Genomic DNA, 144179 nt, shown 5'->3' with positions numbered 1-144179 from the left:
ACTGCTGTGGAGAGAGTGAGCAGCACAAAATTCCTAGGGGTTCACATCAGTGAGGACCTCTCCTGGACCGCCCACACCACATCATTGGCAAAGAAAGGACAACAACGTCTCTACTTCCTGCGGAAACTAAAAAGATCAGGTGCTTCACCAGCCATCATGACCACATTCTACAGAGGAACCATCGAGAGCATCCTCTCCAGCTGCATCACTGTGTGGGGGGGCAGCTGTACACACAGCAACAGGAAAGCCCTGCAGCGCATAGTCAACACAGCCAGGAGAATCATTAGAACACCACTCCTCTCCCTGCAGGACTTATACATCACCCGCCTCACCCGCAAAACACTAACAATAATCAAGGATGCACACCACCCTGCACGCAACCTGTTCAGCCTTCTGCCCTCAGGGAGGAGGTACAGGAGCCTCTGCTCCCGGACCACTAGACTCAGAAACAGTTTCACACACCAGGCCATCAGGATGCTAAACACCCTCTCCCCTCTCCACCTACCCACCACCCATATCCCCCCATGAACAGTGCTCAAACGAACCCCCCCCCCGCTGCCTTGAGACACTGCCTTAAGTGCACTCGCACTTTTATGGCAAATTGCCTATGTTGTATATTGTAAATTGTATCTTTTTCTTTCTTTTTACTTATTTATTTTATTCTAAACGTATACTTTGTTTTTATTTTTCTTCTACTGAACAGACACGAGAGAGTAAGAAACGGATTTTCGATTCATTGTATGTGATGCACATGTGAAGAATTGACAATAAAGTTGACTTTGACTTTGACTTTGATGTGTGTGTGTTAACCAACGACCCAAGGCCAAAGTGAGAAAGTGCATCGATCTTTTTGTGCTGTAAGTTTTTCTCATGTGAAAATCACTGCATTCGTTAACGTTTTAATCCATGTTACAGCCGGCGTTTCTTTTCTATTAAAGCTTCTAAAAGAAAGTCCTGCCCCTCTACCTCGCCGGATTTAAAATGCAAATTTCGGCCAATCAGATCAATCAGAAAGGTTACCGCCCCCCCAAGTGACAAAAACGCCCCTTACCACTGCATGCAAACCCAGTCAGCTCACAGGATCATGGCTCAGTTAGGATTGCAGGCGTGCAGTTGTAAAATGTGGGGTCGCTCGGTTAGAAGTGCGCCTGCGTGGTTGTAAGGTTCGCTTACTCAGTTCTTGAATGCACCCGCTCAGTTGTCTTCACGCTCGTTCAATATATGGCAGCGATGAAACGCCATATAAATCCATCACTAGATACAAGTATTGGCAAATGAAAAGAATCGACTTTTTTCCCTACACCTCTAGTATTTACCCGTAAACTCAGCCAGCTTATGGTGACCCATAGATAACTTGCACTGCGAAGATTAGAAGAAATCTGCTGAGGCTATTGATGAAGAAACATGGTCGGATATGAAAGCAGGAGCCAATCAGGAGGCTGACATTATCGCTGACATTTTTGCCATACTACAGGTTCAGGCGGGTCATTCTAACGGCTCAAAAACGACTTTTGTCTCCATGAAAGGTCAGCAGTGTCAGCGAATTCTGCTCTGAAGCACTCATGAAAGGTGGTTCTGCAGAACTTCAAAGACATCTCAGCTAACAGGGTCCCCTTCGTTCTCCTACAGGGCTAAGAAATCTATTGATGTGACCTTTATGACACACCATTTAAAACAAATAAGTAACTAACGCATGAAAGGGCTTCTTGATGATTTTAGGATTTGTGGCAGTCTTTCTGAGGACACAGAGTAGAAAATATAACTCTTTAAGTGCTTTAGACTGGAAGTGGATACTAGATTTACTCACAAGCACTTACAAGTAACTGCTGACTGCAGCAGAAATGTGATAGCAGGGTGAATGAAATCCTTCGGAGTAAAATCCAGTGAGACCGGTTCGCATTGCATTCTAGTTAAGCAAAAACACATTAAACACATTTTTTTAAGGCCATAAGATGCTCTGGAGTTGCAGACTCCAAAGCAACTTTTTTCTTCTTGCAGAAAAAAAGAATAAAAAATCACATACAAGTCACACTTTTAGTAAAAATTTATTTAACAAAATACAGGACCAAGATCGAACATCTCATCTTAAAAGGCAAATCGCAATAATGGAATAGATAATAAAAGACTGAATATCACTACCGTAACACATTGACGCTTATTTGGGTTCATGAAACATAGGAAGAATCTAATATATTAGTGCAACATATGAACATTTGTTCAGCTAACCGCAGCATAAAGAACATGCTAACAAATCAGCTTAATTCTTTATATCACTTCAAAACACTACATCTGTGGAGTTCTTCATTCGTCCGTATTGCTCTGGAACAATTCTGCCAAGCCTGGCGTAAGACTGAGCTGCACTTTTTCTTCTGCATTGGTGGCAGTAGCAAATATTGATACACCTACAGGGCCCTCTAGTGGTTGTTCCTATCTTTTAACCCTTGTGCTATCCTAGGAACTTTTACATTGGGAGTGGGGTCATCTAGACCCACTAGACAGTGCTCTGAACCTTTTTTCTTCAATGATTTGTGATCTTCACTGGTGTCCATGGATTACATGAAATCTTTCCACCTTTATCCACCTTTGTCATGGTAGGAATAACACGTCAATGTAAGGGGTGGGGTCATCTAAGATAGCACAAGGGTTAAAAAAAATCACATTAGCACCTGAGTATTGGTCGCACCCTCAGCTAAACTAAATATAACAAAAAGTGATTTATATTTATAAATACGGTATGTTGGTCCATACTCTTCTTCCACTTTCGGCTTCTCCCATCAGGGGTCGCCACAGCGAACAAGTCGCATGGTAAATTTGGCAATGTTTTACGCCGGATGCCCTTCCTGACGCAACCTTCTCTAACCGGGCTTGGAACCGGCAGAGGTAGAGAAGGGAACAGGGAGCAGCCTATACTACAACTGCAAAATCTTTCTGATAATAATTTAATCAATACAGTTTCTGCTGGTATTTTGTGGAATAAAACAATATTTGGCAAGCATGACATTACAACATGAATTGCAGATGCCCTTCCACAGACTGGATGTTCAGCTGGACGGGTACAATGCCACGTCCACCTTTGCATCCATCCTAAAAATGGACTCCAAGAAGATTTGGGATTTTTTTTCCTGTGGATTCTACAACAGCAGACTGAGTCTGTACTTAAAAAACATCTATGTTGAGATGACAGAGAAGGTTGCAGGAGCTGCGTCTGACTCTGCTGCCGGGGTTACTACCATCGGAAACGAGCATGGTCAGGTTCTCATGCAAGAGGCTTTGCACCCCCAGCAGTTCATCCCAGGTAACTGCAGATGCTGTTCAGTTTTACAGGATAAATTTTAAACCTTCCCATCTGTAAACCTAACTGCTGAGAAACTTCTGCAAGACCCAAATACTTCCACGCGTTCTTGATAGATGGACTGGTGAGGTGGAACGAGGACCGCGCAGAACATCTGTTGCCTCTGTACAGTGGACACCTCAAGCACATGCTTATCCAGAAGAACCAAAGGGTGCTTGGTCTGCAGACGGTTATTGATTTCACCAAACCTGCTATGTACTCAGGTGAATAATATCAGAAGAGGCCAGAGGTGTAGACCTGATTTCATATCAATCTACAAAAATTACCTGAACTCTTTGTCTTCACTGCAGGGAAGCTCATCTGGGTGGAGTACCTGTACAAGCGGACGGGCTTGTGGATGTCTGCGTGGACCCTGACGCTCCGGACAAGGCTGCTGCTGTCACAGCTCTCCTAGAGGAGGATGAAGAGCCCACCATCTGTGGGCCAGACATCTCCTCTGGAACTGCAGCCCGGTTAGGTGACCCAGTTGGCACCAACATGTCCTGAAGCCGGCCAAGGCCTTGGTGGAGATCAGGAGTCTGTCAGTGGTCTCAAACAGCAGCGTGGACAGAATAGTCACACTCTGGGAACTCCTGCCAGACACAAACAAAGGGTCGTTTACCTCGCCAAGCACAAGGAGAGGAAGCCTGAAGGACGTTTTAAGGCCACAAAGGGGAAGATCTGTTCCTGTCCTGGAAGGAAGGAGAGTGTCCAATGGTATGATTAGTTTCTAGAAGTCTTTTCCTTACTTTGATATCTGCTTCATTTTTTCATGCTGTTGTTTCTGCCACACAACATTCACATCCCCGGTCTTGGGGGACTATGTGACCCTCAGAGATGCAGGGCTAGGCAGCCCCAAGCTAATGGACTGGGGCTGGACTTCAACTGTCATCCTGTTTGGGATTTGCATATCTAGCTTGACATGAGATACCCTTTCTAAAACGACCCTCTGCATTTACCCTGACTTGGGACCGGCACACAAAAGCACTAGATTGTGCCCTCATGTGGTTGCATTAAGTTTTGGAAACGGCATGTTTCCAATTGTTTTTTTACTTGATTTGATGTATTTTACAATAATTTTGCATGATATAATTAGAATCATATCTTTGTTTTTTAAACTTAATTTTTATTAGTTCTTGTCACATGAAAACAAAACACAACCAAAATCAAAACACAGGTCGATTCTTGGTGCTTTGTAGGTCTATTTGTTGTACAGTCTCCATTTTTTCCCCTTTCGGTGTAATTGTGCCTCTTGCAGTCTCAGTCTGTATGTTATTGTTTCCGTTGAATTGACATGGCTAATTGTTGAAGTCCATTGCTCCTTTGATGGGATCAACATAGTGCCCCAGTTCCTGGTTAATGTTTTTTTGGCGGCTAGTGGCAGAACTTTAAATAAGTATTTGTCCCTTTGGTGGATTGAGTTTCCCGAGAACATGTTGAAATAAAACAGTTTTCATACCAAAGGAATAGCATTTCCCAGCACTTTGCATGTTATATCACCCACCATCTTGGTGGTGGTGTCTCCACATGTCTAAACAATCCTGCTCAGTTCTCTTTATGTTGAATTCTTTTTCCAAGTTATCTTTACCTTTAACGTTGTGTTTTTGTCATACTCAGTTAAAGATTTATATAGTGTAATAATCAATTTTAGTATTGCTCTCTTTATATGCCTTTATCATTGTTTGAACGATCCCACCCTCATCCCCAGAAGAACCACTCTGTATTGCATTCTTATAATAGCTTCTCATTAGTTAATATCTAAATAATGCAGTTTTTGAAGGTGAAATTGCTTAGTCAAGTTCTCCAAATTCTCCAGCTTTTTGTCCTTTTTTCTAACAAACACCATGCTGGTATTCCTTTTGTCATCCAATGTTTATAGCTATGGTCATATTCTGCTGGTTTAAATTGCCTATCATATGCCAATTTATTTTTTTGCACTATTTAAAATTTTGTATTTTTGCAGTAGTTTGAAGCATATATTTAGTATATGATTTGTTATTGGCTCTAGATGCATTTTCTTTGTTAAAGATAACTCTTTATCTCCAATAATGTTTTAAATGGGCTCTTGTAAAGTTTAGCATTCTATATTTTTGTAAGGATTTTGTGGTTTGATTTGGTTTCTGCATGTAGTTTTTGATCAAGTTCTGAGTTGCCCTCAGTCACACTGTTTCCTGGTCCATCATGATCCACAGCTGTCGTCATTTTAGCCAATGGCCCTCAGCTAATTTAACCCTTGTGCTATCCTAGGCACTTTAACGTTGGGAGTTGGGTCATCTAGACCCACTAGACAGTGCGCTGAACCTTTTTTCTTCAATGATTTGTGATCTTCACTGGTGTCCATGGATTACATGAAATCTTTCCACTTTTATCCACCTTTGACATGGTAGGGAGAACACGTCAATGTAAGGGTGGGGTCATCTAAGATAGCACAAGGGTTAAGTGTCTGGTTTTCAGTTCATCCTTGTCAGGTCATCTGCTCTGCTCTGTTGTATCACCTTTTTTTTTAAATTACTCTGTGGTTTTTGTCATGTTTCAGTTTAGTTATTAAATATTTTGTTTTCTGTCACTATGCCTGGTCTCCTGCATTTTGGGTCCTCCACCACCAGTTCCTGACAATTTTACATTTACCAGTATAATGGGGATTACACCAACAGCATAAGTATTGTAGTTTTGAAGCCATCTTGTATTCTCTCAGCTTTGGCAGTGGCACACCTCCTTTATTCTTCAAAAGCTGGAGGGTGCTCTATTCTATTCAGTGTCTGTTATTATCCCATATGAATCTGGTTATTCTTTTGTCCCATATTGTAAATTATGTTTTAAAGAGCTGTGCTGGTAGAGCTTGAAATAAAAATAAAAACTGGGCCAAAACGTTCATTTTCACTACTTCAGTTCTAGAACTTAAATCTAATGGAAGTGCTGACCATGTCCTTTTGTATCTTTTCTTGTACTACTGAATACTTTTTAATGTTTATATTTTCAAAGTCTAACGTTATTTCCACACCTTGACATTTCATACTTTTCATCGTCCAGTTGAATTTAAAGTAGTTTCTAATAAATTCAGATGGGGCAATAGTTGAATTTCAAAATTTGAGGATATTTATTTGACATCCAGATACATTTTCAAATGTTTCTAATAATAACTGATAACTTTGTCTAAAATGAATCAGCTTTTTCTTCTCTTCTTCTAACGTGTGAGTGCTTTGTTGTAGTATTTTTGGTGTTGTTTTGGTTTGTTTTTTCTAACCTGTCCTGTCGAACAGCTGAGCAAATAGATGAGAGCTAAAGGCCTGTTGTGTTGGAAATATTTTACTTTTACAGCAGAATCTTTGGACAAACCAGAGGTATGTCTGAATAAACCCCCTTTGTAATCTAGGCAAACTTTTTTCATCTTAATCATATTCTGATTTTTTTTTTTTTTTGTGTTTTGTATTTGTTGATATATGTCTGTTGTGTTTCTTTTTGGAACTGTTGTTAAAGTTCTTTTCATTTTATAGAGTATTCTTTATACTTTTTATTTCTATTTTTCATTAACCATGTGTTTTTTGCTGTTACTTTTTCCTTAATTACTGGTTAAAGAGTATCCCATAACACTGTAGTGTCTACCGCTTCATTATCATTTTCCTCCAAATATTGCTTTATATCAGTCTTTAAGTCTTTTCTAATTGCTTCATTATTCAAAATCCCAACATTCAATCTCCATGTTGGTTGTTTCTTCCTATTTGAAATATTTATTTACATGAAGAATATTATGTTCAGCCACATCTGCAGACTCTATTTTACAGTTTTCAACTCTACTAATATTGGATTTAGAAATAAAAAGAATCGTCTATTCGTGAATGTTCTTTGTGATTTCCAGAGTAATGTGTAGAATCTTTCTGATGGGGATTTGAAGCCCTCCACACATCAAACAATCTAATTCTTCTGAGCATTGAAGATCTGCAAAGCAAACAGATTTTGTCCTACAGCATTGAAAGGTTTTTAAAACCATGCAGACAAGGTGTTAGCAGTAAGGAGAGAAGTTAGTATCATCCATGTGGTGCAGCACTGCTCTCCTGCCCCGGGGTGAGCAGCGACATCAGCTCCGAAGTGGCCCCGGCCCTCATTAATACCATAGGAACCGGACCTGGCTGGTAAATACAGCTGCCGCCCACCGACCACAACAGTAGCAACAACAAGGCTCCACAGCTCCATATTTCCCAGCGGCTCCTGTGTCAGAGGTCCTGCGTTTACATAATGCTTCCTTCTCTCTGACAGGGGAGAAGGATGCATAATTGGGAAGATATTCATAGAAAATGCTGTGGTTTATGTAAAAAAGCAGTATTTTAAAGAGAGCACTTGATCAAATCTGGTTAACAGAGCTCAGTGAGACTAAATCCACCTTGCCCTCAGTAAGAGGAAGACTAGCGTGTGGGTGTAGGACCAGCTCATACATATTGTTTCATATTTGTGGGACCCACCCTCAGCTCCTTGATGTTCGAATCGTGAAGATACAAGTTTCATTTGGACTGTAAACCGTTCCAGCGATGGCCTTTGACAGCAGCTCAGAGCATCTGTGAGTCACAAGCTTTAGACTCTCACAGCACTTCCTGCCTTTTCCAGCCTCATACATGAATAATTTTAGAAATGGCAGGGAAACCCTGTTTTAGCTCTGCAACATGGCAGGCTGTCACAAAGAGAGCTGCCGTCACGTCCTCTGAAACGGCGCTCCCCTCCTGATTTCACACGTGTTTGTCACACGGTCATTCACAGAAGAGGAGCGGTCTTTACAGGGGTGTAAACCGTTATAAAAAGACGGATGTCTCTGTTGCTCTTCAGGTGGCTGTTGTGCAGCAGGAGAGCAGTGAGCCACGAAAGCGTCACACTCACCTTCATCAACCCTACAGAGTAAATAATCTCAGAGTGGGGAAGAAAACCAGGAATCGCATTAATATATTCTTCAGAATAAATCATTTTCGAGGAAATTGTCATTTCTCTGTGTGTTCTTGCTGTCCTGTGCTGTCTCATAATACATATAATTAAAAAATCAACTTGACTGACTGTAATCTGGATTAAAATCACACTTATTGATTTATTTTCCACTTCAGATGTTTGTGACTGTTTTCTATTTAAAAAAAAAATCAGTTTTAACGTTATCCCTAATGACTTGACTCTGATTTCTTCAGATATTTTGGATTTAACGTGGAGTTAAGCTCTTGGACTTGGATTATTACATACATTCACACCACCTATGTCTATATAACCATGCATTTTGGTCTTTCTTATTGAAAATGCTAGCGTAGACGTATAGGCAAGTTATTACAACTGTTTTGGCGATCTACATACAGAATGTGGTGCCCTTGAATGCACATTTCAGGTCAAACCAGTTCATCGTTGACCAACCAGGGACTGGGATTTGGTAATGACGTACCTTTTAATTCACAGAAGTGCCAACCATTTGAAAATGGATCATGGAGACATTAACAATTACAGTTTGTGACTGGCTGGAATTAGTTGACACCAAGTCTTTCAATCAGAATAGAGCTGTAAAAGAAAAAGCCTGGAACAAGATTCACGAGATTTGCCGCGCTTTGACATTTTGTACCAAGCCTCTTCCAACTGTAAACGGTGGAAATGCGCTTGTACACAGTAGAAAAATTAGACGACCCTCCCTACTTGTCAAGTGTGAACATCATGGGCTAAACCTGCGTTTACAAACCTGAGTTAAGTGCGTTCTTGCCCAGTGTGTCTGTGCCTTCAGACTTGACTTTGACTTAAGCAAAAGCCCAAAAGTTGGGCTATTAAATTTGGTAGTTGGCAATGGAGGTAACCCTTATTATACTTTTGCAAAAAGCAGGCAGCGGCTTCAATTCAAATTTTATTTATTTGTTTAGCGCAGTGGTTAGCGCTCTTGCCTCACAGCAAGAAGGCCTCCAGTTCAAGTCCCGGCTGGGGGACAAGAAAAAACTACATCAACAGGGGACCTTTCTGTGTGGAGTTTGCATGTTCTCCCCGTGCATGCGTGGGTTCTCTCCGGGGTCTCCGGCTTCCTCCCACCGTCCAAAAACATGCTTCATAGGTTAATTGGCAACTCTAAATTGTCCCTAGGTGTGAGAGTGAGAGTGAATGGGTGTGTGATTGTGGACACTCTACCCTGCGACAGACTGGCGACCTGTCCAGGTTGTCCCCTTGTCACGTTCAGCTCGTAGTCTCGGAGGCCATCCTCATGGTAGAAGCACAGGCGGAGTCTCAGGACTTGATTTTTTACTCAAACTTTATTTTCCAATTTCTTCTGTTGGCATTCCACAGTCATGGCCCAGCTCTAACCACCAACCAACAACAAACCCCAATGGTTACAACTCCCACCTTTATAAGATTTCACCTTTGGGAGCTACCATCCACCCAGGTTCCCACAGAAAATCTATTTACACAAAATATTAAAATATGTACATTCAAAGTTCCCCTAACCCCTATAAAAATAGATAATTTCCCCATGCAAAAATAGAATACACAGACTGTTCCTAAAACATTTCAATAATTCACTCCAATACTAAAATTACTAATCTAAATCTCCCCTGTTAACTATACAATGATTTTGGTTCCCTCCCTGGAACCAATATAAGGTCCTTGTACCCTTAGGGACCTCTTTTGCTGGCGGACCATTTCTGACACAGAAAACAGAGGTAAGTCATCACAATCAGACAAGGCATAGACAAGGCAGCAGGTGTAAAACAAATATTTAAATCTATGTGTTTTCACAGGTGCTCCTGACCTAGAAGAACATTGCTGCCGCTGCTTAACTTTAACTGCACCAAACAATAAACTCTGTCAATGAACCTTTTCTGTCTGTTTCTTTAATGTGACAGCTGCTCGTTGTCACATTTCCTCACCCCCTCTCCCAAGTTTACAGTACATCAATTCTCATGAACACGGGACAAACAGTCTGCCACACAGTTGGTCTTTCCTGCTCGATATTGCACTGTGAAATCATAGGCTTGAAGAGACAGGTACCATGCAGTGAGACGTGTATTGGAGTCTTTCATTCTCCTCAGCCATTGCAGGGCACGATGATCTGTCTCTAGGCAGAAGTGGCGCCCCAGCAGATAGTACCTCAGAGAGTCAATCGCCCACTTCATGGCCAAACACTCCTTCTCCACTGTAGAGTATCGGGTCTCTCGGTCGAGGAGTTTCCTGCTTAGGAACAGCACTGGATGCCTCTCCCCTTCAGCTTCTTGCACCAAGACTGCTCCAAGTCCAACAGCAGATGCATCTGTTTGCAGGATGAAGGGTCGAGTGAAGTCAGGGCTGTATAGAACAGACTCACTTGTGATGGCCCTCTTCAGATCCCGAAACGCTGCATCACAGTCCTCAGTCCAAACAACCTTGTTAGGTGCAGAAGCCCTGGTGAGATCAGTAAGAACAGCTGCTCGATCTGCAAAATGGGGAATAAATTTACTGTACCACCCAACTAGCCCTACAAAGGCCCGCACTTTCTTCTTGGTTGTGGGTATCGGATATTCCTGAATGGCTTCCACTTTGCCAACACGTGGTTTCACCAGACCCTGACCCACAACATGGCCCAGATACTCGACCTGTTGTTGGGCCACGACACATTTGCCTGGGTTGATCGTCAGTCCCGCTGCTTTTATTAGATGGAGAACATGGCGCAGATGAGACATGTGGTCCCGCCAGGAGTGGCTGAAAATTATAACATCATCCAGATATGCCGCTGCAAACTGGGGAACATCTCTCAGAATCTCATCCATGAGCCTCTGAAATGTCGCTGGTGCCCCCTGGAGACCAAATGGCATCACCTTGAATTGAAACTTGCCATAAGGTGTTGTAAATGCTGTCAGCTCCTTGGTCTCTTGTGCAAGTGCCACTTGCCAGTAGCCTTTACTCAAGTCGAGCGTAGTGATGAATTTTGATTTTCCAACCCTCTCCAACAGTTCATCTATTCGTGGCATCGGGTATGACTGGATCTTTGATACTGCATTTAGATATCTGAAATCAATGCAAAATCTCAGTGATCCATCCTTCTTTGGGACCAACACAACAGGACTGCACCACTCACTGGTTGATGGCTCAATGACGCCCAGCTTCAACATCAGTTCAATCTCCTTCTCGAGCTTTACAACCAAACGTTCTGGAATTCTGTAGTACCTTCGACGGGGAACTGCATCTTCCTTCAGGTGAACCTTGTGCTGAACCAGTGTGGTGAATCCTGGTGTCTCCTTGAAAAGTTCTGCATCTAATAATCGCCCCACCTCCCTCTGCCGATCCGGTTGGAGATGTGACACATCGACAGGGCTGGATGCCATTTCTTCATGTGGAAACAACTTCTCCCTCTCCTCCTCATCATCATCAGCCACCCGGATAAAGAGTGTCTGGTTGCACTCCTGCTTGTTTGATGCTGGTAGCTGAAACTCCTTCAACAGATTTACATGGAAGCGCTGATGTTTTTTTAATTTTTCAGGCATGTAAAGTTCATAGGTGACCTCACCCAAACGTTTGGTGATGCTGTAAGGACCCTGCCATCTGGCCAACAGCTTATTGTCACTGGTGGGGAGGAGCAACAGCACCTGCTGACCAACCTGGAAAATTCTATCTCTGGCTTTCTTGTCATACCACGTCTTCTGTTGTGCTTGTGCTGACCTCATGTGTTCTTGTGCCAACGTACTCATCCTTTCAAGCCTCTCTCTCATCTTCAGGACGTAGGACACCACATTGTCTTTATCCGTCACTGGCTTCTCCCAGTAATCTTTGAGGAGATCAAGTGGTCCTCTGACCTGGCGACCATAAAGAAGTTCAAAAGGTGAAAAACCTGTTGATGCTTGTGGCACTTCCCGGTATGCAAACAAAAGATAAGGCAGCCATTGGTCCCAGTCCGCGCCTGTCTCCGACACAAACTTGCGTAGCATGGTTTTCAGGGTTTGATTGAATCTTTCGACCAGTCCATCTGTCTGGGGGTGGTATGGGGTGGTCTTAATGCCCTTAACTCCTAGCAGACTATACACTTGTTTTAACAGTTTGGAAAGGAAGTTGGTGCCACAGTCTGTCAGAATCTCTTTTGGTATGCCCACTCTGGAGAACAGTTGAATAAGGCAGTTTGCTATTTGTCTTGCTTTAACTGATCTCAGGGGAAAAGCTTCCGGGTAACGTGTGGCATAATCACAAATAACCAAAATGTATTTATGACCTGATGAACTTTTCTCAAGTGGCCCCACTATGTCCATGCCTATTCTGTCAAAGGGGGTCTCAATAAGTGGTAAAGGCTGGAGTGGAGCCCGGGCAACTCCCTGTGGTGCTGTTAACTGACATATTTCACATGAAGCACAGAACTCCTTTAACTGGGTATACATAGCAGGCCAAACAAACCTATTAGCTATTCTGTTGAGTGACTTCTGGAAAGCTAAGTGACCAGCCCATGGGATGGAATGACCAATCCCCATAACTTTCTTTGAAAAACATTGCGGCAGTGCTAAGGCTTCAACTGTTCCATGACGTTGGTAAAGGATGCCATTTTTAATCAGATAAATCTTATCTGTCAGACACTCTACTCTACCGGTCTTCTGCCCTTCTATTTCTGAGACTTTGTCAAACCATACTTTAAGTCTGGGGTCAGCTCTTTGGAGAGCAGCTATATCAGCTGGAACTTGGAAATCCAAAACGTGGCTGGGTTGTTTCTCATCATCACACTGTGTTTCAACTGTAGCCAAGAACTTTTCTCTTCTTCTCTGAGCTCTAGATTTTCGCACTTTCACAGGAGATATTTCTAACTCGGTGTTGTGAAAAGGAAGCTCCTCAAGTAGATTTCTAGCTGCATTTGCTCTTGTTGTTACTATATTGCAAAGAGAAACTGCATGCTGATGATCTGATCCAACTGGCTTCCTCTGAGCCTGAACAGATGTCTCACAAACACCTCCATCCATCTTTGCATGCGCTTGTTGTATTAAATCAAAAAGCAAAGGTACATCTCTACCCAATATAACAGAAAAAGGCAGCTCTGGCACAAGGACTACTGGCATGAGATAAGTTTGACCATCTATAGTTAGATAAACTTCAGCAGTACGATACACTTTCTCATCACCATGAACACAACCGATGGTAGCAGTAGCTTCATTCCATAAATCTCTTGGAACCAGACTCTCCAGAACAACCGATTTAAAGCAACCAGAGTCTAGCAAAGCCTCTTTTCTCTGACCATTAATCAATACAGGTACTGTCACAACTTCTTTCTGGACCTGAACCGGCTGAGAGGGTCTAGGCACTGTACATAGCAGGGAAGGTGGATTTTGTCTAGTGGCAGGACAAGTATACTGGGTGTGGCCTATTTCATTACATTGATAACAGCGGACATCCTGCTTAGAACTAGAAAATGAACGTCTGCTCTCCTTGGCTTTAGCTGAAAATTGCCTGGGGCTATTATGCATTCTACTATGTGTTTGACCACCCCTTTCACCCGCATAAGACTTACTCCGCCCAGAGAAGTAGCTGTCACGGCCAAAGTTAGGTCTTCCTCTCCCGCTTCTAGCTGATAGAAAAACTTCTGCTAGACGTGAAGCCTCTTCTGCAGACTGTGGATCTCGTTCACGAATCCAAATTTCCATTTCTGGGTTCATCATCCGAAGAAACTGCTCCAGGATTAACTTCTCAGAAATCTCTTTCACAGTGCAGGCTTCCGGTTTCACCCATTTGTTGAAAAGTTCCCTCAGGCGCACATAGAGTTCACGTGGGGTCTCTCCAGGATTGATGTCCAAAGCACGAAATCTTTTCCTGTATGTCTCTGCCGTGATCTCATATTTGGCCAGAATTACTTCTTTGACCTTCTCGTAGTCTTCAGAGTCATCAAAATCCATAAGCACATATGCACTTCGTGCTTTACCTGTGAGCAATGGGATGAGCTGAATAGCCCATTCCTCTTTAGGCCAGCGGCAAACAGTAGCTATCCTTTCGAATGTCATGAGATAGTGTTCGATGTCATCTTCAGGCGAAAGTGGTAAGATCTTGGGTTGTTTTTGCAGTATTGGTCCCCGTTGTGTGGGTGGGACAGGTCCACAGCTGGTTGGCATAGCAAGCTGCACGTCATCAGCCCCTTCTCCAACATCATCATCATCATCATCCTGCTCCGCTCTGGTCTCAAAATCATCTTTTAATTCTTTTACTTGTGTTTGGAGCATCTGAAATTGATGCTGGAGGTTTTTCCATCTTTGGTCTTGGCGTGCAGACTCCTTTTCCACCAGTTTATCTCTGGATGCCTGAGATTGGACGAGAGTCTTCACCAGAGTAGTCAACTCCTCCAATTTATCTGGTTCATCAGGAGCAGCTGCTCCTTCCTGGTGAGATGAGGTGGCTTTATCATCATCCAAAGGAAGATCAGGGGTCTCAGTCTTTTTTCCTCTTGTCATTTTCTGCACTGTGCTTTTAATTGTTTGCTTCTGACACCACTTGTCACGTTCAGCTCGTAGTCTCGGAGGCCATCCTCATGGTAGAAGCACAGGCGGAGTCTCAGGACTTGATTTTTTACTCAAACTTTATTTTCCAATTTCTTCTGTTGGCATTCCACAGTCATGGCCCAGCTCTAACCACCAACCAACAACAAACCCCAATGGTTACAACTCCCACCTTTATAAGATTTCACCTTTGGGAGCTACCATCCACCCAGGTTCCCACAGAAAATCTATTTACACAAAATATTAAAATATGTACATTCAAAGTTCCCCTAACCCCTATAAAAATAGATAATTTCCCCATGCAAAAATAGAATACACAGACTGTTCCTAAAACATTTCAATAATTCACTCCAATACTAAAATTACTAATCTAAATCTCCCCTGTTAACTATACAATGATTTTGGTTCCCTCCCTGGAACCAATATAAGGTCCTTGTACCCTTAGGGACCTCTTTTGCTGGCGGACCATTTCTGACACAGAAAACAGAGGTAAGTCATCACAATCAGACAAGGCATAGACAAGGCAGCAGGTGTAAAACAAATATTTAAATCTATGTGTTTTCACAGGTGCTCCTGACCTAGAAGAACATTGCTGCCGCTGCTTAACTTTAACTGCACCAAACAATAAACTCTGTCAATGAACCTTTTCTGTCTGTTTCTTTAATGTGACAGCTGCTCGTTGTCACACCCCTGCCTTCGCCCACAAGTGGCCGGGATAGGCTCCGGCAGCCCCGTGACCCGAAAGGGAAAAACAGTCAAGAAAAATGAATGAATGAATGAATGAATGTTTAGCGTTTTTCATTCAGGTCGAAAACACAAAGCGCTTTACATAAAAGCAAATAAAATAGTCATAAAAAATACAAATTATTTAAAACAGAAAACACAGGACAGTCACACACAGTTGGCATCTCTCCCTCACCGGATTCATCCCTCCACCCACCCAGTTCCCCCAATATAACCCTTACATCAAAGAACTTAAGACCTGCAGCTTAAACACACAGTCTGTGCAGATACGGTATACAGGGGATCCATTTATTCCAAGGCCCAACCCGACCACGGGGGTCATTGCCACAGCGACCACCCAACCAAGACCAGCTTAGGGGACACTTTACAGCTATTAGACTACAGAGGGAGACCCCTAATGAGAACCAACACCATAGCAATAGCACCCCCTACAGGCGAAGCCGGTAGTGTCCCAGAACAATGGATTCCCAAGAGGAAACACTGGAGTGAGAAGCAACATCAGTATATAAATAACAATTATTTAAATAACAATAATTATAATAATAATAACAAGGATACGAAGTGATTAAAACATAACCTTTAATATCACATATAATAATTATTTTAAAAAAGGGTAGTATATAAGTGAAAAATGTATTCTGTTGTACACTGAAAAAACATTTATGATTGGAACAGTTAACTGTTCAAGTTGTAAACAAATGACCAGGACTAGCAATGAACAGGTTATGAGATCAGAAATGTCTTGTGTTAAAATAAAATAAAAAGCATTTCCATAATGTTAGAAAACCTGACATTTTCAACAGTTATAAGTGTTTTGTTTTTGTGAGAGAATAATCATCAACTGAAACGTCATAAATAAAAGTAATAACTGTTTTCCTTTCAAATACACAACTTAATTTTTTCTCCCAGAGAAATGTTTGGCTAGCAGAAATCTAATTTAGATTTGGAGCCCTGGTTAAAAACATAACCTTTTTCAAACTCGCTTTTTTCATCTGCTCCTGCAACAATTTAAATAGAAAAGATACTCAGAAATGCAATTTTACTCTTTCTTTTATGTATGTCCTCCATCATCAGAAAAATGCAGCAAGATTATGTTTAAAACACCAAATACATCAAAGTGGGTGTTTTAAAAATGGTCAAAATATGAGTAAGAAGAAATCAAGCTCACATTTCTGCATAGAAAGTGACTGATTCACAGGAGGTCGTGAGTCACGTTCTAATGCAGGTCATTTTAAAGGTTTGCAACCTTGATGAGGCTGTAATAATCCAGTGTAATAGAAAGTGGAGATAGCAGACATTTGAATGTGCAAAACAACTAGAGCTGGATGAGTGGAAAGGACTCCAGCAGCTGTGAAGCGCGGGGTTTCAGTAAACGGCACATTGCAGAGCAGATTGAGGGCGGCCGCCACAGACGGCTCCACGGACAGAGCTGTTATTTTGCTCGGCTATAATCAAAACGCTGTAGTAATCAGGAAATGTGTTGTGTTATAAGCTAATGTCTCTTTGGCTCCAACAGCGGAGCCTTGACAGTCCAGTCCAGCAGAGCTGAAGGCTGAGGAGGATAAAACGACGCTTTTCTCCCTCTGTAATTATTTTTAATCGCTGAACATTACTCTGAAGTCTGATCACAAAAAATGCTTCAAAGAGAACAGAAAAAAGGAGAGGAAGCAGCCTTTGTGCATTAACGAGGCTTAAATAATTTGAGTTAATCGAAGTCCTTTGACAAACAGGCCCCTCTCAGAGTTCAGCCTGCAGGGAGCGGTTAATCCTCAGACGTTACTTTAGTCTCATTTGTCGTCTGATCTGAGGTGTCAAATGTTTGCTGTAAAATTATGAGTTGAACATATTTTCAGCAAACAAAGAAAAGTGACGATGTTTCTGTTTGCCTCACCATAAATATATGTATGTTTACCTCATATTTACCATGTCACACATCAAGAGGCTCATGTTTCTCACATAGCAACAGCCCGGTAGCCATAGAAACTGGTGAAAAAGTCCAAACTAAGGATATTTATATCACGTCTGAACAGATGGAGTTCTTGGTTAAAAATGTTTACGATGCCTTTGTAGCGTTTGACACACTTCTGAATATAAAAAGCCCTTTGAGAAAAGGTTGAAAGGGTTGTTTAACCTCAATTAAGAAAATTAGGAATTTTTACTTAGCAGCTTTAACCCTTGTGCTATCCCATGACCCCACCCTTACATTGACGCATTCTCCCTGCCATGACAAAGGTGGATAAAGGTGGAAAGATTTCATGTAATCCATGGACACCAGTGAAGATCACAAATCATTGAAGAAAAAAGGTTCAGAGCACTGTCTAGTGGGTCTAGAGATGACCCAACTCCCAATGTTAAAGTGCCTAGGATAGCACAAGGGTTACATAAACAGCTACTAGAGTTAGACAATGAACGAAGTCCAATTTTTTTACCGTACCTAACAACCTAAAATCTTCTATCTAATGCCCAGAATCCCTTTAGGCAGGTTAATGTTGCATGAGTGGGAACTGTTTCTGATCCAAATACTATTTCTTTGTGGAGTTTTGTGGGGAAAATGCTCTTTTGTTTTATAAATAAAAACTAATAAATAGATGGATTAGTGACTCACAGTAGTGACTTTTCATGATCAATACAAATAATTTCTGGCTTCTTGTATCAACAATCCTACGATAACTTTTTTGCTTGAAATGCCCAAGAGAAAAAAATATTTATATGTCTAAAATCATTGAAGAAAAAGGGTTCAGTCTTGTGGGGTCTAGATGACCCAACTCCCAAAGTTAAAGTGCCTAGGATAGCACAAGGGTTACACTGAAGTGCAAAATAAAACAGTTGTTTGGCAAAATTCTACTGATGACCACTAACGTTCAAGGGACTAAGATAGGGTTCCCCAAATCCAGGCCTCGAGGGCCGGTGTCTTGCTGGTTTTCCATAGGCGTATGTGTCCACAGGATGTACAAACAAACTATACTGTTTCTCTTGTTTTCCCATTTCTGACATGATAGCAGCCCACAAGGAACACACACTTATCACATGAACAGCACTAAGGAGGCAGTCCACAGAACTTTGGAGGGTAGAAGAGGAATGCTGCGTCTCACTTAATTCCCCAAATTTACCATTTTGTGTTGTTAACGTGTTCACTATGACCTGTCATTCGCAGCGTGCCTTGAAAAAATGGGCGTGAACATTTTCGCTGTACGGGCTCACGACCTTGATATTTACTGTCCACCTGCGTGTCTCGCACAGGTTTGTCCACTTTTTGCCCCCACACAGCCGATGGCAGATGCTCGACCAACAGAAGTCACTCAAAAAAAATAATAAAGTGGAAACTTTTTCAGACTTGTAATGTTTCTGGTTAATATAAGAGCTTGAAATACACCAAGGGTTCTTTCTGCCGCTGCTTCCTCAAGTTGTATTCAAATGTATTTCCACACTGCAGGAGATAAAGACTTATTGATCTAATCAAGTCACACAGTGGAGGTTCTCAGTGGATAATGCAAAGAGATTTTTTTTTATTAATGATAAATCATATAACTCTCTGTCCTTCTCAATTATTTTAATGGTACTTTATTTAGAGAACAGCTTTTTCTTTGGGTGTATGCAGAAGGACACTCAGTCACCGGTCTGACCTTTATTGGCATTTTCCATGGAAATGTACCATTTGCGTTTTTCTTTTTCACCTCTTCCTCGAGATCGAATGACGCCATAAGCCGCTGTCCAACAAGCCAAAGGTCATCAGCTGTTCACTGTCTGTCAAGAAACTGGCAGCTCACTTGGACTTCTCACATTTTTAAATGTTGGAATTCCCACTGAGGGTTAAGGCATGAACGCACACTAAAGAAATTATCCGACAATCTAATAGTTTTTATGTATTTTTCATGTTCTTTCTTTAAAAAATAATGAGAAATAGAAACTTTATAAGCACGCTAATGTGAACCAAACCAAAAAATATTGAATTACAATAGTTTTCATCTGAATTTGACCAACAATTCAGATTGTTCTTTTAACATTTAGCTTGGAAAAAAAGCCAAAGTAATTTCTCATCTTTTTCTGGGAGGTTATCCTTTTTTTAAATGAGACTTTTTCAAATCACTGGGGTGTAATTGGATAGCAATTCTTCCAAATCTGAAGCATACATTTAGATGAGTTTGCCTGACTGCTCTCTGTGTGTTGCAGTGCCAGCATGAATGAGCTCCCCTCACCTCACCTCATTTTGGAGAAATTCATAGTGATTAAAACAAAGTAATTTCATCCTTTAAACCTGGATCCAAAGATAGGGCAGGAACCGAAAATGCACTTTTTGAGTCAATAACCACTGGAGTAAACAAAAAAGTTCCAGACTTGGAAAAGAGATGTCAAAAAAGAAGGTGCAATCATTCTCCAATGTTTTGTCTGAAAGTTAAAAAAATATACCTTAGAGCAGTGGTTCTCAAAGTGCGGCCTGCGGGAAGATTTTTTGTGGCCTGACATAGCTGACATTGTTTGACTAGAGCAGGGGTGTCAAAGAGAGCCGACCTCCTTCTGGTTTTACAGAAATCCTGCCTCATCTGCTGCTGATTACCTGGATCAGGTGTGTTAAGCCAATAATAAGCTTCAATAGCAGGTTGGTTAGAAAACATGCAGGTCACCGGCTCTTGAGGCCTGGAGTTTGACACCTGTGGTCTAGAGCAAAAGCAAAAGTTTGAAGAATTAAGTCTGTCAAATGATACAAAAACTAGACGAGCAGAATATCTAGACAGCAACCTCCAACTGCAACTGGGAAACCATCTGTACAAATGACACTTGGTCATTACAGTTATTAAAAACTACTTTTTCTGTTTATCCATTTTTTTTTTCACCAAAATTGCCCCCCAGTCTAATGTCGAGTTCCTAATTTGGCCCTCTGCTACAAAAACTTTGAGAAGTCCTGCTGTAGAGCAATGTTAGACATTCAGCTAAGTTCAAATAAAAATGTCCAAGAGGGTAAACAGTTGGACTTTTGTTTTATTTGAGAACATAATGCAACAAAAAAAGTGCGTTGTCTGTAAATAATTAATGAATCTTGATTAAAGCCATATTCTGACAAGCAGTTTAGTACCACATTTAAATGTCTTTAGAACCAGCTTATTAACACTTATAAGGCATTAGTAAGACACCTACAAATGCTTATAAATGTCCCATATATAACTATGTTACTAATGATGGTTAATGTCTTATAGCCAGCTACAAGTGGTACTGTTTATGTAATGGAGTCCTCTACCGTGGAGCAGGGGTAGGGCGGTCGACCCATGATCTTAAGATTGCAGGTTCGATTCCCACCTTGTACGCCCATGTGTCGAAGTGTCGAAGTGTCCTTGGGCAAGACACTTAACCCCACCTTGCCTCTGGTGGGAGGTTGGCGCCAGTGTTTGGCAGCGGAGCCGCCGCCAGTGTGTGAATGTGTGTGTGAATGTATGTGTGCATGGGTGAATGGGACTGTGATTGTAAAGCGCTTTGGGCCTTCGAAAGAAGGTAGAAAGCGCTATATAAGTATACGCCATTTACCATTTACTCTCACACTGGGTTTGATCAGTTCCATAAATCTAACAGGGAATCCAAACTCCTTAATCCACAACTCCAGAAACTAGAACCAGGTCAGAGCATGAAGGAAAACGTCATGATCTGACCCAACATATCGATAAACTCCAGGTGTCCACGCTTCAAGAGCAGAAAGAAGAAGATCTGTGGCTGAGAACCAGACAGTTCAGCACAGTCTAGAGGACTCAGTATTTAGACATTTTCCAAAATAACAGGCCTTAAAAGCTGACAGAGAAACACTAAACTATTTATTGAAATAGTTCAACGTTTTCTGATATCTAATATGAACAGTGATTGGTCAACTAGCCATATTTTTTAGAACCTTAAATAAATGACGATTTTGTTCGGCAAGCTGAGTCTGGTGCGTGAATGAAGGGGGGAGTCATGGAGGTCAAACCAAACCCGCCCTCCTGCGACGATGAATGAAGGCAAAGAAAGGGTTTGTCTGTAACTAATGATTCATTCATGAGACCATTAATCATTATTTCACTGCTGCTTCAAAAGATAGGCAAGCGTGAGGCAGAGACTTTAGGATATTTTTGGTTTGGAGCCATGTGAACGTCTGTCACATGGCAATCTGAGACTGATGTTAACATACTGCTGCTGTTACCTCATCCTGCAGTAGAGGCTTTCTGCATCAGCAGCTGTATCTAACACAAATTCATTGTTGTTGGAATGTTGTTGGATCAACAATCCTATAGGAACTACAGTGTGTTCCAAATTATTAAGCAAATTGTATCGTACAATAAATGTCTTTTACTTAATCTCATGGATGATATTGTGTCTCGGGGCTTTTTGAATAACTGACATCAATCTCAGACACTTGTGATAATTAGTTTGCCATGTGAGTTCAATTAAAGAAAAAACTACTAAAAAAGGATGTTCTGCATTATTAAGCAGACCAACATTTTCAAGCAATATGGGAAGGAAAAATGATCTGCACATGGGGGGACGAAGGCATTGGTCGAGGTAGAAGGGCCACGTTGAGATGCCCCAGGTCCTTCAGCCGGACAAGGAATGAAAGCCTTGGCTATTTCACAAAAACTTAAGCAGGATATTTGTACTAGTAAGTGATTAGTGGTTGATTCAGAGCACACACAGGTTTGTACAGATAAAGGCAGAATGAGGAAGCTTTCTGACAGACAAATAGATTGAATTAAGAGAGCAGCTGTCAAAATACAATTTACAAAGCAGCAAGCACATGTTTGAATCTGCTGGTGACTCTTGAGTCACAAACATCAAGGTGTAGGATCCTCCAGAGGCTTTCAATATTATGTAACACTCTATTCGGCTACCCTTAAAAACACCCACTAGCAGATATGGCTGACGTAGCCCCAAACATACATGAAGAGTCATTTTCATCTATGTCATTTTCATGTATGCCGTGAAACCCTAGATGGTCCAGATGGATGGAGTAGACGGGGGTTGGTCATCAAGGAGGGGGCAGAGTCATGTTTTAGGCCGGAACACAACCTAGCCATGTTTTCGGCAGAAAACATTAGCCGCGTTTACATGGGCAAAAGTAATCGGAATGAACGCCTGATCGGAAAGAAAATGCGTCATGTAAACGCGCCGTTCGGAATACTCTGCCCCGGTCAGACTCATTCGGATCAGAATTTCTTTCCGATCGAGATAGGTGGGTTATACCGATCGTTTATCCGATCGTGGAGCATGTAAACGGTCATTCCGATCGTGTGTCACTGCTGCTCTGGTTTACGTCACGCATAGACGGTGTTTCGCTGAGAGAAAGCTTTGGAGCGCATACGGGACCGACCAGCTCTGCGGACACCCCGTGAAAAGCGCCGCTCCGCTCTCGCCCCGCTGGCTCTCCCCTCTCTTACACCCCTCACGGGGGAGATTCGGAGGAGGAGCGCTCACTCGGTCCACTGGCACCCGAGTGAGCAGAGCAGCTGGATTAATAATGTTGTGTCGGGGGGGGGGGGTTACATGTGCGTTTTGTTGTTTTGTTATGTGTGGGAGAATTCAGACTGCGAGCCGTCCCGCCGCTCTGGGTGAGCGGCTGCAGGACTCAGGAGGAACCGTGTTCGAACAGAGCTCGGGCCGCTAGCTCACAGAGTGGCTTTGGGGCGGTCTGTGTGAACTTTCAGAGCAGAAATAAATGTCGCTCAGTCCTTAGAAAGCTGCAGATTGCTGCGTTTCTCGCACGGTCCTGGATTTTGTGTCCATCCATCAGGCTAATGATGTTAGCCCGTGTTAGTCTGTCCTAAGCTTTCGTCCAGCTTAATTCTTCCACAAAAAAAGCACTGACCACACAGATTAAATATAACGATGAGCGAACAGGCAATTCATAATATTCATGACATTAATAAAAGCACGTTTGGAAGATCGTCTCGTATGTTACCGAGCTGCTGCATAAATGTCTGTGGAAGCGGTTTGTTTACAACGGGACCTATATCCGCATCCGGGTGATTTTTACACTACTGCGCATGCCCAAATGATTCATTCCGAACGAGAGTATGAGCCATGGGAACGTTTGTTCTAATCGGAAAGAGGTTTTCTGATCCCATGTGCACTGGTGAATTTTAACCCGACCATTGATCCGATCAAGATATTCTGCCCATGTAACCGCGGCTATTGGGAGAGAGCTGGTTGGCCCATTTAGAGTCCCTGAAGATGTGGTGATGACCTCTGCAAAGTAGGTGGCTTTCTTTCAAGAAAAAAATCGTCTTCATGCATGACAAAGACAAGGAATACCCCTTGTGCTATCTTAGATGACCCCACCCTTACATTGAGGTGTTCTCCCTACCATGACAAAGGTGGATAAAGGTGGAAAGATTTCATGTAATCCATGGACACCAGTGAAGATCATAAATCATTAAGAAAACAGGTTCATTGCACTGTCTAGTGGTTCTAGATGACCCCACTCCCAATGTTAAAGTACCTAGGATAGCACAAGGGTTACTTCTGCATGATTGGCTGCTATGGGCATTAAAGGAGATCAACTGATGGTGTAGCCCCCATCCTCCCCTGACCTCAACCCTATTGAGAACCTTTGGAGCATCCTCAAGCCATTTATCTAGGAGGGTGGGAGACAGTTCACATCCAAGCAGCAGCTCTGGGAGGCTATTCTGACATCCTGCAAAGAAATTCAAGCAAAAACTTTTCAAAAACTCACAAGTTCAACTGATGCAAGAACTGTGAAGCTGCTAAAAATATGTTGAAAGTTCAAAGTGTTTGAAGGTTTAAAAAAAACCAAACACTTTTATCTATAGGTTTGTTCAATACCATTTAATGTATATCGGACCCCCCCCCCCCCCCCCCCCCCCCCCCCCCCCTGAGCTGAGACTCCTTGGCTCCAACCAACACATCATTCGCTCTCAGAGTGTGAAAACCGCCGCTGTGCTGAAGGCCGATGCTGCTGCTCAACCCCCCCTAGACCTCGACATTCCTCGGAACTCACCCCCCGCCCCCGAGTGAGCACTCCTGGAGACGCGAGCGCCCGTGAGGAGCAGCTGCGACCGGAGTGTAACACAGGGGGGGGCCCCACCCCCCCTATCCAACCTTCCCAGTGATCCTTGTGTACTGCGTGGCCGTGAGAATATGTGCTTCTGTGTTCAGACGGTGTTTTTTTCTTGTATCTACACATTGTATCACAGTGTTGAGATACGACTTTTTTGTCACCAATCACCCTACCCACCTATTGCAACCATCTTTACCCACCCTAAGAAAAATAGGTGCGCACTTGCTGCTGCTGCCTCAGTAAAACTCGAACTGTATGTGTATTTGTTGTATGTCTGATCTTGTTCGGGTTGCACTGGAACAATATCGTATGTCAGTGTAAAAGCTGTGCGTATGACAATAAAAGGATTCTGATTCTGATTCTGATTCTGATATTCTGATGGTTAGTGACTTCAAAAATATACCAACTCTCTTTTGCGTTGAGTATTTGAAAGGTCTTAAATAAATATCATTTGCATAATAATTTGGAATGGCCTGTATTCATGCAAAGCAATATGTTTTAAGGTCTCACTTCTGTTTTTTTTTTTAGCAGAGATTTAAGAATCCAGATTATTCACTCAAGTTGTGGAAGTTTGATGCATTTGATGAACTACAGTAACTGCAAGAACATTTCATATGTTTAACTGTTTACATAACAGACCAGCTGTCCGAGATTGTAAATTTGCATTACAGTCAAACTTACTTTATGCTATTAAAATGTTTGTTGTGAACTAACTTTGTGGAAGTTCAGGTTCTTTAACATTTCCAGCTTTCTCAGGTTGATTTCTTTAATAATGAATTTAAACCCAATTATATTCTTTACATTTATTACAAAGATAATACTGAGTACTACTCATACTACTAAGTAAAAAACCTTACACTGTTGATATGTGATAAATATTGAATGTTTATTGGACGCATCTCTATCGACTTCTAAAAACGGAATAATGACAAATTTGGACAGATGGCAACTTTTTTCACAGTAAAAAAATATTTACTTTTTCCAATTACTATTTGCTTTTACTAAAAAGTATTTCAGTTACTTTTTGTAACGTTTCCAACACTATGTGTTCCATAAAACCACAAAGATTTATTCCTGTAAGTGTTAGTCATCTATGTTTCATTTACCATTTATGATGTTTTGTACCTGTACTTTTATTTTGTAAAGGTTCTAAAGGTTGTTCTTTGTCCTATTGGGAGTAAATTCCTAATGTAACATCTACCTTATTGATATGGAAACTACATACTAAATTGACAATGTTTTGAAATTTGTTTTATTTAAGAAAAAGATATATATATGTATATAAATATATATATATATATATATATATATATATATATATATATATATATATATATATATATATATATATATATATATATATATATATATGTATATTTTACCAGTTCTTGATGTGTTAGCTTGAAGAAGAACAGCTGTGTGTGAACCTATTATTTTTCATCCCATTTCTGACACTTTTTCCTTCAGGGGACAATCCTCTGTGAGCTCTAAGTAACACAAAGTGTTTGCACGAGCTGGCAGGAGGTCTCCAGCAGAATGAAGCTGTCCCCTAAAACACCAGAAGGTCATGAACGATTGATGAACTCACATCCTTCGTCTCTGTCCTGAGACGTGACGTTCCTGTAACCTTCTGAGCGGGGAATTTCCGTCTCTCTAGTCTGAGGAGCAACACTCTAAATCCAAACATGTTTGAACTCCCACCAGCTTTCGATCTATTGTAAAAGTGTTCACAGTTGGCTTTTAATTACGATGATCCCGTTTCTAGGCAAAATTAAAAAAAAATCCTGTGTCGTTTTCTAGGAGATAGTTTCTGCAGAGCGGCAGTGGTTCATTAAAATTTTGCCCCTGAGTTGTGGGTTCAGAGTAAGCCTGTGCATGTATCCCATCAACCCTTTGTTTACATTCTATCCCTATAACTTACACCGCCTCACACCCCTACTAATCCTAGTGGTGCAACAGAATTGGCGCAATATTGTAACTTTCCAGCCATACAGTTTGAAGACAAATACCAACTCAGATAAGGGAAACAAAGACCTACATGGATCTATTTGTCTCCAACTCCATCAGAATGGAGCGGAGCAGGGAGCTTGTAGTTTTTTTGTCACAGCAACAAGGATTTACAAACTGCAGTTTTTTCGTCACCAAGATTTGCATAAAGAAATACTCAGAAGTGCACTTTTAAGCTTAATTTTCTTTCTATATGTCCTCCATCATCAGAAATACGCTACAAGAACATGTTTAAAACACCAAAACGAATTTTCTTTGGAGTGGGTCTTTAAGCTTTAAGGCCCGTACACACCGGGACGAATGTTCGCCAGGCGTTATTCGCCAGCGTTTTTCGCCACGTTTTTTGTGTTCACACCCAGGCGATTTTCGCTGACGATGAGCCGAGCGAACATGCAATTTCATTCCCTGACATTAGATGGCGCTTAATGTAAACAGAAATACTCCTGTACACAAGGTGGCGCTGCGCAACTTTACGCTTCTTAAAGTTGCTTTTCCCTCAGAAGAAGAGGGCAAGTATTTACGCGCTTGTCAGAATTATGAAAAGAAAACATGAATATTTCAAGCACCAGTTGCTCCAACTGGTGCTTGGTTCGGGGATATTTTAGAATGTCCGTCATTATTTCTTCACGGCGGTGTAGACGCTACTTGGCGTCTATCTTCTTCGCTGGTATGTGTGCTCAGAAAGGCAGTATGATGTTTGAGCGCCCCCAAGTTGTGTTTTACTGTAACTTCAGAGGCCCCAGACACGTGTGCAAAAGGTGCCGTTCTCATTGGTCGTATAGTTTTTGACGCCGTGCGTCAAACCAAAAAAACGAACCCGAGGCGTTTTTTAAAAAGGGACGCTTTGACGCGTGGCGTCAAGAGGTCAAGGCAGACATCTACAGCTGGGATCCTGAATCTTAAGAGGGAGCAGTGTTGTTTTCATCTCTCTGTGTTTTCTGACACCTTAGTGTTTGAAAAGTAGTGACTATTAAACTTTAATTGAGGACAAAGATCTAACTTGGAAACCTCTCCAACCAGACTTTACAACTTCACAGCAGAAATCATAACATATATTTATTCAAAGACCCACTCAAATAAAAATGTTGTTTTTGATGTTTTTAACTTGTTCTTTTTCTGATGATAGAGGACATGTATAAAGAAAATTTAAACTCCATCTCTGAGTATTAATTTATTAAGGATACGGAACCACGGTACTGAATGAGCCCCGGGGCAACATTCTTCAAGACCGCAGTATCGTTAAGATCTGACCTCAACGCTTCTGTTATCGGTACTGGAGAAGTCGCATTTTCTTTGTGTCCCACAAGATATAAACTAGAGCTGTGACGGTATGGGATTTTTGATCACTGTGCTGATGAAGCAGCAGGAGTCGCGGCGTTGCAGCCAAGCTCCCTTCTCACAGGCTGTAGGTCCACATGGTGCTTTTGAAGGCTGTCTCCATCAGTTTGGGTCAAATGGGAGCCACGCCTTCATGCACCACACCGGAAAATAATCAGACATACAAACACAAAAAGATCCACAAAAACAACAAAGTCCCACTCTGATATAGAAATAAAATTCACAAAATACAATAAACAGAACAAAACCAAATTCAATTCAATTCAATTCAATTTTATTTGTATAGCCCAAATTCACAACAACAGTCGTCCGGATGGGCTTCGTATCGGTAATTGAAAAAGTGAAACATAAACTCAAAAGGATCATGAATACATAGAATTCAATAGGAAAATACTAAATTGAACTAACAAACTGACTAAGCTAAACTGGACATCCCTGCCCTTAGACCCCCCTTCGCAGGAAGGAAAAACCCCTAAAAAAAATGGATTCCGGAAAAAACGAAGAAACCTCAGGGGTGGCCACATGAAGGAGGGATCCTCCCCCAGGATGGACAGGCGATTTAACTGAACTCTTAGAAAAGAATTAACTAATCTAACCCTACAACTACAGACGTTGTTAATTTTAGTTTGGGGCTGTAAGCTAGCGGGTGAGAGTGTAAACAGAGAGCTCTCACATAAGGTGATGGGAAGGAGATCCGCCCACAACTCAAATTTCTAATGAACTACTGTGACCTCTGGGGATGCTTTTAAAAAAAACTCAAAAGATATGGGAGTGCACCTTCAAAGAACTAACTAAAGAGCCCGTCCATGATTTTAACGATAGACTTCTTTTGGACCTCCAGCTCTTTCCAAAGCAGTTCACAGCTGACTGTGAGGCATCTGGGGTGAGAGTCAACACCCCCAAATCTAAAGTCATGATTCTCTGCTTGAAAACGGTGGACGGCCCCCTCAGGTTAGGATCCAATAACTTCCTCAGGTGGAGGACTTGAAATATGTAGATTTTTTGTGTAGAAGCAGAGGAACGTTGGACGATGAGATCAATCAATGGATCACAGTGACATTTGCTGTAATGCAGGATTCAAAGCAGCCTGGTATGGTAAAGAGGAAGCTGAGCTGGAAGGAAAAAACTATCAATTTACCAAAAATAACTGACCCTTGTGGCCATGAGCAATGAGCTGTGGGCGAGCGGAGAAGATCACAGATACATGCAGCAGAGAGGAGCTTCCCTCGTAGGTTGGCTGGCTGGAGTCCTCTTCACAGGAAGGACGGAAAGATAAGTCATTCGGCCCTCTTCCATCCAAAATTAACCCTTTCAGTGCTGATCGTGGAACATCTCATTTGTTGGTGAAAAAACTGCATTTGTCACACACATACAGTCAAACTAAACCTTTGCTGTTTTGTTGTCTCAACCCTTTTGTCAAAGGGTAAGACTCACAAGATCTGCCCATACGGGTGTCTGTGAAGGAAAAAAGGGCAAACCTGTACGGGATACACAGGTGGTCTGCACGATGTTTTGTGATTGTGAAGGCCTGTAGAGAAAATTTTCATGCACTTTTGTACTACGGTCCTTCCCAGAACAACAGGTCGGTATTGAGCACCCATACTACACGTGAGGGCAAGTAAGGGTGAAGTAGGTGAGACACAGCCGTGTTGTGTTGTATGAATCTTTACATTTTTTTTAACCCCCCCCAAATCCTGCGCAATAAGGAGTCTGTTAGTGCTAAGTGAGTGCTTCTTTGCAAGCAGCCTAACTGTTAAAAGTGAAAGAAATAACACAATCAGAGTGTAGTTTGTGTGGGCATTGTATAGGGACTTGCACATCACATGCACACCCAGTGTGTGCAGCATTTGCTTGAAATCTGTAAGGAGCCACCGCTTGCACATTACTAATGACTAGAGTGCTGCATGAAGGCACCGTGTGACAGCATCACCTGTATGTTATAAATGTTTTCACAATACACTTACCACAAACATGACAATAAAGTTCCATTTTCATGTTTTCCCTTAAGGTAAACGTATGAACCTCAAGGAAACCTCAAGACACACCTGCGCTACCTTTAACCCTTGTGCTATCCTAGGCACTTTAACATTGGGAGTTGGGTGATCTAGACCCACAAGAGAGTGCGCTGAAACTTTTTTCTTCAATGATTTGTGATCTTCACTGGTTTCCATGGATTACATGAAATCCTCTTCACCTTAATCCACCTTTTTCATGGTAGGGAGAACGCGTCAATGTAAGGGTGGGGTCATAGGATACCACAAGGGTTAAGATACGCTGACTCCTGTCTACGGCCCTCCACGAGCCCAGACAACCCAAAAACCCATAGCCCCTGGTTGGATCAACCCTCATTTGTGACTTAGTTTTAACACATCTTTACGTGAAGATGTAATCTTACTCTGGTTTTAGAAAAAGTGTTTTTTTTTCCTTCCTTTTTCCTGTCCTTCCTTAGATTGAACAGTCACCTGATTTTAGCTCTCCACCAGGTTCTACGACAGGGTGGGCCAGCCCTGGTTCTCAAGAGCCTCAACCCGACCTGTTTTCCAGCTCTCCCTGAACTGCTTGATACTGACCACCTAATCAAGTGTGTTCAGGACGTTGAATCACTAAAGTCTACTAAGAGGACCAGGATTGGCCAGCGCTGTTCTAGACAAACCTAGCCTCTACTTGACCTGCTCAGATTTATTTAGATAGTCAGTGGATGGTCACATATTCAGCTAGCATTGGGTCTGGGTTTCTTTAAAGCCAATGGTTCATTTGAAAATAAAAAAAAACTTGTTAAGAACCTGTTTTTACTGGCAGAGAACAAAATGGCCTGTGGTTCTAGACCAGTGCTGGATCCTGCACTGTGGAAAGGGTGTCTTGAGAACATCTAAGGTTCTTCTTCTATCTCTACTGTTTGTAAGCACATGTTTGTCACCTACAGTTGAAAAAGGCTTGGTCTTAAATGTCGAAGCGGTGCAAATCTGAATCTTGCTCCAGGCTTTTTCTTTCACATATCATTATGTATCTATTCCGATTTATGAAAGACTTAGTCATTTTTGCTCCATGATTAATTTTCAAATGATGGTACTTTCATAAATGAAAAGGGATGCCATCCGTACGTCACTGCCAAATCTGAGTCCCTGATTGGACAAAGTTGAACTGGTTTAACTGCAAAGCACGTTCAGTGGCCTTGGTTTTTATACCAGACCCTGCAAACGGTCATAGAAACCTTTGTAATGATGTGTGAAGATGAGAGTCTTGGAACTGGTCTTGGAACACCTAGGTCTCCTTCTACATGAGGAGGTGGAAGAAAGTGTGACTGTCCATGCAAAGACCAATGCCCTCGTGACTCATGATAGATCGAAGAATGAAGACGCTGATCTCCATGTTCTGTGTCAGTGCTATCAAATACAAACACGCTGACCTGGCAGCTGTCAAGAACAGGCTGAAGTCAAATACACCTCCCACTCGTTTCAACACCGACTCCTCTCCTCTCCGACTGCACCAACCTTCCAGCATCATCCAGTCGGGCCGAGTTACTCCAAATGTTCAGCATTTCGGTTGTGTCCTCATTTTCACTGGAATTTCAAAGTGAACACGTGGATCATTTGAAGTTAGCTCAGCTGGAAAGGATTCAGTCTAATCCCCGGTCAAACACACTGCACCTGCAGCCTCCTGTGGGTTCTGTTTCGCACAAATAAGCAAAACACACTTTTATTATCATGTTTCTTCAGTTACATCTCCTTACAGGAACAGAAGTACACTTAAGTCATCGACACAAGTAAATGAATTGACCTAAAGGAGAAGTTGTTTTGCATTTACTGGGGCTGTCTCATCATTGTGTTCAAATAGTAAAGAAGATAAAGTCTTGAAAACAGATGGACTGCATTATGATTGGTTATTATCGTGCATTCTAACACACAAATGTTTCCCCTTTTTTGATCCTTTCATTCATTTATTCATCTTTTTAATTCACTTTTGGTGATTTTTTTCTGTCCATCACTTATTTATTTATTCTATTTAAATTTATTTATTTATTTAAATAAATATAAATCTATTAAATCTATTTGAATAAATTTAGTCAGTAAGTTAGTTAGTTGGTGCTTTTGTGTATTTAATTCATCTCTCGCCATTTGTTTTTCTCTGAGGGATCCTCCACCTTCTCAGTGAACAGAGTTGTTGTAGTTAGATCTCCGGTTTGGCTCCTTGCTGTGATTTACAGAGCGTTCTCTGTAAATATGAGTGGGGGGGTCAGTAGCATGAACAGGTCCCCAAATTACTGTTTTCCCACTTCAGTATCAAAGCAGTTTTCTGGGGGGTGTGGGGGGGGGGGGGTGTGGTTTAGTGTGTGTGTTTTATTATTTTTGTGTGTGTGTGAAGGTTTTTTTTTTTTGCTCCTTACTTTTAAATTGAAAACAATGAGAGACGTGGCGTGGCTGGAGCGGAGTGCGGCAGGAGGCAAGGAAGGCAGAAGCAGATCTTGAAGATGGTAATTCCAGGTGGACACTTGTAGTGGAGGAACCTGAGAGCGGATCATAAGACAAGGTAAGTAGCGAGTCAACGTGGCGAGCATGAATCAACTAGGTGACCAGACAAGTTAGTTGTCTGGTCATCGTTGCCGAAGTTGGCAACGAACTGGCGATGAATGCTGGGCTGGATCTCCTTATGAAGGCGGTGAGTTGATGAAGTGAGTGTCCACAGCTGGTTCCAATCTTGAGAGGCAATGACAGAGGCACCATGACAGTTTGTGCATTTTCTGTAAAAAAAAATAAATAAATAAAAAAAAATATATATATATATATATATATATATATATATATATATATATATATATATATATATATATATATATATATATATATATATATATATATATATATATATATATATATATATATATATATATATATATATATATATATATATATATATATATATATATATATATATATATTTAGTTTTGATCTCTGTAAATCCAGACAACAATTTTAGGGTCGGTTGCCAATATTGAACTCTTTTATAACATTGTGTCCATCTTTCCGTCCATCCACCCATTCATCCATCTTCTAGCCCCACTGAAGCCCTTTCAGGGTCCTGGGGTTGCAGGGTCTCACAACCACACACTCTTACATTTAAAATCACAAACTAACCCATGAAGCATGTTTTTGGCGTGTTTGAGGAAACCGGAGTGTCCGGAGAAAACCCACACATGCATGAGGACATGCAAACTCCACACACAAAGAACCAGGCTGGGATCTGAACCAGAACTTGTGAGGTGAAAGCCCAAATCACAACCTCACCATAAAGCTCATACACTCCCTTCCTCTCAACCTCAGATCTCAAGACTCAAGGAGTGTTTTCTTATAAGAAGCAGTTAAAAACCTGTCTTTTTAAAATTGCTTTTTCATAATTTTGTGAAGCACTTTGTGATTTTTATCTTGAAAGGTGCTATACAAATAAGGTTTATTATTATCATTATGTCATTGTATTAGATACTTGATTATAGACACTGAAAGAAATAACAGCTGAATCCTCTGTCTGTCATCACTTTGGAGTTTTTTCATTTTCAGACCATTTACTGTAATAATTCCATGTAATGATGAAATTCTCATTGATATGCATGACCACATGCATGCACCACTCAGATACTTCAGAGCAGCAAATTGATTGAACAAATGCCATGAGGTTGGAGGAAGGAGGTCTAAAATGTCAACATGTGAAACTACTGGCTGAAACTAAATGTCCTTGCACAGCATCAGTGACTCTTTCTACTTTGCTTAAAAGACCATCAGCAGGTTCTCTTGGTAAACCACAGGATTTCACCCATCAGGCTTTCACCATCACACATCCTGAGACGCCGCCGTCCTTTGGGGCCGCATCGACACAAAGTCCAGAGCTGGTTCCACTTAGCAGCAGATGGATTCGTGGCGCAATAATTATTCCCAGTAAACTTCTGAGTGCTTTTCAGCTCCGCAGCGCTTTATGGAACATGTAGAAATGGAAAACAGGATGTGAACTGCATCTGAAAAGAAATTAATGCAGGTCGTGGTCGGTGAACTGGGGGTGAAAAAAAAAAGTGGAAATGAAGATGGGCGAGTACAACAATGAAGAGTGCACCAGTGTGTGAAAAATAGTACTTGTCTGTGTTTAAAAGCTGTCATCATTTGTAGACATAGTTCTGTGTATCATGTAAAGAAGACAGATTTGGGTTATTCTGTGATATGAGCAAAACGTTTAGCTCTAATAATGATCTATGATGTTTGTTTCAGGAAATTTCAATGTTTACTGTAATGTAAAAACGACCAAGTGCATCACAGTGGACAACACACGTGTGATGTCAGAAAAAATGGATCAGTCCGTCATACTGGTCCGATGTTTGGAAACACTTTGACTTTACATACAGTGTGCTAGAATGTTCTAACAATGTTCCCTTTGGATTGCTTGGATGTGGAAAAACAACAGTGGGCTGAACTTTAGGAAACTAAAATGTGAATGAATTTGACATTCATTCTTGTTTACTTGTTTGTTTGTACACTTATTAAATTTACACTTGATCATTTGGAAGAAATATTCAAAAAAAATACCCAGGTATTTCTCTCTGAGTTACACTTGTTGAATTTTTGGCGAAAGATGTTCTGGATCCATTTTAGGTCAATGATTTGAATCTTTCAAAATGAGCCAATATCAACAATGAATCGTATGGTCAACCAAAAATTATGATATTAATCAAGTTGTTGCTAAAATGAATCGTCACAACCCTTTTTCTCTCCATCCACATCATGACAAAGCACCCTAAAGCTTCTCACAAATGTACAAGCCTTTCTCATTTTTCATTTGGTCTCTTAAACACACAAGATGTGTACTTTTATTCTTTCCATCATGACGACTCTCTAGTTTTCTTTATCAAAGTCCCAACATTCAAAGTTTCTACTCTAAATCCTGCAGTTATGGCGTTCCCGTAGGTCAGCACTGCTGGTGATCGTCTTTATTCTGGTCGAGGACCAATCTGCATCCAATTCCAATAACTGATATGGATTTGGTTCTGCGTCTGATATGCTTCCTGACACAACAATCTGGATTCCTCCACACTTGGGACAGGTGCGAGAAGGCACTGGATTGTGCCCCCTTGTGCTTACACCACTTCTTAGAAAGCTAAAGAAAAAACAAAAAACCTGCAACAACAGAGTTAAAGTTTGATTAGTGGTTGTACCACTAAGACATTGGTCACAATCACCCTTATGGGGGGATTTGGGCTGTCAGGGGGTAAAAAGTAGACAATCTTGTACAGAACGCAGAGATGTCCCCCAGTAAGTATTAAGGTCATAGACCAATGTGTGAACTCATGGAACTAAATTTTTCAAGCTACAATGTTTTTTTCTACAGGTGACAGGCATGAGCAAACAATTGAACACCATTTAAGGGTAGGTAAGGATGAAGTGGGTGGGACACAGGTATGTCGTACAGATTTTTCATTTTTTCATGTATCAGCCGCCCACCCAGGCATGCCGCATTGGTGTGCATTTAGTAAGGGGCCAGTGCACGCACCTTGAAGTGGCTGTACGACCCTTAAAGGAACTGCAAAATACACCTTAAGATGTGGCCTCTCCTCTCTACAACCCTCTACGGGCTTGAACAACCCAACTCAATGGTGGTTGACCCGCTCCGGTGCATGTGACTAAGGCCTAAGCAGCCCAAGCCTTGGCTTTACTGGTGCAAACGGACCAGAGGAAATCAGCCTTTAAGGTTTGTAAAGTACAATCACTGTTAGCTTCAATGTTGCCCAGAATCATTAAACAATTAAAATTTCTCATCAAGACAAACCCAAAGATTGTTTCAGCGAAAGCAGAGTCACAGGCTGCTCTGCTCACACTGAGACTGTAATTAGGATTCAATTATCAGGGGAGGACAACCTGTAGGCACAATCATTGTCTGCGCTGATTGATGAGCTTCCACCACACATCCAGCTTTTTCTACATTTCATTTCTCATCTGCTATATTCAGATCTTGTTTTGTTCCTGATCTCCCGGTGATTCTAGAGACCTTACTAGAGTGCAGTCAAATCCAAACGGAGCTAACACTCATAAATCAGACGAAATGTGTTCGTAATGAGACACGGCCATCAACAGCAGGAGGCAAGCTTTAATCAAAGAAAAAGCCCCGCTGCCAATCTCACAATACGCTTATTTTAACCAGAGACTTTGAAGTTTTGCATAGAAGGTGCACTTGCTATTTCACTAAAATGAGACACAAAGGGGTTTTATTTTTTTCAACTTTCTTTTGGTTGGTTATGTGTTATTAAGCAGGACACGTGGCTGAGGGATAAATAGAATCTATTTGAGCTTTCTGGATCCACAAAATAAGACACAAAAACAGCATCAAGCCCTTTTTTTATATACAAAACATTGATACATCTATGCATCAGACTTTGTTTTTCACAAATATATTAAAAGATGGGAAATTTAGGCCAATTACATCCAACGTTTTGAGTTTTTATCACAAAATGTTAACATTTACCTCTCGAAAATAAGACTTTTTCCAGTAAATGTTGCTTCTGGCGTTCAAAGTCTCACATTGTGTTAAACTGATCTATTTTCAACCATTATTTCTGGTACTCAGATCATTCTGCCAGAAATACTCACACTGCATATTCAATGGCAAACATGTTAAATGGATTGAAATGTTGATGCTGGTTTACCTTGGGCAGTCCCCTTAGTAAATTAATTGCAATCTGTTTTGGCACCCGCTGTCTATTCTTTTGTAAATCAGGGCCAGAGTGTTTTATTTTGAAATTAATCAGGATGTTTTTTTTCCTTGTCTGCTTGAGATGGCAGCATATTCTGACATGCATGTTTTGAAATGGCGGGAACTCTTCTTGCACTGATTCACATTCTGTTTCATTTACTCATTAGGTTTGCACTCAGATGTTTATTTCATTTACTTCACACAAACAAGCATTTCTTTGGTTTACATCAATGTTTAATGACTTGGTCATGAGGGGTTGACCAGTACAGGTGCTGTGAGTTTTTGGGTTGTCCGGGCCCATAGAGAGTCATAGAGAGGAGCGGCTTCCTTGTAACCCTTGTGCTATCCTAGGCACTTTAACATTGGGAGTTGGGTCATCTAGACCCACTAGACAGTGCTCTAAACCTTTTTCCTTAATGATTTGTGATCTTCACTGGTGTCCATGGATAACATGAAATCTTTCCACCTTTATCCACCTTTGTCATGGTAAGAAGAACACATCAATGTCAGGGTGGGGTCATAGGATGACACAAGGGTTAAAGGGAGCACAGATGTGTCTTGCAGTTCCCTTGTGCAGCCACCTTTCATGAAAATGAAACATATGATTGCCGTGCGTGTGGTAAATGTATCTTTAAGTATTTGATAATGTAAGTTACATGCACTTCTGACGTACAGGTGATGATGTCATATGGTCCCCTTACGCTGCACTCTAGTCTTTAGTAAGGTTTGGTAATGCCTTTAGTAAGGCATTGGCCCCCTTCCTGACCCCGCGTGAATGCTTTACGTAGGTGGGTTCCTGACACAACCCTGTGTTTTATCCAAGCTGGGGACCAGGACAGTCTTGGGATCGCAACCCCTGGGAATCAAGCTCTGATTTCCCGCATGTCAGTTCCGCACTGAACCAACTGAGCCATCCAGCCTGCTGTACATTCTGATTGACTAAGCCATGGTGCTCTTTTGCAGAGCGCTGGAACTGGAGGGGTTGACAGAATAAAGAAACCGCACGACGTACCTGCCTCTCATCTACTTCATCCTTACTTACACTTATGTGTTGTATAAGTCTTTTTTTATGGCTTTTTTTAAGGTGTGCATGAGCGTTTTGGCTATACAGGTTCACCTATCTGCGAGCTCAAAATTTTATGCGGACCACCTGCGGGCCCTGGACAGGTTAGACCATTTTTCAACAGTCTGCATCCCCCCGTAGGGGCATGTTGCGAATAAGGCATAGGATATAGTTTGGTCCTTTGTCTGACATGATTGTGTTCACCTATTTTACATATTTTAAACTACTTACATATAATTTATAGTTTTACTATCTATTTGTGAGAAAAAGAAAAGCTTTGTTTTCTGGATGATATTCTGTTGTCTCACCCTGCTCCATTCTTTTGCAGGTAAATGCTTATTAGGTAAATCATAAGTGAGACAGGAAGCATCCACGGTTCACCTTGCAGGTCACGCTGGAGTCTCATAGAAAGTAGCCTGGAAATGTTCATCCCTAACAAGCTGATGTTCACAGAAAAGCACCAGAGGTGAGATTCATTTCACTTCATTGTGGTTCATCTCATTAGATTGTATCTTTCACTTTTAGAGGTTCCTGCGCTGCAGAATGGCTTGAATATAAATGCGCTGATTAGTCTTGAGATCATGTGGCATCACATATTTCATGCAGCTTCCCAATATGTTATGAGGGTTTGGTAATGTATAATTATCTGTCCAAACATGCCGCTGCACACACCATAATCATCCAAAAATGTGCGTTTGTTAGAGAATTATAACATCCTGGTTCTTACTAGGAAAACAGAGCTGCTGCTTGTATGTATATATTTATAAAGACAAGATCTTATGATTATATGGATTTCAATTTGTCAATGTTTTACAACAGTTTTTCTTTTTTTTCTTTAGCCAACCTAAAAGAGACTCACACCAACAAAATCAATAGATGTTTTCAATTGCTGACAAAAGTGAGAGAAAATGTGCAGATTAAGGATGAAAATAATATGATGAGATTGACATGTCAACCTGTGCTCCCTGTGACGGGTGTCTTTTGACCTGACTCACAGCAGACAGCCTGTTGGAGCACACTGGACCCAAAATTCCAATCCCTTTGACTCAGGTTGAATTGAATTTATTTATTGCATAGGGACAGAGACATAAGAACATACTACAAACAGCAGTCCCATGCTCATATCATAATGCTTTCAGCAGAAGCTAGTGTGCAGCATTTGTCCTGAGCTGGGCTTTTTTTGCTTTACAATTACAAAAAATTAGAATAAAATACTATAAGCAAAACAGAAAATAGTCATTGTTAAAATGACATTAAACCAGTTTATCACATCAAAAGGATAAAAAACAAACACCACATCAGCCTGTGAAAACAAGCAGGCAGAAATGCTGATGCAACCAAGACTTTGGTTTTAAAGAGACTAAAACTGGTCACAGACTTCAAATCAGTGGGAAGTGAGTTCCAAAGTCTTGCCCCTTTCACCCAGAGGGCCGTCTCAGCAAAACAAGTTTTGCAAAAAGGGTTCTCACAATTTCCACTGGAGAAGTCTCGGCTTGATCAGCTGCAAGTCTCTAATTTACAGATGAAAGTCCTGAAAGGAGTAGCTGCCAGGTCATGGAGACATTTGAAGATCATTTTAAAGAACGTCAATTAATACAATCAGTAAAAGTTAAGATGTTGTTTTTGTGTTTTTAATTTGACAGTGGTGATACTTAATTGTTTTTTATGTCAAATATCTTTAGTGCCAGATTAGAAAGCCTCTCCACAGGTTTGAGGTCTGATTGAGACCAAACGGTGATTCCATAACACAAGTGGGAGAAGATCATAGAGTTTAAAAATATCCAAGAACATTCTGGAGTCAGGCATTGTCTTATTAATTAAAACAGGTCATGTTTAACCTGACCAGCTTGCAGACTTTTTTAATGTGGTTTTTAAATTTTAATTGGGAGTCTAAAATTATTCCAAGATATTTTTCTGGCTGAACTTCAATGAATTTTTTTTTGGAAAAAAAACATTTCAGTGTTATTTTTTATGGAGAAACTGAGTTAAAAAAGACTTTTTCAGCCAAGTCGATATACTTTTTACTATTGGTTAACTTTTCGCTTACTACATTAAAGTCTTACATGACACGTATACATGACCAACCATGTCGTCAGCATACATCTGGACTTTTGATGCTGGGGCAAACTTCTGGGAGATTGTTTATGTTCAGGCTCAAGAGAATTGGGCCAAGAACGCTTCTTTGCAGAACTTTAATTCCAATTTTGTGAAAACTCGATTTAGAATTATTAAATACAAGGCCATGTTTATTGATTTAGTGAGTATGACTGAAACTAAGACAAAGAGCGCCATGACAAATGAAAAGAGGAGAGGCTTGAAATGAGCATGCATGGTTCACAGTGTCGAAGGCTGTTTTTAAATCAAGGAATACATCACCCACAACATTTCCTTTATCAAGCATGTGGCTGTTTCAGTTGTGTGATTATATGTGATTGTGTCTGAAGCTAAATTGAAAAGGATGTTGGAGCTTTTTATCTTCTCGGAAATCTAAGAGCTGGTCAGAAACAATTTATTCTAAAACTTTAGACAGGACCAGAAGAAAACTAATGTTCCTGTAATTGAAAACTTTTTGTGCGTCTCCAGATTTAAGAATGGGTTGGTCAAGAAGTCTTTTTCCAGTCGTCTGAAAACTGACCGGCTGGAATTTTATATGTGTAAGAGGTTCTGTCAAGGTATCGCAGTTCTCTTCCAAAAATAAAGCATCTAAGTTGTATATGTCTTTGGCAATTTAGCTACTTAAATTATTTATAGTATTCCTGACAGTGATTTTTTTTATTTTTATTTTTTTTTTCACTTTTATTTAACCAGGATAAAAAAAATCATTGAGAGTAAAAATCTCTTTTGCAAGAGCGTCTTGGCCAAGAGGCAACAGCACAACAATAACACACAACACTTTCCTAATCTCAAACAGATCATTTTCTGTTGCTGTTATAATGTCTGTTTCCAATTATTTCTCTGATGTTGATTCAGTTAATTAAAAAAAATTATCAAAGACTACAACCACTTTATCAGGGTCAGAGATAGTTTTCCCTGCATGCTTTAGTCCAGATTTGAAATCAGAGGTGGTATTGGGACTTATCAAGAAGTTCAGCTGTTTCCAGATGACTTTTCCATTTCTTTTTACTTCAGATTTTCATAATATCCAGACTTTGATTTACACATTTCGTTTATCACTAGATTCCTCAGACTTTTGAAGATGAGCATGTCAGTGTTGTTTATGAAAGGTTTTTAGAGCATGATCCCGTTTTTTCATTAACAGACGAATCTGAACAGATATCCATGGCAGTTGAGGTTTTCTTGGTGCTTTCTTTTGCTGAAAACACTTGTCGAACATGCCTTTAATAATGGAGGTGTATTTATTGCAACAGTCATTTGCCTGATTATGGGTTAATACTTTTCTCCATTTTGCTTTTTTTCCAATTGATTTCAGCTCAGCAAAGCTCTAACTTGGCTGCTGGGATAAAGTTGGCCAAAACACAAATCTAGTGTGATCAGTTGATCTGCTAAAATGCAATATTGCAAAGCTTTGATATCAACCCCTGTCATCTGTGAGCCTGCACTAGGCAGGAACAGCTTAGCTTTACTGTGATGCAACAAAAGCAAAACTAGAACTCAAACTCCACAGACATATTTTTCCCCGAGACGGACACTTTTCCTGCAAAGGTTTCTTCCAGCTAAACACCCTGAGACACCGGACAAAGGCTGCGGTTTATGCTGAGGTGCACACACTTGTTGTGTATTGTCACCAGACACATATCACTGTGTTTGTGAGGCGATTTAGAAGCAGCACTGCATGCTCCTGGACTGAGAAAAAAGATTTTGTTGGAAACACATCTGTGTGCCATGAAAATGTGTGCTTTTTTATCATTTTATTGACACGGAAAATAAAAAAAATTGATTGTTAATTAAACAAGAGCTGCAGCCCGAAGCTGCAAAACAATTTATACTCAGTTTTTTGTGTGCAATCAAATTTTCCATCTGCCTCTTTTCTGTGCTTTTAACGTATCCTGGGTCCATCTTCTGAACAATGATCTGTTTAACAGTCAGTTTAATATTAATGGTTCACATGTGGTTTTATTGCCAGTCAAAAGAAACAACATAAGCTAAAAATCTGTGCTAACATTAGACAGGACTGACAAAGACTGTCAGACAGTGTGTATGAGCGGCGTAGCAAATCCAGAAAATGGTGGTTCTGCAGTTGCACAAGATTTCTGTGCAAAATTGACAATGAGTGAAAAAACAAGAATCCCAGAATGCATCTGTTAAACAGTGAGAATAGTATTCACATGCCTGTTTGTCATTGGACAGCCAGCAAAGTCTTTCAAAAAGCATTTTAGGAATTAAATTGAAAGATTTTTCAAAACAACTGTTTGTTTTTTAAATGTATAGAACACAAGCTAACTATTTAAAGATGCAGTTGTAGAGTTAGATAAGCTTATTCTTCTCCAAGAGTTCTGGTACATCACCTGTCCGTCCTGGGGGAGGATCCCTCATTCATGTGGACATCTCTGAGGTTTCTTCTTTTTTTTCTCAGAATCCGTTATTTTAGGAGTTTTTCCATGCAGAGATGAGGGCTTAAGGGCAGGGATGCCCAGTTTAGCTTAGTCTGTTTATTTTGGTTTAGCCATTACCTGTTGAATTCTATGACTTCTGTCATGGTTTGGGTTTCTTTGTATTGATTTTTGCTTTCAGTCTTGTTTCTGTCATGTTTGAGTTCTGTTTCCTGTTTTATTTTGAAAGGGTTACTGTTATGTCATGGTTTTAAGTTTTACTTCCCTGGTTCCAATCTCTCCTGATCATGTTCACCTGTGTCTTGTCTGTCCTGTCTGTATTTAAGTCTTGTCTCTACCTTTCTCTTGTGCTGGTCCAGTAATGTCTTCAATGTCTCTCATGTAATGTCTCTCATGTAACGTCTCTAATGTAACGTCTCTTCCCTGACTCCCTTCCCATGTGTTTGTGCTATGCCCACAGCAAGTTTAGTTTGGGTTTTGTTACCCTGCTCTGCAGCGCTTTTTGTTAAATTAATAAACCCCTTGCCCTGGAACCGTGTGCCTCCGTCTCTGCATTCTGGGTCCTTCATGCTCCCCAGCCCTCCCAACCTGACAACTTCATGTTCTTTATGATTGAGTGTTCTTATACAATTACCGGTATGAAGCCCATTGAGACAACTATTGTTGTAATATTGGGCTGTATAAATAAAATTGAATTGAACTAAATTTAATTGAATTGAAATTCCATCCATCTAATTATCTTTTAATAATAAATAAATAATAATTACTAAAAATAATAAATGATACATAAAAATACATAAATATTGCATCATTTGGTCACTAAAATCAGGAAATTAAATGAAATTCTTGCCAGATAAAAGTGCATCAGTTATTAAAACAATTCCGTATACATAAGCGTTAAAAGCATTATAACTATGTAACGTAGTGTAACTATGTAACACGTGTTTACGCACCTTTCTGGTTCCATCTTCATGTGCCGCTACGCAAGACTTTAAGTCAGTTTCCTGCTTCTACATACAAAACGTGTAGCCAATGAACGTTGAAAGTTAAACCAGGCTGAACTTTAACCAATCAGGGTCTCGAATTAGGTAGTGACGAATGGATGGCATCCATTTTAATACACGGAGGCAACAACTATTTGAAAATTGATCACAGAGGAAAAACTGTCTAAGTGCAGTTTGTGTCTGGCTGGAATTCTATGACACCAAGTCTTTCATATATTGGGATAGAGCTGTGAAAGAAAAAGCAAGATTACCAAGATTTTCACCACTTCGACATTTCACACCAAGCCTCTTCCAACATGTACATTTGCTAGTATCAGGTAGCGACACTCTCATGTGAACACCATCTGCTAAAAGCATGTTCGAGAATGTACTGAACGCTGGTTCTTGAATACTCATGTGAAATGTAGCTTCACGCCAAGTCATTGTTGAAAAACCAATGTTTCCACCTGTAATCTCTTGCACAGTCCCTTTTATATCCTTGAAGTCCTAATTTAACAGTACATGTAGTGTATTTGGGTGCACATATTAGTGGTTTTCCATACTGATGATGGTGAGTGCACACCATCAGGGAGTCAGGAAGAGTAAAGCTCTACCGGTGCATGATGTGAATAGACTTTAGTTTCTGCCTTCCAGGGAGGAGTTTGTTTAACTATACTCTGTCCCATAAACTACACATATTTCATGACTTTAGATACCGGTATGTTTTTTCATGGATGTCAGCAAACAATGAAGATAAGAGAGGAGCCAAAGCTTTATGTTCTGGTCATAAACATCCACCGTATGAACCCTGCCTTCCTCTTCATCATCATCCTTCAACCACACTACTCGACTAAATTTGGATACCCTGTTTGATTCCGACCCCCCCCCTCTCTTTCTCTACCTCAGCTTTTAGCCAAATAACCCAAATGGACAAAAGCTCCACGTGAATCAACAGTTAAAAGGAGGTTTTCCGCTCATGTGAAGGGAAACTGAAGCTCTTTCCGTGCCAGTTGCCATGGATTTCTCTCCAAAGCTTTTGGTTAAAACGGCACGTCCCACTCCTGATGTCAGTGCTGGAGAACGATGGGGTGTGGAGTGGAGGGAGAAGGAGTTCAGAGAAAGAGCGAGGGATGTCGGAGAAAGGGAAGGGGAGGAGGAAACAAGGGAGGCAGCCTGTTGCTCCTGATCATCAAACAGCCTCCTCGTACTCCAGGAGCCCGGGCGCCTTTCGCACAGATGGAGCAGAGTTAAAAGAGCCGACGGCACAGGCTGGAGAGCGCTTTTCCTTTCTGTCTCCATGCGCGCCTCTCATCATCTTCAGTTTGACAAAAGCTGTTGAGGAGCTCAAGCAAGAGTGAGTATGTCTCCTTTTAAAGTTCAGCTTTCAGAGTGAACCACCACGTCTCATGGTGATGCTTTTGGGGGTTTGATTCCAAAGGGATCTATTTCCTAAAAAAAACTGCAGCTGATCTGAGGTCAATGTAAGAAATCTGTTTGGAGAGTCTGTTTCCCTCCTTTTAAATCTAAAAAACATGGCTTTTTGCCCCCAAACGAAAAAAGTACTATGCTTCTTTAAAGCAGATGAGAGACTTCCTCTGAATTCTGCCGTTTATCTGCCATCATTTAGCCCATCTACTACACGTCTTTCACAGATAACAGTCATTTGCATACTCTCTGCATGCACACCATGGTAACAAGGCTGCAGCTTCATCAGTGTTGTGATCTGTAAACATTTGAATGACGGTCTGTAAGACAGGGGTCATGGATGGGGAGGGGAACTGTTTTTCTTTCAGCAATACCTTTAAAAAAAAAGAAAGAAAGAAAAACTCTGGGTGTAACTTTTCAAATCTAATTCCCTCCATTGATCAGATTGAAACTCATCCGCCTGAAAGCCACTCGGAGTCCTCGAAGCGCAGAACGCCAGCTAACATTGTGTGAGTCAGAGACCGTATCGGAGCAGCTTTTAACCTGATGTTCAGTCGGCTCCCGTAATGCGGTTAGGACCCCGCAATGTAGACGTCTGTCCCAGTCTTTGATATGAGTAATACACCATAATATGTCATACATCATTGTCTCTTCCTCCTCCAGGTTACTAGAACTGTAATGAGATGTACTAATTACTTTTTTCCTGTCTTAATGGAGCCGCGTACAAAGATAGGCCGACAAAGCCGTTTTAATTGCCTTTACTCTGCTGCTTTTGTGTTCTAGACGCAGATAGAGTTTTAAAAAAGAAATCCGTAAACACCTCACACATGTTGACTGAATAGACTCTTTCAGTGGAGAATTCAAAAAGCATAATAGAATCTGTCATATGCAGAAATACAGTGTTCATAAAACAAGTCTGAGTCTAGGTTAGGAATCCAATTGTAATTTTTTATCTATTGTGCACTAAAACAAGCTATACACATTATAGGTGGGTTTTTGCACTATTTTCTAAAGAACAAAACAAAACAAAAACTAAAAAATGTTTTATTTCTGACTGCTGCTCTTCTTTTACCCATGAGCACCAACAAATAACCAATTTAAATATTTGCTTAAAGTCCCACTCCAGTCATCTTTTTAACCAACTGTAATGGTGTTCTCAGTGGTCTTTTAAAGTGCTTATATCATGCAAAATATACTTTTTGAGCTTTAAATTGTGTCATGATCTTCTTCTTCTTTCTCTTTCGGCTTTTCGCCACAGCGAATCATCCTTTTCCACCTCACTCTATCATGAACATCTTCTACCCTAACATTAGCCAACTTCATGTCCTCTGTTAAGACATCCATATATCTCCTCTTTGGCCGTCCTCTTGCCCTCCTGCCAGGCAGCTCCATCCTTAAAGTATGTTATGATATTAATTTCTAATGAAAAACAACCCAAAGTGGTATTTTGAACCATTCACAGATTTTTATTTCAGAACATTCCTCTAAAACCCTGCTCCCTGGGTACCAGCTCCTCCCAAACCCCGACAGCAAATGGGTTCTGACACTAAGACACAGATAAGTGAAGAACAGCCCCTTCCAGGAAGACCCCCAGGCTAACACACACACACACTTTCTCTGCGGGCTTGTGGTGAACAGTTAAACGCTTTCCTTTTATATGCACATCCATCTTTGCAGAAGTTCGGGTGTTGTTTGTTTTCATGGTAGAAACACAGACACGCTGCTGAGGCTGACTCTGGGTTGACGTCATAAAATGGGCGGCACCCAGACGGAGCGGAAAGGCGGAGCCTCAGAGATCGAGTCATTTTACTTCTGGGTAGAAAAATATGCTGCAAAAAACTAAACTCATTTCATTTATAAAATGTTCTTTACTGTATCAAAGGTGATATATGATCATATTAATGGATATAGAATACTATGAAAGACTTAAGAAAAGCAGGAAATAGGCTCTTTAATGATGATGATGATGGTTTAGCCAAATCAAAAAACCTGTGTCATTTCCTAGGACATAATCAGACATGCACCTTTAAGCTTAATTGTCTGTAGAAATGCCACAAAAACATGTTCAAAACACTAAGAACACACTGAAAATAACTGCGGTCATTTGTCTGCTCCGTTTGTTCCATCTCTTCAGCTAAAGTACTTTTTCAGTGATGGGGTTTCGACAACAGCATTTTTTTTTCTTTTTTCTTTTTCCCAAAACAACATTTAATCGACCTGTGTTCGCAACCGCTGTCACATCTGCCTTGCGGGGAGCTGCTCTGGGCACCCCTTAGGTCTCACCCCACACCTCCTCCGAGGCGACAGACGCCTGCAGCCCATCAGAGACAGTCCAGCCAGAGCAGTCCGGTGGTCGGGTGATGGCCGCTCAGGCACAGGACAGAGGCGTCAAAATGATGAGAATGGATGCACAGAGAGGACCTAATGTTATGCAAGATTTATGTAATCAAGTTAGATGAGCACTTTCAAATAGGGAGCGGGTGCAATCATCTACTCAGTAGAGAAAAATGGAGGAAATACCTTAATGTAGTTACAGAGGGAATGGATGTCAAGTTTGGGGGTTGTTTTGTTGCAAGGAGAGGTGAGGCAGTGCAGAGAGGCAGAAAGGGGGGGATTTGTTGGGCTGCTTCTTAGGAAGCAGACTGGTGCACTTATTTATTTATTTATTTTGATAGAGGGAAATATGCAAAAAAGTGTGCATAAATACTTAAAGGGTGCACTTTTTTTCCTGAAATCAGAGTGGAAACAAAAGCAGACGTCCGTGTGAGCATAGGGGATTGTCCACACAGCGTGGTTCTCTCAGAAACAGGCAGCAGCACTCTGCACAGGACCACAGAGTTATGGAGACAATTACTGCCCCGCAGCTAAAACCGCTCCATCCAGGGTGTTCACTCAACACCGCCCACCTCCAGCACAAAGGAAAACTCTTTTGTTTACAAGCGTTCCCGCTGGAATCACTGTAAGGAGAGGTCTTGCAGGGGAGAACCGCTTCTGGCACGCCCGGCTGCTTCAACCAGATTTCAGAGTGGGGTGAAGTGAGATGAGGAGAGGCAGCTTCCCCTCGCCTCGCCTCGCCTCGCCGGCTTCCGTGGTCCATTTCTAGAAACACCTCGTACAGTCCATTAAAAAAACAGGGAGCTGTAGAGAAAACGGGGAGATAAATGGTTGTTGTGAAAGGAACCACGGAGGACCAGAATGGTCTGGAAGGCAGAATGGACACAACTGGACTCCACTTTTAGCTGCTTTATGGGGCTACAATGATTCATTTAAACAACAACTTGATTCATATCATAATTTGTCATTGACAACACGATTGATAGTTGAAATGGGGATCCGTTTTGATCCGATTCACTGACCTAAAAACGATCCAGGACATCTTTAGCCAAAAATTTAACCAGTGTGGCTCATACTGCGTACACAAGGGACTTGTGTGGCAGATTATAGAATGCACTGTGGATTCCTGATACTACTGTACTCACAGCTGGAGGAAGTCTGGTGCGAAATGGTAAAGTGGTGCAAATCTCCCTTCAGACTTTTTCTTTTTACAGATCGATTCCGATATATGAAAGACTTGCTGTCATAGAATTCCGGCCGGACACAACCCACAATTATTAATTTCTCCATGATCAATTTTCAAATAGTTGGCACTTCAATGAATTGAAAGAACGCCATCCATACGTCACTACCAAATCAGAGTCACTGGTCAAAATTCAACTGGTTTAACTTTCAACGCGCTTTCGATGGGCACATGTTTTTGTATCTAGAGCCTGAAAATTGACTTAAAATCTTGCATATAACTACGCATAAACGTGGAAGTCTTGAAGCCCGAAATGCAAATACACTTCCATAGACTTTTCATCGCCTCTAACGCGTTTCCGAGCGCGGCGTGAACAAAGCATCAGAGATAAATGGCTGGTACTGAACAGTGCAGATGAAGTTTTCCAGATTCCTTGTATTTCTTTAAGATAATCAAGTGTAAATTTAATATGTGTACAAAAAAAATTAAAATAAATAAACAAGAATTAATGGAAAATCCATTCACATTTTAGTTTGATAAAGTTCAGCCCACTGTTGTTCTTCCACATCCAAATAATCCAAAGCGAACATTCTTAGAACATTCTAGCTTACTGTATGGTCACATGACTTTGCTAAATTCATAGTTTTTCCACACATTGAACGATGGACTGATCAGTTTTTGCTGACATCACATGTGTTGTATGCTGTGATGCACTTGGTAATTTTTTATAGTAAAATGAACCTACAGAGCCTCAATCTAAATGGATCTAACATCAATTATAATTGATTTATTTCATTTTGAAAAGATTTTATGATAGTAAAGGTCAATTCCATTAACAACTTGCCCTCGACAGATCGTTTTCGTTGGATCATCGGAATATAAATTGATTTATTAATTTAGTCAACTGCTTCATCAATATAGCATAAACAGTGACACCGGAAACACAATTTACTTTCTGTCTACGAAGTCCAGAAATTTTGGCAAAAATTGTTGGTGATAAAAATGCCATGTGCGCGTGATTTTCTGGATGAGTCAAGCTGGATTGCAAACCTTGACTCACAGACAGATTGACACAATCTGTCTTATATAACACGTCCAGCTCTGCTGCATGCAGATATGCAGCCAACAACACAACAACAACACAAGTCTGCAGTCGAATGACAGAATACCATTTCACAGTACCGTGCTGATCAATACAGCTTCCATTGATCGTTCTTTTAGGGAGGATTGTGGGAAATGCTTGCACATGGTAGCGAGGAAACAGAGACCCACAAGCCAGTGACTCACCATGCAATCTGGAGAACATGCCCTGTGGCTTAGCTGTGATAGCGCTGGCACAGGGAGAGGCCAGACCTCAACCGATCTGGTGGAGGGAACAGCCTTCTTCGTTTCTGCAGCGTTTCATCTCTCTGCCCGAGATCCAGTCAAAACAGCGTGCACCGCCTTCTAAGGTTTTATAGAAGCGCTAAAGCAGGCATAGGTCATTTTGAACTGGAATATGAAAAAGGGGTTAAACAACCTGACTAAATGATGACAACATATTTCAGTGCTGTTGTTTCTAGAGTAAAATGAGGAAAGTGGGGGAAAACACAAAGTTGACCCTTGTTTTTAGTGGAAAGTGCTGATAATAAAATCAAGGTTTTGGTGACTATAATGCTAACATAACTCCCAGTAAGGCTAACATCACTAAAAAATATCAAGGAGAAACCGCATTTGTACATAAGTTTGGTAGAAAATGTTGACAAAATGTATGTAAAAAAGTTTTCTTAAATGGAAAATGTTACAATGTTTTTTTTTAATTTGCTTAGAAAATGTACAGATTCAAACAGCTGCATCTCAGAGTCTACAGGCTTCAGTTTGCGTGTCCGATCATACACACCTAAAGATCAAGTGGGATAAATGAAAAAGACAAAAACTACATTAAACAGAAAAGGTTCAACTCTTTAAAACCAGAGAAGCCGCCAGCAACGCCTAAGTAACAGACGCTCTTTGACTACTATAACTCTTCAACCATTTACACGATTAATGCGAATCAGTTCATCCTTACAAGGAAAAAAAGCGAAGTTGCATTACGGTGACAGATGAAATACTGCCGCTCTGCAGTTGCGATGTCCTTGAAAACCACACAGGTTTTTAGTTTTAAGCCAAAAATTGCATAATCATAATGAAAACACCACTGGGAACACTTCAAAATTAGATCAAGACATGATCAGAGTGGGACTAAACCCTTGACTATCCTATGGGTCAACATGACCATTGACGTCTTATTCCTACCATGACAAAGGTGGATAAAGGTGGAAAGATTTCATGTAATCCATGGAAACCAGTGAAGATCACAAATCATTGAAGAAAAAATGTTCAGCGAACTGTCTAGTGGGTCTAGATGACCCCACTCCCAATGTTAAAGTGCTTTGGATAGTATAAGGGTTTAAAAAAAACACTTTTCGCCTATGATGGTCTTCTTCATTTTTGCAACCAGAGACACTTCAATGACATAGAAAAAGCACACACATTGCAGTGCAATCATCTTCTTTCTCATTTATACATGGTGCAGAGGTAGAGCGGTCCACCTCTGATTGGAAGATCGCAGGTTCAGTTCCCACCTTGCACGCCCGCGTGTCGAAGTGTCCTTGGGCAAGACAATAAACTCTACATTGCTCCTGGTGGTCATAGGTTAGTGCCAGTGTTGGGCAGCAGAGCCACCATCAGTGTGTGAATGCACATTGATTGGCCATCAAATCAAGCTAGAAAAGCTCTAGATAAGTATACAATATTTACCATTACCAAAAGCTCCAAAAACTCCGAACCAGGATTATTTTTGTAAATAGCACCATGTGACGCTCATTTGAAGTTGAATGCTGGAGCGGGGTGTGTTCATCAAATAACCACAAGGGGGCTGGGATCTCAAGCATGGCAGTTCTCATCACTTCAGTGTAAAGTGTTCAACTGTAGCACAGAAATTTAAACTCTCAGTCAGAACAAAGATTTAAAACCTTTGTAACCAGATCAAAAATCCATAACATCTTAAGCGTGGGAGGGTTTTTTGTTCCTTTGGTTAACAAGTGGCACTAAAACCCTCACTGATCACAATCCTATTTTTTGCAAGCAGTATTTAGTGACATCACATCTAGTCGAGACCTCAACGACTTCAGGACCATAAACTGTTCTATAAAAACTATTAGGTTGCGTGGCTTATGGCATCGACAGGCATTGGGGTTTTTTTAGGATTTAGATGTGCGGGCAGCTGGCTGACAGCTAAAGTGCTGCGTTTATGGACTCACAACAAAGTGAATGAAAGAAAAAGAGAGGGGTGGGAAGTTTACTACAGACCTCAGCCTGGTTTCACAGCAGTTGAGGGATCTCTCGTTGGAAAACGGCCTCAGATTTCCCCACAGCGATACATGAGATTGATATGGACAGACAGAATATGATGACTTCATGTTATTGCAGCTGCAAGTGGTACTAAACCCAGACATAAGGAAAAAACTTTGGGGCAATTGCTGATTTTGAAAGAATATTAAAAATGACAGTGAAGACGTACATGGATCTGTTTGTGGAGGCATCCGAATGGAGCGGAGTACGAAGAGAGCTTGTGGCCCGCCCAGCGTATTTTTTACATAACACACAACGCACAACATTTTTTTCATCTTCTTTTGATTCACAACAATTTGAATAAATAAATACTCAGAAAAGCAATTTTGAACTCAATGTTATTTTAGATTATCAAAAAATGCTGCAAGAACACGTAAAAAACACACAATTTTCATTAGAGGGGGTCTTTAAGGGACTTTGTGTCCATGAGCGTTCATCTCAGAGCAGACATGAAAAGAGAAAGCCTAGGAAAGTCTCGTGTCTGCCTCTTAGGTCATGCACAACAGGTTCGAGGAAAAGTGAGAAATCGAACAGCCTCGGGAGGTTAAGTGTGATTTAAGCCAGCAGGAAAGTGGCGGAGGCTTCTGCAAATCCACTCCGACTCTGCTTTGCGCAGGTTTGGCCATCAGAAGGATAAAAGGAGAGAATTCAAGACACTTTAATATGTGTTCTTGATTTTTATAAAATCCTTTTGGAGCTGTATTTCTATTGAGTGAACTGATTAAGCCAGTTTTTCATGACAGGAATGTCTTAAACCTAACCTCTTAGGGTAAAGGAGTGGAGCTCAGTGCGACTTTAGGGCCAACTGTAATCATCTGCTGACAAAAGCCCACAAAGCAGGTGCCTAATAACCGCTTAGGCGACACACATCTGCGTTTTTACAGCCAAGGGCCTCCTGCTAACCCCACATTTGCATCGCAGCACTGACAGCTGAATTCGCAGGAGGCTTCTTCTAAATCATTGTAATTGATTAAATTAGTTTGAACGGAGGCCACAAGTCCTTCCCTGCATTACAGGAGAAATTTCCTCAATTTTCTTAATGTATTTTGACATTTTACTCTTTTGCCAAGTTAGTTAAGCCAGATAAACGGAGTTACATTTGTGGCTGCAACATTTAGTTAGATTCCCAGTTTGTTTTTGTCTTTTGCTTAGTCTATTCTGCATTCAAGCAAATAAAATATAACACAAATGTTTCTTTTTTCCTAAGTTTTTTTCTCTATGAATCCTTTTCAGTAGCTTTCAAGATCCAACACTACAATTGTGCAGGATCTGCAGAGGCTAACGGGTTCCAGCCGGACAAAAAGGGACCCAATGCTTTTGTCTTTTATTAAATTACGTAGCGGTTCTTCAAACCCTGATGTGCACTTTCTGTTAAAGTTATATTTCTGTTGACGCTGCTCAGTTTCCTTCCCCATTAATGTGTTGAGATAATCCACTCATTTGATCGCTCAGCATCTGTGAAGCGCTATAACTGTTACTGCTAATGAGAGGGGAAGTCAGACGTTAATGCAGTTCGGAAATGCAGAAAAACTTAGCATAGATGTGCAGCGAATTCACATCAAAGTCATGTGGACAAACAATAGGATGTGTCTTATAGGCAGAGATTTTTTGCCAAACACTGCTCAGTCATGCGATTCTATTTCCAGTCTCCTGAATGTAAACATGTAAAGGAGATCATGACATAAGATCTCTTATAAATAGAGGCGATCAACTCGGTGTGTAAATAGGGCGAGCAGCCGTGGTCGTCGTTCCAGCAGACGTGTGCGTGCACAGCTGTGAGGGGTGAGCGTGTGAGATGCACGAGCAGCATATTTGCTGCTGATAGGATGGGAAAGCGTGTGTTCAGGTGAAAGTGCGCTCAGCTTGTCAAAATGTTGCTGCCAATTCAGAGGATTTTATTTTTGTCGGGACATAAATTGTTTGGGTAGATGAGGAAACCGTCTGTCTGTTCTCTAAAGCATTTCTCTGTTCTCGCCTGGGTGATGCGTTGAAGACAAATAAAACGTTTTTTTTTTAAATAAATGTTTGCCTCAGAACTTTAAATCAGTATTTTCCTTCAACGTTTGTTCCGATTTCTCTGAATGCGTTCTGAGAAAGAAAAAAATTAGACATTGCATCACTTTTCAGCCATAAATACACGGAGATGAAATCATTTTTAGAACAAATACGTTGAAATTTTTAATTTTTTTATTTGAAATAAATGAATAGGTTTGCACTACAATAAAATAAAAAAGGAGATTATGGATGTCATACAGGTTTTGGTGGCTTAATCCAACAAATCAAAAAATTTCCCATTTTTTCACAGTAAAAAAAAAACCTTTTAATGCTTTTTTAAACTTTAATTTTAAGTAAAATGTTACTAAAGCAGGGTAATACAAGTTAACCATCTAATAACTTGACCAAACACATGTTTTCAAATAGTTTGACAGTTTTTTTCTTTTGAAATATAATAAACTTACTTTACAGCCAGATGTCTTCCATTTCAGCAATAAGTTTTCAAGTCATTCCTTTAACACACTTTAGACTTTATTAATATTTTTGTTTACATTTGTGACAGAATCTTACCACAATTCTTTAACATTAGAATTCTGTTGTTGAAATGTATTAGAATAAATGTTCCTAATAAATAACAGTGATACAGTAAAATGGTCATCATTGCCGTTGTATTTTCACTTTTTTTTATTTTTCATGTGAATTTGAATTTCAAATAGATTCTTTTTGACTTAAATAGTTCAAATATAACAGTACTTGTTATATAAATATAAAAATCTTATTAGTGATATTATATAAACTGACGATGTGTATTTAAATGGTGTTTTCAGTTCTTTCATCTGTAGTATTCAAAGTAGTAAGAAGCAGGTCTACGTCAACAAGACTAGGGTACAATCAATGTTTTGGGAATATAAACACAATCTGCCAAATTTTTGGAGTAAACTGGAATGTTTTGGATGTTTGTGAGAGCATGAAAGTTTCGTGGTTGTTTGTTTTGGGGTACGCTGCCCCCTGTTGGTCAACATCTGCTTTGCGCTGCTTGATTCTTCGGGCTGAGTCAGTCAGCGCTTTGGGTTTTCATACAGATGAGTCTGGAACTATGGAAGAACAATGTGTTTAGCCCCAATCCCCACACTGGTTTTCTGTGCTTCCAACTTTACTTTATGTCTATCATAAACATTGCTTAGTATTAAAATGAATTTAAATTTGGAGTCAACTTTTTTAAAAAGGACACAAATGTTGTAAATATTGGAAAAAATTGCATAAATTATCCAAAAAATGGAAAAATAAAGAAAGCAGAGGCTGGAAAATACCCGTTATTGGGTTTCCTGTCCTTGGTAGCTTCAGAGCAAAATCAATGAGAGCTGGGAGGGGCTCAAAAAGGAAAAAGACCATCGTAGGTAAAAAGATAACTGATAGTTACCATCTCCGGTCAACTTTTCATTTATTTTTAAAATGTTCCCAGTGATCTTTCAATTATAATTATGCCTTTTTTAGCCAAAATCTAAAAACTTGTGTTGTTTTCTAGGACATAGTTTCTGCAGAGTGGCAGGAGTTCATTAGAAGTTTGTCTCTGAGTTGTGGGCAATACTGATAGCACAGAGCAACCCCCCCCCCCCCCTCTTCCCATCACCTACACCTGAGAGCTCTTTGTTTACACACTCTCCTGCTAGCTTACAGCCCCTCACACCTCCAAACTGGATTTTTTTTGTCTGCTCCTGATTCACATCAATTTAAATAAAACAATTCTCAGAAGGGCAATTTTAATTTGAACTTGTCCTCTATGATGTGCAATATCCATTCTAATGTGGAATACCCACTCATGTGCAATATTCACCCCACTCTACTGTACAGTATTTATGTATTTATGCCTTATATAGCTCTTTATTCCTATTTTATTTTATTCTACCTTTTTATATTGTTGGACGAGAGTTGCTGGAAAAAATTTCATTGTGCACTGCAGAATGATAATAAAAGATTCTGATTCTGATTCTGATTCTGAAATACCACAAGAACATAAAATATGATTTCCATCTGAGTGGGTCTTTAAGATCCGCAAGATCTGTTTCTCCTAAAAGTTGCCCCGAAGCAACAGAGGAATATTGGAGATTCATTTGAACTTGTTGGAACTTTTCAAACTTTTTTTTATTTTACTTTTTTGGCGTTTCTGGATTTGTTTCTTCACAGTGCCTCACATCTTCTGATGACAACAAGCAAAGTCAGAAGTGCACAAAGTCTGGGCGCCTCCTGCAGCGGGAATCATGGTCGTCATGCTGTTTGCTTTTACGATTGCTGCAGTTTTCCTCTACCAGAAATTGCTTGTTCGATGCTTTTTGCACGGACGTCCTGCCCTGACCCCACATGCTCTGCTGCATGGATGCATGTGTTTCTATCAGAGCGATGCATCTGTTGACTGAGTCTCTCCTCCCCAGGTGAGAGCGTGGAGACGGCGTCCTGGGCACAGGGATGTGAGCGGATCAGTAAAGATGACCCTGCTGGCAGGCGATGGCTCGGACTACGACTACAGCGCCCTGAGCTGTGCTTCTGACACCTCCCTCAACCAGCCTCCCCATCAGGAGGAGGAGGCCCGGAAGGGGGCCTTCTACAAGCGGGCCCAGCCTCTCCCCCAGCTCGTCTCGGACAACGCGCCCCTGTCCGGCAAGCGTAAACTGCACGCCATCATCAATGTGGGCGGCCTGCGCTACCAGCTGCCCTGGACCACCTTGGAGGACTTCCCTCTGTCCCGCCTGGGCCAGCTGCGCCTCTGCAGCAGCTTCGATGAGATCATGCGCGTCTGCGACGACTACGACGTCACGCACAACGAGTTCTTCTTCGACCGCAGCCCCTGCGCCTTCCGCACCATCCTGACCTACCTCCGGGCGGGCAAGCTGCGCTCCCTCAGGGAGATGTGTGCCCTCTCCTTCCGAGAGGAGCTCCTCTACTGGGGGGTTCCCGAGGAGAGCATGGAGTGGTGCTGTCGGCGGCGTCTGCTGCAGCGCGTGGAGGAGTTTGAGGCCATGGAGAGAGCCCAGGAGGAGGAGGAGCTCCTGGAGGACCTGCTGGACTCAGAGGGCGGCCGCAGGGAGCGCTCCGGCGAGTCCAGAGTGGGGAAGTGCATGAGCAGGCTGAGGGACATGGTGGAGAGGCCGCAGTCCGGCCTCCCGGGGAAGATCTTCGCTTGCTTGTCAGTGCTGTTTGTCACCATCACTGCCATCAACCTCTCCATCAGCACCTTACCGGCCATGAGGGAGGAGGAGGAGGCGGTAAGTGGGAGATTTATCCAAAAAAAGAGCATTTATTCCCTCATTTTACTGCAGAAAGTAACAAGTTTTAAAGTCTTGAGTGACGTTGTAGGGCCTGTATACCGTAGGCATCCGCTACTTGTCTTCACCTTTGACCTGACCTCAGTGGGTAAGCAGCTGCAGCAGGCCCTTCACTCTCTCGTCTTTGCCTCTGCAACCATGGACAAATTCATGGAAAAACACCATATTCTGTTCACTTTATCTCCATAGCAACCATTTTTGGTCACCTGGGGGTGACGAAAAAGGTCTATGTCATTTCTAGAGGAATCACCAAAAGTAACCTTTTCGGTTTCCTTGGCAACTGAAGTTTTTTTTAACCACGCCGACATTCCTAATCATATGTCATATTGTTCTGATCAGCTTGAGCCAGGGCATTCATTCGTGTGTTACATTTTTACAGTATTTCGGCAAAACATGTGCGAGTAACAGGGGAACGCCACTCCTGTGAGCTCGCCACACAAAATGTACGACTTTTAATTCCAACATTTTTTCCCCAAGTAGCTTCCCAACGATGCTCGAGAAGTTAGAAGGCAATAGATATAAAATCCCTAAGAGGAGTTCAAAATTTGTAGCTGGTACGACAAAATGGTTGTTGCAGTCCAGGACTGCTGCAGGACAAAATAATCCAGTTAAGTCCAATTCTATTTAACCCTCCTGTTATGTTGCGGGTCAAATTGACCCGTTTTAAAGTTTAAACATCATGGAAAAATTGTTAAAAATATTTTTTCAGCATGAAGCTTCTTCTGCTTGCCTTAATTAGGGTAATCAACATATATTATGAATTTGGTTCATCTCACATATATGCAACCCCCCCCTGCATATTTATATTACATAGATACTGTTCGGGTCAATTTGACCCGGCAGTCAAACTGGAGGTACAAGGATGTCTTATTATTAGTAGTATTCCTTTATTTGCAGCTGTGAGACATATTTCACCCCAATCACACACATAGACACACGTCTCGATGGGCTTCGTATCGGTAATTGAAAAAGTTAAACATAAAATCAAAAAGAATCATGAATGCATAGAATTCAATAGGAAAATACTAAATTGAACTAACAAACTGACTAAACAAAGCTGCCATCCCTGCCCTTAGACCCCCCTTCGTGGTAAGGTAAAGCTCCTAAAAAAAACGGATTCCGGAAAAAACCAAGAAACCTTAGGGGTGCCCACATGAAGGAGGGATCCTCCCCCAGGACGGACTGGCGATTTACCAGAACTCATAGAGAATAATTAGCTTATCTAACGCTACAACTACATATTTAAAGTCCAGCAGACGTGAATCATTCAGATGGAGTTGGGGGGTCGGCCAGGGGCGCCAGTCGAGCCGGAGACAGGATCCAGTTCAAGACCAGCATGACCTGTGCGAAATGTGCAAAATTAATTTGCACAAAGCACAGTGTGATGACTGGTCACTCTTGTGCTGTGTATTTGTACACATACACACAACTTCATAATGAAATTGCTTGTCTGTTGTATTGTGATTTAGTTTTTTTCTGTTTCACAGTGCATGTATGCAAAACAAAATTTCAAGATTATGTTTCAATGTTTTGTAAAACTATTGTATTTTATATGGTGGTCATTCAAAAGTAATACAGTAGTGAAATTTTTAAAAAAGGTTTGAACATGTATATTTTTAAGAAAAACTAGTGAATTATCTAATAATTGAACCACTTCCTGTTAGAGGTAAGGAACACCATATCACTAAGTTTTGATAGAATAATTAGTAATTAAGTTAGTACTGAAATATTCACACTGCTTGTTAGGATTTTTTGGGTTTCAGACATCTTTTAATTAATAAAACCTTCACCGGGTCAATTTGACCCAGGAACATCATCTCTGTTCCTCACAAACGAACAGGAGGGTTAAGTAGAATTGAATCGATCAAAAGTTCCCACAAACAGATTTTGAAAAAAGAATCAGATTTCTGAGGATTTCTGCAGCCACTGACGGTCCAGGTGGAGATCTTTACCTCCAGGAGATCCTTCTCCGTCAGGCGCTCCGGCTCTTCTCTGCATATCTAACGGAGGTGAACAGGACTTTTATGCAGCTTTAAGGTTACTTTACTGAACTCATCACCAGCAATGTTCCAAAGAAAGGAAAAACAAAAAGACATCCAATGACTTCTCTTGAGTTAATGGAGGCTCAGAGTTCCCGATCTCTCTCCGTGCTCCGTTCTAATTATGTCTGCTGGAAGCAGTTTAATTAAAAGTGCCAATAATTACTTTCTAACAGCACCGCTGCATCTAATTTGCCGCCGTGTTAAGGTGCAGCAATTTTTCCATCTGTTTGCTCCAGCTTTAGGGTTTCAGGACATAACGATGTCCCTTTTTAAAAAAAAACAGAAAAAAGACAAAAAGAGAAACTTGTTTTTTATGGATCTCTTTACAAAATAGATCAGAAAAGCTTTTATTTTCATGGCTTAATCCCAGTTAGGTGAAAAAAGAGGAAGAGTTTTGTTTAGCTCTTAGCTCATCCACACATTTTCCCCTGGATTGTTCTTCACCCCAGTCAGTCTCTAAAGAGAAAAACAAAACAAATTAAATGCCCTAACAAGTCAAAAACTCCCACAAAGACCCCAGGAACGAAAGTACTCGGGTATTTATATAATTAAAAAGCAACTATTCACTCAAAAATAACTAAATTAGAAGGACCCCTCACGCCCCAAGTCTAACATTACTGTTTCAAAAAAAATGCAACACTGGAGCTATCCAGCCGTACAGTTATGAGTCACGTCAGTTCAGACGAGGAGAACAAAGACGTACATGGAGACGTCATCAGAAAAAGGCTACAAGAACAGGTTAAAAACACCTGAGGTGGGTCTTTAAGCTCTGAGCCTGGACTAGATGCTGAAGCTCTAAAAGGAGGACAAACTTGACATTTTATGGAGACTAACAGAAAACCAAGAACCTGAATCTTCTGAGGATGCTAACCACCTGAAAACAGAAACAGCTGTAGGTGTGACCCAAAGGAACCGCTTCTCAAAACTTGGTAAAATAACCTCATACATACCAGAATACGAGGAACGACACGAGTAAAAAGTAATGATCTTCAGAAATCTATGCAAATTAATCCAATAAAGCCCACGGCATCAAAAAATTGAAAGAAAATTCCATTTTATTTTAATGGTTTTTTTCTATCAATCAATCAAAACTTTATTTATAAAGCACTTTTCACATGAAAACATAACACAAAGTGCTTTACATTGAAACACAAGAAATATAAAAACAAGCATGACGATTAAAATAAACAAGCACAAAAAAATAAAATAAAAAAAATTAAAATAGGCCCCCCCTCCCCTTACCTAGCCCCCCACCCCCTAACTGATGGGGAAAGGCAATGAGAAATAGGCTAGGCACGAAAACAAGATGTTGGAAATGCTTATAAATGGAACCTCCCTCTCTGTGAACAGCTGCATAACCAAGGCAACACAGGCGGGGACCGCTCCACCACAGCTAAGTGGTAATGCAGTTTCCCATCCAGAGCCGCAGAGGCTGAATAGCAGCCGACCCAGAAGGAGAGGTTCCAGCTGAGGAAGCACCGGAAATAAAAATGAGAATCAAAACATATTGATAAAAACAATAAAATATAATAAAATAAAATAAAAACAATAAAATAAGGTTATTTAAAAAAAAATAGGTTTATTAAAATAAAAAAATTTAAACCCCTAGATGAAATCAACAAAAAAAATGCAATATACTTTTTTTATGATTTATAGATCTTATATAATGATTTGTTGTTTGATTTAGTACATTTTTTTCTCACAACAACATTAATCTAAGATGCAAAAATATCGACATAAAATAGAAACGCTGTATTTACCCGCTGTCTCAAATTTTTAATACATTTTTAACACGATGTAACAATTGAAATGAATTATGACCAAATTTTACATTCTGTCAATACAGGAAGTAATTATTTACAAAAATAAATACCTTTAGATGAGTTATTCTCACCATAAGGTTTTGAAAATTTGTTAAACTTTCACTATCAAAAGTGTTTTGGAGATTTCATGGAGGCCTTTCTGAAATAGGATGAAAAAGCTGTTCTACTGCCCTCTAGTGGAATTATATCAAACTACAGGGCAGAAAAAGTGTAACAGTTAATATCCAATGGATTTTTTTTTTAATATCTCGTTCTGTCCAACAGCTGAGCAAACAGATTAGAGCTGAAGGCCTTTTGTGTTGGACAGGTTTTACTATTACAAAAAGAGGTTATATGTTTTTGAAAACCAAAGTGTAAATGTATATATTCCACTTTTTGTTTTTTATCATTTTTTATTTATTTGTTACATTATGCAATGGATTTTTAAGGAAAGTTTCGGTCAGGCTAACGAGTCAGGGGTCTTTGAAATATGTGTATCAAATGATGATGTGAATGCTTCTATAGTCTTAACCCAGATTACTTCTTCGTTTTAGGTTAAAAAAACTAGAACATTTTCTATCAAAGTTACAAATAAAAGTCTTAAAGCCCCTTTTTATTTTGTTTGTTTTGGTCAAAGAGGAATTCCAAGCAGAAGCAGACATGCACAACACCTATACTGACTTTTTAAAGGGATTTCTTTTGGCTGATGAAAGAAACAATTTTGATCTCATCCAACACCACAAACCAGATTCAAGTCAGAAAAGAAAACGCAAACCGAACCTGTGCAAAGAAAAAGGTGAACTTCAGCTTTTAACATGATTCTCTAAAGTAATTCAAAGCACATGAGGAGCAGCACATTTTATGGAGGCGTTCTGGACTGCAGCCCCAGCTCCAGGGTTACACACTGCGGCGGCGTTTGCTGCTAACTCTCTGCTTGTGTCTCCCACAGGGCACATGCTCCCAGATGTGCTACAACATCTTCATCGTGGAGACGGTGTGCGTGGCCTGGTTCTCCCTAGAGTTCACCCTGCGCTTCATCCAGGACCGCAGCAAGCTGGCCTTCCTCAGGAAGCCGCTCAACCTGATCGACGTGGTGGCCATCCTGCCGTACTACATCACCCTGCTGGTGGACAACACCTCCAAGGAGGTGTCCACCAACACCTACCTGGACAAAGTGGGCTTGGTGCTGCGCGTTCTCCGAGCGCTGCGCATCCTCTACGTGATGCGGCTGGCCCGCCACTCGCTGGGCCTGCAGACCCTCGGGCTGACGGCCCGCCGTTGCACGCGGGAGTTCGGGCTGCTCCTCCTCTTCCTGTGCGTGGCCATCGCGCTGTACTCCCCCTTGCTTTACTTGATCGAGAACGAAGTGGCCGGCACGCAGGAGTTCACCAGCATCCCCGCCACCTACTGGTGGGCGGTCATCACCATGACAACAGTGGGATACGGCGACATGGTGCCAAGGAGCATCCCGGGCCAGGTGGTGGCCCTGAGCAGCATCCTGAGCGGCATCCTGCTCATGGCCTTCCCCGTCACCTCCATCTTCCACACGTTCTCGCGCTCGTACGTGGAACTGAAGCAGGAGCAGCAGCGGCTCCTGCAGAGGAGGACTCACTTCCTGCTGCGCAGCCGCATGGCCGGCCTCGGCAACAACCTCTCCCTGGAGAGCGACGTGATCTTCCCCATGGGTCCATCTGACCCCAGGGACCTGGATGACTGAGACCGCCAGCATGGAACAAGATGTAAAAAAAAGAAAATAACTTTTCATTATGGGATTGCTAAAGTATTCATGTTTGCTGCAATAAAGTTTAGCTTTACTTCTTCTGTATTTTGGACACTGTCCAGGTTCTCAGATGTGGAAAGACAACAGATTATGAATTTTGAGTCAGAGGGGAAGTGCCAAAATAAAAGAGGAGCTTTTATTTTCTGCCCAGAAAAGCCACTTGCTGTGTAGCAACATTCATGTAAACACAAAGATGAAGGTTGTTTCAGCTCAAAACGGGCAACAACAACAACAAAAAACCCACAATGCACCAGTTCCACAAAATACAAAACACGGGGGGGGGGGCTGTTCAGCTGTGTTTTTAATCAAAAAAGAAAAGTCACAAAAGAGCATTTTGAGCTCCTCTTTGCTTTGAGTTGCCACATTCATCCCTGTTTCTGCTCCTGGGAATAAATCAGTGAGATGCTGAAGCCTCATTTTTTTTTGTCTGAACAAAAGAAGCACAGATGTTTCAAAAATATATCAAAATAAAGCTGGTGTCTGTTACTGTCAACAATCCCAAGTTCATTTGAATAACTATGTTCTTCTTTCTGTGCTGTCCTGCTTGTGATCACAGCCTTTGCTGTCTATAAAGGACATCTCTCCTTCTGGTTGATCTGGAGGTAAACGTGTCTTTTGAGTGTTAGGTTTTTGTTTCTGTCAAACTTTTCACTTTGTCGTAGTGACGCTGAGAAGAAACACACACATCCGGCTTTTTCATCTAAACTAATCTAATCTGGGCTCCGTCTGGACAACAAGACATTTGGTTAAAAAAAAGGGCTTGGTAAATAAGTGTGTCAAAGGAGTCTGGGTGGGATCTGATGTTCTTTTGCAAAACTCTTTCCATCAAGTCCTTCATTTTGCTGCAGCTGTTCTATGGAAGCATTTCTGTCTCATAATTTAAAATAAAAGTCAATACCAGAAATGGTTTTTCATTTTCACAATAAAGCTGCGTTCGTTGACTCAAAAATAAAATAAAATAAATTAATCCGCCAAATCGCTTTATCTTTTTCTTCTTCTTCAACACCGCTTATTCTGTCACTTGATAAAGAAAGTAGTTTTTGACATTTCATTTTTTTAAAAGGTTTTCTAGTAAATGTGTAACAAAATTCAATTAAAAATATCTAATTCGACAATTAAAATGGATGAACAGAATTGCTTTTTCATTTTCACAATGTAACTGCATCGGCGGCTCGCTCTCCACACAGGGAGAGGGATCCCTGAGTTCCCTGGCCAGACCACATCACATCTGAGCCTGAGGGGGGTCCATGTCCCTGTGGTGCTGATTCTGGTCCTTCCCCTCGAGTGCTGAGCCTCTCCAGAATTCCAGAAGTGGGGGAGACTGGTCGGCACATGTTTACCTCACTTTTTCACCTTCTTCTAAAGGCTGTGTCACACAACACACAACATTTTCTAGGTATAAAGGTTTGGTCTTTCGTGATTCATTTATTCATTTTCTAAACCCGTTTTGTCCCTTTCCGGGTCCCAGGGCTGCTGGAGCCTATCCCGGACACTTGTGGGCGAAGGCAGGGGACACGTAATTTATTAGTGTTTCTGGCGTTCATCATTCGTCGATGTACGCAGATGTCCTTTGTGGGTTTTGGCCGCCGGGTCTTTACGTGGTTTCGGTTTTTTGGTTTTCAAATTTTTGGGTCGGTTGACAATCACAGAGTTTACATGTATTTGACATAGTTCGTACGCAACTATTACGTAAATCATACACAACTGTGCGTGACTGCAGCGAGATGCATACACAAGATTGTGCCTTTCCACAACTTTTCATGCATTTACCACTGATGGATAACTTTTTGATCATGTATCCCTTGTGCTATCTTAGATGACCCCACCCCTTACATTGACGTGTTCTCCCTACCATGACAAAGGTGGATAAAGGTAGAAAGATTTCATGTAATCCATGGACACCAGTGAAGATCACAAATCATTGAGGAAAAAAGGTTCAGAGCACTGTCTAGTGGGTCTAGATGACCCAACTCCCAATGGTAAAGTGCCTAGGATAGCACAAGGGTTACACGGCTTATCATATTACATCATTGACACCCTAATAACTAATGAATTGCATATAAACAGCTCAATGATCACGCATGGTTAATGCTCTACATAGATTGATGTCCTCCGTGTGGTTTATTTATTTCGTGGTTCTTATGTGGTTCATTGGTGATACATCTGTGAAAATGTCATGTAAAGACCACAACTTTTCTCACTTTTTCCACGTATGAACAGTTTTCATCAGTGCAATATGCTCCAAATGTAAGTGGTGGCTGTGTGACACGGCCTTTAGTTCCAGCTTCATAAGTGTGCAGACAGCCATGTTAAGCACTGTCCAAGTCACAGGGAGGACAACAGCGCTCCACTGTCCTGCCAATAAAAGTATACGCCTTACATCACAAGACTCTGACTTCACCCCAAGTTCGATGTTCCTCCTGGACACAGTGCCATTTAGTAACACGCCTTTCTTTTCTTTTATTCAGAACTTGGTGCTGCAGTGTGTGCTTCTCAGTGTGTTGTTGACACACTTTTTCTGCAGCACCTTTAACCCACCCTGCCTTCTGTGGAAAGGAGATCTCTCTTTGAAATGCCTTTCCCGAGGGTTCTTCCTGAATTTACTCTGGCTTTCAAGGAAGTTTTACCTCGTCTTCATAGAGAGCTTGAGCAGGAAACGGGCATGCCAAACCCGGACGGGCTTTATTTAATTCGCATTTCCATTTTAAAATTGGAAGAAAAGTACTTTTAAAGGAGCATACATATCCTGATTAAGGTTTTTTTTGATTGGCTTTCAGATTTTTGAAATTTGTAATTCAGAGTGGAGTGCTCTATGGAACATGCAGTGGGTCAAAGGTCCTACACCGCTGCATCAAATGTCATTTCACTTCAGACTCTGTGTATCAGTGAAAGAGGATTTGCTGTGTTGACCTCTGAAAGGATCTGCCAAAAGGTGAACTACAACTCGGTCATTCTATTTTTCAGCATAACTGTTCTTCCTTTGCTACTTAATATGATGACAAATTGAAAATCCTGTTGAAGATGTGATCACTTATTTACGTTTGTATTGTTCATAAAATTCGGGGTTTTAAAAAAATGTATAAAAAAATGGAAAAACAGTTTGGCTTTTACTCTGTTCGAACGCTAGATGGCAGCAATGTGTCAAACAAGAAAAAAGGTTTGATCGCCGAAATATGAGATTCTTCATTTATTATAGTTTTTTTCACTTTGCATGAGCTTTATCGAGTCTTTTCGTCGTCTTGAACAGAAATTGTTATTTTATTTAATCTTTTTTGGGTGTAATTAATTTATATTTTGAGCGAAAACGTCAAGAATGTGCTAGTTGGTGCAAATCAGAAAGTATTGACCTCATCAAACCCTGTGCACGCGCGCATGTTTGGACCTGTGTCAGGTGAGTCACGCCCCCCACCCCCGCGGCGCCCCATTCAACCAAATCACAGCTCAATTATGCATTAAAGACGCAAACCAATCAGAGCGGGAGGATCCCCGGGAGTCTCCGCCCCCCTCACTCATCCCGCTCTGCCGTTCGGATCCGGTCCCGGTGTCGCTGTGGAGCCTCGCGGAACTCCCGGGTGTCCCCATGTTCCAGCACCTCTTCTGATCATCAGAATGCCTCCTCGGTCGCGAAGCGTCCTCCCGTCCTGATCCCGGCCGGAACCGGGTCGCTGCTGCCGGCGCAGAGGCACCGATCCGCCTCCACCCTCCAATAATTCTGCTTACTATTTTTTTTTTAACGGAGTCGTCCGGCGGAGGAGTTGATGGTCTAACGCGGAAGCAGACACTGGGATTGACGGGAGAGTCCTGCCGCTGAGACTCCGGCAGCCTTTCAGGGTGAGGAAGCGAGACTTGAGTGCTGGCAAAGCCAGACAGACTCACGGTTGTCAATAATTCAGGAGGGTGGGCACGCGCGGTCTTTGAGGACAAAAGCCTCACTTCTCTGTCTTCTGACTGTAGACCTCCACATCTGTATTTAGTTACAACAGTGATCCACTGTTGAGATTTTTACTTTAGTCTGACCTCTTTCTTAGTGATCCTCTGGTGACCACACCTTAGGGTCCGGTCTTCCAACAGACAGTCAGATCCATAGGAAGATCTCAACTCTAAAATTTAGGCAGAACTGCTCATAAAACAAAAAGTCGTTTATTTTTTTATTTTTTTGTTTTGTTTCTTTTTTGCTGATTTTGACGGTAGATTTCCTGGAGCTCCACTGTGGTCTCATGATGTTCTCAGTAACTCAAAGGTCAAAACGCTGACTGTGATGGGATCTGCAGAGGTCAAGTGTTGCACAAGGAGCCAGGCCGTCATGATTTCTGGGTTTTAAGGATATTGTGACTAAAACACCAGTCTGTCTATAGTGTACACAGCAACACTCTCCCGGTCTGGATCTGTCAGTTTATCTTTTGGAAAGCACCACAGACTTTATGACACCAACGTACAGCGATCTCATGAGTCGCATCAGCATTTGGGGCGGCGGAGCCCTGAGTTGACTGTTAATTGTAGCAATGTTGGATATAATCCTGGATTTAGATACTTTTTTGTTTCGTCATCTGAGTTTAATGTCACATCTGTTTCTGGACAGTGACCCAACATATGATGTTCTTGAAGAATCCTCCATCAAGTCGAGATGAAAGACCTTCTGTGCTTGCTGTGTTGACGGTCCATTGTGCTCTCCAGACCTCAGGGTCTACAAAGGAGACCTAGTGCTCCTTGGAATCCAATGAATGCCTTCTAGTCAAAAGTCAGAGTCCATGGGATCGGTGGAAAGGGGCTTTTGAGGGTGAAATTCTTGCTAATCGGCAGCACATCTGCGGAACTGCCCCCTTTGTTCTCCCGCACAGTGTGCGCCTCAGGCCGGGCCCCGGCATCAGTGCTTGATCCGCTCGCGGCGAATCCAGTGCTTCGGGACAGGTCACTTCTGCCGTCAGAGGCGACCTGGTCGCAGACGTGAAGGAAGCACTGGCAGACTCCACTCCCACTAGCCGAGTTTGGTTTAAGCGAGTGCCCCGCTTTCCCCTGATGTCAGGGGAGCATTGATTGGCTTTCATATCCAAGATGGAACTTGACACATTTCATTTTGGGCCCAAGTGCGGCCCTTAAGGACCGCATTGACTCAGAAGTAAATCAGAAAAAAAATCACTAGATGTGAACCAAATCTGCTCCTCGTGAACCTTTTTGGGCCCGTGGACTGGCTTCGGTCCTATCAAAGTCAGCTTATGACATATGAGCCACATCTGGCTCTCAGAGCAGCTGCCAATGCTCAAACTAAGCCATCGTTTTCAGAACAAATTAGTCTTTAATCCCTCTGATATTTAGGTTGTAACATGTAGCGATGTTTGCAGAACTTTCCTTGCAACGAGAAGAGCCGTTCCATCAAACCTCTTCTCATTCTGCCTGTGTCCTCCAAACTACTAACAATGCTGATTTGTCCTTTTGTAGTGGACACTTCTAAACCGGAATACCTCCCTACCACTGCGTATTACTGAATGAACTCTTTTTGGTACCTGTCCCATCTCTCAGTTTTAAACAGAACCATGTGTTACACCGTTGAACCGAATCGTCTGGGAAGTGTATTGAACGTCCTTAATTGATACATTTAGGTCTACGTTGAAAGTATTTAGTATTTATTATGGTATTACATTACACCAGGGTTAGTGTATAAGCCTGGTGCATTTTGTCATTGATACTTGCTTATTAGCAAATTAAAAAAGGATTTTTCTAATTTTTCGTTGTTGTTTTGTAATAAACATCATAATGGAACCAAAACAAAACCATGACCCAAAAAACAAGGCTGGAACTCGATTTTGAAGAAAGCGTATCGTTGCATCGCTAGTATCTACAAAGGACATTTGGGGCTTTTTTAGTGGTACCAACTGGGAAGTGGCGGAGCTCTGGGAGTTGTACTTTTTGGTGGATTTAGCTAAATTGTCTTTTCTCCGGTAGTCAGGAGGATAGAGGGATGTGACACTCCCCAAAAAGAATCACAAGAGGACCAAACTCGCATGTGGCTTCCCGTTGACTAAGGCTTTTGAATTTTTGATGTTATGGACTCTAAACGTCTGTCGCTGCGGTCCAGATTTGATCCTAATTAGTGTCCCGCGTACATGAGGCCATATGGCTGAGTGTGGGAATGCCAGCTCCACCTGTTCACTCCTGTTTTTCGTCCATATCCATCCCTCACTGGCCCAGTTTGGATGTGTTTTTGGACTTCGCTCACACGTCCCTCTTTATAGTTCGCTTGCGCGCTGCTTGAACAGTCGCCACTAAACCCCCCCCCCCCATATCAGAGGAGCCTGGACTTTTGAATGAAGTATCTGATAGTGGTTTGATGCGGACAAACAGAGCAGGGTTTGTGTCCTCCCAGGATCCCAGACCGCTTCCTGTGGCCGGGCTCTGGGAGCGGGCCAGGGTGACCTAGGCCGCCCATCTCTGCTCAATCCCACCACTGTTGTCTCTGTGGAAAAGCGATGGCCCCTCACACCCTCGTTTCCATCGCTCCACACACTCTTCTTGTGACAGGAAAAAGCATCTTTGGCATTTTAGAAGGATGCTTTTGTGTCGCTGCAGCTGTGGGAGCCCAGTCAGAAGGATGGGATGCTGGGAAACGTGTACATCTACACCCCCCACCCACCCCCAGATCCTTCATTCTTTCAAAAAAACACCATGTTCTCTTTGCTCTGGGAGTCACTGTAGCCTGAACTGACATGTTCATTATATTCATTCATTATAAAAGTAGAAATTCTGCTTTTTATTTATCCTAATTCCTGCAAAAACTCTCACATATGGAGTTTATCAACAATGCGCTTTGGGTCAAATTGATGGCAGACGTTTAATGCCGGATTCCCCACATGATCTCCTGACTTGAACAATTTTTTTTCTCCTTCTTTGATTTTCTCCGGCAGCTGTTATTTTCACATAAACTAGTAAAACCACTACGACTGCGGCATGAAACGTCTTCCAAAACCTTAAAACAAAGGTAACTAAAGACGATAGAATGAATCTCAGCCTTTCATGGTCTTTATCTAAAATACTATAAAGTATAAATGTAATTTTAGGGAGAAGTCCAGTTTAACCAGAGGTGCACTGGTCCGCCATCCCCGGCACATCCAGATTTCTGATTTATCATCACTGTCTCTGGATTTGCATGTGCAGCTCCAGTCTTCAAGCAAAATAACAGATTGTGGTTCAGGATAACGACAGAGTAATCAGATGGTATTCCCATTGTTGAGTTAAAACATGGTGCAGCTAGCTGACTTCCGGGTTGAAGCTTGTGCTGAAAACAGAAAGCAACTGGAGCCAGGTAAGTCAGTTAGAGGGTTTTTTTAAGAAAGTCAGTCTCCATTTACTCTGATGCTAGAAAAAAGAAAAGTGCCAAACTTACAACATACAAATAATGATTAGAACTGGTGGCAGATTTTCTTTTGTGATGCTGATGTGTCACATGATCGGCCATCTTTTAACGGTCAACCTCAGCCCACGAAAGATGGTGTCCAAATTGTTTTTTTAGATTGTCTCTGCCCCAACTGGAGGTGATTACCGGACTCACCTCCAGTACGGTGGCCCTGAAGTGCAAATCACACCAACAAATCACCTAATGCAAAAACATATCAAAGATCCCAACGAAAGAAGCAAAACAAACAAAAAATAGCATTTTTGGAAATCAAAACAAAATTCCAGAAAACTAAAACGTAATGCCAAAACAACAAAATAAAAAATTAAACATTTCGGTAAACAAAAGCAATTTCCAGAACTCAAGATGAAAGTGATACAAAAACGGAAAATTGGATTGGAGGATGACTTTTGTTCACCAAGATTTAGGCCACACCCACTGCAAAATTTCAGTGATTGATCAATCGACTCTATACTAACGTTTGGCCGAAACCTTTTTCTGCTTTCTCCCTTCTTCAAACCTCAAACAGCATCATTTTCTTATTTTGTTTTATTTCTTTTTACATTTCATTTTGATTTCTAGAAATTCCTTTTTTTTCCGCAAAAATGTTTATTTTTTCACATTTTGGTTTTTATTTCTAAAATGTGATGTTGTTTTATTATCATTTCATATTTCATACATTACATATCATATCATTCATTCCTGAATTTCTCCCTTGGAAGATTAATAACGTTTTATCTATCTTTTGTTTTAATGTTTAATTTAGATCTTTACTAGTTTTTTTCCACTGAGTAATTTGTTGATGTGATTAGCATACCATTCATGTAGGCCTTTAAGGACTGGGATTGGACAGCCTTTGCTTTAGATATTCACTTCTAATCCTCTGAAAACCACGTCATCTTTGTTTTCTTATGAACTTCTGTGGAACCATTTTCACTCCTGGTTCCATCCATCTTCAGAACCAGCTGTAGGGTTGCTGGAGCCTATCCCAGCTACTGGTGGGTAAAGGTGGGATATACGGCCACACGCATAGTTACTTACACACCTAGGAACAATTTAGAGTCAACAATTAAACAATAAACATGTTTTTGGACTGTGGGAGGAAACCGAAGAGCCTGGAGAAAACCCACACATGCACGGTGAGAACATGCAAACTCCTCACAGAAGGGTCAGTGGGACCGGAACCAGGGCTTTCTCACTGAAACCAGTACACCATTGTGCAGCCCACAGTTCTGGTTCCTCTTCTTCAAAGATGAAGTAGCTTCATACCAGACCTACAATAGTAGCACAGTAAAGCTGCACACTGGTGTGTACGTACATGTGTACATTCAGCCCATGGTGTTCACACTGGACAAGCAGGGAGGGGCTTCTTCTTTTTCTACTTTTTACCAGCGCATGTCCACCACCTACATTTGGAAGAGGCGTGGTGCAAAGCGCCGTCGCCATGGCAAATATGGATTACCATCATGTCAGGAGAGTGGCCTTGGCATATATTTATTTTAAAAACAAACGCAGATGTCGTCGGGCTCATCGCCGTGTCTGGGTTCACCAGATAAACCAGCTACGCTCTGAGTTTGGTGAGCTGCACCACCTGCTCCCTATGTCACCACCAAATCCGAGTCCCTGATTGGTCAAAGTTCGACCTGGTTTAGCTGGCAACATGGGTTCAGGAGCCGGGCATTTTGGATGGAGAGCTCGAAAACTGTTGTAAAAACGCCCCAAAAAACCCCAAGCACACGTTTACATGTGTTTACATAGACTTTCCACTGGAAGTTGCCGCTGGAACACGCATTGCTCAGGGGTGTGTGTGTGAGTAGCTTAAGTGTTATTTGCTTAAACGCTGATGCAGTTCGGGTTTTGCCAAATGTTTTGGTTTTCTCCGTCAGCTTTGACTCGCTGCACCATTGGTGCCTTACGGTCTGCCTGATTCTTTGCCGGCGTTTGATTGTTAGGTGCTGAACCTGTAATACTCAGGAATCCTGTCATTTTTGTCTCGCCTTGCAGTTACCGTGTTCATCTCCACTTTGAAAGGCGTCTGCAGCGAGTCTGGGCCACCAGTCTGTCAGCGTTTGTAATCCTGAGCTGGGGTTTCTAATGAAGGACCAGATGTTCTGCAGAGCAGGACCTCTCTTAGCAGAAAAGAGCAGCGTTATCAGACCGACCGGCGTTCACAGCTTCACCCCGCCGCCGAGCGGGATTTGAATATTGAAATCAGGGCCTTCGGAACAAAGGCTGGTTAAAGAGAAATGGAGGAAATCATTTTTGTGTTGGGGGGGGGGCTCTGCCCTGCAATCTGTTATGGAAATGTTACGGCAGAGAGCAGTTATGTTTGGACGATGAAGCGTGACACAAAGGCATTTTAATATTTTAATGCATGTCCACCCTTCTTATTTGTCTATCTCTGATGAAGCAGGGATCAGCGCTGCGATCAGGACTCCACTGTGAGAGTTTCCACAGCAGCTGGAGGAAGGCAGAAAGAGCTGGCACAGATTTGGAAGCGCCTGTGATTGTATCCATCCTCAAATATTCAGCAGCCTCACTAGTAAAAATGAAACTATAAAGACTAAAACAGGAGAGGACAGAAATGTGTGTCAGTTGACGACGAAGAACTACAAAAGCCTTTGAGTCCAACCTAAGCAGGGTCTGCTCCTCATTCACTGGTTGAGGCCTCTGTAGGGGGCATTAACTGATATTAATGGTAAAAATTCTGACTTGGAATACATGAAAAAATAGCAAAACAAAAAACAACTAATACATTATTTTATTTAAATAAAAGTCAACACAAGTTATACTCCAAATGAGTCTCGTCTACATAAGAGGCAGGCTTCAATTGATTGGTTAGGGATGTGAAGGGGGTTGTCATGATTGGTATTTGACCTGTTAAATACTTCAAGCTGCCATGAGAGCATGTGTGTAAACATGTAAAGTAACAATTTATCCATTACGGATGAGCTTCCAACAACAGGCTGGTATCACGATGAGGATACATTTGTGATTCCTTGTCCAGGCCTACCTGCTATAATCTCCCTGCAGTCTGACAGGCTGCAGAAAGGGAAAGTTTGGGGGCGGGTTGTATGTGTAGCCTGGGGCCACTGTATGCATCGGAACAACAACCTGGACTGACTGTCTCTACCTGCTCCTCACACATTCCTGCTCCGGGCTGTCAGAGCAGGTGAGCAGTTCCAACTCGCCTTGTTCTCTGCTCTGCATTCCACAGCTATGACTTAGCTCAGCCACACTGCTGCCTGCAGGAAAGCCACAAATGCTACAATTTGCTCCTGACTCACCTGGACCGCCTGTTATACTCACGCTTTGTGCTTTTAGTTGATATGAATACTAAAAAAAATTTTCTTTATTATAATATATGATATTGTTATATTCTTTAAAGACCTACTCTGATGAGAATCGGGTTTTTAACATGTGCTTGTAGCATTTTTCTCATGATTGAGGACAAATATTAATATTATCGTTTGAATTTAAATCGTTGTGAATCAGGAGGTGGGGTTGCTCTTTGCCAACAGTCCCTCCACAACTTAGAGGCAAAATATCTAATGAACTAAAGTTGCTCTGCAGAGACTGTCCTAGAAAACGACCTTTTTTTCTATTTTGGCCAAAAAAAGTGGATCACAAGAATATTGGAGAGGGACTTTAAAGGATGTGTGTCCAAATGTTTTGGTCCTCACAAGCTGCTAACATGGTCACATAAATTTACAGCAGAAACGTTATGGATAAAGTGTGATAACACGTCCATCTTAAAGACAAGCCTCTCCTGATTGGTTATATCACGACAGCTGGCTTTTTATTGGCTTAATTTTAAAAGTGGAACCCTCCGGATTGAGGAGGATGGTTCTGTAAACGCATCAAAAGTATTTTCATTTCAGAGGCTTTAGCTAAAACTATGTTCAAGTGCTCGTTAGAACACATCACTAAGAAATTATATTATATTTGGTACAAGGTAAAGGTGGAACAGTGATCTTAACAAAGACTTATTCACTCCAGGTGATTTTGAAGACAGAACTCTACTGAAACTGCTCATTTCAAGCAAACCTGTTCTTTTTTTTAGTGGTTTTATTTTTAGCAAACATTTGGATAATTTAACCGTTTCCTGATTTTGAAAAGCAGCTTTGTAATAAATCGAGGTCTTTGCTGATCATTGACTGTATATGTGAACTGGACTGAGGTAGTGTGATGTCACCCGTAGAAAAGGGCTTACTTCTGGCTCCAACAAAGGGAAGCCAATTCATTTGCTTTTTTTCATGATACAGATGTTGCCTTGTTGTGAAAATTGAAATTATGATTAGCTAGAACATGTTAACTGAAATAACATAGACTGAGTAATAGTTGTTTGTTTCTCAATAGAAGTCTATGGAATTTTGGCCTCACTGGAGCCAGCGTGTACTTCCTGTTTGGAATGCTGGGGGGAGGGGTCACTCCGTCCAGTTCTCAAATACAGTCAGTGGTAATGTGTTCTTGAAGATAGTCTCCATGAAGTAGCACAAAATAACCAAACCTCTGGTCTATTACATCATTAAGGAACAATAAACTGCATCCACTGCTGGCTGGTATGCACATCTCTGTTGGATCTTCCCACAAACTTTCTGAGGATCTCGATAGACTCCAACCTTCTTCCCAGCATTTTCTTACAGCAGACACAGATTTCTCTGGGTGTGTGCTGAGACAGCCGACTTTGCTGGGTTTTTCCCAGATAATTATGCTCTGAGAGTTCCAGATATCTGGGGTCATACTGAGAAGAAAACGGTAAATTGTGAGTTTAAATCAAAGTCAATGAATGTGTTATAAGCTTTTATAAATGTTTTGATTACTCTATTTAGTATTTTATTTAATGAGATCTAAGAAAAAATGTTAAAATTAGTTCTCATCCCATCGCTTTAGATTAATTTAGAAATAACAAACACCAACTTAGACTTAACTTTAAGTAAGTTAAATCTTACAGCCACAGTCGTTGTTCAGCAAATGTGTGGTTCTATGATAAATGTTTGTTAATGCAACATCTTCGAAAAGAAAATTGTGTTTGCTGGAACATCAGCAAAAACGTGGCCCCAAAGGTAGATTTTTTTTTTTTTAGTATAAGAATTAGTCAAGAGCCTCATCTCGTCTCAACAGGCATTAGTTACCAATCAAAATAATAGAGATTATTATGGAACAGCTGCAAGAAACCATAAGTATGGTATAGAAAAAACTGTCTCTTTTTGAAGAACAATAAATTTGTAACAGTTTTACAGCTGGAACAAATAAATCACAATGTCGCCTAACAATGAAAACACAGTGGAATGTGGAATAATGTTGTCAGCAACACATAAATAACACACGCTCTTTGACATGCTGTACCTCTTTGATGGTTTAAACGATCAACATGAATAAGCTGAGCAGAGAAAAGCGTCTCTTCATATCGCTTCGCACTGATGTGCAACATTTTGCTAACGTAAAGTGTTGCATAACGGTGCAAAGATGCTCTTCTCTGCAACAGAATCAGCTGATTTCCATTGATCACGTAAGCACTTCACTACTGTAAAGTGTTGCATTTCGGTGCTTTTCTCCACTTCAGAAAGCGCTGGACTTGCGTTTGTTATATAAACGGTTGAAGAGTTTCGGTTGTAAAAAGAACGTAAACACTGAAGGTATTGAAGGGTTAGGTGTCTTTTGTACAGACGAGAGCAAAGTGGAAATGCTTGACTTTGATTTCCTGCGCCATTTGGGGCAAAAACAAAGACTTCATCTACACAAATTTTTCAATTGAAAAGCCAAGCATGGTGGTGGAAGTTTGATAATTTGATCTAATTTAGTTTCCATTGGTTAAGGTTGGATCTTGCAGCCGTTCTCTACAACAATTTCAAACAGGAACATAGGTTTTAGAAGTCCTCAACTCAGTGAAAGGAGTTTCACAGCACTGTGCCAAAAGGATTTTCCACAAACTTCAGAAATCAAACCAGAAATTGAAGAAAAGTATGAAGAAAACAAAAAAAGGGAGAATTTACTCAGTTATTTAAGGTTGCATAGGCTAGAAGCTTGACTTTGTTTCATAAAACCTAAATATATATGTGTAATTTCTTCCTCAGGTGGGACTCTGCTTTAGATTTTAGAGCTGCAGGGGTCCCTATTTCCCCCCCTTGCTGTGCAGATGAGAAGCTAAACGATAGATGCCCTAAAAAAGCTCTGGCTCACTGAGGCACGAGGCACACAGGAGTCTCTGTGGAATTGAGCAGCTAAAATGCTGCTTCTTTGAAATGTGATGAGAGGGGGTGAATCTGAGGTGGTGCTGCCGCAGCGCTTCAGTTCCCCGTAGCCCGCGTGCTCTTCAATGGCTTGTCAGTCCTCTCTGGTTGACGTTTCTTTTTTTTCTGATTTTGCCATTTGCTCCTGCACACCTCCTCCAGATCTTCAGAGCATCTTTTAACCTGTGTGACATTCAGCTGACACATCAAAGCTTTTGTTTGGTTGGAAGCGAAAAACGACTCAAATAGTGAATGGAGATTGACTGCAAGCGTCGGGAAGTATTCTATAGAAGGCAGGGGGTTGGAGGAGGAGAGCAGATTGCGGATTATCTTCAGCGTCTCTTCCCAACCTCCCTCTCCTTCGTGGCTCCAGTTGAGTTAATAATTTCAGCTCATATAATGACCATATTTAGACGAGCGGCTGAGAGCAGGGTGCAGATCGAAAGGATTTGAGCCTCATGTGGGAGGAAATCCGAAAGACAGTTAGTCGTAAGTTTAGTAAAAACTAGTTTCTCACTTTTGGCGTTTGAGTCAGCAAAGGGGTTGGACTTGTTGGTCTCTGAGTCATCATTGTCTATAAATGAAAACTGGACCAAGTGAGTGTGACGTCACTTATAGAGAATGGCTTACTTCAGAATCCAATAAAACTAAGTTGATTCAGTCTCCATTTTTTTGCGATATGAACGCCTCCATGTTGGAGCCAGAAATCGTCAGTGAGCAGTGATGGTTCCAAGTCAGTCAGAAATAATTTCTATGGCGACCACTTTTGCCAATCAGGAGTTAGCTTGTTGGAAGGCCACACCCCTACCATTTGAATGGGGGCTTTGGAGAATCTGTCAATCAAATGTTCCCATTGTTTGAAGTGAGACCACATCTGTTTATTGAAGCATCTGATTGGCCAGTTAATGACTAGCACTATAATAACTTGCATTGGTGGAGCTAGCCATCTCACATTCACAGTCAATGGGCGTCCTTTATAGAAAATATTTGACTTCTGGATCCAACCTAATGATGTCATTTCATGCCTTATGTGGGAGGACATCCCATAGTATGTTAATAGTAAATCTAGTTAACTGCTTTTTACTGTTGGCGTTTGAGTCAGCAAAGGGGTTCCACTTATTGGTCTCTGAGTCATCATTGTCTGTTAATGGGCGAGCAAGTGTTGTGTCTCTCATAAAAAATGGCTTACTTCAGGATCCAACCAAATTATGTTGATTCGGTCACCATTTTTTTTGTGATATGAATCGCCTTTACATTGGAGGCAGACGTCATCAGCAAATGATTGGTCTGAACTGGTCTGAGGCATCGCATCTATGCCAACCACTCTCTCCAACCAGGAGCAAGCTTGTAAGAAGGCTACACCCCTTCCACTGGAAAGCGGGCTCAGGAGAATCTATCATTCAAACGTTTCGAACGTTTAACATGTGACCACGTGTGTTTTTAGAAACATTTAATTGGTCAGTTTATGACGCGAAAAACTTTCAGTACAGCAAAAATTTTGCGCTTTTCGATAGAAGTATGGGATTTTGGCTTTTTGCAACCAGCAGGTACTTCCTGTTTGGAATGCGAGGGGGGAGGGGTCACTTAGTCCATATACAGTCAATATGAGTGATTGAACAAATGCTGCAGATCTCATCTGCATGTGGAATAAAAAATCAAATCTGCTGTTGGAAGTGACACAAAAGCAGAGAATGAGCTCAAAGAAAAACCTCACCACCGACTTACTTTAATCAACCAAAAACCGACGGTTGGTTGTCAAAATAAGATGATTCTTGGTAGTTTGCAAAAAGAAAATCCAAGGTTTGAATACATGGACTTCCTGTGTTTGTGTCATCAAATACTGGGAGCTGCCACACCCAGTATTTGAAATCAGAGCAGGTGAAAAGTCTGCAGTATAACAGTCACTGAGACGAGAGCTAAGATAAAAGGTGACCGCACTGTAAAAAAATCAGAATGACTAAAATCGTGCTTGCAGGTAGAATTCCCCTGTGACTGATGGAAACTGTGACAGTGGATTCACTGCGTGTATCAGTGGAAAAGATTACATTTTTTCGGTTTGACATGTTCAGATCTGTCCCACGGTGACGTGGCTGCAGTATATAAAATTGTTGCCGAGCCGAACCGGAAAGATGGAAAACACCAAAGTGTGTTCTCTTCAGGGGGGGAAAAAGTCTCCATTAAGGTTTGGCCTTTTTCCATTTTTCTACATTCAGCACGATGAAACTGCTCTGTTTTTTCTGAGAATAAATCTGTCATCACCAAATATGTTGTACCCAAGTAGAGACATATTACAGAGAGCTGCGTTAAGTCTTTATTACTGGAGCTGTCACTTTCAACGGCAAATAAAACCAGCTCTTCAGACTACCGTAACTCTTTGACCATTAACATAATTTCTGTAAGTCCAAAAGATCCTGACGCTGAGAAATGTGTTGCTTATCCCTATCAGAATCAGCTGATTTACATTGGGTGTGTAAATACATCACTGCTGTAAATTGTTGTATATCAGCGGAAAGCTGCCTTATCACCATCAGAATCCATTGGAATGACAGAAATTGTGTTAATGGTTGAAGATTTATGGTTGTTTAAATAATGTCAACGCTGAAGCTCAGGTGTTAAAGGGTTAAATATTTACCTAAAGATTGTCCATAAAACAGATTTAAAATTTTCCCTAAATGACCAAATAATAAGATTTCACAATTCACCAGTCTTATGAAATCAGCAGTGGATGCAGTTTATGTTTTATCCAGAAATGCAGCTTTGAAGGTTTTGTCTTCTCTTAAAATGAATTTGACACAAGGTTCCGATTAAAGTAAAAGATTTATGTCATTCATGCTGTTTTAAGCTGCTGTGAATTTGGATTTAGGTCATTTCTTCCTGCAGTGAGTCATAATACAGTAAATAGCTACTGTAAAAGTCAATTGCTCTATAATTCAGAATAACCATTCTTGCTCTTTTATACCTTCTTGAAAATTCAAGTTATAAACTGACCAATCTGATGCCTCAGTAAAATCATGTGGACCCTACCTCGAATGTTTTATTGACAGATTCTCCTGAACCGCCATTAGTGGAAGGGGTGTGGACATTGAACATGCTCACTCCTGGTTGGCGACAGTAGTTGCCATAGAAACCTTGACTCAGATGATTCGGACCAATCACTGTCATCTGGCTCCAAAATGGCGGTGCGAGACCATTGACACAAGTCGGCATAACATACTTGCTCTGAATATGTTATGCGTACTTGTAGCATAACATATTCCAATCACGCATCGTGGAAATATAGCGACTGAATTGGTTTCAAATCGCTGAAGCTGGAAGTAAGGCATTCTTCTATGGGTGATGTGACATGCGCTCAGTCCAGTCCTTTTATACAGCTTATAGGGTAAGCATGGAGGCTGGTCCACCTGTTGACTGTCCATCTCCGTTGTGTTGATCCAGCGACCCAACAAAGACGATGTAAACTAACTGACGGATCCCCCGCACAACGCACGGGAGACGCACTACAGACGGACCAGAGTAAATCAGGCCAGTCGCTCGGGTCCACCAGGAGAGAGATGTCAGGAGTCTAAGGCCTGATTGGACGGGGCTCAATGCAATCACAAGGATTTTGTTCTTTTCCTCCTGTCTAAAACAATGCTGCTGCAGAGAAATATGTACATTTTGCTAAGTGAAGGGGAGAAGGGCCCCCGGCCCCTGATCCTATTATAGAAGCCCAAACCACTGTAGGCTCCTTGGAGGCTGGTGGAAATTAATAAGCGTCCTGTTTTTATAGGGGCAAGCATAGCAGAAAACATAAACCGTTCACCGGATGACCTCACATGTTCCTCCTGTCTGTCTGGCTTCATCCCACAGCGCGTTGTTTCATTTGCTCTGGCAAATGAGTGACGGGTGTCTCTTGCACGAGTCCCAGATTCCAGCTAATCTGGCCTCTTTCTTCATCAGACAGGCACGCGGCGCTCTCGGAGGGGTTTTTGGCAGAGACGGCGTTGTGTGCAGCTCCTCTGCAAATGTGCACCGTGTTGCTCTGTGGAATGCCTGGAATCACCTCCACGGCTGCAGCCGGGTCTGCTGAGTGGATGTGTGCATGCAGCGTAAATATTGACTCCACCACCCCCCTCTCCCCTGTGTCCGCCCGTGATGGGTGTGCAGGGCGGGGGAGTTTGTACACACTTTATGCAGGACTCAGCGGACTCCTGCTATGAAGGTGGTGCTGGTGGTGATGTGGGGGGGTTGTTTACATAGAGGAACACTGGTTTTTAGGCAACTATGGACTTCCATGTGTTGTTCCAGCTTAACACTTTGTAATAATCAACACAAAAGGAAACAGGAGGTGTCTGTTTAACATGGAAAGGGACAGTGAACATGTGCAAACAAACCCAAACGGCCATTTCCTGCCTTCATGTTTGTTGACGTTACAGCAAGGCTCCATCTCCAGTGTTTGTTCGGAATCAGAAACCAGTCTTTCTGTGCTCTTCTCTTGTGTAGGGATGTGTTGAAGGGCTAGCGGCAGCAGCAGTTTTGGTTAAACCGGTGGGTCTGGTTTTGTCAGTGCAACACCCATTCAGTTTACAGGGCACAGATGGAATGTCAGTGCTGCGTTTGGCGAACTCGATTTGGGAGCGGATGTTGATAATCTGGATTGAACAAGCAGCGCTGGATTATGGTAGAATTGGCAAACTCGTGACCTGAGAGCTCAAAAGCCCCTTTCTCCCTCCGCTTCCCCGGTAATTTGAACGTTAAGACGAACGTGAGCATCCTCAGGACGCTGATCCAGAATGATGCTGTGTTTCCATGAGTGGCCCACTTAGCTCTGCCCAATGCATGCGAGCAGCATACTCGTGCACACGCTGCTGCAAAGGCATTATGTACTGCTTATGTAAATGCAATAAAAACAGGCGGGTATTTTCCTGTAGTCTGGCAGCTGCTGCTCACTCAGCTCTCTTAAGAGGGCTTGCGGAGGAGGCCTGCCCGCGGCAACTTAATGTTAATCTGTCTCGGTTACAGTGTGTGGGATATGTCCAACAGGGTTCAGAGGCGCATCGCTTCATTTCACAGGAACCGTCCTCATCCGGAACCTCTGCCTTTCAGCTTATCAGGCTCATCTGTCAGAGTCTGATTAAATGAAAAAGAGTCATCATTGTTTGTTGGCAGAGTTAAACGACTTATGGACACGACGAATGTTTCCAATGCACATCGCAATAATCTATATATTTTTACATTTTTTCCATCCAAATCAGTCCAAACCCAAACAGAATCTAAACTCTAGCTAATATAATTTTTATCCATTCACAAGTAAAAATTCCATCTAGTATCAGTTAGATTACAGTTATTTCCATTTATTTATTTATCTCATAAAAAGGTTTTAAAAAACATCTTGATTTACAAAAAAAAAAATGTAGTGGTGATTTACAGAGTAAAGCACAGGCAGTGTAGCTATAGCAAAATGTGGAGTAATTTAGCGTAAATTCCTGAACTACACCTTGTTAAGAAATGTGAAGTATTTCTCGTGGGGGGGTTGTGGGAAGTTTCTTTCCATTCCTATCAGTTTCTATTTTTCTCAGTTACACTCTCAGCATTTGGGGATTTCATGTAGAGCACTCCAGTGTAACCTGCTGGTCATTTAAATGCACAGATGTCTCAGTTCACTTGCAAGTGAACCCTGGTGCAGTTCACTTCAGTTTGACTGCACAAGCTCCTAACCAGAGATAAGTCAGAAGCGGACCAGTACGAGCAACAAAAGCATTTGTGCGTTAGTGAACATGTTGCAGTGAGGAGGTGCAGATGCTGTTTAAGTAAAGTACTTGTCGGTGGACTACCAGGTTTAGCTGTTTTATTTCTTGTTTTTGGTCAATTTTAATGCTTTGCAACACTGCCTTTTGTAGAGCAGTTTTTGGAACTGCGCATTTTTTCATTTTTTTAAGGGCAGCTTTTAAGCCCCTGTCACACAGCCACTACAAACATTTTGCTCATATTGCACCGATTAAAACTAGAATATACGCGGAGAAAGGGAGAAAAGTTTAGGTCTTTACGTGAAATTTTCACAGATGTATCGTGAATGAACCATGATAAAGACATGGAAGAAGTACGAAGAAACCACACAAAAAACATGTTTTTAAGCAATTTATTAGTGATTCGTGCATCAATTAAATAATTTTAACGGGATGTGTACACCCTAAATGCAATATAAAAGTTTTACATCGCTGGTACACGTGTAAAAAGTCCATTAGACATACAGGGACATACATGGTACAGTCTTGGAAGCCCCAAATTTGCGTATGTATCTCGCAAAATTCACGCACTATTGCATTCGATTTATGTAACAATTGTATATAAACTACGTTTGTGAAGACTCTCATTCATCCAGGTTGATTCAATTGCAGTAGTAGGTTTAAAAATTGTCATGTGGACTTGGTTTTTAAAGTTGAAAACGTTTCACCTCTACCAAAAAAAGACTTTGTCAATTCTGAAATATAAACTACGTAAAATACGCATAAAGACCGAAATTTCATTCATGGAAAATGTTCAAAATGTTCGTAGTGCCTGTGTGACGCAGTTTTCAGTCTTTAAGTTTGTGTCTGAGATCACCATGTGTGAAAACAATCAAAACCTACTTAGAGTTTACTATTTTTGACAATTTTTAGCTAGGGATCTTTGAATTGGTTGGAGTTTTTTAATCCTTACCATTGTAATTAAGTCTCATTTTTGCTTCATTCAGTGTTGGTTGTATATAAACGGCTTCTTTAGGTGTCATTTGTTGTAAATTGGCGCCATTCACTTGAATGGAAAATAAATTTGTTGTAGTATTTTTACATTTCTTTAAGCCTAAAAACAAGAACAGTATAATTGTGAGCTTTGAGGGGTAAAAAAATAAGTAAATATTTTCTCAGTAGCATTATTGAAATCTGATCAATTTGTAAATGGAACTTTAAACTTCAACTATGAGTCTACTGTAGCTATGATTTGATCCAACTTAATTATTTATGCCCCATCTCTTTGTAGTCTATCATCCACTGAGTTTGTTTGTATCGTCATTGCAGCAAAGCCTTCATTAAACCTGCAAACTGAACAATCAAAGCCTTCTGGATTTGGTTTGATTTGGTAAGATTCATACTTCTTTTTTTTTGTTTGAGAACCCAAAGAATATTCTTGGCATTAAATACCACTTTCTTGTCCATTCAAACAGTAGATGCTGACACTTGGTCCATCGTTTAAGTGAGAGGATGCTATGAAAGGACCGGAATTGCTTTTTAGTCTCCTCCAATGAAAAAATGCTGCAAAACAGAAGAATTCTGTGGAGAATAGTATGCCCAGCAGCAATATTAAAAGACTATTCCCATTACCCAAAGCTCTGGAGACTTGAGGGATTTGGAATTCATTGCAAGATCTTATGCATAATTAACAACCCCCCTCCTCTGCACTCTTCATCCTCCTGCCTTGCTTCAGGGAGTTTCATGCTCTGACAGTTGTTTTTTTTTTTTTGTTTTTTTTTACAGTAACTTAGATGTTTGAGGCCAGAATCGTTGACTTCCCTTCTTCCAAGCAGGATATGCTTCTCGTTTCCTTTTTCTTCTCACACGATTCACCTGATTGTCCAGCCAAACCTGTCCGGCTTTGCGACTTCATTTATGTCTATTTTTCTTGTGGCAAAAGCGTTCATAGATCTGATGAGCTCAAAGGCTCATACCTCTTCTGTGCCTTCTTCATGTTTCTTGGTGTGAGGCAACATAAGGGAATGGCTTCTTAGAAGTTGTAGAGCAAAGAACAACCAAGAACGTATTAATTGAATAAAAGAGATGAATTTTAGGATTTCTCTGAGGAAATTTGCTAGAAAGTTTAATCTTTTCTCTATACTAATTAGATTTTTTTGTCACAGATATTGTTTTACCCCCCAAAAAACAAAAAAACATGTCCTTTTTCCTTACTTGCCTACTTTCCTTAGGTCTGGAGTAAGCACGGTTTGGTGTTTACTCCAGAGGTCTGAGTAGCCATCAGGAGGCCGAAGTCTGGGTCTCCCTGTGCCGTTCCCCAGCCCGGATCAATACAGGGTTGTGTCAGGAAGGGCACCTGGCATAAATATCTTTGCGAAATCAAATATGCAAATCCGTGAAAGCTGATTCCCTGTGGCGAACCCTGACGGGATGTACAGAAAGGTGAACACACTCTTTCAAAAATTGGGATGTTTTGTCTCTGATAGTCTTGGGATACATCATATCTGTCAGGGATTTGGATATGAACCCTAAGAAAACCAACCGGCTAAAGCACAAAAAGGTTTATTTTGGGATTCAGGTAGGACAATAAAAGGGAGCCTCTGGGAGCAACATGGTAATAGGCCAGCAGGTGGAGCAGCAGTTTCTGCACAAGAGAAGCAAGTTATATGTCCAACCACAATAGTGGATAATGACGGGGGGTTTACCGTCCTGTGCGAGGGATGCTCATGGCAGCAGGAGAAACTGAAGGACTGCATGAGGGCAGACCACAGACTGAGGATTATCTTGTTGGGGTTTTGCTTTTTTTCAGCAAGTCTCTCCTCTTGAAAACCTGTGGGGAACAAAACAGATTCACAACTCCAAACACTTCTTAGAGAGGCGACAGGTCAGCACCGGTGGAAAGCAAACTTGGAATGGGAAGGCAGCTCAGGAGCTTGGCAACCAAACAGAAGTGAAGACAACCTGACACTGACTGAAGTGCTGCAACTCGTAATAATGGCAGGCAAACAGAAGTAAAGTAGCTGATTGCACTGCCGAGTTGAGGTGCCAAGGTGGAGTGGCCCATGGATCATGACAATATTGTGACGTGTGTATCGTGATACATTTCTTTCCGCTGATTGTTGCCAAAACACTCCCCTGGCCACAATCCTCTGCAAATCTGCTCACTGAGATATTTGCAGACCACTATGGTCCCAAATACACCACTAATATATCACCCAAATGCTCTCAAATCAAGAACAGCCAACTTCTTTTCCAAAATGTTCCCCTTTTAAGTACCATCCAAAGGCCATTAGGGCAATGCTCTTTGACAGGAAGCCTTTTTCTGTGTGTAATGGCTTTTATTTGACAGACAACTGAAGATGAGAGGTCCCATCTCTGCTCTTCCTCAAATGATTTATTAACCAGTCTGTCTGGAGGGGACCCAAACCAGAGCAGGTCCTTTAGCCTTTAGTCTTTCTTGCTGCATGTCTAAAAGGGTACACATGCTACATCTGTACTGTCCGACTCATTGAGCCCTCAATATTTTCTTCTAATGATGCCAATCAAAGCTTTGACCCAGATATTATGCAGTTGATCATTGACAGACATCCATCCTGGTAAGAGGTGAGGCGTCATGCTGTGTTTTTTTATTGCTGGATTCTTTCTGCCGTATGTCATCTGTCACTATGACTGATATGAGCATCGTCGCCCGATTCTTTTGGGATTAAACCTGTCGCATGTGGATCAGAGAAGCTTTTCGCACTGGTGTATCCAACAGATGCTTAGCCCCCTCGGAGTTCGGCGTCAAATGTTAACAGTCAGAGAGGGGGTGGGGAGGATCGCTTAACTCTACCCACTTGCACTTTCACCCTCAACTGTCGATCAGAAGGATTGCCACCCCTACTCAACCCTTCTTTGTGTTTTCTGTGAAATTAGAATTCGCTGCTGGACCCCCTGTGGTTTTATCTATCCTCTATAGCAGCGGCTTGACTCACTGAAATTTTCTAGGATTAGTGTAATTATTTCCCCGCGGTAAAGCATCACTTCAAGTAACTTCATAAGTCGGAGAAAAAGCTGCCACCACCTAAATCTGCCCTTTGCAGCAGTTCAGTTCTATCCAAAAACGTGTCCAAGAGTCTCCCTGGACGAGAAGTCGACGTGGAATAACAAATGTTGGGAAGTTGGATGTTGCACTTGTGTGTCTGAGACATGTGCGTTTAGGCATGTCTGTTTGCCAGCAGGGTGCAGTGGGTCTCCTGTTTGCACAGAAACCAAAGCGCTACAGCTGCCTCTCTATTTGAGGGGAAATGCGTTTCATGTGGTCTGCATGAGTCTGTGAATTTAGCAGCAGGCTCCAGCCTGTCTCTGGTTTCTGTAGCAAGCTTTTGCAGAAGAGATAAGATTTGTTTTTTCCATAGATCTAGTTTCTTTCTTTAAATTGCTCTGATGCAGTTTGTTTTTTTGTTTTTTTACAGTGCTTTGACATCTTTTTTGTTGTATTTTTTAACTGAAATCTCTAAGATGTTTCTCTTTCCTTAACTGTGCTGAAGGGTTTGGCTATGGGGGCAACCAAGAGTAAGCCCAAGGATGTCGGCCAGCGAACCCGCAGCCTCGATGGTAACCCCAGCTCTGGGGGAGGGGCTGGCAGCCATCACCTCAATTCTGGTCAGCAGTCCCTGACTCCAAACCGAAACCCCACAGCCGACACAGGTCTGAACAATCAGTCGGCGGCCTCTAACGCAGAGATGACCCTCTTTGGAGGTGTGGACAACAACATTGTTTCGTCTTCCACTAGAATCACTCTAGCAGGTGAGACGCTTGGTTCCTCTGAAATCCTACGGCCCTGATTTGTGGCTGGTTTCACCGAACACACTGATTCTCCTGGTAAAATCCTAACTCTTTTGTTCTTGCAGGTGGCGTGACGACGTTTGTGGCTCTGTACGACTATGAGTCTCGAACAGCTTCAGATTTGTCTTTCAGGAAGGGAGAACGCCTCCAGATAGTGAACAATACGTAAGGAAGATGAAGAGAACATTCACACTCTTCTGTCTCATGTCAAAACCTTTGTTTTTAAGCAAATTTCAGGAGAATCTCACAGTATTTTCTATTACTGTAAAGCTTATTTTATGGCTTTCCTCTGGGTCATTCTGTCCTTGTTTAGAGTAATGTACCTTTCTTAGCATCCAAACTTTCTTTGTGTTGCTCCATTACTGGCGTATTAAATTCTAGCTGGGGTTAGGGTTATTTTTTGGTTGACGTTACAGCTAATAGGTGTTGCTGTTGTTTAAAACAGTGTTACTGTCTCAGAATTACATTTCATGAGTCCTGTATTACTTTGGAGCACAAGAATATAAAGGTAGACATGTACTGATACAAATTATTTTAAACTTCCATACAGGGGTGATATGATGCAAAGATTATTCCTAATGATTTATTTTTATTTTTGTTCAAGTACAGAAGAATGATTTCTTTGGCAAGTTGAGATCATAAAAAATTAAAGAATAGGCAATTTACTTAGAAAAAACAAATAGAAAATTTGACTCCTGTGTGCCTTCAGACATGATAATAAAAGAAGATTAAATAAATTCCCCAATTCCACAACTGCAGAACGGATTGGCCCAAATGAAAGAGGATTAAAAACGCTTACCAGGAACACAAAAACTAATGTTTTTGTCCTTAAAGCCTTACAGTAAAATGTTACTCTGTAATTTGAGTCAAAATAAATTTTACAATTTTAAATGACTGATGACAAGTAGGAAAAAAATTTATTTGGATAAAAGTATAAGTAATTTTCTATCAGTTCCTTCTTTGTGGTCTTCCTGTTACATTTTGAGCAAATGCTTTATTGTAATGGAAGAGTTATTTAGCATGTAATGATTAAAATGTTGATTAATGCCCTACACCACTTAGTTACAGCAATAAGTAAAATATTAATGTAATACCCAATTATTGTAGGCATTTCTCTTAATACTGAAGCTAGCATGGCATGCTAATGTAGAAAACAGTATGCTAACACTTTTTTACTCTTTGAGTATGCCTGATAAAAACATCTATTACATATTGATACTGAAGTATCAAATTTTGTTGTTTGCTTTGATATTAGGACTTTTTGCCCTGACGTGCAAATCACATCAACTAATCAGTCAACGCAAAACATTTTAAGAATCACATCGCCAATTAAAAAAAAAAGAAAAACCTCGCCAGTATCGCTTCATGCCAAAAAACTCTTGGTTCAAATGATGGACAAATGTCATCATTCAATCAGCGATGTCTCATAGTACCTACATTTTCTGGTTTTTCATTGTGTTTCGTTGTTCTAATATTTCGGGGGGGGGGGGGTTTCTGGAATTTACTTTTGTTTTCCAAAATGTTTTTATTTTATTTATTTTTTTTATATACTTTGGTTTCTGAAAATTTGTTTTGTTTTCTAAAATGTAATGCTGTTTTTGAAAATATTTGGTTTTGCTTTTTTAATTGTCATTAGCCGCGTTTACATGGGCAAAAGTAATCGGAATGAACGCCTGATCGGAAAGAAAATGCGTCATGTAAACGCGCCGTTCGGAATACTCTGCCCCGGTCAGACTCATTCGGATCAGAATTTCTTTCCGATCGAGATAGGTGGGTTATACCGATCGTTTATCCGATCGTGGAGTATGTAAACGGTCATTCCGATCGTGTGTCACTGCTGCTCTGGTTTACGTCACGCATAGAAGGTGTTTCGCTGTGAGAAAGCTTTGGAGCGCATACGGGACCGGCCAGCTGCTCTGTGGACGCCCCGTTAAAGCGCCGCTCCGCTCTCGCCCCGCTGGCTCTCCCCTCTCTTTCACCCCTCACGGGGGAGATTCGGAGGAGGAGCGCTTCGTGCCCCCTGACGCTCACTAGGTCCACTGGCACCCGAGTGAGCAGAGCAGCTGGATTAATAATTTTGTGTCGGGGGGGGGGGCTTTTTTACGTGTGCGTTTTGTTGTTGTTTTGTTATGTGTGTGAGAATTCAGACTGCGAGCCGTCCCGCCGCTCTGGGTTAGCGGCAGCAGGACTCAGGAGGAACCGCTAGCTCACAGAGTGGTTTTGGGGCGGTCTGTGTGAAGTTTTCAGAGCAGAAATAAATGTTGCTCAGTCCTTAGAAAGCTGCAGATTGCTGCGTTTCTTGCACGGTCCTGGATTTTGTGTCCATCCATCAGGCTAATGATGTTAGCCCGTGTTAGTCTGTCCTAAGCTTTCGTCCAGCTTAATTCTTCCACAAAAAAAGCACTGACCACACAGATTAAATATAACGATGAGCGAACAGGCAATTCATAATATTCATGACATTAATAAAAGCACGTTTGGAAGATCGTCTCGTATGTTACCGAGCTGCTGTATAAATGTCTGTGGAAGCGGTTTGTTTACAACGGGACCTATATCCGCATCCGGGTGATTTTTACACTACTGCGCATGCCCAAATGATTCATTCCGAACATGAGTGTGAGCCATGGGAACGTTTGTTCTAATCGGAAAAAGGTTTTCTGTGCCCATGTGCACGGGTGAATTTTAACCCGACCATTGATCCGATCAAGATATTCTGCCCATGTAACCGCGGCTATTGTGAACTTTAAAAAGTCTTTGCGTGGAGTGATTTGTTGTTGTTGTGATTTGCTCTTCAGGCCGTATATACAAAATAAGCTCCAAACTCATAGGCTATGTCCGAATTCCCACCCTAAACCCTAACTACTAAGGAACTATACATTACGGGACTATGTGGCTCCCTGGATTTTAATTCAGACACCATGTTCACAACTTTTGTTTTTTTTTAAACGGCGATTACACGAAGTGAAAATCTCATTGATATGAGCGTTTTGATGACCATTTATGAATCAATTGTGTTATGAAGATGAAAATGTTGATATTTTATCAAACAAAATACATTTAAATATGTGTTCTTTGGGAAAATTGTATAAACGCAATGTATTGTGGTCCATGTTTGCCAATCAACGCCAATGGACTTTCGTAGAGACTTTTTAGAAGTTTTTAGGGCACTCGATATTGGAATTGTAGATTTGGACAGCACTACAAAATGGCGTACTATATATGGCGCTATGTGTTACTCCGATACAAAAAGAAAACACAAAACACACAGAACAAACAAATAAACCAAAACCAAATACGGCCACAGCCGTGACACTATGTGAGTAGTGAAGGAATGCGGACATAGCCATGCTACAAACTTTTGTTGCTTATGCTAAACGTTTAGCATGTAGTCTGTTAGCCTTGTTTAAATTTTGATCTCCCTAAAAAAATATGTCTATTTTCGCTACGCTGTTGAACATACAAAGCCATTTTTATTCTTAACTGCATCCTTATACAATATGTCGAAAAAAATAAATGATGAAAAGTTAATCGAATTAGAGACAATTAAACTAGTTTTTTCACAAATGTTGCCCAAAGTTTCCCTAAGGTCCTCTCTGCAAACTTGGTGCAGTTGGCATACATGCTGCACTCCAGAAAGTCTCAAAACTCTTTTGACAGAGAAACAAGGTTTTGCAACTTATACAAGAAAATTTAAACCTTTTTTCGAAAATCCTGCATTTTTGTAGGGTCTGTTTGCAGTTGCAGCCTGCTATTAAACAACTCTTAAGCTTTCATCCCAATGAACTTAGGATGAATCATTTAAGAACACCAACTTGCTTCCAGAATGTCACAAAATGTTTTTTTATGGTTTATTGTCATGCTAACATAGCTAATATTGCAATCAGCCTTCATGTCATTTTTGGGGTCTAGCTCTCAAGTTACAAAAATGTCAAACTTTTTTTTTTTTAAACAGCCTTCTAAAGCTACTTTCACTCTGAATGCAATTCTTTGGGCATTTTCAATGTTAAGTCAATGCATAGACATGGTCAGAAGTCCTGCGGCATAGGCATTTGTGGCACTGTGGTCCAGCAGCAGTGCCCTTGGAGCGGCGTGCCAATGATGTACTTTGCCTAAGGATTTGCATTGCATCAACCTATCAGGAAATCAAATTTTGCCTGTGATGCTTTGATGATGAAAGCAGTAGGTGGAGTCTATAGCCAGCATGGAGGAGAGGCAGACTTGTTGGAGTTTGTTCTCCTCCAGAACTTCATGATATTTTTCTTATTTCTATCAAGAAAATAATAAAAAAATGTAAAAAAAAAATCAGCGTCTTCTATGTAGCAATAAGGCTAAAAAAACTTTGGACAGTAAAATTATGAACCCGTCAAGCAGCAAATTTGGAGCGCGTCAATGAAGAGGTGGACATGAATTAGCCATGTGAATCCATTCAGTGTGAACGCAGCCTCAATACTATGACGAAACAGAATTCTCTAAGGTGTCTCAAAACTGTCTCGCAACCATCTCAAAGTTGTTTTTAACAAATCCCAAGCGAGATCAGAGACAGAATGTGTGAAGAATGTAAGTCAGCTCTGGGAGACTTTGGAGAACATTGACAAAAATGAGACTGACTGGAGACAATAAAGAGATTTGTCTTCCATTTGTCTCAAAGGCCGTGTCCAAATACCTTCAATTCTCAAGTGTTTAAATGTACTATTTAAATAAACAATGAACCTTTTCATCTTCAGGACACAGTGAACTCATAAATAGTTGTCATAAAATGTTCGTATTGATTAAGTTTTCACTTCGTGAAAATGGTGACGTCGTATTTGCCGTTTTAAAAATAAAAAAAAGGAAAACCTGAATTGCTTTTAAAATTTCAGGGTGCCAGATTTTCCCGCACTATTTAGTTTTTTAGTTGTTAAGCAGTAGGGGAGGGAATTCGGACATAGCCAACGTCACAGTAAGACCTATCGGTACTTACTACTTACTGAGACCCACTCCAATGGGGGCTTAACCTGTTTAAACAATATTGCTTTTCTATGCACAGACCTTAAAGAGGTGCAGTGAACCATGTACCGTGCACAGTCCAATTGCTCACTAACAAATGAATGACCTAGAAGGCACGTAACAATACTGGATTATCTCTGCATCTGGCCCCTTTAGCCCAAAACTTGAGTCATAAATGGCCAAGTTCACCCAACCGCCATGAGCACTCTAACATTTGCAGGTTGTCAAATAAGGTGTCACACATCATTTATACACAATTGACTCAATGAGATTTTTAGTTTTTTTTTACCGTTTACACATCTGTACCCCAGGCCTCATGACTGTACTTTCAGCTGCCTTTATGTTGTTGTTAAACTATTAAGTTATACAGTTTCATTAGAAGTCAACAGTGGACTCTGCTAGTTCTTTCTTTAACCTCTTCTCTTTTCACTGTTTTCCTTTCATATCTCCCATTTCTGCATCACAATCCATCATTTTTCTTTATAGGAGGAAGGTGAACTGCAGGTTTGTGAAACATCTCAGCCTTCTTTTTCTGAACGGAATTTGTCAATGTGCTTTTGCATCACGCACCATATGCAGTATATATATTGCACAATAATTACACAACATTTTGTCATTTCATTGCGCAGCTTTGCACTTACCCATGAATCCCATGCTAAAGTGATGAAGAGGAGTTGTTGCCAGATCCTTGCAGCTCTCTAATCATAACCAATCAACTAGATGCAATAAATGAATATTTTTTCTTTCACTCTCAAAGTTGTATGACTGAATATCACTCTGCAAAGCTGCAGCAGCCCTAATGGCACAAATGCGCTTCCATATTGCCTTTTGTCCATAAACATTTGTGTGTATCACCTAACATTTATGCCGTTTTAACCAAACTGCAACAAAGGTCTATGTTTATCAAGCTTCTCCAGCCAAGAGTTTTACACTGATTCGTTTTTTAGTGGTTGCCAAAGGCAAAGATACATTTGAGCAGAGCTCTGTGCTTTGAGGAGCTTGATAAAAGGCCTAAAATTGACATTTTGGTTTTGGCTGTGAAATGAGCTCTGGTGAAGCCATGTCTTATCATTTTATCTTTGCAGAGAAGGGGATTGGTGGCTGGCCCGGTCCCTGGCCACTGGAGAGAGCGGCTACATCCCCAGCAATTATGTGGCTCCATCCGAGTCCATCCAGGCAGAAGAGTAAATTTTTCTGTTTTTTTCTTTCTTGCTTTGCTTCTTGTATTTGTGAGCAATGAAGAATCAACTTGCATTTTTTAACTCTTTTCTTATTACTTTACATCAGTTTCAAACATCTTCTTTGTGGACTAGTTTGGCATGCTGGATTTTTTTTAATTAAAATACAAATAGAAAACTTCTTTGACCCTAAAATATGTTTGTCAAAAGGGTAAACAATTTTTTAAAATGAGTTTTATTCTGCCAAAACTAAAAAGTCCCAAATTTCGTTAGACAAAGAGACAAAGTCACTTTTGGCCTGCCGTATTTTCTGCACAACAAGGCACACCATAAATGAATGATCTATTTTGGAAATTATGTCTCATATGAGGCGCACCAACTTTGTGGCGCATGATGCGATAAGTCCGTCAGTCCAATTTCATTAACCAAGTTAACTCTAGGACTTTATTTTATTGATTACTACACGTTATCAACGTAAGAAGTGTTAGTCGCGCTGGCATGTTGACGATAACTGTAACTCTCAACCTTGTTTGCCACATCTGTAAAAATCTGACAGTGTGCTATAGCTAATGCTTTAAAAAATGGCTTGAAGGATTTAATTACCTACTACCCAGTAAAAGCCACAATATAGAATTGACAAAAAATAAACTGAGATATTTTTTTAAATATATCTCAATGTATATAAAAAAACACACAAAGAAAAAAAATTGCAGTATCCTGTTTTCATAATATGTAGATTGCATCAATTATTATATGTTGATTTAAAATATTTTTGCTCACAAAAATGTTGTTTAAGATGCAAAAATATTGACATGAGTGTTCAGGCACCTTATTAACCCACTGTTTCAAATTTGATTATCAGATTATTAACATGGTGTAACTGCTTTATTAATAATTATCAAATTTAGCAATCTTTTAATACAGACAAGTGTTTTTTTTTAAATGAACAACGAATGAATAAGTTATTATCACCACAAAGTTGAGAAAATTTGTCAAAAAATCTTTCGCCAAGTGTTTTTGAGATTTCATGGAAGCAGCCAGTTTGAAATAACTAGGAAAAGCCATTTTACTGCCCCTAGTGGAATGACGATGAACTACAGGACAGAAAACATTGACCAAACATGGATTGGGATTTAAAGGAAAGTTTGGATCGTGCTAATGAAATCGAGGTCTCAGAAATGTACCGGTATATCCCCCAACAAATAGATGTTAAGAAACATACATTTATTGATAAAATCAGTTTTTTGAAAGAAATCCATTGAAATCCAGCCCTACTAGACACTGTTTACAACATATTTCTTGTTTAAATATACCAAAAAACATGTTTATTTTTCTAGAAAACACAAGTGAAGCCTTGATGGATGATTGGAAAGCTAGACATCTAAAGAAATGATATGCTTTCACCTCAGTGCAACCATGGTTTAAAGTTTAATTAGGTTTTTTGAAACAAGACAGTTGGGAAAAAAGCCTAAAAGATTAAATAAGATGATTTGCTCGGGACTTTATTCATATTTGACCTAACTCTACATTGGGATCAGTCAGTGTTGCCCTGTTTTCTAATCTGAAGAGCATCTGTGTTGCTCCCCATAAGTGCATGCACTGTGACTCTGCACGACAAGCTGCCAGCAGTCGCCCTGCAGCTCACATGCCATGCAGAGCTGCTGCATGTGCAATGATGTGGAGCTGCACGGAGGCTGTTGGGCTGACAAAACAGTAACTACCTTTGTGTCTTTTTTGCCGTTTCTAAAAGCTAGTTCTATTAAGGGAAGAAAGTTGTCTATGGCTTTGCAACAAGCCAGACAGACAGCAAAAATACACAGCATGTTGTTGACTTTAGAACCAACAAACCAGTTATGAATTAACTTTTTACGCTATAGGCTAAAGAATTAGTCCTTGGAGCAGCTACACTACAAGAAAAACAAATTGGTCCCAAAAACTTTGCCAAAAGACAAAAATGTATCCCCTCTGTGCAACATTGACTGCATGCTCATGCTGACCTGCTTGCTTACAGTAAATCTCACAAGCTGACCTTGTGTAACAACTTTATTTCTCACTTTCTGCCTCCTGCTCCTCCAGTGATCTCAAACTGACTCTAGACTCCAGGTAAGCAGCTGTTGCTCTGGAGGCATTAGCATGTTCTGGAAAATCATGAAACCAAGGGGTTTTTTAAAGTAAAAGGCCTTACCGTAATAGAGCACATCCACCACGTTCAGCTCCTGATTATTATTATACGACAGAATTTTGAAATATTTGTCAGTGTTAAGTTTTCTCTTCTCTTTTTGCAAATCTTGAGCATTTTCAAAGTCCCACTCTGCTCATCTTTTAATCTATTTTTAAAGCGTTCCCAGCAGACTTTTAATCATCATGAGTCTGTTTTTAGCCTAAATTAAATTTTAAAAAACGGTATCGTTGTCTTCCCCCTCCTATTGCTGACATCTACATTCTCCCACTAGCTTACAGCCCCTCACACCCCCAACCTAACATTAGCGGTGCAACAGAAATGGCGAGCAATATCGTAGCCATCCAGACGTACAGTTTAGATCCAGATTCCAGCTCAGACGAGGAAAACAAAGACGTTCATGGATCTATTTAGCTGTAAGTGGATGCATCAGAATGGAGCAGAGCGGAGTGCTTGTGGCATCCTGATTCTAGTTTCTGCAGGACGACTACACGCTTTTTCAAACGGCAGTTTTTCACCTGCTCCTGGTTTATAACGATTTAAATAAAGAAATACTTAGAAATGCAATTTTAATCTCAATTTTTTTTGTCTATGTCCTCCATCATGAGAAAAATGCCAGAAGAACATGTTAAAAACATGGTTTTCATTAGAGTGGGTGTTTAAGGAAATGTGTTTGAGCGGGTTAAAATGCTGGGAAAGTACTGAACCTATAGTCTTAGTATGGCTCGTTTACATTCCAGTCACATTCAGGAGCTGAGCAAATCCATTTGTTGGAGAAGAAAAACCCTGGAGAACCCAAGAACAACTGTCTTTTGGGCTTTTAAAGCTAATTTGACCTTTTTTTTTTGTTTCATTTTGGGTAACAGCAATAACAACGGTCAAAGAAATGAAACATAAAAATATAGACGGATAACATTTGAAAAAAGAAATTAACTGGGAAAATGTGACTCTGTGGGTTCTCCAAGGACAAAAAAAGAGTTTCTTGAGTTACCAAAGAAGGCCTGTAGACTGAAACTTTAAAAACCCTTGCATGGAACTTTCTGAAAACCTTTTTTTTTTTTTTTTTTTACACACATTTCTTACCTCACCAGTCTCACCTTATATTTTTGCCGATTTTTTTTTTCTTCTTCTTTTTTTTCCCTCCAGATGGTATTTTGGCAAAATCACCCGCCGCGATTCAGAGAGGCTGCTGCTCAGTTTGGAGAACAGGAGAGGCACGTTCCTGGTTAGAGAGAGCGAGACCACCAAAGGTGAGCGCATTACCTTTCACTCCTCTCCTCAGACAAGCAGGAAGTGGCTAAAGGTTTCCTGTAACTATAAAACTTTTACTCATTCATTTACCTCAACATGACAAGTCGTTCGAGAAACCAAGACTTTTAAGAAAACAGATTATTGGAGAAAATGATGTTGTTGTTTTTTTACATGTATGTAAAACTACAGTGAATCTGCACTGCTTCTGGATTGGTGTTTCCTCTGTAGGGTAACTTTCTCTTTTACTTGAAAAAGAATCATTTTATGCATCCTCATAGCTCAACAACCTGACATCTCACGCATTTTTGAGGGCCGTTTAACATCCGCCTTTCTCCATCCTGCTAAAGAAGACTTGCACAGCTGCAAAAACAAAGTTCCTTTTGCTTTCACTCCCGGTTATTTTTGGGAGATTAAGGTTTAAAATCTAATTTAAAAGGTTAAAAACAAAAGGTGTTCTGTCGTGGATCATTTCCTTTTATAAATATAAAAACTGCATCTTGCTTAAAAAAATAGTATTGTTTCAAAGTACATTCAGTCCTAAAAAGTCATAAATCATTTTCAAAGGTAAGAAAATTATGTGTGTGTCGGTGTGTGTGTGTGTGTGTTGAAGCTTCACTCAGAACACGTGTGAGTCCAATAATAATGAACTGTTAGTAAATGAAGAAGTTATTCTCAGGAAAGCTTTGAATTCATTGAATTGTGCTGTAAATGGGGCTGTGCAATGGTGAGCGCTCACCTCCCAGAGAGAAGGCCCTGGCTCAATACCCGGCTGAGACTTTTCTGAATGAAGTTTGCATGTTCTCCCCGTGCATGTGCGGGTTTTCTCCGGGGACTCCAGCCTTCATCTCACCGTCCAGAAAGATTCGTCAATCGTTGATTATTTTTCTGTTCCGGATGGACCCCGCCTTCGCTCACCATTAGCCCGGTTAGGCTCCAGCAACCCCGTGACCTCGAAAGGGATATAGCGGGTTAGGAAGATGGATGGATGTGTTATTTATGAAAAAATAGATTACTTTATTCTCATTTCTTAATCAATTATATTAATGTTATGTCGTGTTTTAGTTACCGTTAACCTTTTAACGTACTTTATTTACCATCCTTCTTTTATATCTAAAGACCTGGTGTATAAATTAAGTTAATTTCATTCACGTCTCCATCAACTATATGACTCAATCTATGTCCAAATATATTCTTTAAATGTGCATTTTTATAACACAAAATTGTAGAAGCTAAGCTTTTCAGTTTACGTTCATAAGAAAAAGACTCAAATTAAAGATGCTTTTCTGCTTCAAACAAAAAGTCAGTAATATAAAAATATGCACTTCTCTTTCACATATTAAATTATGAATGAGGGAAAAACAACAGTTGGTTAGGGAAGGTTCAATCCTGATTTTGACGTTCACATTTGTCCTTAAACCACATTACCTTTTGTTTTTTCCTAGAAGGCTGACAGAACACACAATAAGTTTGAAGCTTCTGAGATCATCACATTACTTGATTTGTGCTGGAAAAATGAAGCATGAAGATTGTTTAAAAAAAAAAAGATTTCTTGAATGGAAAGGAAGGTTTGCGTCACCAAACGCTGGACCTTGTCTGCAAGGATTTGACTCAAGCACTGAAAAACGGACTTTATGGAAAGTGTTTTCAAAAGAATGAAGGAAAAACAAACAGAAAAGCTTTCACTCATGCTGTGATGTCATTCTGTCCAGCTTTGTCCATTTAGGACAAACTGAGGTTTTTTTTTGCAGTCCTTAAGTGTCAAACGGATTTAAATTTTAGGCTTAAATCTCCTGAAATCAGTTTCTGTTGGGATAACATCTGCCTGGAGGTCAGAGGGCGCAGGAAACGGAGACACAAACCCCTTTAACCCAAGTTTCAATCAGACCAATTCATTTTTCCCCTGAGCCAAAAATAACTTTTTTTAAAGCAACTTTAAAATGATTTTCTGTCAGTTGATGATCCAAAGAAAAGCTAACTTTCGTGATCTTTGCTCCCTTGATGCCAGTTTACCTTGATAATGTAGAAAAAAAGACTATTGACTGCTCAGTTTTGGGACTCGAAAGGGTTAAAGTGAAATTGAGCTTGACGCTGTACATGATCCTTTCATTTGTTGTTCTCCTGGAGTTATGGAGACCTCCTCATTTGTTCTTTTTTTTTTATAGACCTGTAAAACGTTGAGACCACCACGCAGGAAGCTCAGTTTGAAATCTCACTAAAACAGAAACGCGGTGGAGAAGAAAGCAAACTTGTGGCAGTAAAAAGCAGCCGCCCCGCTGAGCTCTAACAGAATCAGGCAGATGAGTGAGACGCATGTGGGACCGACGGGTTAACGGGACGGTCACGGCGGCGTGTGTGTGTGGTGGGATGTGTGTGTGAAAGCTCTGAATCAAGCGAGAAAAAGGGTCAAGGTGGGGATACGGATAGCTTCTAGATGGGTGGGGAGGAGGGGATTGGAGGCGGAATTAGGTCAGAGTGAGATGAGGCGGAGGGCTGCACCACCACAGGCCACATCAGCAAGGATACATATCAAAAGCAAGGAAGCATGGCCTTGAGCGGCTGTTTTCTCTGAACCACTGCTCCCTCTGGTGGCAGGCTGAGCGTGTCGTCATACGTGTGCTTTCCTTTTTACTAGAAGACAACGAATGCGATCCTTTTCCTGTCTGCATGCCTAAGCCGTGTTGTGTCCTCCCAGGTGCCTACTGTCTGTCCGTCCTGGACTACGACAACACCAAAGGGCTGAACGTGAAGCACTACAAGATCAGGAAGCTGGACAGCGGAGGCTTCTACATCACCTCGCGCACACAGTTCAGCGGCCTGCAGCCCCTCGTCAACCACTACCGCAGTGAGCCTTGATGCACTTGATAGACTTTCCCGCTACTTTCCTGCAGCCGCTTTGAAGAACTCCCCCTGTCCTCCCTCTGCAGAGCATGCCGACGGACTGTGTCACAGTCTGACGGACATTTGCCCAGTACTGAAGCCCCAGACTCAGGGTTTGGCCAAGGACGCTTGGGAGATCCCCAGAGAGTCCCTGCGTCTGGACGTCAAGCTCGGGCAAGGCTGCTTTGGGGAGGTCTGGATGGGTAAGTCCTGCTTGGCTCCATTTCTTGAAACACACTGTGGGAATAGAAAATCTACGGATGAATTCTGTGCATAAAGTTATATATTAAATGAGAAAAACTTGCAATTGGTAAAGTGGTTTGGCTGATACTTCACACGCTCATGGATCAAGCTGATCTCAGAGCGATCTCGTGTATTTTTTTCCTATTTTGTTTGCACGTTCAAGTGACCATGTCCAATGAAAAGTCTATGTAAACCAACATAAAATACACATTTTATTAGTCTGTGGAATGTGGGTTGCTATTCAAACCACCTTGAACTTTGACCAAACAGGGACTTGGATTTGGTAGCGACGTAGGGATGGCGTCCCTTTAAATACACAAAAGGGACAACCTGTTGAAAATTGATCATGAAGGAGAATGGAGTATTTGCTGTTTGTGCCCGGATGGATTTAGATGACACCAAGAGTGCGTTCAAGATTTAGCGTGTTCTTGAACGCCTGTCACGTGCATGAAGAGGCAATTGGGTCACGTGACACTTTTTCTGTTTCATAGACACCTGACTATTATTACACACATTATATACATGTTGATTCCACCCGACTCAACATAAAATAGAGGAATGGGCTGGACTGTTGAGATCACTGATAGGTTCCAGTGTAAATTACAAATTCTGATTTAGTCTTAGTCTTTGGATTAATAGCCTTCAGTCTTATGTTAGTCATCTGAAATCGTTTAGTCTTTGGTTGTGTCTGAATTCTCTCACTGAGTTAGTGTACTATTTAGGACGTTCCCCATTTCGTCCCAATCCAATCCCCATGGTAATGTTCAATAAGACTCTGCAAAAAACTAGTGTTGTGCACTGGATTAGCTAATATAGACCACAATGCATTGTGTTTGAACCCCTTTTTCATGCGAAAAAATGGATTTAAATATTATTTTTGTAAACTATCCAGATTTTCATCATCTGGACATACTGAGTTCATAAACAGTCTTCCCAAATATTCATACTTATTAGTTCTTAGGAGTAGTAAGGACAGAGCCTTAGTCTAAGTTTGATTGACAAGATTACATAAAGGCCGTGTCCCACAGCCACTGTGTACATTTTGCGCATTTTCCATGCATGAAATTTTGCCTTTCGTGATACATGCATGATACACGTCATTCATACGTGTTTCTTGTGTTCGTCATTTGTCCATTTGCACAGATGTCCGTCGAGGGTTTCAGCCAACGGGTCTTTACATGAATACAGTTTTGAGTTGTTCAAAATGTTTGGTGGGTTGGGAATTACACAGGTTAAGCATATTTTATGTCATTTATCTGCAATTATTACGTAAATCTTACAGCGTTTTTATTGGATGTCTTCACCATTTGTCCTTACATGATTACATTTTAATCTTATTTTTACACGTTCACCAAAGTGTTTGTTATATTTCACCACAGCCTTCATCATCAGATGCTACATTTTTATGAAGTTTCTTCATTTTTGTCCATGAAAATGGTTCATTGACCTACTTTTATAGTTATATAATATAAAATATATTTCTGTCTTGAACTGAACCTAGCCAATTTCTATAGTGATTTTTTTTTTAAATCTCTTTTGATTTGTAAGGACATTACCATCCTGTAACCTTCCCTGTCCGAGAAGGGGAAAGTATATGGGATAGACAAACTTGATTTTTGTTTTAAATGCACAAATTAGAGCTGCTGCAGAGCTGAAGATTTGACAGGAACTGAAACGCGGTGGAGAAGAACAAAAAAGGACAAACCAGAAACACCCTGCAGGTTCCTAAAGACTAAAAAGGAAATAAAAGTATACATTTCCACAATCATAACCACTGTGGCAAATAAATATAAAATATAAACAATGAGGATTACAAATACTTTTGAACCTAGACTGTTTACTTCATTTGTTATAAAATTGATCTAGTTTAGGTCAGAGTTAATGAAAAATCTACTGTTTGCATATCAGGCCCCGAGTGATGAACTTACAACGTTTTATGCAATTTGGTTTTCAAATGAGCTTCAATGCGGAAGTTAAAGGGCTCTCCCTCATTACAGGAACGTGGAACGGTACTACGCGGGTGGCAATCAAGACCCTGAAGCCAGGTACCATGTCCCCCGAGGCCTTCCTGCAGGAAGCCCAGGTCATGAAGAAACTCAGGCACGAAAAGCTGGTCCAGCTCTACGCCGTGGTGTCGGAAGAGCCCATCTACATCGTCACAGAGTACATGAGCCAGGGTGAGAATCAACCCTCAGTTGTTTTTTTCTTTACATTCTAGAAATATAAAGTGTATTCAGCATTTTGTCCGCACAGAGAATTCACAAATTCTGAAAAAAAAATCATTTATACTTCAGGATTCAGTGTTGAAAAAACCAAATCTACGTTAAATTTCTTACATTTCTGTTGTATTCTCCTTATTCTCATTTTGGCCCACAGCAGTCCTGGTTTGCAAGGACCATGTTTCTTTCTTTCTCAATTCTTCTTTCTTATTAGACTTTTGAACAGAAGTTCAAAAATACTGAAAAATATACCAAAAGCTGCACACACCTAGTACCCGGTGAAAATATTTTGGGCATAGTGAGCATTCTCCCCCCACGCTCACAGTGGGAGTAACCGCCAAAAAGAAAAGAAGCAAAAATCTCCTATGTGGTTGAAGATATGCTTTAAAATCCACCAAACCAAAAAAAAACATGTCATGGATATCCAAAGTAGGTTTTGAAATTATTATGGGATGGCCACAGGATCTATGGATGTGAAATATGGCGACAAATTTTCCCACAGAATGGGAAAAGGATCATTTGATGTTAGTCTTGTTGGTGTAAAATAAAAATGAATGTAGGCTTAATAAGCTTTTTTTTATTATTCTCTGCATCTTCTAGGTTAAATTGATAACAGTTCTTTAAAGTTTGACTTCCTGTCACAGGACTTCAAGCGCACATCGCAGAATTTTTTCATTGCTTTCTGCAGATCTGGGAATTATTTTTAGCCCTGAAATGTTTACCTACTTACATCACATAAAGCTACGAGGGAGGTCTAAATTCCTGATTTGAAATCCTCAAAGTGCCCCATTCCTGCTGGAAGTTTCTGGAAACAAACTTTAAAGAAGCTCCACTGGGCTCTCACTAACTGCAGCATCTGTCCCCGCTGACAGGCAGCCTGCTGGATTTCCTGAAAGGGGACATGGGTAAGATGCTCCGCCTCCCTCAGCTGGTGGACATGGCCTCCCAGGTCAGTGGTGATCGTCCGCTGGGCGCGCTTGCTCTGCTGTTTGTGAGGCGTTCAAAGAACCGTTGCTTCTCGCTCAGATCGCCTCAGGGATGGCCTACGTGGAGAGGATGAACTACGTGCACAGAGACCTTCGGGCCGCCAACATCCTGGTGGGAGACAACCTGGTTTGCAAAGTGGCAGACTTCGGTCTGGCTCGCCTTATTGAGGACAATGAATACACCGCCAGACAAGGTAAGACCATGACCGGATACCATTCACCTGAAAACTAAAATCCTGGGTGGAGCTACATTTGGTTCCCATACAACATCTTTAAAATGCTTTATACCATGGTCCATGTGAATACTTGGTTCTGACTGGCCGCAAGGTGTCCAATAAGAAGTGATAATGCACACCTATAAAAGAAGTTCCGGCCATTTAGTTACTAGAACAACAGGTGTTATTCCACAGGTTATCACTACAACAACAAGACAGTAGAAAAGGTTTCTTTCCTTCAAATATCTCTATGATGGACGTGACAGTAGTTCTGTCAAATTTTACCATCAACGCAAAGTTGTCTTTCATTTTAACGTGTTCGTTGCCTGTCCTTCTTTCTTGCGTACCCTATTGCTTGATCCAGAGTGAATATGCATTGATAAATATTTTAATTATTAATTAACGAAAGAAAATTGTTGATGCACATTTAATGATCAGAGTCGATGGGGGATATTTCTTTAAAAAAGCGATCGATAGGAAGCTCCTGTGTTCATCTTCTGGACAAAAACAATCAAACAGAGGTGAACTTTCTCTCTGAAACAAAGTTTTGTTTCACTTAAGATGACGTTTAGCGCATACACCACTTTCCTTCACTGGTTGAGAAAGAACAGGTGCATGACAACACGTTTCAAATCTATAGACTAAAAACTGGACCCAATGCCTCCTGGATAGGAAGGTAAATTCTGTTTTTGATGTGTTTTATAACTTATTTTTACACAGGAGCAAAGTTTCCCATCAAGTGGACGGCCCCCGAGGCGGCGCTCTACGGCCGCTTCACCATCAAATCCGACGTCTGGTCGTTCGGGATCCTGCTGACCGAGCTGGCCACCAAAGGCAGAGTTCCCTATCCAGGCAGGAGCCTTTTTTTCCCTCCACAGTGGGGAAACTCAAAGGTGTCACTAAAAGGCTGCTTTCATGTCATCTTTCTGTGCTGCTTCGTCTTCCAGGGATGGTGAACCGGGAGGTGTTGGACCAGGTGGACCGCGGCTACCGGATGCCATGCCCGGCGGATTGTCCCGAGTCGCTACATGAGCTGATGCTGACCTGCTGGAGGAAAGAGGCGGAGGAGAGACCCACCTTTGAGTACCTGCAGAGCTTTCTGGAGGACTACTTCACCTCGACGGAGCCACAGTACCAGCCGGGAGAAAACCTGTAACCGGACCGCTGCAGAACTCCAAATCCCAATTCCGTGTTGCTGTTTTCTGTTCTAACGAGCAAACAGGTCGTTTGTCATACCTGGTTTTTAAAGTCTCCCGACAAAAAAAAAAAAAAAATCCCACAGATTGCTGAAATGTCTTAGAACGTGATGGTACGACTCATGGAACTGGTGGAGAAACATGGCAAGTCTTGACCTGCTGAGAATAAACCACACTGTCTTTGGATCCTCGCTGAAGCCGTTTAATTCCATTTCCAAATGTCAGATGTGACGTGGATAATCACTTACTCTGTCGTCTTTCTGCTGTCATTGTGCTGGGATCGAGGCTGCATGATAGGATGCTCCTCCGTCCTGGATACACAGTCATCCGATGGATGCTTCCGGGGGCAACAGTACTTTTATGGGAAACTTTTCTGTTTTTATTATGACTCACAGACAACTTTGCAACACTTTTCCACCAGAGTGAATCTCATAATTCCCAATCTAGAGTCGGTAAAGTTTCACTGATCAGTCGCACATAGTTTTGGTTTTGGCCGACATTCATCTATCGCAAAGAGGAGACAGAGGCTGTTTTTTTTTAATCACTTCAGGTAAAAAAAACAACAACTATTTTTTGAGCGGGAAAATGCCTCTGTTTTTGGGCCAATCATGTTTTCTATTCATCTGCACTAAAGTTTATTTTATTAACTTTCTAATATGATGTTTTATTCCTGCAAGGATCAGCCACTGTTTGGAGTTGCTGCAGCAACCTGTGTGGGTTTGAGGAGTTTTTAAAGCATTTAAACTAAAAAAAAAGTCCATGTCTGCTTCCAGCACTGACATTCATTGAGATAATCCCCCTCCCTTTTTTTTAAGTCTGCATTATCTTTTTTTTCAAGTGGTGCACCTTTTGACTTTACACTGGAGTTACTGTTTTTGTGTGCACATCAGGTTGTGCCTACTTTTGACCAGCAGAGGGCAGACAACAAAGCATTTCTGCACACTTTAAGCTTGTGTAGAAAAAAAAAACATTCTGAAATTTACATGTAAATATCCCCAATAATACTAATAGTTTGTACATACAGTCTTTCTAATTTATTTCTTTTAACCCTTTTATTTTTTTAAGTTTGGTTTCCAGCTCCACGGTTCTTTTTTGTGGTCATTTGACGGGTTCAATAACAGCTGATTCCGAGGCAAACATAAATTATGAAAAGTACTCTTTGTTACATGTTTCTTTCTTTGTGTGGATTATATTTTGTGAATGACTGATGGAACTGGGGAGGGGATGCGGCACCAAGTTTTCCCACATTTGTAGTGAGACCTGCATCCAACACCACAATAGTTTAATCCTTTTATTTTCTAAACGATATAATCCACTTCACGGTGTGGATTAGAGGCTGGAAATCAAAGAGTATGCCATCGTCTGGAGCATTTTTTGGAGCCTCCTTAGCCTGGATTTCATTATGCACTGCTGATTTCAATCAAACAGCAGCATTTGCAGCCCATAGGAGGAGATTGGTTACTATGTTCGCTGTGGACTGTACCACCATGGCGGGTGAGCGACACAGAAAAGGTCACATCATCTGTATGCAGCCTTGCTTTTTAACCTGAAAGGACATTTCCTGTGATTTTTCTGCACGTCTGGCTATGCAGATATTTTTAAAACCTGTGATATTCCTATAAAAATATACACTTTTCTATCATATTCAATGAGTATTTTCTCATCAATGACTCTTTGTTAAACTCCTCTGAATACTGTCAAGGTTTGAATAGCGGCATTAAAATTTGTATATTGAAAAGCTTCTCCTTGTTTTTGCTTTTTTTTTTCTAAGCTGATATTTTCTGTACTTACAGCTCATGTAGTTTTGGCCACAACTGCAGTTCGGTTTTTCCTAAAATTTGATCTTATTGGAAATGAAATTATTGGAAATTTCTCAAGTATTCTCGCAGAACAACAAAGGATGGCAGAGAAAGGGGGAATTTACATTAAGAGTAGAGCAATAACTCTTCAAAAATACATTATTAGGGAGCAGGTTTGGTGCTGCTTTTCAGCTCCGCAAGATCTTTTATGTATTTTAATTTCTGCTCTGTAATTATCCTTCAAGTTTTAGGAATTTTTTAACTTTGAAAATGGAACTTTGAAACTCCTATAGCTATAAAACATCCAAATAAATATATATATTAAAGTATGACTCAACAGTCAACCATTTCCTTGTAAAACACATGCACTCTTCTCAGGAAGAATTCCTAATAGACATTGTTGCGTGTTAGAACATGCAGGTGAGACTGTACTGAGGAGCTGAGCTATTTGACCTGAACAAAGAGAGCTGTCAGCTAAAACAACAAAGAATTTAAAAAACTACACTTCTTTCAGGAAAGTCAACCTGGTTTCAGACTGAAGCTGCTCTCAGTCAGATTTTAGTTGAGTTTGGAATATTTGCCCTCAGGACCAGGGAAGATGGCAGTCTCTATACGGTAGGGACGTAATTGATACAAATCAAAATCAAATCAAATCAAACTTTATTTATAAAGCACTTTTCATATAAAAATATAACACAAAGTGCTTTACATTAAAACAACAAAATATAAAAACAAGCAAGCATTAATAAATAAATAAATAAATAATAGGGCCCCCCTCCCCGTACCTAGCCCCCCACGCCTTTCACACCTCCCACTCTCTAACTGATGGAAATTGACAATGAAAAATAGGCTGTAAAACATATGCTGAGCACAAAAACATGATGCGGGAAACGCTAGTAATTGGAACCTCCCCCCCTGTGAACAGCCGCATAGACAGCCAAATGCAACATCACAGGCGGGGACCGCTCCACCACAGCTAAGCGGTGATGCAGGTCCCCACCCAGAGCCGCAGAGGCTGAACAGCAGCCGTCCCAGAGGGAAAGGTTCCAGCTGAGGAAGCACCGGAAATAAAAATGAATAAAAATTGAGAATCAAAAAGTAAACATATTGATAAAAACGATAAAACATTGAAATAAGGTAAATTAAAATAACACGTTAAAAATCAGGTTCAAGTTCATAAAACAAGATAAAATGGATAAAGAAATAAAATAAAAATAGAAAATACATATAGATAAATAACTGAATAAATAAATAAAAGTAGTAAAATAAATGAATAATAAATAAAAATTAGCTAAAAGCCAGGTTAAAAAGATGGGTCTTGAGCCTTTTCTTAAAAGTATCGATGCTCTCTGCGGCTCTCAGGTCCTCTGGCAGACTGTTCCATAAGCGGGGACCATAGTGCTGAAATGCAGCTTCTCCACAGGTTTTAGTTTTTACAGTTGGAATGGTTAACAGACCAGTGCCAGAGGATCTCAGGGTCCACGAGGGTTCATATCTTACTAAAAGATCTGATAAATAAGAAGTCACAAGACCGTTAAGACATTTAAAAACGGTTAAAAGTATCTTAAAATCAATCCTGAAGCATATGGGGAGCCAATGCAGGGATTTTAAAATTGGGGTGATGTGAGCCCGCCTCCTGGTCTTTGTGAGAACTCGAGCAGCAGAATTTTGGAAAAGCTGAAGGTTCCTAATGTTGGTTTTTGGAAGACCAGCAAGCACGGTGTTACAATAATCAATTTTACTCATGATAAAAGCATGCATTAGCATCTCCATATTAGCAAGAGAGAGTAGTGGGCGGACTCTAACCAGATTTTTGAGATGATAAAAACCAGTTTTAACCACCTGTTTTATGTGGGGGATAAAAGTCAGCTTAGAGTCAAAAATAACACCCAGGTTTCTGACTGCTTCCGAATGACTTAAGGAAAGTTCCTGTAGCTTCAGAAACTGTTCCTCTCTCTTGGCTTCAGGACCAATAACTAAAATTTCAGTTTTTTCCTGGTTGAGCTGCAGAAAATTATTTGCCATCCATAATTTTACATCTAAAATACAGTTAAAAAGTGCTTCTATTGGTCTTGTGTCATCAGGAGACATAGCTATATACAGCTGGGTATCATCAGCATAGCTATGAAAACTGATGTTGTGGCTCCTGATGACATTCCCCAGAGGAAGCATGTAAATGTTAAAAAGCATTAGACACCTATCAAAGAATCGAGAGTGAGAGTAACAAGAATATCTGTTGAAAACCACAGATACAAACAAGAGAATGTTGATAAAAGGCATGAGGAAGTAAATCATTTCTGGTAAACTTTGTCAGTGTCTCTTTCTGTTGTATAGTGTTGCATTGCTTTGTACTGACTTTACTTTTTTATGTACGTGTGATGCAAACAAAATGACGTCCAATCACAAGGTCGCTTCCACCAAGTTGGGTCCATTCTGATTGGCTAAAGGTATATATGTGTTGTGTGCATTTTATAACCCCTTTTTTCCCCCACACTTCAAACAATACCTGAATAAAATAATGTCACACTTTTTTCAATTTATCTACACAAAAAAGACAAACCGTCGCAAAATGTCAAATTTTCATGTTTGACGCTGTTATGTCAAATTGTTTTTATTGCCTAAAATAAAATTTTAAAAGTGCCAGTAAGAAAAGAATTTCTATAGGTGACGAGGTATTTTCATTTATGGTTGTAAATGTCAAATGAATAATAAATATCTAGATTGTATCCCATTTATATAAAAGAATTGGACCGTATGGTTTCACCATGGATTCATGGACCATGTATAAACAAATGTATCAAATCATAATCATAGAGACACACAACCCTAATATAACTACACAGTAAGTTCTGCACATACCCAGAACAGCATTCAAAAGTTTACCGTCAAGCCACGTCAGATTTAATCTACCAACTGCAGATGACATTCCATTTTCGATGTGTTAAAATCTGAAATTGATTAGAAAAAAGGTTACTCATTCCTATGAAAGGCTTCCCTTAGCAAAAAGTAGTACAGTTGACCACATACACCACATAAAAACACACATTTGCTTTTTTTTCACCATCAGACAAAAAATAAAGTCAACTTTTCATGTTTTAGGTCAATTACAAATAGACAAATTATTTCTATTTGCTCAATTTCAGAAAAATTACATTTTTAGACCAGTTTTTATTACTTTCTTCAATGAAAAGTTTACATACGCTAAGCTCACTATGCTTTTAAACAATTTGGGTAACACCAGATGATGATGTCATCTCTTTGGAAGCGTCTTTGGAAGTTTATTGACAGTATTTGAGTTACTGAGAAACTCACCTGTGGATATATAATATATGTTAGGGCACATTTGAAATACGCTCACCAGTTTGTACAGGAAAACAGGAAAAGTTTCTTTTTAATTCATGTCTGACAGTGAGAAACAAAAAGCAGGTGTGTTTTTATGTGGTAGATGTAAGTATCTTGTTTCAACTGTACACTCAAAGTTAATTTTAATAAGTATACTTTAGAATAAGTACAGCAAGTATACTTGGCCATGTATATATATGTGTAGGAAGTATACTATAATACTTCCTCAGACTAAATTGGAACATTTAAAGTTTATGATATATAGATAGTAAATAAAAAGTAAACTTCAAGTATAGTGCCTCACTTTTAGTATAGACTAAGTATATTTGCAGTAAACTACTTTTTGCTGCGGGTTTGTTTAACAACTTTGATGGTTTGACAAATGAGAAAAGAGCTCGACTGACAGCAATTAATTACAAAGTAAATTAATCTGCAAATATTTCACCTGCTTCTAAGAAGTATCTATAGAAATGTCAAACTGAGTAGTAATATTTGTTTTCTATTTGCCGTCTTTTAGTGGTTTTCTGAGTATTTTCCCCACAAATTTAGAGAAAATTACATTGTCTTTAATAAGTGTGTGCTTTCACACTTGTCTTTCATGTCAGCACGTATATCAGATTCGTATATTATTTCTTTATTTTCCCGTGTCTAGTTTGTTTTATAGTCTTTAAGTATTTTAAAATTATTTTATCTTCAGTGCTGATTGCTTCCTTGTTCGTCAGATTGTTTTTTTTTTTATTTTACAGTCAAAAATAATTGGTCGTAAAATACAAAAATACCTTAGTTAGTGTCATGTTTGCCATTATATAACTTTAAGGTGGTGTCGAGTTTCAATTTGTAAATATTATTTAAGCAAAATTCCGTCTTGGCAAATGAAAAGAAAAAAACTTTAAACTCCCTTTTTGAACAGCTAGCTAACACAGCCGGGTTGGCGAGTCACGTGCGCTCGCGCTCCCCGCTAGCAGCTGTGTCAGAAAGTGCCGGAAGAGACTTCTCTGCAGCAGTTTGTGCGCGAGCGCAGGTAAAAGCCTGCACGCGCTCCCTTTACTCGCAGACAAAGGTGGGCAGAGAACGCGTGAAAAGTGGGACACAGCGTCACAAAGAGCCGCTTCCAGCAGCGCCTCAGAGCTGGAAGGTAAGCGAAATGGGCTGTTTGTTTGTTTGTGTCAGTTGTGCCGCTTTCAACAGAAGAGTCACTTTAAATGTATCTCAGCATGTGAAGCCCGCAGCCCGGGTTGATATTTATTCTGCCTTCCTGCTGATTTTTTTCAGCTTCCTAACATTGTGCAGTCCCAGTACTTTTCTTTTCCTAGTTTGTTTTTGTCATGTGAAAATTTTTCAAATACCTACTTTTATGTGTGGTCTTTGAGTCATTCAATTTTCTCTTATATGGTTCTTATAAAAATATGAAATATAAAATGATATTTATTTTGTTCGGTTTTAAAGTCGTCCTTGTGAGACCGGCTGGGATGAGGGTGAAGGTTTGAGACCACGTCCAGTAACAGCTGATCTGGCACGTCCCCCTCTAGAGCCATAAGGTGGGTCAGTCCTCCACCTGGAGAAGGAAAAAATGGGTCACCTCACCTTGATGTGTTACCACTTCCGGTCCTGGCGAAGTTCAAGCATTCTGCTTGAACTTCTAATCCCCTAAGAGTTACTGTTGTCTCAACATTTTTGCCAAGCCTGTTTGACAAGTTGGTTCAGAAAAAGATCAACCAGATGGGATATTTTTAGTTGACAGCCTGTTTTATATTCACACTCAGCACCACCTCTCACTGGCTCATTGTTATTGTTTTATTTTTTTTTAGAACAGTATCCTTGTGGTACTTGCAGTCCTAACGCAAGACTGCATCAAGGTGTGTTCACCTTTATTTGATCAAAGTTCAAAATGTGAGAATGCTATTGGAGAAAGGTCTCATCGTGATTGATTTAGATACAAAATTCTTGTCTTTTGGTTGTAGTTTCTATACATTTGTGGTGGTTATCATTGATCTCTCCATGAAGACTTTTTTTTTTAAACATACAGCTGCTTTTCTTTCAGTTGCTAATTTTAGCTCATCAAGTCTAACTGTAATGACTGAAATGCACCAAAACTTCCTCTTGGGTTCCTTTGAGCTGCATTAGTAGCTCTGTTTCAGTAAAGAGCTACACATGAACGGTTATTATGCAAGGAAAGAATTCCACATCCAACAGTGCACTAAAACAAGGTATGCACGCACATGCAATGACCTGTTTGCTAACATGAGAGAGAGCTTTGGTAGAGAAACGTGTCAGGAGGAAATGGCAGCGTGTGTTGATTGCAAAACTAGAGTTCTGGCTGTGAAAAGTGGCCAAACGTTGAAAGGTGCTATTAACAGTTTATGTGTCTGAGCTGCTGTGAAATGCTGCGTTCAATCAACATTTTGCTCCTTTTATTTCTTAAAGTCTGAGTCCGGTCATCTTTTGATCTGTTTTCAAAGCATTCCCTGTGGTCTTTTAGTTATGGTTGAGCTGCTGTTTTTTTTTTTTTAGCTAAAATGAAAGAACAGAAGACATAGTTTCTGCAGAGCGGCAGTAGTTCATTAGACATTCACCTCTGACTGTTGCTCCTCACACCCTCAAACTAACATTAGCGGGGCAACAAAAATGGCGAGCAATATCGGAGCTATCCAGCCGTTCAGTTTTGATCCAGATGCCAGATGACGGGAGGAAAACAAGGACGTACACGGATCTATTTGTCTATAGGTGGATGCATCAGAATTTTTTGTTTTTTTTTTACTCTTCCTGGTTACCAACAATTTGAATAAAGAACTACCGTATTTTTCAGAGTATAAATCACTCTTTTATTTTATTTTTTTCTGCATAGTTTGGCTGGAGGTGCATCTTGTTTGTGATTTAAATAAAGAAAGAAATAAATGGCACCAACCACTAGGGGGCACTCTAAATGTGTGCATCAGTATTTGCTACTGACAGCAATGCAGAAGAAGAAGCAGCGCTCAGTCTCATGTTGGGCTTGGCATAATTGTTCCAAATCGACACGGATGACTAAGAGTTCAAGGGTTTAGTCATTTCCAGTGATTTTAAAGATTTTAGACTTGTTAGCATTTTCTTTATACTATCTTTATTGTTGTTCACATGTTGCTAGATTCCTCCGATGTTTATTGAAGCTAAATACAGTTACTGTAGTGAAGCGTGCAGAAATTCAGTCAGTTATTATCTGTTCTGTTGATGTGATTTGTCTTTTAAGATAAAATATTTTTTGTTTCCATATTTGATTCCTTAGAGCTTCTCTGCACCATCCCCAACAGCATTTAATGGAAAACCTTATTGAATAATTATACCCAAGTCAGTTTTCATCTAAAAATGTTATTTTAGTTGGAGATTTTTAAGGTGTCCTCGTTTCATATTATCAAATAGCCGTAACATGAAGATGTTTGCATCGTTCTATTCCTCAAAGGTTGTTTCCACATTGGATCGGCAGACTCTTTAAACTCGGCACACAGACGCACAGTCGCGTGTGTTTACATTTGACAGGATGACAAAGCATCAGATGTAGAATCGAGTTGCGTAACGTGCCATCGGCGGTCAGCTGTGGCTCACACAGTGGGTTTCCTGAGCTCTGCTGCTCACGCTCTGCAGGTCCACACTTGTTTCGACATCGATGTTTGATGGACGGATCGTTTCCATCGAGTTCTGCATGCCGAAAATGAAACCGGAAGTGGGGGGGCAGTTTAACCACATTTTAAGCAATTAACACTTTTAAAAGGTTTTTGAAACTTTTAAGGTTTGGTTTAATTTTGGGGTAAATGAAGAATTGATCTCTTTTGAAGCCTTCTTCTAGTGGTCACTAGAGGAACTGCAGCAAGTGGAATTTCCTAGTTTCTCAATAAAAAATAAATAAAAAGCATTAAACATTTTTTTAAAAGGACTAGAATGTTGATGGTTCATTGTTGGGTTGAAGTTAGACTTTTAAACATTAGAGTAAAAGCAGAATTGCTCTTGTCTGAAGCCTTTCTTGTGGTCATTGGAGGAAGTGCAAAATGTGGTGCTTTTTCATTTGCATGAAGTGAAGAACAGGATGGATGTAATGTTGAATGTTTACAGTAATCCTATCTTTTCTACAGCAAATTACCAAAAAACAAAGTAACATATTTCTTTTAGAGCAAAAACATTTGGATTAGTTTTCATTTATTATGTTATTCACCAGTGAATGTTTTGCATTTATGTAGGGCTTTTTCTTTGGTGATGGAGAAGGTGCTGTGCAGCTGGACTGAACCTGCCAGATAACTAATGTGTTATCATTTTTTTAATGCACACCCAGTAGCCAATCAGAATCGAGGATTCACCCGGACCACGCCATAAATATCTATTTATCATTTGGGCCCAAAGTTTATCAGGAGTAAAGTGGGACCTCAAAGATGCCAGAATTATGAAAATGCTGATTTTTTTTATCTGGACGAAGGCCCCAAATAAAAGATGCTAAAATAACACCAGGAGACTAAAGTTGACACAAGTTTGCACAACTAAACCGCTTCTCTATTGAATCATCTGGAGTTCTTGTTGGTATCTGACTTAATAGGGTAAACAGTCTCACTTTTATGGTTCCTGCTCTTTGGACATGGTGTGAAACGGGTTCATTAACCACTGAAAGCTCTGCTGCTTCAATTCAGTTGTATTTTCTTCAGGAGGATTTCTCTGCGGAGAATAATGTAAAATGGATGTAATGAAAATTGTAATCTTTCACTCAAACTTCATTACAGTAGATAAGGTACGGGGAGCAGTAACTTAGATATTTTTGGTTACCAGCTTGTTTCTTGAATCTGACACCGAAACACAGGGGTGCTGCTTTTTATTTGATAATCTGGTTGTTTAGCTAGTTTTTGTCATGTTGTTAAAGTCTGTGAGGATTTCTAGAGGTGTAGTGGAGCTCTACAGGCTGTGATGTGAAAGCTCACTGACTGATGATGCTGCAAAGGGGAAAAGTTTAAGATCAGACTCAGAACTCTGACCAGTGGATTCTCTATTTGTTTCTGTGAATACAAAACTGTTGAGAGATGCAACAGACAAGAAAAACCAGTGATGTTTCAAAATAAAACCCCAGAAGCCGACCCTGGTTTACCCCTCACACAACTACCGGTACATGTTTGTTGGTAGAAAACCTGACTGCATCGCCCACCATCATCTCAATAGACGGTGCATGAACCCATCCATAAAAGATTCAACTACCTTTGTGGCGACACAATACAGTCCAGTTCTTTTACCTAAATGGATACAATCTAGATATGTTATTATTCATTTGGCATTAAAGATTATAAATGAAAATGCATTTTAACACAAAGTCATTTTTCCTTCCTACTGGCACTTTAAGCAACAAAAACCAAATATCTAGCAAAAGAGCGTCAAACATTAAAACCTGACATTTGGGGTCTTTAAACCTGTTTGGTGTTTTGTGGTTAAAAAAGTGTCTCATGTTAATTTATTCAGGTATGAAGGGCTGTAAAAAAAAAAGGGGTATATGTTGATTAGTGAACACGACACATGCTTCACTTTGGTTCACCTTCACCCAACTTGGTAGAAGCGAGCTTGTGATTGGACGTCTTTTTGTTTGCATCACACGTTCATAAAAAGGCAAAGACAGTAGAGCCACAACAGGAAGAGACTCTGGCAAAATTGACCAGAAATCATTCAGTCATTTACTTCCTGGGTGATTTTATACTTTTTTTACCCACAGTATATTTTTGGTATTTGTGTTTTTCAACCAATACTGTCGTTACTTCTGGAACTAGATAGATTTTTCGGTACGTATCTTTATCTTTTACATCAACTTTGATCATCCAAACAGGACCAGGTTTCACACTGAGTTGGTAGAAAGATAAAAAAAAAAAACTGTTTTCTTTGTTTGTTTGATTCTTCTTTAAGAAACTTTGATATGAATGACTGTATGTGGTTAATGCAGACTTGGAGTTGTTTGGTTTTTTTAATTTTTGTTTGGTGGTGTTCCTTTTGATGAAGGGTAGCTCGGCTTGAAAAACACTGTCCTAGATGATGTGGAGTTTGTAAGGCCAGAAGCTTTTTAAGCTGACTGTCGCAAATGTTTCACTGAAAGATGGATTTGGAGTCTCACTAAAGTAAAGAAATGAACAACTTCTCCTTCATGATTTGACAAAACCCAAGTTCACAGAGCTGAGGATTAAAAAGGTTTAAAAAAAAAAGAGCAGAAATTAATCAACTTTTAAAAAAAAAAGACATGGCAGACTATGTAAATGGTATTACAGTCTTCTAAATTAGAACAATGGTGGGAAGTTTTGGAGATAAAATCATCAAGTTGCTGTGAAAAGATGTGAGACAGGATGAAAAGGAAAGTACAGCATGATTCCTCTCAACACTGTTTCAGTCAAATCCCGTGGCTCTAGCTGATGACATGGAGTCCAGTTTGGACCCTTTGCCTTCTCCTCCTGCGAGTCAGCTGTGGATGAGAAGTGAGTGAGTCATCAGCTCGGGGCGGACTGCTCGGCACAAACAAGTCATAAAAGAAAAACACAGGAAACCACCAAAGCAACTTACCAGGGGGTTGATAATGACGCAGCGGGCCAGGTGACTAGTCGGCGCTCGAGCTCTATGACTATATTTAGGAGACGTGAGAACGGGGACTTTCTGCAGCACAGGAGGTGGAACTGCTGTCAGGAACCTGTAAAAGTGCAAACAAGACTTTGATCATTTACAGTCAACACACCCCACAGGGAGGTTAATCAAGGTGGGAGGTACTAACACCTTCATCTATCTCCCTCCTTCACAGTTTTCTACTGAACGCTGAGGCCTCCTGAAAAAGACGCCATGGCCAACCAGGAGTCTGCCAACGCTTCCCATGCTACGTTTGACCTTTTCATCCAAGCCAAGACGTGTCAGGAGGTGAAGCAGCACTTCAGCGATCTGTGTGTGCAGCTGAAGCTCGATCCCAAAGACTACAGGAGTTTCTACAGCAAGTTAAAAGAGAGACTGAACTACTGGAAGGCCAAAGCTTTGTGGACCAAGCTGGACAAAAGAGCTTCCCATGAAGATTACCAGCAAGGGAAGGCCTGCAGCAACAACAAGGTACTGTCTTTTTTTTCACCTTCATTAGCCTTTTTTTAGTTTTATTTTATTTTGAAGGTGAGACTAAAAATATCAGTGATTTTATCTTTAAGCTTTTTTTTTCCCTATTTGATGATATTACTGAGACTGTTTTTCAGGAAAATCCACACCATCTTGAGATTAACTGTAAATAAATACGACAGAGATGATATCAGGTGGAAGAACAGGTTTTTCCAATCATTCTTAGGGGGCGGGACAATTCCAAACTTTCATTTTTAAAGGCATGTCACATAATTATGGATGGTTTGCCCATAAAAGTTCACATTTTTATGGCTTTTTTTTAAGGATTGTCCCTTTTGACCTTAGATAATAAATGACAGCCCTCTGAGTGACAGCAGACGGTAAATGTTACCACACTACCGAGTCTGTTTTAGGTATCAGTGAAGCTTTTACATGGAGGTGCATGATAACGTAGCCGAATAAAAAGATCATTAGCTGCGGTTACTCCATAGCAGGGGTTCTCAACGTTTTTGTAGCGGAGGGCCAAATTAGGAACCCGACATTAAGCTGGGGGCCAATTCTTTTGGGGGAAAAAAAAGGATAAACAGACAACGTTGTTTTTGATAACTTTAATGACCAAGTGTCATTTGTACAGTTAACCAGATGTTTTCCCAGTTGCTGTCCAGATCTTCTACTCGTCTACTAATTGTATCATTTGATAGACCTATTTCTTCAAACTTTTTCTTTTGTTCTGGACAAACAATGTCAGCTACTTTCAGCATACATTCTTTTTACAAACTCCCCGTCACTTAAGGGCTTGCTACGCCGGACCATTTCCAAAGCCACAACGTAGCTAGCTTCTGTCACAGCTTCACTGGATTTAGCCATTTTTGTAAACATCTGCTGTACAGCATAGCCTCGTTGTAGTTGTTGGATCTTATCGTTGTGCTCCTTTGTCATAGTTCTTATGTTTTGTAACATAGTGATGATTTTTATTGAATTCTTTGAGCATTGCATTTACCTGCTTGCAAATAAAGTACATGACTTTATCCAGCCTTTTAGGAACAACAAAGTAAACATTTGTCCACTTAGCTTGAAAGCGCCTTTTCTTCTCGCTAACACAACGTTTTCCTCAAAGGAACCCGCTCTGGCTCTTTTATTGAGGGCCACAAAAAATCTTCCCGCGGGGCACCATTGGCCCCCTGCTCCAAAGCCTCCTCTGGAGTGTCACACTGTCTATGCATGACGTAAAACCAGCGCAGTAGTGGCCTACAATCGGGGAAAAAACTGTATATATACACCACGATCGGATCAGCAATAAGCATAACCCACCAGTGAATCTAATCGGGGCAGAGGACGTAACTGTTATTTTATTGTTATTTACTGTGTGTGTTTTGCTGCCAGACACCTGAATTTCTCCCTTGTGAGATTAATAAAGTTTTATCTATCTATTCCGATTTGCGTGTTTCCATGACACATTTTTATTCTGATCAGGCGTTTATTCCGATTACTTTTGTCCATGTAAATGCAGCTAGTGTTAACATTGGCTAACGTGGCCATGAGCAGCACAAAGACCGTAAAGGTTTCAGTGTGTCTGCAGCTAAATTCAGCATGGCTGCCCTGTGAAGGGTTTCTTTTAAACCTCAGACACACAATAAACCTGCTTTTTCACAATGATTGTAAAGCAGCAGTGATCCAAGCATAACATACAATCACTGTTATGTATAAACAGAGTTGGTGGTTGTCTTAGTTGCTTTCCTATCAGAGAGTTTGTCAAACAACATCTGAACTGATTGTAAAAACATTCATTTCTTTTTTTTTATCTTTTACTTATGCAAATATTTTATCTCTGAGGTTCTGGAAGTGCAAACATTTCTGGATGAGGTCATTGAGGTCGATGGGAAAATAAGCATGTGGTGTTGCGTGTCTTTTGTTTTGTGTTGACCTGGTCTGAGCCAGTCAGAGGTCGTTCAAAAGAACATTTCCCAAAAGGAGGAACCAGGTTCACAGTAATGCCCAGTTGATCTAGAACAGGTTGCTGCTCATTACATCGAGATGTGACGGTAGATCTCAGGCCATCAAAGATAAATAAACAAAAAATAAGAATGTATTTCGAAAACATCTAGATGGATCATCACCCTCCCCATGAAATACGTCACTTGATTGACACTCGGAAAGGCCAATCGAACATCTTATGTGTTTAACTGCACTTTGTTTTTCTTTTCTTAGAATTAGAAAGGCTGAACTCAGAAAATCAAAAGTTGAAATTGAAAATGTAAATTACAAACTAAAAACAAAGATGGAGAGAAATGGAAAAAACAAAAGTTAAACAAAATAAAAAGGGTTTGCAAAAAAAACATGATTTTCATTTGGTACCAGTTTTAGGTTGATAGTTTTGTTTTTTTAATTAAGTTTTCTGTTTTTCTTCAAATTTAAATTCTTTTTTCACATCTACAGTCTGGTTTTTCATTCACTTTGAGCTGATCCTTATTTGTTCCCATACACGGCTCTCTGAATAGACGGGCCAAAAGTTACAGGGTCATTTTCCATAGCAAAACATATTTATCGGTAGATCTTCAGCTATTAATCAAACTTTGTTTAACAATCAATCTATTTCCTGGATTGATGGTGTCCTGTGTGTAGAGGTGCAAACATGGAAATGAAAATTTGTCCTCAACTGTTCCTCCTGGTTAAAATTTTTTTTTAAATAAGATTTTAAAAAAAAAAGTTAAATAAGATAAATGAAAATAGGCATTTTTTCTTTTATTTTCTAGTCAATTTATCAATTAATATTTTAAAAAGAGTTAATATATCGTTTTATACCATGGTCTGGGTGAATACTCGATTCTAATTGGCTGCTTGGTGTGCATTAAAAAGTGATAAACCACATGATAAACCACAGGATAACCTAACGGTGAAAAAAGAAGTTCCAGTCACCTAGCTTAAATTTTTTTGTATCACTGCGACGGCTTCTTTAAAACAACCTTTTGCTTCATCATTTGGACAAAAACAAGCGGTAAGAGGAGAACTTTCTCTCTGAACTGATGCTTTATTTAACCCATCGGAAATCATATATATATATGCTGATCTTTCCGATGGGTTGAAAAAAGCATCAATTTATTTATATATATATATATATATATATATATATATATATATATATATATATATATATATATATATATATATATATATATATATATATATATAGCGCCAAAACTTGACTGCAGTGGTAGTGCGGCACAACGCGAACTATTTGTTGCGTGGTGCCGCGCGGCTCGCCGCACCACTTCTGTTTTTTGTGAGAAAAGCGATCCAAATTGGAAAAAAAAAACAAGAATTAAGGACTAAAAACGCGTTACTATTTATTTCTTTTGTAAGTGACCATGGTATAAGCGGGTTAATGGCCTTCGAAGTATGCATTATCACTTTTTAACGCACTTCGCTGAAGCAACGCGGAGGACGGTTTAGGCTTCCACGGCGTGCGTTAAAAAGTGATAATGCGTACTTCGTCTCCCATTAACCCTTACCTTGCCTTTTCCCTTTTGTTTTTTGACCAAAATTGTTAGAAATACACCAAATCTACCAATCAATCAAATTGATTTTACAATTTTCTATTAATGTCATTTTTTTCTTTGCTTGTTTTTTCCTTTTACATGTTTGTTCCTGTTGTCCCCCCTCCAGTGTCTGGTGTTGGGTGCTGGACCTTGTGGGCTGAGAACAGCCATTGAGCTCTCTCTGCTGGGAGCCCAGGTGGTGCTGGTGGAGAAAAGGGAGGACTTCTCCAGGAACAATGTTCTCCACCTGTGGCCCTTCACAATCTACGACCTCCGCGAGCTCGGAGCCAAAAAGTTCTACGGCAAATTCTGCTCCGGATCTCTGGACCACATCAGTAGGTGGCTTTGAAAGTCAAGTGTCAAACGTTCAGAAGGAAAGCATGAACAGGTTATTTGAGGCTGTGGTGAGAACGGAAGTTCTTCCAGACCACCGAAACTCCATAGCAAAATCAAAACCAGTCATGTTTATAATGTGTGTTTTCAGGTATTCGTCAGCTGCAGTTAATACTTCTGAAAGTGTCTCTCCTCCTCGGGGTGGAGGTGCACACCGGAGTGGACTTTCAAGGCTTCATAGAACCCTCTGGAGAGAATGGTAGCACCTTTAAAATCGAATGCCTTAAACATTTTTCCTTGTGGTTTTGTAGTTCCAAAGAAAGGCAGTAAGGTTGTTTGGGATAAAGAACACGCTCTCTGCTGTCTGTCTCTTAGGTTGGATGGCCAAACTGCAGCCTGAGTCCCATCCTGCTGCAGCCTTTCAGTTTGATGTCTTTATTTCTGCTGGGGGGGGCAGGTTTGTCCCCAATGGTGAGACAAACACTTATATGGCCTTAAACTCAGTCACTTCCCCTTATTTGCTAAGGAACACATCAGTGTTGAAAGGGCTTGCATGAACAGACAGGTTGACTTTTTCTTTTGATTGTTCATAATGACTGTTTTCCTTTTATAGCACTCTTTTCTTTTCTTTTTTTTTTCAAACTTGTAGGTTTTAAGCGCAAAGAGCTGAGAGGAAAGCTGGCTATCGGCATCACCGCCAACTTCATCAACAGAAACACAGCAGCCGAGGTCAAAGTGCCAGAGATCAGCGGCGTGGCCCGCATCTATAACCAAAAGTTCTTCAAGGATCTGCTGACCCAGACGGGTACAAACGCTTCATTTAAGGGCACTTCCACAGCGAACTGCTTGGTCCACACCAGAGTTAGGCCAAATCCCAACAGCTTCCCTGCCCCTTCGGTCTTGTGTATTTGCAAGTGAATCCTGGTGCAGTCCACTACAGTATGAATGCAGGCCGATATGCAGCAATTCACATCAAAACAATTGGAAAACGAATCCATGATCTAGGGCCATGTTTAAATAGTAGGTTCCAGTACAAAAATATGTTGCTTCTTCAACCCTTTAACCTCTGAACTTTAGCTCCAGTGTTGACGATCTTTTAATTACCATAACTCTTCAAATATTTATGGAATTGACAGAATCGTCAAGAGATTCTGAAACTAAGAAAAGCAGCTCTTTGCTAATTTGTAACGCTTTACTAACAAAGTGTTTCATATTAGCGCTGAGTGTCGAGCATTTACTTAAAGTGTTGCATATGGACAGAAAATGCAAAGTGTTTACTAAACATTAAGTGTCGCATGTCAGCGTACATCAAAGGTAAAGGATAAATCCTTTATAATGGATTCACTTTGTTTACATTGTGTTCAAATGACCCAGTGACCCAAAAGGGCTCCATTTCAGTTTTCTTTCCCCGTTTCATTTAACCTTTCCAAGCGATCCAATCCAAGGAAACCGCGGTCACAGCTTTAAAAACTGTTTCTGTTCTTGCTGGATCCAATTTTTGTCTCCCCCTGCTTTGATTTTTCCATTGCATCTGCTTGGCCTGACGGCCTTTCTTTCTTCCTTTCTTTCCAGGTATTGATTTGGAGAATATTGTCTACTACAAAGACGACACCCACTACTTTGTCATGACTGCCAAGAGGAAGAGTTTGCTGGAAAAGGGGGTCATTAAGCAGGTGAGAACAACTCATCCATTATTAAAAACAAGGAAGGAAAAAAAAAAAGCTTTGGAGAGCTTCTTCTTCTTGGCATGAGCTTTTGCCTCTTGGCTTTAAAGGCAAGCAGCAGATAAAGTGTCAATCAAGTCGGCTTCTCTTGCCAACCTGGGGGCAAAGAGCTGGCATAATGGATGCTGCGCCATGTCAGACGGTGTGTCGTGAGTCATCTGTTTTGTCTGCAGGACAGCAGCGACGTGCTGCAGCTGCTGGCTCCAGCAAACGTGGATGACAGCGCTTTGCACCGCTATGCCAAAGAGGCTGCCCACTTCTCCACTGGAGGCAACCTGTCTGACCTGGAGTTTGCCAGGACTCCTTCAGGGAAGCCAGACGTGGCGATGTTTGACTTTACGTGCATGCACCGTGCCGAGAATGCATCTCTGGTCAGGGAAAGGAGGAACAAGAGGCTGTTGATGGGTCTTGTGGGAGACTGTCTGGTGGAGGTAGGAAAATGCGTTTACAAGTTATTTTAAGCACATTTTCCATTTTTCCACTGACTGTTTTGCTTTTTTCTTAAAAAACCAACACTTTTGACTAAGAAAATCTATTCTGCTCGGACCAGGCTAGAAACTGTAAAGGAGAAGTAAATGTGACCACACTGGTTTTCAAGTCTCCATCTTAGCATTTGCCGTTTCTGAAAACAGGATTCAAAGGAATTGAATGAGAGAAAAAACACAGAGTTTTGCTCCACAACATGGCTTTTGTATATTTTATATTTTTTTGTCATTTAGCGGACGCTTTTGTTCGAAATTTTGGGCCCAATTTTGGGCAACTTTGTTTGTTTGTTTGTTTTTTTCAGAATCTTTTGTGGCAAACTGCAAAAGCTGAATCATTAAGAAAGTAAAAAGAAAGAAAAATGTCTTATTTTCTGTTTTGCAAGAAAAATGATATAGTTTTTCAATAGCAAAATAATCTAAGTTTAGACAAAAACATGTCTTAGTGACTAGAATTTTTTCCTAAAATAAGAATTTTTGGTAAGACCACTTTTCTTAGATTTTCTTTAGATTTAATTTACCAGTGGGGTTGGAATCTTTGACTTATTTATCATTGACTTTTTATTTGTGTTTGTAGGGCTATGATTAGTTAAAAATTAAGTGTTTAAAGTTTGAAATAAAGTTCATTTAAAGCTATATCAATTATTTACCAATGTAGCAACAGCTAATGATCTACAAAAAAACAGCTTAAAAATGCCAGATGAATAACTGCAGAAGGATTTAGTTCAATATTGATTGGTGTTTATCTCTGCGCAGTAATTTAAATGTGCTCACATAGACATATATTTACACAAATACTTATTTCTCCATTTACATATCGTCTTAAAATATAACTATGAATATAAGTTGATAGTAGTTTTCTACAACTAACCTTTTATAATGTTTTTTATCTTAATGAATTTATTAAATCTAAACTTCATTTGAGGAAAAATAAGCAGTCCCAGAGCTGATCCTTGAGGGACGCCCCAAAAATGTTTGAACAGGACCATTTTAAAAGAAGAATGCTCTTCTGCATTGATTCAATGCATCATGGTCTGTTTCTACAGGATCTGCAATCAGCACTAAAGCTGAGGAACTCTTTGTTACGTTTATAGAAAAGTTACAGGATCCACAGGAACGGACCAGTTCTTTGTACAGTAACTGTTGTTCTGTTGTTTTCCAGAGTTCAAGTTTGAGGTTTAAGCTAAAAACAACCATTTTTAGTGCAATCCTGAAACAAAACGTTAAGCTTAAGTCACAACAACGCTTACGGGTGGATATAGGCAGTCTGCAAGTGAAAAATGGTCAAACCTGCATAGGGCCTGCACAAAGTATCAAGGTAGTAGACTGCTCAGTGAGCCCGTAGCCTGAAAACAGTCATGTGTGGGGGGTTTTCAATGAGCATGCTGCAGAGAACAGGTCATAGTAAACACTTTTCCTAATACCACATGTAAGGGGAAAGTAGATGAAATACAGGCGCATTGTACAAATTTATTATTTTTTCTAAATCGTGTGGACTGCACACCTTAGTGCCGTTCACTTGATAAGTGTGCGCTTGCATGACTGTTAGAAATGAGGAAATTAGACGAGTGTACTTTTGTGATCTCCAGTGTGACCGTGACACGACCCAAACGAGACCCGCATGCGCAGAAGCCAGAAGAATACTCAACGGTGAACGACGTCACTTGTTGTTTGCGGAGCCAACGTTAACAATGGATGTCAACAACAGTGTTGTCAAAAGCGGAGCTCTTTTTGTAATATTAAATTTATTTTCACGAAGGAGCAGCACAATTACAAATTCTCATTTTAAGAAGGCAATGGAGTCGGGATCGTCAGTACCCACTGTTGAAGAAAGGAAATGTGCATGTGTTGGGGCCGCGCGCCTGCGTGTGTGTGTGTGCAAGCGCGTGCCGCGATAGAGAATAGGGGGGGGCAGTGTGGGCGCGCATTCATGTTGTGTGTTACGGAGGAAGGATGACGGTAATAAAAGAAGGTTTCCCCCAGAATAAATGCTATGGACTCTTTATTAACCCGTTCTGGAGAATCTAAGGATCAGAACAGGGAGGAGGAGGAGGATCGCCTCGGGTCCCCCGCGCTTGAGCACGGTCAAAGGGGAGAAAGAAAAAAAAAGTTATCGCGGTAAAGGTTCAACACCACGCTCTGCCATTTATCTGGAAATTTTTTCAAAAACCGCCCAGTTGCGATAAGAGCCCTGGAGTTTGGCCTGAAAAGAGCGATCACCCCAAATATTAATCCAATCAGTGACCTCCCTTCCCTTCCACTGACTGGTCTCAGCAGCATCGTCCACCATGGTTGATGTTTACGTTCTCGTTCCCGCCTACTTCAACGCAAAATGATGACGTTTGTTGCGTGTCGATGACGTACGGTTCGGAATCAAGTCGCCTGGCCGGTCAGACGGCGGTCGCATTTGAAAAGAACGGCTACAATTCGGAATCAGGACGGCAACCCACGGGGCCTGGGTCGCAATTGAAAAGATCGGATCTGTGTCATTCAGACTGTCATGAAAAGATCGGAATTGGGCCGCTTAGGGGCAAAAAATTAGGAATTGGGTCGTTTCAGCCTGCAGTGTGAACGTAGCCTAAGGCTTCAGTTTAGATGCTAGATGTGTTTATAGTTTTAGCATTAAGTCAACATCTCTTCATCTTCTTTCTTATTAGCATTAGCAAAAACCCTACTTTCCTCCGTGTTTATATTTAGCTTAAACATCTGTCCATGACTGTGGATACCAGACTTGTGTCTTCCTGTTTAAAATTACTAGAATAAAACCGAAGGAGCGAAGCAGTGGTGATTGTCCTCATGGGCGAGATTCCTGATACTCTGCCTCTTTGACTACTGAGGTTTGTTGATGCTCTAAAGCGCCTTCTTGTGCTCCTGTCCTTGCAGCCCTTCTGGCCTCTGGGGACCGGCATTGCCCGTGGCTTTCTGGCTTCCTTTGATGCAGCATGGATGGTTAGGAGCTGGGGCATGGGAGCCCCGCCCCTCAAGGTCCTAGCTGAGCGGTAATTCAATTTTCTGAAAGCTCTAAGGTGCACAGGAAACTGATAATTATTGCTCTCAATCTCAATTGGTGTCATGAGAAGCACTGCATGATTGGAGATCGCTGTTCTTTGCTGTCTTTGCAGAGGCACTGAAATCTCAGTCTCATCAGAACTTTTGTGGATCAATTGATTCTGTCTCACTTTCAGCGAGAGCGTCTACCAGCTGCTCTCCCAGACCACGCCGGAAAACACCAGCAAAAAGTACGCCGGCTACAGCCTCGATCCCAAAACCCGATACCAGAGACTCAACCTGTCCTCCATTCAACCCAACCAGGTCAGAAGTACTCTGTGTTGACCCACACTGCAGCCAGTCGCCATGATGGCTCAAACAGAGAGGCAGATTTGTTCTGCAGACGAAGCTTTAAGTATTTTGTGACAGCCACAGACGTTCATCTACTTAAAGAATAGCAAAGATCTGGAGCCGGAAAGACGGCATTTTAATTTTGTCTGAAATAGAATCTATGAAGGCTTCAGTTAAACACGGAAGAGTTAAACAATTATTTTAAATGTGTTATTTTAAAGTAAGCGTCCTATTTCTAACTGAAGGTGCAGAACCTATATGATGTGGATAAATCGCATCCCATGAGCAAGACGCCTAAGGATAAACCTTCCCACGGAACACAAGGTAAGCCTTCATCCAAGCAGATTTTACAGCCAGCAGAGATGTGTGATCGGTTATAGAATCAGTGACCCTCAACATTGTTTTAGGCAAACATTCATTCGACTTCCTTTTGTGACGGTCTGCTTGCGTTTTCAGATTTAGTCAGCGGTTTTGAGGAACTGCTGAAGTGGTGCCAGCAACACACCAGCAGTTACAAGAATGTGAAGGTGAAGGATTTTAGCCAGTCGTGGAGGTCGGGGCTGGCCCTGTGCGCTCTGATCCACCACTTCAGACCTCATCTCATGTGAGTGGATCTGACCACTGAACCCTCTCCAGCTGTTAAGCTTTTAGTCATCCTGTTGTTCAAATCGGGTAGATGATACTTATGCTGGATCATGTCATCAAGAACTTTTTTTAATTAAATTAAAATAAAGAATTAAAGTCACTTGGATTTGAGAATTGAATATTGAGTATTGCTTCAGAGAGTTTCTGTTTTTACAAAATATTTTCTTGAGGAAAAGACTTTAATTATTTTAGACCATTATGATTAAAATGGTGTTTTTGATGTTTTTGACATGTTCAAAAGAGTCAGAGAGAAGTCCATAAGTCAGACTTTAACTGTGTTCACAGTAACTATAGAACTTCTTTGAAACACGCTACAGGTTAGCTACATTAGAAGCGTTAGCCACATTAGCGAACTCCCAACGTTTTATGCAACACGTAAAAAAGCAGACAAACATGTCCTAGAAATTAAACGACACCGGTTTGAGAATTTTGCCTAAAAACAGCTTAATCCTATTTAAAAGACCGCTGGGAACGCTGTAAAAATAGATCAAAGGTGATAAAAGTTTTTTTTTTAATAAATACAGAAATTGTGTTTACATGTGTGGAAATAATTTTATGTCAGAAAAACACTTCTTTACCTCTGTGGTGCAGCGGTAGGGCGGTCGACCCATAATCGTAAGATTGCAGGTTCGATTCCCGCCTTGCACGTCCATGAGTCGAAGTGTCCTTGGGCAAGACACTGAACCCCACCTTGCTTCTGGTGGTAGGCGGGCGCCTGTGTTTGGCAGTGGAGCGGCCACCAGTGTGTGAATGTGTGTGTGTGTGACTGGGTGAATGGGTCTGTGACTGTAAAGCGCTTTGTCCTTGTAGGAAGAAAGGCGCTATATAAGTATATGCCATTTACTATTGACCCACACCGGTTTGTTTGTGGCCGTCAGATTTGGACATACGGACACAAAATCTGTTTTTGAGATAGTTAAAAAAAAAAAAAAACTATTTTGTGGTCAAAGGCTGAAATGTTGGATTGTTTTGTACTCAAACCTCAACCTGCTTCAACAAGATAAACAAATGTATTTTCTTCACACAGCAAAGTGTGAAAAACAGCAAAAGAATCTTAGACGATTTTTATAAGGAGTTTTTGATGATCTTTGTTGAGACACAATGAGATTAACTCTGAACCGTGATCCTCCCCCCACAGTGACATGTCGTCCCTGGATGAATCCAGCTGCGTTCACAACAACCAGCTGGCCTTCAGCGTCCTGCAGAAGGAGCTGGGCATCCCTCCGGTCATGTCTCCCACTGACTTGGCCAACAGCGGTCAGATAGACAAGTTGTCCATGGTGCTGTACCTCACCCAGATCAAAGACGCCTTCACGCTGCCACCTAAAGGTAAACACTTGAATGAGTCCAGGCGTCTCTAACCCTTGTGCTATCCTAGGCACTTCAACATTGGGAGTTGGGTCATCTAGACCCACGAGACAGTGCTCTGAACCTTTTTTATTCAATGATTTGTGATCTTCACTGGTGTCCATGGATTACATGAAATCTTTCCACCTTTATCCACCTTTGTCATGGTAGGGATAACATCTCAATGTAAGGGTGGGGTCATTTTGACCCCATTAGATAGCACAAGGGCTAAAGCAACACGTAGAAGTCTGCGCCTGATGTTAGAGAATCAAACCTGCATGCATACTCCGACAGCTCTGACACCTGCTTGGAATATGTTAGGTGTTAAATTCTGAACTCAGTGAGCTGTCCCTTTAAGAGCAATTTACCCACAATCCACTGGGTCTTAGCCAGCCTCTGCTGGTTGTGCTGCTCTGCTGCGCTGAGCTGAGCAGCAGAGGGGGGAGAGCGGTCAGCGTGGGGCTGTCGTGTCCTGAAGGGGGGCCATTATTTCTCGGCTAAGGTTGGGATTAACTCTGAGCTGTCGGCAGCACAGAGCTTTGTTTTCTGCTCGAGGAGGCTGCGGCGTTCGGGGCTTGGAGGACGCTGAAGTGGGTGTGATGCTGCTCCGCTCAGGATCCACTGAATGATGTTCAGGCAGGAGGGAGCTGTCAGTCTCCGGTAACCTCCTCTGAGGGATGGGAGTGGGAGTGACGCTCACAGCAGCAGCTGAGGAGTTTTAGGGCTCCCAAGTTCCACTTAAGTCCCCCCATTACTAAAAAAGAAAAGATTAAAAGAAGAATAGCCTGTGAAGAGAGGGTAAACCGTAAAACGGGCGGTAATTATCAGAGGATGTTTTCTTGTTTCTCCTGGTTGTGACAGAACCGTTGGATTCCCTGCCGTTGTCCAAGGCTGCAACTTTCTCTCGAACCCAATCGGCTGTGTTTTTCCTGAGCAAACTGAAGCACAACTCTCTGCAAAGACGCAAGGTACCTCCCCTCCCCTCACCCGCGACACCGCACACCCACAGCTGCCAGTCACTGGAGCTGAAGGTCGTGGCCTTCAGCTTCATCTGTGATAAGGCAAACTGTTCCGTTGAAAATGTTTGTTTTCTCATTTCCTGTTATCTTTGTAGGACAAACTGATGTCTCAACGACGAGCTCCAGCCATGCAGAGAGGGATGGAAGATGAGGACAGGGTGTGTTTAAAAACAAACTGTTCATTTTTTCTCCTCATTTAAAGTCACCATCTACAGAAAAAGCTTGATCAGTTGAAGGAGAAGGGGAAAAAGACACACTTGCAGTACGATTGTCTTGTTTTGATTCAACCCAGGATCCGATTCCAGCCCCCCCTCCAGCGCCTGAACCCGCCCCCCCAAAGGCTCCTCGTCGCCCTACTCTGAAACCGAAGCCCACCGCCTCCGTGATGATGGCCAACAGCGAGGAGTGCTACTTCTGTGGTCACAGGGTGTACGTGCTGGAGCGCATCAGCGCCGAGGGGAAGTTCTTCCACCGGAGCTGCTTCACCTGCCACAAGTGCGGCATCACACTCAGGCTGGGAGGATACACCTTCGACGAGAACACAGGTCAGGAAAAACTCCCCGCCGTCATGTCAGGCAGTCAAAAAAACCAGACACACAGCTGTGGGGTTTCTCTTCCTGCCTCTAGAAGAAACGTCAAATCGAAGGTCGTTTATTCGGTTGGTGCAACTGTTGGAAAGTCTGGAAAAAACTGTAGTTAACATTAAATGTTGGGTTTACAGGATATATTGCATATTATTCATTATTAAATCACGATAATCATGCCTTCCTTTTCAGCTTTGCTGAACTTGAACCACACACAGTAAAGTGTGTTTCTCTCATGCGTCTTGTATGTTTTCCTTAAATTGTATAGCTGCCACTCCAACATGCTGCTTTCACGCTGTTGCATCAGAGTCAATAATTTAAAAAAAAAAAACGCCACGAGCTTTCCAACATCACAAGGAACAAACTGATTAAAACACTCGGGGTCTGGTGCTCTGAGAATGTGTCATGCAGGTCTTCTGCTGTATCACAGAGTTTTCACTCAAGGGAGCCGCATTGTTCTTCCTTTTCTGCCTGCAGGGACGTTTTACTGCGAGCTGCACTCTGAGGAGCTGATGCTTGCGAATGGGGTTGAAGCGTCTTGTGAGGTGGGTCACTGAGCAGAGCAGCTGACTTCAGACTCTATTCTGTTGCCTAAGAGTATTTGGTTTATTGGTCTTCTGTTTTCATTTAGGATGATAAAGAGACGGAGCTCTTCAGTGACGATTACAGCCCATCACCATCGGACGAGGACTATGAATGCCCCCAACACACCGGCGCACTTCCATGTGCTCCAGAGGAGCAAAGTCAGCACATTTTTGAGTCTAAAGACAGCTCGGAAGAGCCTCTTGTGTCCGAATCGTCCACAGATCCTCCAGCAACTGATGAGGTGGAGGAGTCACCGTGTCCGGTCCCAAAGCCACGCCTTTCCCGGCAGATCACTCCGGACTCTGTTCCGTCCCCCCCAGTGGCAAAGCCGCGTACGATCCACATCCAGAGCCCCTCCATGCCTGAAAAAGCTCCGCCTCCTTCCCTACTGGAAGACGGCCCAAAGCCCGGGTCGGACTCCCATCCAAAGCAGTCCCTTCGCAAGCTTCAGTTGAGCACCGAGGAGAGAAGTGCTCTGGGAAACCTGCAGAGCTTCAGTGCTGACTCTGACTCCGAGACCCATGGCGGATCCTCCTCCTGCTCTTCCTCCTCAGCTAATGCAGGAGGACCTCTCAAACCGGGACTGGACGGGCAGGAGGAGGAGGGCTACTGGAGTGGGAGCACTGCCAGCCACTTCCGGGAGAAGAAGACTCGACGCTGCCTCAGAAAGAAGGAGATGCTGAACGGTCAGAGCAGACCCCGGTCCAAGTTCTCCCCCTGGAATCTCTCCTCCCCGAGGATCAGCCGAGACCCGAGGCTTAGCGTCCATGTCGGTCATCCAGGGAGCGACGGTGAAAACCAGCTCTTTGCGTTTTTTGTTCTCCGTTTGGGTTCCTTTCAGCTCACATTTGCCTCTCCTGCAGCAGATGGGACCTTTGCACACGTCACCTCGGAGAAGGGCATCGATGGAGATGACGACGACGATGACGAGGATGACATGTTTGAACAAGATGACGATGACCAGTTTGAGATGGTGAGCTGAGAGCGATGGCAAAAACACTGCCGTCGTTTACCTTCCAATAACAAAACCTGTCTTCCAGTTCGAGGTGCCGACCAACCCTCTTCAGGCCCAGAAGCTGGAGCGGAAGAAGACGAGGACTTTGGAGCGCCGCGCCAGGATGAGTGAATTACAGCGATTCCGTCAAGCTCAGGTCAGTCAATCTATGTAATCTATGTAACAAAAGCATTAGTCAGATGCACCCCTACAGGGGGTTAACCTGTTTGGGTGTCCGGGTCTGTGGAGGGGCTGCATCCTAAAGGGAGCACAGGAGTGTCTTGGAGTTCCCTTAAGGCTTCGTTCACACCAGGCTCCTAAACGTGCTTGTAGCATACAGTGTTCACACTGGACTGTCAATACCGGATAGAAGCGCATGTACTCACAGTGGGAAGAAGTTTGGTGAGAAATGTTGAAGGGGTGCAAATCTCATGAATTTTACTCCGGTCTTTTTCTTTCACAGCTCTATTTTGATTCAGACTTTTCAGTCTTGGTGTCGCAGAATTCCTGCATTTATTCATTTTTATTTTCATGATCAATTCTCAAACGGTTGGTACTTCCATGACATAAAAAGGAAGCCATCCATATGCCACTACCAAATCTGTCCCTGATTGGTCAAAGTTAAACTGGTTTAACTTTGATTTGATTTGAAATGGTTTATTTCAAGCAATCAAATAAGAATAATACACAACAATCATCAGTTATCCATTCAGACAATGACGAATCAAACTTAGGATATTGAATGAATTAGACATATCAATAAATATTGCTTGAAAGGGAGTGGAAGGAAGCGAACGTATATAATTCCACCCCGTTATACCGTAACCATTTGATTACATGATTTATCATTATCCTTTCAAAGTGTGTTCAATTATTTTGTATTCTGTACATAAAGTTGGAAACAGGCTTAAAAACTTTCGCATCAACGCGCAAGCGTGAGCGTTTTGACACAAACCTGTCATTGGAAGTGGTTGCTTAAATGCGTGTTGCAGATGCCGGTGGGAACCTAGCATGAGAGATGTCATCAAATTGGGAATATTCGATTGTCATGCATGTGGTCAGTGTAATATGAAGTATCTGTAAGGATCATGGATTTTACATGCACTTAAGTTGTATAGGTGATGCTATCATATGATGGCTTTGTGCTGCACTCTTGTCGTTGGTCACAACTTCCCTTACAGGTGGATACACGCTCTCTGCGGTCAATCAAAGGGCAAATCTGTACAGAACACGCAGGTGCCCCGCAGGACATTTTAAGATCGAAGACGGCTCAGTGAGCCTTTTTTTCTTCTTCAGGTTCAGTTCAGTTCTGGGGGATTTTGCATCAGTAACAAGTTAAAAGCACAAATGTCATCACTAGCTACCCTTCCCCCTTGGATTAGCAACTGTTTTAGATAAAATATTTGTTTGAACAAAATATTTTCCATCCAGAGTTTCCAGATTTAGATAGCAATGACCTGATGAAGCAGCACCTCCTCTTTCTGCAGAGACGGTCATGTTGGTTGGGATGGGAATCTCTCAGTGGAATGCTAGAGCAGACACAGGGACCCTGGCTGCTCTCATTAGGAAAGCACTCACATTCTCTGTTGTTATTTCTAGGATCGTGGATGCTTTCCTCGAGTGGGAGTCTTGTTTTTTTTTATAAATCAGTATTTTACCCTAAACTCTTCTTCCAAATGAGACACTGGAGGGTTGTGAGCATGCTTTTAATGGATTCGTGTTTGCAGACGGCAAACAGAAGAAAACTGGTGTAAAACGATCAGTCTGATCTGCTGTGCGTCTTCCAGTGCAGCGTGTTTCTGTGCATTCATCTGATCTCGCTACACTTATCCCAAATACGACCTAATTTCATCACAAACCATCAGCGAAGCATGTTGTCATGGTGATGTCTCATTCAGGATAAGATCAGAAGGCTGTGCAGATAAACACTCTGTGGTGCTACGACTGCCGCCCAGAACTTCTTTAAAAAGTTCTGATCTTCATTTTGTGTGATCTATTCTCCAGTGACTGTGTTTACATGAATTCCATTTTAATGTCATTAGAATGCTACACATAAAAGTTATTTTTTTCTGAGAGGAAAAAGAATGTTTGTGGAGTAAAACATGTGAAGGTCAAGATCAAGAGGAATTTATTTTGTTTCAAATATTGAAACATTTGTCCTCAAAACTGGCTGGAATTTTCCCCTCTAGCTTCAGCTTCAGCTTTTATCCAAACGCTCCTGATGTGTAGTCATTCATGTATTTACTTCAATACAGTATTCCCTTGTTATCGCGGTAGTTATGTTCTGAAAATGACGAGCAGTTTCAGCATGATTTATTTTTCTACTATAACTCCAGATTTCTTTAAGGTAACACCTCACTACACACTTTCTACACGTTTCTCAGACAAATGTGAAGTTTTCTCTCAGGTTTAAACTCTCAAAGTTCAAACCTTCATAGTAAGAAAAAAGCCAGTTTTAGAGAATGAAAACAAAGATAATAATCTTTGCAAAGTGGATGCATTCTGAAACGCCACAACGGAGGCTGATTGACAACATTCTACAGCCAATCAGGACGCAGAACACAATGCACTGTGAAAACAAATATGCAAACTTGCGCTAAAATAAATAAGCAAAACTTAAAGTGAAATTGGCTAAAGTCTGTTCTAGGAGAGAAAGAGCCTTTTTTTTGGTCTATCTTCTTTCTCTTTCGGTTTTTCCCATCAGGGGTCGCCACAGCGAAACAGCCTCTTGTTCGAGGATGAGTCGCATGGTTAACTTGGCAATGTTTCACGCCGGATGCCCTTCCTGACGCAACCCTCTCAATTTATGCGGGCTGGGGCCCGGCACAGAAGCAGAGAAGGGAATAGGGAGCAGCCCGCAGCACGAGCTAAACTGGCTCCTTTTTTGGTCTATATGTCTGACAAATAGAAAATAACAACAAAAAATCTTTCAATATTGACTCTTTAATTCCTAATATGGGGAGAAGTGGTTTGTTTTTGCTAATAGAGAAGTTTATGATACACATGTCTTCAGTTGGTGTTTCTTTTTCCTGTTTTAACCTTGATCTTAATGGGAGGGTCTGGTTTAACTTGCGTTATATCATCTGTCGTTAATAATGTTATAAATAAAAACATCCAAAAACATGTAAGCAGGAATATTATGTTCAGCAGAAGACTACAAATCATAATCAGCTCTTTGTCTGGCCTTCACTGCAATACGTGGGACTTTAAAATGTCTGCGCTTCCTTTTTTTTTTTTTTTCCCCATCATGCTTTTTATGGAGCTTTGCAGGAATAGAAATCAGCGTGTGAGACGATTAAAAAAAACAACCAACCAACCCAGCCTGTTGTCTGAACAGCAGGTGAAATGTTGGCAGAAACGCAGGCCGCTGTCCGTCTGCATACTTTCAAGATTTCTGATCCAGATCTCCTCAGGAGCTGGTTTTGCTTAGGAAACTAAAGTTTTTGCTCTCTGCACAACACATGATGGACTTTTTAGAGTAAAGAAAGTCATGTTCTGCTATTTGTAAACCATGTCTGATGTGGTAGGAATAGTCTAAATACGATGAGTAAAGAAATAGTGTAAAGTTTCATGACTTCTGCAGGATCAGACTTTAATCTGGAAAACATCTCATCAGTCTGCAGGAGAAACTGATGCAACAAGAACAGTCTGTCTGTCCAGCTTATCAAGGCTTAAGAAGTGCTGGTACTTTGTGTTTCTTCCTGGAGATAAGAAGTCGATGGAAATGTACGTGAGCAACTATGACTCTGTTGTGCCCGCTGCAAAGATTACAATCAGTTTCCACTGAAAAGTCACCACCAAGGAGAAGTGTCTTCAATAGTTTGTGATGAACTGAATTTAACAAAGATACCGGTGATTTCTTTTATCCAACACTTCCCTTTAGAGGACTCTCTGGTCTCCTTGAGGGGAAATGACTTCTTTTGTCAAATAATTATATTCAAGGGGTTGAGTGGCGAAGTGGCAGAGCAGCGTGACACGGTGAAGGAGAGCGCTTGAATGTGCCTGAGAAGCTTCATTTCCTTCTTTCTGACGGTCTGCACTGTCGGAGCATTGTACGTGTCACATTGCTGTAATGTACAACCTAACCTTCACTCGCCTCACATTTGGCATTTTGGCTGAAGCTCTGCGCACCCTCATGGCCACACCCATTCTGATATCTTCCCGCCCACAAGTAGTGGTAGTACCGTATGGGTCAGTACTAGTAGTACCGCATAGGTCAGTACTGGCATTAGCCATATACATCATGACAAGTATAGGTCGATACAGGCGTTACTCGTATACGTTGGTACCGTTAGTACCGTTTACGTCTGTACCTGTAGTTCCGTATACATCAGTACCATTGGTACAGTCTACATCTGAACAGGTAGTTCTGTACTGTACATCTGTACTGTTACTAGAATAGTAACATTACATATACATACATCAGTTCCATGTGTACCGCTAGAACTGTACGCGTTTGTACTGGTAGCTCTGTATTTATTGGTGCCATTACCAACTTGGGAACAAGTTTAGGTACCCATGCCACTGCAGGATCCTGCTGAAAACGAGGCTAAACATTTTTAACAATGCTTTCTTTATTGTTCTCTGTTCCACAGTCCATCCAGAGAAGACTAGAGGAGATCGAGGTGACCTTTAAGGACCTGGAGCACAAAGGTGTGGATCTGGAGAAACGTCTGCGAGGAGAGGCTGGTAAGAATCAACATCGGTCATTCCTTTAGAAACCAGAGACGGCAGATTTTTACGTTCTGGTTCTGTTAAGGTTCCCAAGTTTCACCGGAGTCGCTCTTCTCTGTTCTGTTGTGCTGAACGTTTTAATCTACAGCAAAGCTGTTTTAAAACATGGTTTCAAGTAGAAACCAATCAGAATGATCAGGGAGTACCACTTAACTCTAGCAGTTTGAATTGTGGGACACTGCTGAGACGCTTTGTTTCACATATAACCCAATCTGAATAACTAAACTGTTGCAAAAATGCTTTGTCCGCTTAGATAAAGCCACAAAATCTGGTTTGCTTTTGGGTTTATGAAATCTAAAAAAAACAACTCCGGATGGAGCTTGACCATCGGTTCTGCCTCAGTTTGCTAGAGCCCGGATTTAGAAACAGACCATAGTAGATATTATCTGATTTTATTTTTACCATCTAATATGACAAGCTGCTTCTGAATAGATGAAGCTGAATTACAGTCAGGCACATCATTGGGCAGCACAGAGCTGTAGCTGTGGGAGGGGGAAGTTTGTACAAACTGCTCCTTCTTTGGGTTAAATGTTCTCACTGCTTTTATCAAAGAAAATACACAGACACATCCTGGAAATTAGGAAGAAAGAGGACGAAATTGAGTTTGTTCCACATCAAATAAATGATCCCATAAATCTTTACGTTACCTGGATCTCAGTTGTTTTGGTTTCAATGACTGGAGTTCTTAAAAGCGCTGACACATTGATGCTGTTTGTGAATCTTTACTGTTTTCTAGTGCTCACTCTGCGTTTGCAGAAAAACAAAAACTCTAAGAAGCTTCTTTGTTGTTGGAGGACTTGCAGGCGGCTGCTAGCGCAAAACTCAGTGCAATTATTCAAACATCACATTAACTTCCGGTGTGAAACTTTTTCTTTTGTTTACATGCAATGTAACTGGTAGGACACGACAGTGACTCGCCTGCTGAAGAGTCTGAACCTCATGAGGAGCCTGAAGTCCTTCCAGCTGCAGGCCCAGACCCAGGTCCAGCTCCTGACTTTCTGATGCTCCTTCTCGTTTGTTCCACTCTCACTAACGGGAAAAAGGGGGAAACTCATTTTCTGTTTCGGTGTAACCCATGGCTTTTGTCGGGTGGACTTGTTAGGTTGTAAGGAGAGGAGGAGTTTAGAGGAAACTCCTCTGCGCTCTCCTCTCCATCATGGCAGGTGAAGCAGGTGGAGTCAAATCTAACCTCTCAGCTGACATCGTGAAGTTCCTCTGCTTCTCACATGACTTTTGTCTCACAGACGGCAACAGTTTACGATCCAGAGCTTCACTCATGTTTCTCCTTTCCCCTCCTCCTGCCATTATTCATTCATTCATTCATTCATTCATTCATGCGGTCTCCTCTCCTCCTCCAGCCAGCGGAGGCGCTCCAGACATGATCGAACAGTGGATCCAGCTTGTCCATGAGAAGAACGCCCTGGTGTCTGAGGAGTCGGACCTCATGGTGGCGTAAGTCACTGCCGTCTCGCTTGCGTGGTCAACCACACACCGTTGCATCAGCAGAGTTTTCAGCAGCTGCTGCTGATTCAGCAGGTTGACTGAGTCTCTGTTTGTCTCTCAGGTCCCGCCAGCTGGAACTGGAAGACAAGCAGAGTATGTTGGAGCTGGAGCTCAGGAAGTACATGGATCTGAAAGGTTTGTACCAGTGGATGTTTTCCTAAAGAGTTTAAATCAGACACAAAAGTTTCATAAGGGACACTTGGGGCTAAAAGCACGATTCTTACTATATAAAATGTATAAATGGTTGCTTTCATATATACATGTGTGTGTCTTTACTGTATGGAGGAAAATAAAACATTTATACCTTTTATTTAGAACAGCGGATCAGAATCAACAATACAGAACAGATAAAAACACCAAGGTTTAGAAAAAGAAACGGTGTTTATCCACACTTCTTGGTTAATTTCAGCAGTAAACAAAACCTAAACATCACTGTTGTATAATCCTTTAACAAATACTGAAAATATTCTCCACAGTCTTTCCATCCTCATTGTTCCTTCGACTACATTTAAGCCGAATCAGAATTCTTTCGCTACCCTTATGGCTTCTCCCTACCCCTATATTTAGCCCTCCAGACGGATAGTTATAGAAAAATAGTTACTGGACGTTACTCCCACTCGATGATGTCACCAAGAGTCGCCAGTTATTCACATTAGCGAGAAGCTGCCAGCGCTTGAAAAATGCATATCATCAGTTTTGAAACTTCAAAGTCATTGCTTACATTTACATGTAAACTTCTGTGCCTCAGACACATCCAATCCGCTGTGCCGGATCCAGAGCCCCCCACTGCGAGGGTTTCCCATTCAGAAAACCATTTTGGACAGCCCTATCCCTCCAAATGCCCCTACAATTTGACATTTAGTTGACTACCGTAACCGCTTACGCATTTAATGTATTGCCAGCAGATTCCGAGGCGGAGAAACGTCACAACAGCATGCATTGGAAATTCGTTTATGCATTAATGGTTGAAGAGTTAGGGAAGATTAAAGAATGGGTGTCATTTTGGTATCACTGGCGACATCTTCGCTGTTAAGAAGGTTATTTAAGCACACATCATGAAATTATGCACACATATGAGTTTGACCAAACTGTTGTGTGGATGCCCCAGGGGTCTGATTTACCCAGGAGTTCATGGTGGAGTCTTTAAATCAGACTCAAGTTGTGGCGGCGAACTCTTCAGAGCAAAAGGCAAATGTTTAAGACACACCTGGTGATGCTGTCATCTCCAGCTACATAAAGACCTGCACTGCCATCTAGTGTTTGACAGCTTAACTTAACCTTAACGTTCTGTCAAACTGGCCTGTTTTGTGTCATTTTTGTTGAAGGGTTCACATTCTTTCACACTGGAACATTGCCCCCCCCTATGCTGAACACACAGCTCCACCATAGGGAAAGTGTTTGAAATTCTTTTCAAACTTTCAAAGAAAAACTTTCATTCTGTTTTTCCATGTTTAGAAACATGTTTTACATTTCAGATTAGCTTTAACAATGAAAGACCCTAAAACACATTTTGCTCCAGAAATGTGCAAAATGCAGACTTTGCTCCAAGTCCTCCGACATCAGCAGCATGAGAGCATCAAAGCTTCATGAAGGGGGGGGGGACAAGGACAGCTGCTGAACGCTGCAGAGGCCAGTCCGCCAGAACCTTTTAAAATGGCTAATGATGACGTTACTATGGAGGCGTATTGCATTCAATTTAAAAAAAAAAAAAAATGGTGATGTTCGTTCTAAAATTTTCATGTATTAAAAACAAAAACAAGTATTTTTAGTTCAAATCTTTTCTGGGGTTTTTGTTATATTTTTTTAGGAACTTCAAGAGCAAAGAACTCCAAACTGCTCATGAAAACTATAGGATGAGCTGCAATAAAAACCTAAAAAAAAAGCCACAAAGTGTGCGTGTCATAGACAGGATCCGTTTAGTGTATGTCCTTGTCTTTATGTCACCTGTCTGTCTGTTTATGTTCTTCCTAGTTTATCCACAAACATAGAGAAAAACCTCTGGTTAGGTTTTAAATATTGACCAGCATGAACTGTTTATTTATTTTAGGAGTCAACCCTGTCGACTATTGGGAGCAAAGCAGTAAAGTCTGTGGCTGACCTGCTGGACGCTCACGTTGTGGGTGTGGTCAACTTTGTCAACTCTGCCATAAATTATTCTGTTATCATTTTTTTCCGAATTCGCTTTAATAATTTTTAGGACTACAACAGTTGGAGTCCTAAAGCGAGGAGATAACCAGTATCTGCTTGTCTTGTGGGGTCCAGATGACCCTGTGCCTTGGAGGCACTTTAACATTGGGAGTTGGGTCATCTAGACCCACTAGACAGTGCTCTGAACCTTTTTTCTTCAATGATTTGTGATCTTCACTGGTGTCCATGGATTACATGAAATCTTTCCACCTTTATCCACCTTTGTCATGGTAGGGAGAACACGTCAATGAAAGGGTGGGGTCATCTGGACCCCATAGGATAGCACAAGAGATAAGGACACGTCTACAACACGCATTACTGAACGCGCCGGTTCCCTCTAGGAGAACGAGTAATAATATTATGGATTTCTGTGGAGTTTGCTTTAACAATATTGAGTTCTTGTGATGTTTTAGAGATTATTTAGGGTGAGTTACTGACAAACTGCTGTTGTTTGTTTGGGGTGCTTTCATCTACTTTATTGACGGTCCCTGCCTGCCTCTGCAGCTCAAGGCAAACTCCGGCTGCAACTCATTTTCTGCATCACCACAGACAAAAAGAAACCATTCATGCTGGTTTCTGTTTTATTCTGTAATATTTGTGGATAAAGTAGGAATAACAGGCCTGTGATGTCGTCACAAACACATCAACAAAACATATCATGTCTGTGACACGGACACTTTGTGGCTTTTCTGCTTTTAATTGCAGCTCATCTTGTAGTTTTCATGATCAGACGAGTTTAGTTAGTTTGTAGTTCCTTTGCTTGTGAAGTTCACTGATTCTTAAGAGTCGGGACAAAACATGTTCCACATAAATATTTTAATGGAGAAAAATCATTCATTTCATATGGATTGTCTCACTATGTTCGATCTAAAGAAATGTGAAAACTGGTGTTATGTTTTAGCCTAGATAATTACTTAAAAATATATAAAACAAAATCATGAAAATCCAAACAGTAAACGGAACAGATTCCGTTTTTCTTTTTTAATTTCTTTTTATTGCTTTTTTAACAAAGTTTTAAACACACACAACACAAACACTTCCAGTGTACCATTGAGAAACACAGCATAAATACCCACATTCAGCAACAACACAGAAGGATTCGTCCCGAGAATTCAAAGAAAGGTAAACAGTAGTCATCAGGTGAGAGGCTGGGTTTTTGCCTGATTAAAACGATCCATAAAAGTCTTTGTGAATTTGTCCTGCCGACCAGTCAGTTTGTCAGATACCGTTATTGTGATGGTTTTTTTGTCCCAACTGTCAAGAATATGAGTTCTTAGAAATATTAAAACGAAAATCAGAAAAACAATCGAACAAAGATCACCCATCTTTATTTTGTTTTTTAAATTAAAAGCAGCACGCTTGCACACATTACTGCAGTTTCCTCCATACCAACACAAACGGCCGTTCATACGGCGGCTGCACCTTTAACGCCAAGGCAGACAAACGGGGATTTATCATTGCATGTCTTGGTTTGATTTAGCGCCACCAGCTACAATAGTCTGACTGAACAGTGTTCAGTGTTATTTTTGCTTTTGAAAATTCTGTGAAGGGTTATGGAAAAGCTCACGGAAAACCATAGCTAAAAAAAAAGGTATACGAAACCCTGATCAAACTGGGTTCATGCTTTTATTTTGGAAAACCGTAAGGTAGCACAGTTAGAAGCTTTGAAAGTTTATGAGAGGTTTATTTGATCTGCTGTATTTAAAAATGAACCAGGAAGCCAACGAAAGGAACACACAGAAGGGTTTAAATGTGCGTTTGTGCCGTTTGAATAAGTTCTTTTCTAACCAAAAGTGTGTTTCGGGCCCGCAGACAAGACGCCAGACGAGCTGGCGGCGGAGGAGAAAATCCTCCAGGAGATGATCGAGGTGGTGGACATGAGAGACTCTCTGGTTTCCTTTCTGGACGAGAAGAGGCAGAAGGAGATGAGCGAGGAGCAGGAAGCTTTCACCATCATGGAGGCCAAACGCCACTCAAAGATGGCGTCTCAGGTCCACTGGGCTTGAGACGCCGCTCACACGGACGAAAGCGTTGCCCCCGGCGTGTGAGAGCAGAGACTTTCACTTCCAGAACGCTGAGTTTAGAAAGCCAAAGAGGATCCAACAGATGCAACTGAGGATGGCGTGCAAACAACCTCATGAAAGCGGCGTGTGGCGGTGGAGGACGTCTGCTTTAAGTTTTAGAAAATGATTGATGGATGATGTTGAGCAGACTCGTCCCGTGAAGCGGTATCGCTCAGAAACGTGTAGAAAATGTTTATCTTGATTCTAAATTAAGTTTTTACTGAGCAAACATGACAAACGATCAGATGTTGGGTCTTTTTTTTTTTTTCCTTCTGCTTCATGTTTTTTTTTCTCTCCAAATTTTGGACGTTTTCGGACCGACGGTGCAGAAGTTCAGAGCTCAGTTCTTTTTATTGACGACCTTCAACAGGTTGCGGGTGGGATTTTCCTCACCTCCACCCACCATGAGATGGCGGTGGGGAAGTCAGAATGAATGAGAATCAACATAAACAACTGAATTTTCTATTTTTAAAATGCCATAATTTTTTGTTTACATGTGTTGCTGCAAATAAGCAAAAAAAAAAAGAAGCTTAATGTAGAGACTGGAAAGAGCCTTAAACCGCACTCATCCTCATCCTGCCGTTCTGTGCCGCCTCAACAGCACATGTCAAATAAAAATCGCACACTTTGATGTGTTCCTTTGCATGTTTCAGCTAGTATGGAGGCGTGTTGCAGCTCGTGCTCACTTCAAATACGTTAACACTAAACGAGCAGGGAGGGGCTTCTTCTTCTTTTTCTACTGCACCTACAGCTGGAAGAGGTTTGGTGTGAAATGTCAAAGCGGTACAAATCTCTTGAAGTTTTGCTCCAGGCTTTTTCTTTCACAGCTCTATTCTGATAACTGCAGTTTTTCATTTCTCCCCCATGATCAATTTTCAGTCAGCACTTCCGTGTTTTGAAAAGGACGCCATCCATACGTCACTACCAAATCAGAGTCCCTGATTGGTGACAGTTCAACTGGTTTAACTTTCAGCAGCCAATGGCGCCGTGTTTTGTACGTAGAGCCTAAGAACGGCGGTTTGAAACGCTCGAAGGGACACGTTAATGTGAGTTTTGAAAGCAGAAGCCTGAAATGCTCAAAGATGCATGTTTACATAAGGTTTCCATTGAAAGTGGTCACCTGAAGATGCGTTGCTGAGGCCCGTGTGATGATGGCTTCACAGCACACTTTGGGGTCATTTGGACCCCACCCACAGTCATGAATTAAGAAGGAAAATACTGAAGTGTCAAGAGAAAAAAAGATGTTAAAGTTTGAATTAATCAGATCCTTCTGAACCCTCAGAATACCTCCCATGGTTGCTGGAGCCTTTCCAGTTTAATGTTGACCCTGAACAGGTCTCCAGTCTGTTGCAGAGACACAACCACACACATGCACACCTAGAGACAATTTACAGTTACCAATTAACCTCTAAAGCATGTTTTTGGACTTTGGGAGTAAACTGGAGTGTCTGAGGAAAACACCCACGTACACGAGGAAAACAAGCAAACTCCACACAGAAAGGTCCCAGCCAGGAATTGAACCCGAGCCTTCTCACTATGAGGTGAGAGTCCTAGCCACTGTACCACTGTGAAAACCTTACTTTGAATTTCTAAAGTATTTTTCAGTTCTTAAAAATAAACTGACACATTGAAAATCTCTTCTGTTAAAATACTAAATTCATGTCAATTGAGTTTCATACATTCAGTGAAATACAGAAATATTTGGTTAAAAAACACAAAATTAGAACTTCTGAAAATGTTAAATTAACACTTAGAAGCTGTAATGAGTTGTGGCAGATGAAACTTTTTTCCCCCTAAAATGTCAGATGACCTGAAGATTGAAACAGTTGCGTCTTCCTCTGCTGCAGTTCAGAGGTCTGTCCTGAGGGGGGCAGATTACATCTAAATCAATCTCAATCCATGAAGTGGATCAGTTTATCGTCCATGCTTCCCTTTGCTTAATTCATTCAGCATTTTATTCAAGAATGACATATTTAGAGCTACAGGGGAAATTTTTTATCTTTCTTTACAAAGTAAAATACCATTAAGATAATATCTTAAAAGTAGACATATTTATTTAAAAAAAAAACAATTTCAAAATAAAATACTATTTTAGGTGCTCCAATATAAAGTCCAACTATCCTCATTTCTAGGCTGTAATTATGCTAAGGTAAGTGTAGATGGACACATTTTAGGATATTTTTCCTAAAAAGGTGGCGTAAGTCAAATAAAACGTCCCAGTTTTTCCTTAAATAAAGCAAATCTGTTTCTGGAAACCAAACCCTCCAGCGTTCACAAAGAAAACTTCTGCTTAAAAATCTGAAAAGAGATTTTGCCTAAAATCAGATGTTTTCCAGATCAAATTTCTCAAAGTATTGACGATGTTTTTGTCTTCAAAAAGTCATTACATTTGACTGAAAAATGACTGAAAACCTACTTTAGTCTTCTGTCGAGTGTAATCATTTATTCAGACACTAGACTGAAATTCTTTGGGGTTTTTTGTATTCTTTCATTGAACAGCTGAACAAGGAAACAACACTACTGACAGTTTTTTTTAGAGCTGCACCACTGTTGAGCTATTTACTTTTGAACTTTACTATACTAGAAATGACATGTTATTTAATAGCAACACTATATAATAGTAATACTTAATTTGTGGGAGCAAAATATGTTTTATTTTTTCCATGTCAGGACACGGTACTATTATGATGCAGTTGCAAAAGAAATGTTTTGTTAACAGAAATTGAAAGAAAAAGTTCAATTATTAAACTCTTGGCTGCAAAATGTTTCAAGTCTTTTGTTTACTCCAGTTTTTCAGAGTTTCTGACCGACAGTTAATTTACTCCCAGACGTAATTAAGTTTTAATTAACCAACACTCTGAGTTGAACATTTGTTGGAGTTGATTATCAAAGAGCGTCTGTTGATCCCGGTGACCATGTGGTCTAATGTGGTCCCTCTTTTAGCCGCAAGCCTCATTATATAAGACACTTCCCTGATCCATTCAGTCTAATCCTCC

At 41.0% G+C, this 144179-nt stretch overlaps 3 protein-coding genes across 13 annotated transcripts; all 3 read left to right on the top strand.

Moving 5' to 3' along the window:
• The first annotated feature begins 44296 nt into the window (after positions 1 to 44296).
• Positions 44297 to 63390, top strand: kcng1 (potassium voltage-gated channel, subfamily G, member 1). The gene is made up of 3 exons (XM_004071027.5): positions 44297 to 44515; positions 55900 to 56730; positions 61584 to 63390. The coding sequence occupies exons 2-3, from the start codon at positions 55954 to 55956 to the stop codon at positions 62349 to 62351; spliced, it is 1545 nt and encodes a 514-aa protein (XP_004071075.1). The 5' UTR covers positions 44297 to 44515; positions 55900 to 55953; the 3' UTR covers positions 62352 to 63390.
• A 2500-nt stretch (positions 63391 to 65890) lies between these two features.
• Positions 65891 to 105637, top strand: src (SRC proto-oncogene, non-receptor tyrosine kinase). Of its 4 annotated transcripts, XM_011477600.4 has the most exons (14): positions 65946 to 66245; positions 86269 to 86527; positions 86632 to 86731; positions 92039 to 92056; positions 92638 to 92736; positions 94807 to 94833; positions 96056 to 96159; positions 98853 to 99002; positions 99085 to 99240; positions 101278 to 101457; positions 102372 to 102448; positions 102526 to 102679; positions 103421 to 103552; positions 103648 to 105637. In XM_011477600.4, the coding sequence occupies exons 2-14, from the start codon at positions 86278 to 86280 to the stop codon at positions 103854 to 103856; spliced, it is 1656 nt and encodes a 551-aa protein (XP_011475902.1). In that variant the 5' UTR covers positions 65946 to 66245; positions 86269 to 86277; the 3' UTR covers positions 103857 to 105637. The 4 variants fall into 4 exon arrangements, with proteins under 4 accessions (XP_004071048.1, XP_011475902.1, XP_011475903.1 ...); XM_011477601.4 differs by lacking the exon at positions 92039 to 92056; XM_011477602.4 differs by lacking the exon at positions 94807 to 94833.
• Positions 105638 to 109528: 3891 nt separating this feature from the next.
• mical1 (microtubule associated monooxygenase, calponin and LIM domain containing 1) lies at positions 109529 to 141814 on the top strand. 8 transcript variants are annotated; one of them, XM_011477605.4, is made up of 26 exons: positions 109529 to 110172; positions 110484 to 110575; positions 115813 to 116108; positions 119772 to 119979; positions 120129 to 120236; positions 120353 to 120448; positions 120627 to 120782; positions 121550 to 121650; positions 121875 to 122132; positions 125067 to 125182; positions 125369 to 125495; positions 125768 to 125846; positions 125979 to 126126; positions 127306 to 127496; positions 128376 to 128482; positions 128629 to 128691; positions 128826 to 129078; positions 129595 to 129662; positions 129749 to 130493; positions 130569 to 130675; positions 130743 to 130853; positions 135292 to 135385; positions 136331 to 136411; positions 136789 to 136882; positions 136995 to 137068; positions 140933 to 141814. In XM_011477605.4, the coding sequence occupies exons 3-26, from the start codon at positions 115851 to 115853 to the stop codon at positions 141124 to 141126; spliced, it is 3837 nt and encodes a 1278-aa protein (XP_011475907.1). In that variant the 5' UTR covers positions 109529 to 110172; positions 110484 to 110575; positions 115813 to 115850; the 3' UTR covers positions 141127 to 141814. The 8 variants fall into 8 exon arrangements, with proteins under 8 accessions (XP_011475907.1, XP_023812673.1, XP_078805933.1 ...); XM_023956905.2 differs by having other exon boundaries at positions 130566 to 130675; XM_078949805.1 differs by having other exon boundaries at positions 109530 to 110172; positions 128629 to 128687; positions 128828 to 129078; positions 130566 to 130675.
• The last annotated feature ends 2365 nt before the right edge of the window (positions 141815 to 144179 follow it).

This window comes from Oryzias latipes, chromosome 7 (assembly GCF_053564925.1).
Source record: "Oryzias latipes strain Hd-rR chromosome 7, Olatipes_Hd-rR_3.1".
Lineage (NCBI taxonomy): Eukaryota > Metazoa > Chordata > Actinopteri > Beloniformes > Adrianichthyidae > Oryzias > Oryzias latipes.
This window is presented reverse-complemented; position numbering and strand designations above follow the sequence as displayed.

Coding starts and splice junctions, on each gene's coding strand:
- kcng1 (XM_004071027.5), top strand. CDS start 55,954: ATGACCCTGCTGGCAGGCGATGGCTCGGACTACGACTACAGCGCCCTG. Junction 56,731..61,583: donor TGAGGGAGGAGGAGGAGGCG/GTAAGTGGGAGA, acceptor TGTCTCCCACAG/GGCACATGCTCCCAGATGTG.
- mical1 (XM_023956905.2), top strand. CDS start 115,851: ATGGCCAACCAGGAGTCTGCCAACGCTTCCCATGCTACGTTTGACCTT. Junction 121,651..121,874: donor AAAAGGGGGTCATTAAGCAG/GTGAGAACAACT, acceptor TTTTGTCTGCAG/GACAGCAGCGACGTGCTGCA. Junction 136,412..136,788: donor AGCTGCAGGCCCAGACCCAG/GTCCAGCTCCTG, acceptor CTCCTCCTCCAG/CCAGCGGAGGCGCTCCAGAC.
- src (XM_011477600.4), top strand. CDS start 86,278: ATGGGGGCAACCAAGAGTAAGCCCAAGGATGTCGGCCAGCGAACCCGC. Junction 94,834..96,055: donor AAACTGACTCTAGACTCCAG/GTAAGCAGCTGT, acceptor TTTTCCCTCCAG/ATGGTATTTTGGCAAAATCA. Junction 99,003..99,084: donor CCTCGTCAACCACTACCGCA/GTGAGCCTTGAT, acceptor CTCCCTCTGCAG/AGCATGCCGACGGACTGTGT.